At 37.7% G+C, this 144,179-nt stretch overlaps 1 protein-coding gene across 1 annotated transcript; it reads right to left on the bottom strand.

Moving 5' to 3' along the window:
- EMCN (endomucin) lies at nucleotides 25,542–79,422 on the bottom strand. Its single transcript, XM_021100551.1, has 11 exons — nucleotides 79,340–79,422; nucleotides 77,672–77,838; nucleotides 69,801–69,911; nucleotides 59,506–59,544; nucleotides 48,031–48,126; nucleotides 47,264–47,314; nucleotides 45,287–45,382; nucleotides 41,069–41,093; nucleotides 39,863–39,924; nucleotides 34,525–34,598; nucleotides 25,542–27,136 (listed from the first exon to the last, which is right to left on the bottom strand). Exons 1-10 carry the CDS (start codon nucleotides 79,420–79,422, stop codon nucleotides 34,564–34,566), a joined length of 765 nt encoding a protein of 254 aa, XP_020956210.1. The 3' UTR covers nucleotides 25,542–27,136; nucleotides 34,525–34,563.

Here is a 144,179-nt window from a genome sequence, read left to right as displayed (position 1 = left end):
GTGCTAGGCACAGCTCACGGAGCAGAAGAGTTAAGTGGGGAGTCTTTACCAGATTTCCTTCAAATAGTAAAGATATTATCATTTCCTGAAGTGTGATAGCACTTAGACAACAACAAATGTTTGCAGAGAAAATGATCACTAAATGATTACAAAATTTCTAACTACCCAGTTCTTCATTAGAAGTGCATTTCACTATTGACTTACCCAGCAGGAATTTTAAAAATGTTTTTACTCTATGGGGACCACACAGCCTTCTCCTCTTATGGCTTGCAGGCAAATAGCACCCACAGGGAAAATTCTACCGCACATTGTCAGTTTTCAGATAGCAACTGCTGTGCTTTATTAAAGGCATAAATCTGAACTTGTGCTGAATATGTACAAAGGAAATTTGATTTGTACATCTTTATAACATCAAAGAGTTACTCTAGTTTCCAAAGGCAGCCTACTTACTGTCTCATTAAAGGATCAGCGCAACAGTAATATTTTCCAGTAGGTGATACCATTGACAGGTCTGCATTCCCAGTATTTTAAATGCACTGGACAATGCAATATAATTATAAATAAAATACAAGTTAATACCTACTTCTTCAATTGTCAATAATTGTCATATATGGAAAAAATAATGATTTCATTATTAGCAGAAATGCAGTTAAAATTTGTCTTTTTGGTTAGAAAAGAAATTTCTCTACCAAGTAGGTGTGGGTGACAGAAGGAGGATGAAAGAGGAGGAAGAGAGGAAAGTGAGGCAATATCTACCTGTGCTTGATTGAAGAGAAAAACAAGGATATTTTTCTAAAGATTTGAGTAAGCACTTCAAAGATCTGCCACCAGCAGCAGCAAGTCAGCAGAGTCACTTTGGTAATGAATTCAGCTGAAAGTAGCAAATCCTGTTGCATAATACCGAACTTCAAAAGCAATGTTGCAATTCCTGAGTGACACACTGTTAACCTTAACAGCTCAGGGTATCCAGGAGAAAACCATGTGCATAAAGTTTGTATGTAAAGTTTCATAAAAACAATTAGTAGGCACAGGGTCATTTTGTGTTTTCTTTTAGGTTCAGAGTAGCTGCTGTAAGAATTCAGAGCGCCAAAATTCAGCCGCTCAACACAGGGAGTTATTTCTCACACATACGGAAATCTGATGAGGAATACTCCTGTGTTCCCACCTACCTGCAGAGGAGGCTGGGAAGTGTAATCTGTGCCTGTGAATCACCTCTCCATGTCACCTCTGTACTTTGGCCGTTTTCAGTGGGCCGTTCAGGTTCCTCCACCTAAGCAATCACTGTCCTCAGAAAATAGCAACAGATCCCCTTTTACTTTTCTGTTTCTGCTTTGGAATGCATGTATCTGATCTATGTCCCATCCTCTGCATTCATTTAGAAATTAAAAGAATTGTATTCAGTTCAATTTAACACATTTTTTGGGGGAACTGTTTATAGGGATCTAAGATTGTTGACTGGAACAGTACAGCCTGTGAATATTAATAGTGAATAAGATATTATTAGGATCCTCAGGGGACTCCTAGCGAATATGTTCTCATAAAACTAAATTTTGGTATAATGCAGTAAATGCTAAGCTCTTTTAAGAATGCTAGAGGTTTAATGGTTTTTTTTTTTGTATTTTAATGAAGCATCATTCATTGGAGAATCAGTTGTCACAAAATGTCACAATGACACTGACATTTGCATTACATTTATTTATGCCACTTGCCAATAAATGAAATACACTTTGAAAGATTTTAGTAAATCTCTAAAATATAATTGTATAGAGAACTTGACATTGCAACAGAAATGTCTGACTTTAAAGGAAATTCTTCTCAATTCTGTCTTTCCAAAGAGGAGGAAGAGCATTAATTCTGTAACATAGCACATGGGGTCAGTCTTTTATTGAAACTAATAATTGATATTTTGTTTTAATGAGCTTTAACTCAAGACATTTTCCTCAGACTAAAGAGTCTGAGTCACACTGTAGCTCAACCACAGCATGTACAATAAATAATTCATCTTGCCTATATCATATGTATATATACCATTGTATGACATGTAATATATATCATGTATTACTTTATACATTTTTCAGTGTACTCCACAGCCCAGATTTACTACTCCTAATTCCACTTGCATACTTTTTTTTTTTTTTTTTTTTTTTGTCTTTTTGCCTTTTTTAGGACCGCTCCCACGGCATATGGAGGTTCCCAGGCTAGGGGTCTAATCGGAGCTGTAGCTGTCGGCCTACGCAACAGCCACAGCAATGACAGATCCGAGCTGCATCTGTGACCTACACCACAGCTCACAGCAACGCCAGATCCTTAACCCACTGAGAAAGGCCAGGGATCGAACCTGCAACCTCATGGTTCCTAGTTGGATTCGTTAACCACTGAGCCACGATGGGAACTCCCCACTTGCATACTTTTTAATAAAAAATAAAATGCATTTTGGATCTTCATGTGGTATTAGATAATGTAATGGAAAGAAATCAAATCCAAAAGCCCTAGGTCTGCCATTGTGTGACCTGAAATATGCATTTAACCATTTGCTGTGTTAGTCGTTTCCTCAAGTGTAAAGTCAGAATTTCAGATTCACGAGGCTCCAATGCCTTATGTATCCTATTCATTGAGTCTATTATTCCAATACATTTCTGTATAATTATGCTGTCTCTGCAGGAAATTCCAATGTTAAAAAAAAAAAAAAAAAGGCCAGTGGATATAGGACACTTCAGTAATAGCCCTTTTGTTGTTTAGATATAAACTTACCTACTTGTTCATTTTCGAAGTCAGTTTGTTTGTTACCTTCTGTTTATGTCATTAGCTTCTTTTGTGCGCTTTCTTATCCCCATGAATGTGAATTATTGACTACCTGAAACTGATTTCATAAGCTACAAGCTTAAAAACTTGCACAATTCTTATGTTTGGCAAAACTCTGCTGAGGAAGATAATGTATTGAAAAGAAATAGGCTTTGTTTTGGGAATACTTCCAATTTTGAGTCCTTGGCAGGGTTGGACTTCCACTGGAAAATAAAATTAGCCAAAGCTCTAGCTCAAGAATCTTTTGAAAGATAAAGCTGTGGGGATTACTCTAATGTATTCAAGGTGTCCGTGTACTTTGAGCACAGCTAATAATAAGCTCCCTGGAAAATATGATGAAGACATTGGCAGATTATCAGAGTTCAGCAAAATCAACTTCACGCACATCCAAGACTACCATTTCCAAAATAGATCGGTGGATTTCAGGTTTACCGTTTCATTTGGAATGTTAACTCTGGGAGCGTGGGAGGCATTTTCATAATCACAGGGAAGGGGACAGTGAGCTCTGCCTCCCACATTCAGCGTGTGTCCTGATGCTGTTTTATCTTAGCATCTGAAATTCAAAGTCACTTCCTCCAAAGCAAAAGGCCACCCAGGAGCTGGAATGAAAGGAGCCAGTGGAGGAAACTGTGGTGAAATTTGGCTGCAGTCCCTCAAAGCCCCCTTTCCTGTATTGCTAAAGAGGGTTGAGTAGTATTTGAGTGCTTATAATGGGATAGATGTTCTACGCACTCAACTTGGCCTCTAGAAATTCTGGAGCAGTGCTGTATTCTTCTCGGTCAATGGTCTTCAGAAGTGACAAAAGACTGCATTGCTGTTTCAAAATACAGAGAAACTAATAGAAATATTTCAGATCATGAGACTTTCCCTACTAATCTAGCTACCTCTAGGGTTCATAGAAAAGGGCTTCATTTTCATAATTGGATAAACTCTCTTTCTAGTCAGGAATTTTATAACTTCTAGCAGTCATTTTTCTAACTAAGGGGGTGATGTGAAGGTTTGTATCGGCGTCACTTGCGACACTTTTCAACTCACACGTTCTCTCCTCCCAACTGATGCCATTTCTCTCCACAAGTTTGGTGCATTCCTGCCTGTGGGCAGCATAGCTATAATCTGTCACTGTGATCAATAGTTACTTATAAGAGTGGGTGGTGGCTCCTGGATATTGGAGTGGGGAAAAGGGTGAGAAACAGCTCCTCTCTCTTGAAGCACTGCTTCTCGACAGTGTCCGGAGCTCTTTGGGGATTTATGAAGTTCATAATGGAGACCTGCAGGCTGTGTTCATTATTTTTTAAAACAACCTTATGGAAACTGTAAACCTATTGACAATAAACCTTCCCCAGCTGCTGGATAAAACCTTGTCTCTCATCTACAGACTAAAATTATATTCACCCCTGGTAATAAGCTCACTATCACAAGCCATGTGCAAGCTCTGATGAATACTTGCATATTCCTTGGTGACTGGAAATGGAAAAATGAATCTCTATTTAATTAAATCTGGTCGTTTGATTGATAGACTGTTTAAAACATGGAACACATGTTAAAAGGGCATGTGGCAACTCAAAGTTTTTTTTTTTGGCAATCACTAACCTCAAATGAGATAGACTGCAGCACAGGAGACATAGATGTAGAAATCTTTTAATACCTTTCTTATTAATAGTAACATCTATGTGTCTATAAGGGCACAAATATTTATATTGTTCTAAAACAGGACTGAAGAAAGAACGTCAAACCTATTGATTGAGGATACAGTTCTCTATATATTGAAGCTGTAATCATTTATTAATTTTAATTAAAATCTTTTACAATTATTCATGTTTTATTTATTTTCATTAAATTTGAGTTCTACCTCCTTGTTCTTCCTGGGATGGGTGCCGTGGGTGGTGAAATTGTGGGAGGCTCAACTTTGGAATGCATTTTTACAAAATTACTCTCCTCAGTAAGTTCTGGGTCTTACATAAGGTATGAAGGATTGACCTTAACACTATATCTGCAAATATGATATTACTACAGTTCTTACTACCTTTTGTATTATGGTTGATTAATTAAAGTCTGGATAAATTTGGGTCTCTTTCTTTCTATTATAGAATTAGCTAGAATTTCTACCAGCAAACTATTAGGAAAGTTGTTGCCGAGGCAAGAAAAATCATAAAGCAGAGATTGGAGCCCTTGAAATCAACCAGGCTTTTAACTTTTTGGGAGCAGAAATCTCTTTGTTCTTTTCTATGTTTTCTTCCTAATTCCAATGAGAATTGGAAGGAGAAGGACAGAGGCTAACAGGGCTCTGGTGGATGGCAGTGAGGGGCTTGGCCGTGAGAAGGGTGACATGGGTACCAGAAGAACAAATGTCTAGATCTATTGGTTTGATCTCCAAGGTTTGATTGGTAAGAAAATCATGAAAAAAGGCTGACCTGCTGATTTTTTCACCATGGAAGAAAGGTGTCATTTAATTCTGAAACTTAAGTGTGCGTTCTAGAAGAATTCTGCTTTTTTAGAGCAATAGTTGACAAGTTCTTAAGACTCTGGGTCATCCTTTTAAGTTACTTGAAGAGAGAACACTAATGCCTTGTAAATATCAACCCCAATCCACTAACATATTTATTTAACAATAGTTTGGCCCTCTTGGAGGGATTCTGGGCTATGTCATCTTTAGTGTTCAGTTGGGGGTCATAGCAACCCTTCAGTCGGATTTGATCAACAGTAGTCTGGGCAGAGCAAGAAAGAAATGAAGTGAAGGCTGCCAAGCAGTTGCCTTGTGAAATAACATTGGAGGGTTTCATCCTTTTGAAATCCTTTCTCATCTCTGCCTGTTTCCTTTGTAAGGCAGGAATAATAATCGGGAACTTGAAAGCAGTTTGACATCTGTTCCACTTCATGTGTCTAGTCTCTCTTCTTCGTCAGCATGTGCTCCCGCCAGACAGCAGAAGAGAGATGCTCAGTGCTCACGAACAGGAGAACCAACATAAAAGAGACCCTTTATTCTGTGGTCCGGAGTCAGAACAAAGTCAGGAAGGGAGTCTTTCAGGTTTACAGGGGCTCTGAGAACCTAACAAACCCTTGCAGGCAAAAGGCTGGGTATTTTTTGTGTTTGTTTTGTTTTGGCTACACCTGCGGTGTATGGACGTTCCCTGACCGAGGATGAATCCACGCTACAGTGGTAACCCAACCACAGCAGTGACAAGGCTGGAATTTTTAATCTGTAGGCCGCCAGGGAACTCCCAGGGCAGAGGTCATTGCCTTTGTCCATGTGTCAGCAATTCCAAAGTGATCTTTCCCCTGCTTTGAATGTGGTGAGTTTTTTTTGTTGTTGTTGTTGTTGTTTTTTTATTTTATTTTTTTTATTCTTTGTATTCTTTCCCATCACAGTGCTTAATGTGGTGTTCTGTGTGCACATTGGCCCCTCAACAATCGCAGGTGGGTTGGAAATATGATAAGCTTAAAATAATGGGATGGGGCAGGGTGAGGGCCAGAAAAACCCACTGCTTGTATCTAATGTGGGGAGTGTAATTGATGGGTGATCCAGCTGCCACCTTTCTGATCCTCCCTCAAGGGACATGTGGTCAGCTTTTGGCAGGGCCATTCCTGCAAGGGGCAGGACTCTTCTCAGGGTGACTATGACTTGAGACTCTATAATCTCGCCAGAGACCTTCTGGAGTTGTCTCCCCTGTTAGACCCTGCCTACCAGCCCACCTTCCTTTCCTCTGTCCTTTCACAGCAGTCAGACCTGCGGCGCCCTCTGAAGGGCTCCCCTGCTCCTCCAACTCCCCCTCTCCTGGGCCTTCCACAAGGCATTTTCTCCAATGAACCTCTTGCAGGTCTAGTACTGTGTTGGCAACTTGCTCCTCAGAGGACCCGAGGTGAAACAAAAGGGAAGTAGGTTTTCTCCCATGATTTAGAACTCTAAATTGAATTTAAATAGTGCAATGCATGAGGGGAAAATTAAGGGATAAAAGACAGATATTCAAGTGGAATTCCCAACTGTGCTTGGTCACCCTCTCTCTCTCTTAACTTTTTGGCCTCTTCCCAGCCTGCTGTGCTTTTGTAAAAGACAAGATAGTTGAGTGCTTTATGCTTATGGGTGATATGGTCTCTGTTAAAACTACTCAACTCTGCTATCATAGGGTAAAAGCACCCTTAGGCAACACATAAAAGAGTGAATATGTCTGTGTTCCAATAAAACTTTACTTGAAAATCAGGTAGCAGGGTGTATTTGGCCCATGGGCCATCGTTTCCCAACTGCTGGTCTTTCAAGTCCATATTGGAGATTTCCTTAGGCTGCATCATTCAGTCATTAATGTAGGCCCATGGAAACTGACAAGGCTAAAAAGAATAGGGGGCTTTGTGTTCTGCATTAGTATTTTCTCCCTCAGAAACACCTCGCCCTGCAGTCAGCATTCAAGGGTATCTTTCCTGGAGATCTGGTGAGTGTCCCATGTGCCCACTCCCCAGATCTCTTTCCTTTGCTTACCAATTTGCTAAGCACTCCACTTCCTATTCTAACAAAGGAGACTTCATTTCATTGTTGCTAGAAATTTTAAAACGGCAGTAGATAACAAGACATGACTGCATCTTACAAAAGCTTGTAACAATTACAATGGGAGTCACCATGGCAACTCAGATTTTTTTGGTTGAAAGCATTTTGGAGTGGGAGCTGATGAGGGAAAAAAAAGCGTTGCACACAGCCAATGGCGGTTTTGACTTTAGCTAGAAAAATACATTGAAGTTTCCCCAGATGTGTAGGTGTTGGAAAGAAGGAAACAGAGCTGATAAAGATTCCATAGCTGAGAACAAACCCAGGTAGGAGGCCAGTTAATCAAGTGGCCAAGTATTCTGCAGTGAGATGGGAAGGTGAGATGGAAGTCTGATGGGAAGGTTTTAATTCCCTAATTATGCTTAACTGGTGGTGAATTTTGGTATTTTGTGATTAGTGTTTTATAACATAATGTCACTTTATTTATACCCTTGCTCGACTATCACACTTCGATTGTATTCTTCTCTAAGAAGGAATGTAGAAAAGGGCACTGGACCCATTTGGATTCTCTTTGGCACTTTTGGGTCCAAGCTTCAATATGGAATGGTAGGAAAGGGCCTCAGTTCTTGGACCACAGTTCGGAATGGTGGCCGTGTACATCGTGGCCCTCTCTCTTGAGAGAGAACCCTGACTCAGATTAGATTTCCAAGTGATGCCTTTGTCTCCTGGCACTTCATTCGGATCCCTTTGTCCTTTTTTCCCCTCTTTGTTCTTGCTGAGGACTGAGACAAAGCCAGGCCAACAAAAAAGTAATAGATGATAAGGATTTACACAGAGCTGCTTCAAAGTAGTAACAATGTGCAAAGCTTTTAACGAAGTCCCCATAGTCGTGAAGGTTAATCATCGAATAGATGATAGCATTTAATTAATATAAATCATTAGTGACAATAATAGTAGTTGTAAAGCAGTAGACTAAGCGTGATCACAGTGATTACTAGAATGATAATGAGATGTGTAATATGTCATTTTATTTTTACAATATCTCGTGTAATTGGCATTTTATAGATTAGAAAATTTAGGCTCTGAGATTCTTTTTTTTTTTTTTTTTGTCTTTTTTGCCATTTCTTGGGCCACTTCTGCAGCATATGGAGGTTCCCAGGCTAGGGGTCCAATCGGAGCTGTAGCCACTGGCCTACACCACAGCCACAGCAATGAGGGATCCAAGCTGCATCTGCAACCTACATCACAGCTCACAGCAATGCAGGATCCTTAACCCACTGAGCAAGGCCAGGGATCGAACCTGAAACCTCATGGTTCCCAGTGGGATTCGTTAACCACTGAGCCATGAGGGGAACTCCCTAGGCTCTGAGATTAATTCTGATGAAAAGATTCTACCCAGGGCATGAAGCTGATAATTTATAAAGTCAAAATTTGTTGGCTAGTCTGGCCTCTAATGACTTGAGACAGTACTTAGACCAAGAACTCTGAAGCCACGTGATCTAGACTTGGATCTTGGTTCTGCTCTTTTTAGGGTTGCTCATCCTCTCTGTGTCTGCCCCATAAGGCTGTCAGGAGGATTTAATGGGTAGTATTTGGATAATGTTTAGAACCATACTCAGCGTAATACTATATTAGCATTTATAAATAAATAAATACACCACACTGGTGCTGAGAAGTTGAATAAATTCGCTCACATTAGCAAATCTACCAGACCATTTAAGCTTCATTTTCTATTTATCTACAAAATGGGGATAATAATAGCACCTACCTCACAGATGTTTATAAGGCTAATTGTAGTTAATGTAAAGACCTTATTACAGTATCTGGGACTTGCTAAGGCTTTTCTTTTTTTGTCTTTTTAGGGCTACCTCCACGGCACATGGAGGTTCCCAGGCTAGGGGTCCAATTGGAGCTGTAGCCACCGGCCTACACCACAGCCATAGCCATGCCAGATCCGAGCCATGTCTGCAACCTACACCACAGCTCATGACAATGCAGGATCCTTAGCCCACTGAGTGAGGCCAGGGATCAAACCCATGTCCTCATGGATGCTAGTCGGGTTCGCTAACCTCTGATCCACAACAGGCACACATACACACACGTTTACATGTTTCTATATGTGTTTTACACGCATGTTTTTATATATATTTATATATACAAACATACATATATTTAAACTATAAGAAGTTGTGTTATGCCAGCATGGAGGCTGAGAAGTATACCCATGATCTACAGGGGAGCCAGTGGTATAAATTTCACTCTGAGTCTAAAGGCAGAAGATTGATGTCCCAGTTCAAAGACAGTTGAGCAGAAAGCATTCGTTTATCAGCCTTTTATTCTTTTCAGGCCTTCAGTGAACACCATCTTCATTGGGAAGGGTGATTTGGTTTCCTTGGTCTATGACTTCAAATGCTAAGCTCATCTGTAAATACCCTCCCAGACACACTCAGAACAAACGTTTGGCCATCTGTCTGTCTTCTTTGGAGATATGTCTGTTTAGATCTTCTGACCATTTTTCAATTGGCTTGTTTGTTTTTTTGACATACAGCTGTATGAGATGTTTGTATATTTTGGAGATTAATCCCTTGTTGGTCATTTTGTTTGCAAAATTCTCTCCCCTTCTGCAGGGTGTCTTTTCCTTTAGTTTATGGTTTCCTTTGGTGTGTAAAAATTTTTAAGTTTGATTAGGTCCCACTTGTCTATTTTTGTTATTTTCTTTTTTAAAAATTTTATTTATTTATATTTATTAATATTTATTTTTTTATTTTTCTTTTTGGGGCTGTACCTGTGGCATATGGAGGTTCCAAGGCTAGGGGTCAAATCGGAGCTACAGCTGTTGGCCTATACCACAGCCACAGCAACGCAGGATCCAAGCCACGTCTGTGACCTACACCACAGCTCACTGCTACACCAGATCCTTAACCCACTGAGCGAGGCCAGGGATAGGACCAGCAACCTCAAGGTCAGATTCTTTTCTGCTGTGCCATGATGGGAACTCCTGTTTTTATTTTCGTTACTATGTAGATCAAAAAAGATATTGCTGCAATTTATTGCAGAGTTTCCTCTGTTTTACACTATCCAGTCTTATGTTTAGGTCTTTAATGCATTTTGAGTTTATTTTTGTGTGTGGGATTAGAGAATGTTCTAATTTCATTCTTTTCCATGTAGCTGTCCAGTTTTCCCAGCACCATTTATTGAAGAGACTGTCTTTTCTCCATTGTATATTCTTGCCTCCCTTGTCGTAAATTAATTGACCATATGTGTGTGGATTTATTTCTGGGCTTTTTGTGCTATTACACTGATTGGTATTTCTTTTTTTGTGCCAGTACCGTGCTGTTTAGTTTTGGGCTTTTTTGTTTGGGAGGGAGGGTGTTTCTTTCTTTCCCTTCCTTCTTCCCTCCCATCCTCCCTCCCTCCTTCCTTTCCTTCCTTCCTCCCTCTTCCCCTTTCTTCCTCCCTTCCTCCCTCCCTCCCCCTTCAGTCCTTCTTTCCTTCACCATGGCTTATGGAAGTTCCCAGACCAGGGTCAAATCCTAGCAACAACTGTGACCTATGGGATCCTTCTAACCCACTGCACCAGGCTGAGGTTCGAACCCATTACTCAGCAGGGACCTGAGCCACTGTAGATAACACCAGGAACTCTGGTAAAATATTGTTTTGATGACTCTAGGTTTATAATATGTCTGAAGTCTAGGAGCCTGATTCCTCCAGCTTTGTTTTTCTTTCTCAAGACTTCTTTGGCTATTAGGGGTCTTTTGTGTTTCTACACAAATTTTAAAATTTTTTGTTGTAGTTCTGTGAAAAATGCCAGTGGTAATTTAACTGAATTGGACTGAATTTGTAGATTACTTTGGGTAGTATAGTCATTTTTACAATATTGATTCTTCCAGTCTAAGAACACGGTATATCTTTCCATCCGTTTGTGTCATTTCCTTCATCCATGTCTTATAGTTTTCAGAATACAGGTCTTTTGCCTCTTTGGGTAGTTTATTCCTAGGTTATTTTATTCTCTTTGATTCAATAGCAAGTGGGCTTATTTCCTTAATTTCTCTTTCCGACCTCTCACTGTTAGTGTATAGGAGTGCAAGAGATTTCTGTGTATTAATTGCGTATTCTGCAACTTTACCAAAGTCATTGATGAGCTCTAGTAGTTTTCTGATAGGACTTTCTATGTATAGTATCATGTCATCTGCAAACAGGGACAGTGTTTTCTTTTCCCATTTGGATTCCTTTTATTTTCTTCTTTGATTGCCATAGGTAGGACTTTCAAAATTGCTGAATAAAAGTGGTGAGAATGGATATAGATGTTAACTTTCCTCTAAATGTTTGATAGAATTTGACTGTGAAGCCATCTGGTCCTGGGCTTTTGTTTTGTTTTGGAAGTTTTTTAATCACATTTTTGTTTTCAGTACTTGCGATTGGCCTATTTAAATTTTCTATTTCTTCTTGGTTCAGCCTTAGAAGTATGTAGCTTTCTAAGAATTTGTCTATTTCTCCTAGATTGTCCATTTTATTGGCAATAGTTGCTTATAGGGGGTCTTATGATATTTTGTATTTCTGTACTGTCCGTTGTAATTTCCCCTTTTTCATTTCTAAAAGATTCTCAATATCACTAATTATTAGAGAAATGCAAATCAAAACTATAATGAGGTGTCACCAGTCAGAATGGCCATCATCAAAAAGTTTACAAACAATAAATGCTTGGAGAGAATGTGGAGGAAAGTAAATTCCACTGTTGGTGGGAATGTGCATTGGTACAACCATTGTGGAGAACAATATGGAGGTTCCTTAAAACTAAATAGAGAACTTTCACATGACCTAGCAATCCCACTCCTGTGCATATATCTGTAGAAAACTATAATGTGCAAAGGTACATGTACCCAATGTTCATTGCAGCACTATTTACAGTAACAAAGACATGGAAGCAACCTAAATGTCCATCAACAGAGCATTGGATAAAGAAGATGTGGTGAATATATACAATGGAATATTACTCAGCCATAAAAAGAATAAAATAATGCCATTTGCAGCAACATGGATGGACCTAGAAATTACCATTCTAAGTAAAGTAAATCAGACAGAGAAAAACAAACATGATATGTAATCACTACTATATGGAATGTAATAAAAATTATACAAAAGAACTTAAAAAACAGAAACTGACTCAAAGATTTCAAAACCAAACTTAGGGTTACCAAAGGAGAAACATGGAAGCGGGGGAGGGATAAATTAGGAGGTTGTGCTTGACATAAACACACTATTGTATATAAAATAGTAGGTAACAAAGACCTACTATATAGCACAGGGAAATCTACTCAATACTGTGTAATAATCTATATAGGAAAAGAATCTGAAAAGAAATGGATATACATTTATGTGTAACTGATTTGCTTTGCTGTACACCTGAAACTAACACAGCTCTGTAAGACAGCTGTATACTCCAATAAGATTTTTACAAAAAGAGATAGCATTTGGCGTTTCCTTCATGGCTCAGTGGTTAATGAGCCCGACTAGGATCCATGAGGATGCAGGTTCGATCCCTGGCCTTGCTCAGTGGGTTAAAGATCCCCAGTTGCCGTGAGCAGTGGTGTAGGTTGCAGACGCAGCTCGGATCTGGCGTTGTTGTGGCTCTGGCGTAGGCTGGCAGCTGTGTTCTCTGATTGGATCCCTAGTCTGGAAACCTCCATGTGCCCATGGGTGTGGCCCTAAAAAGCAAAGCAAAAAAAAAAAGAAAAGAAAAAAAAAGAAAGAAATAATGTTTGTAATGGATTGAATGTTAATGTCCCTCTAAAATTCATATGTAGAAATCTTAAATCTCAAGGTAATAGTATTAGGATGTGGGGATTAGTGAAAGGTGATTAGGTCATTAGGGTAGAGCCCTTATGGATGGGTTTAGTGCCCTCATAAAAGTGATTCTAGAGCGATTCTTTGCTCTTTAACCATATGAGGGAACAGGGAAAATACAGCTTTCTAGGAAGCAGCCTGTAACAGACACTGTTTCTGCTGATGTCTTGATCTTGGAGTTCCAGCCTCTAGAACTGTGGGAAATACATGTCTGTTGTTCATAGGCCACTCTGTTTATGCATTTTGTTATAGTACCCAAATAGACTAGGACAATGCTTAACCACATACTGGGGCACCCCATAGCCCAGTCAGGTTATTGTGTAAAATTAACCACCCAAGGTAATATGGTTATTTTTATTGTTATTGTATTATATTTTGTGGAGCTAAAATCTATGCAAGTAGACTAACCACATCAACATTGAAATAAAGACGAGTATATATGGATAGTGTGGATAATGTATATAATATTTTAAATTTGTTAGAACACACACACACGTTACTGAAAGATTAATCTCCTAGGCTGACAAAGTAATTTCAACTACATTTTTCAAGGACATTTCTACTCATAGAGAAAGAAATATCTTGTTTAGGCACTAGACAACTTAAGAATAATGGATTGATTGAAAAGACAGTGAACTCAAAATAGACCAATGTATAAAAATATTAGGGCCTTCCTTAAGTGTTGGGATTTTAAAGCATCAGTTGGACAGTAGCCTTTTAAGGCTGCTAAATTAAGGCAGAGTTCTTGCCAGACAAAGCACCTTTGCCTGTGAGGGGAATTTGTGAAATGTCACAGATGGTTTACTAAAAAAGACCCAGAGGAAATTCCTACAACCTACAAGCAAAGCTGCAAGTGCAGAACCTAACTCCCATTAAGCTGCCATAGGAAGAACACATCACCCTACAGCCTGTGTGACCTGAGAAGACTGGACTTACAGAAAGAGACACCAGGAATGCAGCCAGAAGGTGACCATCTACGACCAAAGAGAGAAGCTCCAGAGGAAGCTCACCTTGCTGACACCCTCACCTTGGATGTCCAGCCCCCAAAACTGGGAGAAAAGAAATTCCTCTTGTTTAAGCAACTCTTCCGTGTGGCCTTTTATCATGACAGCCCTAGCAAACTAATACAACACCTTAATGAGGGAAGAGAAGAGGGGCTTCAGAAAGATAATGGCAAAGGAGGAAGGAAGAGTACGTCCGAATGTTTTAATGACTCACAGCAAGGTTGGGCAGTTAGTATTGGTCAGGGAGTCCCAGGAGAAACTAAATCCTCCGTCAAATTCTAACACTTCTTCCCAAGGCGTGCAAGGAACAGGCACCACAGGCAAGACTACAGCACATTGTGGTGTGCGTGCTTGGTGTCACCGTTAGAGAGCTCTGGTTTGCTGGCTGGGGAAGAGAAGGAGGCCTTCTCACCTTACCTGACTTCCCATCAGTTTTAGCCTCCAGGTGGTTATGCAGGAGGAATGTACCCAGAAGAGAGGAAAGTGTCATTCTTGGCAGTTTTAGGTTGTTACATTTCTTCTTGAGTCAATCTGTGCTATTTCTGTTTCCCCATTAAACTCATCAATTTCATCAACATCTTTAAATGTATTAGTATAGAATTGTACAGATTTTTCCTTTTCTAATAAAAAAATGCATTTTTGGGGGGTTTATGGCAGACCTTTTCTCTTTCCTTTTGTCTTTTCCCTTTTTTCTTCCCTACTCCTTATTACTTCAAGAGAGAATTGGAATCCCTCTATTGCATATGGTTCCCTTGGACTCTTCCCATCCCTTGTGCTCACCACTGCCATTGCCTCTGAACCTCTGCTCTCTCTCTCTCTCTTTTTTTTTTTTTTTTGGCTGCCCCAGGCCATATGGAGTTCCCAGGCCAGGGATTAGATCTAAGCCACAGTTGCCACCTAAGCTGAAGCTGTGGTCTTAACCTGTGCTCTTTTTTTTTTTTTTTTAAAGAGCCGCATCTGCAGTATATGGAAGTTCCCAGGCTAGGGGTCGAATCAAAACTATAGCCGCTGGCCTACTCCACAGCCACAGCAACATGGGATCCAAGCCATGTCTGTGACCTACACCACAGCTCACGGCAATCCTGGATCCTTAACCCACTAAGCGAGGCTAGGGATTGAACCCATGTCCTCAGGGATACTAGTCAGGTTTGTTAACCACTGAGCCATGACAGGAACTCCTTAACCTGTGCTCTTAATATTGCTTTCTTTTTTTTTTTTTTTTTTTTTTTTTTTTTGTCTTTTGTCTTTTTTGTTGTTGTTATTGTTGCTATTTCTTGGGCCGCTCCCGCGGCATATGGAGGTTCCCAGGCTAGGGGTTGAATCGGAGCTGTAGCCACCGGCCTACGCCAGAGCCACAGCAACGCGGGATCCGAGCCGCGTCTGCAACCTACACCACAGCTCACGGCAACGCCGGATCGTTAACCCACTGAGCAAGGGCAGGGACCGAACCCGCAACCTCATGGTTCCTAGTCGGATTCGTTAACCATTGCGCCACGACGGGAACTCCTAATATTGCTTTCTTTGTGTCATAGAGGTCATGCTCTTTTCTAAGCTTATGCCCTGATTCTCATGATAAGTCAATTTCAGACCTATATTCTTCTTCTGGGTCTTCCTTATCTCGCTCTTTTCTCCTTTTCTGCAGCTTTTCCTCATAGGCTGTATTTTCCTACCTTGTTTACTCTTCCTTGAAGGAAATAGACCTATACTTGGTTTTATTAACACAAACAATATATAGATTTCCCTGATCTCACTCACCATCCACTTGAGTGCTTGACATATGCCTGACAAGAGAACAAATTGTTACACAGTTCCCGTTTCCATTTCTGGAGTTGGGTAGCCTTTCACCTGATAAATTCTGTTGAGGTTCAATCATGTGACAACCCTCCTCCAGCTCCCCTGCCCAACTTCCTTCTATAACACTTTGAATCAGCTCGCTGCATGAAAACGAAGAATACTCAGAATATTCTAAAGGACTCTTTTTGCTAATGTACTTAAAACTTGTTCCTACTTCCTACCTGTTGTTTTCTGAGTGCCACAGTCTCTATATGGAGAATAGAGAGATATTATAGAAAGGCAGGTAAGATGTCTCAGGGGAGGAAAAAACCTGAGAATATCATTTCGTTGCCTCAAAAAACAGAATCCACGCAGCCACAGGATTCATGCTCAATGTTTTAGTTAGTCCGTATCGTCTTTTTGAATGGGACAAGTAATGAAAAAATTGAAATATTTTCCTTTCCATTATCTTGCTTTTTAGAAAAAAAAAGAGTTTGCTGTCTTCTCAGAAGCAAAATATGTGTGGGACTCTTCCCAGTTTCATTTCACCATTTAATTCTAGTTTTAGGCAAATGTATGAGTTTCCATCCTTTTCTCTGACCTCTAGGTGGACAGTAACTATGCTTATCTTGCCACTTTACTTCTGACATACTCAGAGTATCTGGGACATCCTGGGTTCCCAATAAATAATCCATTTAATAAATGGATGGATGCCATCATTGATATATCACTAGAGTCTTAGGAAAAAGCATATCAAGAACAATTAAAAGAAAATTTAGACAAAGTTTCCTATGAAGGTAGGTTTCTTTGGAATTTCAGAGCCAATTTTGTTTCCTTCCCATCTGGTAATATGGCTATAACTATAACATTGATTTGGAAACACTGATACATAAGAAATTGCATAAAGATCAATCATTGAGCCCACATATATGCATTGGGTGCCTGTTTAGGCCAGCTCTATGCCATGGTAGAATTCTTTCCAGCCCCACAAGCAGTGAGGATTTGGAAGTGGCTATATAAATATGAAGGACTCAGGTTCAAATTTTATAAATATATAAGTATCTTTTCACATATAAGAAAAAAATATAAATATCTTTTCATGTTAAAATAATTGCAGTGTATTGTGAGATACAATGTAATTACATAAAATGTGTGAGAGTTACGCTGTGGGTCTTTAGAGAAAACTATGAAAGCTAAGAGTTAGGGAGAATGGCAGTCTAAGAGGAAGAACATCTCTGGGAAAGGTAGTAATACTCAGAGTCTGGAATGGTCAGGGATTTGCATGTAGTTAATTGCGATTGAAATAAGAGGGTGGATAATAACTGGAAGGGTTTTGAAAAATGTGGTTGCCTGTGGATCACTGAGGATAATGTTTGCCTAGAATTCATGGATGGAACTAGATCCAGAAGGATGGTGGACCATAAGCCAGAGTGATAAATGACTGGGAAGATTCTTTGGTTTGCCTAATTGTGTGTATGCTCTGGCAAAAGAGTCCACAGTTTCAGTGCAGATACAAATAACTGAATACAGAATATATAGATGAGTGAATGCCTCAAGGAAGCGTTACAGTGTAGGAGCGAGAGAATGATAATCCCCTGTTTGTTCATAGCTGGTTCCTCTTAACAAATTTGCAGCGTGATGGAAGTTCCCAGGCTGGGGGTCAAATGGGAGCTGCAGCTGCCAGCCTACACCACAGCCACAGCAATGTGGGATCTGAGCCACTGAATCTGTGACCTACACCACAGCTCACGGTAACGCTGGATCCCCAACCCATTGAGTGAGGCCAGGGATCAAACCCACATCCTCATGGATACAAGTTGGGTTTAAAACCCACTGAGCCACAGTGGGAATTTCCTCTGACTATATTCTTAATAGTTATCTTCCTATCAATACCAAGTAAAGGGAGCCTATAGTATACATCCACCACATATGACTTCTTTTTGCTGGGAGCCAGCATTATGTATGTATGTATGTGACTGTGTGTGTTGACAATAGCAACCCAACTTATTCACAAGGTTATTTTGGCAAGTTTATGTATAAGATGATAATTATAATACAATATGCACTTGTCATCATAGCTTGAACTATCATGAGAATTTTTGCCTACATGAAATTTTGCAATATCTTTTAGAGAATAATGGAAACCCACTTCCAGTTGCCCTTATTTGGACAGTATAGATTATAATTGGTTATTATTGCTGCCCATCACCTTGGGATAAAAGAAACTAGCAGGTTACATCAAAAACAGATCTAGCTTTGTTGACCTTGAACCTGAATGAATCAGTTGTTTTTTTTTAATCTACCCCTTTAAGATGGGGTAAGAGTGGGCTGAGTTACAGAAAATCTCAGTCCTTTGAAACAATTAAGGAGAAAGACTCAAGTGACTGAAGTTTGAGAATCCATGTGGGTAATAGTTGATTACTAATTAGTATTGAGTTGAATAGCAAAAAAAGAGATTTTCTGGAAATATTTGGACTAATGTTTGTGTCTTAATGGTGTGAACCTTTTGTTGCTTTAGTAAAATACCTTATTAATTAACTGGGCTCAGCAAGGAAAAGGGAGTTTTTCTTGATCTTTGGACAAAACTATCCCTTGAAATAGACCAATAGAAGGAAATACAACCTCTTATCATTAAATAGTGCTGCTCAAAGGAGCTATTCTAAGCATCAAAATCACATATATTCTTTTGGAAATACTTTTGACTATGCCCCTTTCCTTCCTTTTTGCATTAAAAAAATTTAAGAAGCAAAATCAGAAAGATCTACTGGTGGGAGTTCCAGTTGTAAAGAACCCAACCAGTATCCATAAGGATACAGTTTCCATCCCTGGCCTTGCTCAGTGGGTTAAGTGTAGGTTGTGTTGCTGTGAGTTGTAGTGTAGGTTGCTTGGGCAGCTTGCATCTGGCATTGCTGTGGCTGTGGTGTAGGCCGGCAGCTGTAGCTCCCATTCGAACTAGTTCCCTAGCCTGGAAACTTCCATATGCCCCTATACCAAATTGGTGCTAAAAACCAAAAAAAAAAAAAAAAAAAAAAAAATCCGTAAGATTCTATACTTGGCTGAAATACATTTAGAGTTTCTTCAGTGCCTACAGAAAAAGAGGCCAAACTTTTCCAGGATGTGGCTTCTATTTATGCGCCAACCTTGTATACTTAATTATCTGTGTTAATCCACTGCTACATTTAATTTTGTTTTATTTTGAAGTTAGTGTTTTTCATGCTTGGTTTATATGCTAGGCCTTGTGCTAAATGACTTCCATGCCTTATTTTACGTAATCTGCTCAAAACCTTAATGTTTCCGTCTCGACCTCAGAAGGTAACTGATGGGACCTATCTCATCTCTAACTCTAGTCGTTTTTTCCGCGCCTGTGATAGGCCCAATGTACACGGCTTGGAGAAGAAGCACCACCTTAGCTTTCCATTTAACATGACTTCACCTCACCCGCCTGCCCCTGTTATCTGTAAGCCAAAAACAGCCCCCATTTTAAAGCTATATGTTTTGTCTTCCATGCAGTAAAACTCCTAGAGGGAATTATCACTCATGATGTCTTTCAGTAACTCCTCTAAAATAATACCTTGGTCAAGTAGGTAGTAATAAAACTTTATTGAGGATGATGATGGTGATGATAATATTATTAGCATTTGGTATTAAGAGATGATTTCAGCCTTTGTTCCCTTCCCACACACATTTCTTAAAATTTCAACCTTTGAAAGCTTCCCACGTTTCTCTATCCAGACAGTTTGACTTCATTTCCATACTTCACACTCTGAACCTCCACAGAGTGGGAAGCTCAGCTATCAGAACTTTAGAGGGACTATTCTTTTGAAATAAAAATTCATGCAATCCCAGGGAGTGGGCCATATCTCGACAACAAGACAGAGCTAAGACTGGGGGGGACATCAGTCGAAGATGGCAAAGCAAAGTTCGATACTCTTCTGAACGATAGTTCTTATATAATAAAGGTATTCATTGGAACCTGCTTCTTGAGCACACACACCACAAACAGCAGCTACCACACTCAGCAAATAAGTGGGTTTTACTGCAAGCCCAGTGAAAACCTCATCAGTGCTCTTCCAGTCTATCAACTCTTTAATCTCTTTGGAATAATGAAATGCCATTCAATGGTAACAGCAATGTAGTGCCTGACAGTGTTTGTTTTAAATGCCTTCATTTGCTTTAGTTTTAGTTCCAAGCAAAATGCTATAAATCCTGCCCTGTACTTACATTTATAATTTAAACACATGAAGCATTATGACACTGTTCTGCAGCAGCAGCAGGAGAAGCCCTCTGGCATATATTGCTAGTAAACCAAAGAAACTGTCCTTTACAGAGCTTCTCTCTCTCTCTCTGTCACACACACACACACACACACACATACACACGGAGCCTTGGTTTATATTCATGAGTAGGGGAGTATAGATGTCACAAACACTGATACAAAAGAAGGCTATTCTGAGCCTAAATTTGAGCATACAAGTCAGGTTTTCAACCTTAAAACATTGCAATCATTGTCTTGTTTCAAGTGTGCTTAAATTAACGTATCCAGGCTGATATTTGGCCAACAAAACAAACCTGTTCCAAAAATCACAAAAATCCATATTTTAAAAACATGTCCTCTGAAATTATCATCCTGTCATCATCAAATCACAGTTATATGCACCAGGGATGTTCAGAAGATCTAACTGTAAGTGCAGCTTGGGACATTGACTTATAAGAACAGTTTGCCAGCATTAACAACCCCTCAGGTGCAGGATCCTAGAGAGACAAGAGTCCAGGGAACAGAGCAGGAGGGTTGTGGCGGGTGGGGGAACTTGGGGAGGAAGTGGGCTCAGGACAGCAGCTATTTATCAATGGTAAGGAAGGATTTCAGTATTTTTATATCTTATGACATAAATGTTAACCTCACTCAAAGCTCATTTATGTTAATAGGAGGTATCTAGAATTGTGATGCTTAGAAGCATAGAAGATTATAATCTAGTAGTAGAATAGAAAGGGTTTAGATATTCTTCCAGCTATTGGCAAGGGATCTCAGGCTTGCCAGTTAATCTTGGTTTTAAGTATGAGTAGTTCTAACCTGGGTTGTCACTGAGAAAAATCAAAGAGGGAAAAAGTTAATATTTCTTGTGTCTCTAATACTTCATAATCTCATTGAATTATCTCAATAACCCTGTAGGTTATTAAGTGTACTAAACTAATAAGTGTATTAGTTTACTAGGGGCTGCTATAACAAAGTATCACAGACTGAGTGGTATTAACAGGTTCATTTCCTTATAATTCTGGAGGCAAGAAATTGTCAGAATGAAACCATTCTCATATGACAGCGTCTCCACTTTTATGTATTTACCCAAGAGAATGGTTTCATTCTGAGGCCTCTCTCCACAGCCTGTAGATGGTCTTACTATGTCTTCATATGATGTTCCGTGTGTGTGTGTGTGTGTGTGTGTGTGTATCTATTCTTATAAGGACACCAGTTATATTGGATTAGGGTCTCCCTTAATGAACTTATCTAACCTTAATTACCACTTTCAAGACCCTATTCCCAAAACAGTCACATTCCAGAGGGACTATGGGTTAGGACTTCAACATATAAATTTTGGGGAGGGGCCCAATTCAGCCAATAACTGGAAGTTAATAATATAACCCTTCCCTTGAAAAAAGTTTATAAAAACTTTTCTAAAAGTCAATTTTGTTAAGGTATATTTTACATAGTTCTATAGTTCATAGTTCTTAAAATGTACCTGTTTTAAGTCTACAGCTTGAGTTTTGGCAAATGTGTATTCAACGCCATAATCAAACTATAGAAATTTCTATCATCTCAAAAACGTCCCTCTTTCTTGGCATTTCGCTGGAACAAGACAGCCATTGATCTTATTTCTAAAGTGTTTCATGTAAAGGGAGCCTAAAGTATGCATTCCACCACATCTGACTTTTTTGCAGCGTAATGCATAGTGTTTTGGGCATTCAGTTTCTGGGTATATCAACAGTTTGTTCCATTTTATTTCTGAGTGGTATTTCATACCACAATTTGTTTATCATTTACAGATTTTAGCTATTATGAATAAAGCTCATATGAATATTTGGTTATATGTCTTTGTATAGCCAGGACATGTATTTTCTTTTCTCTTGGGTAAATATATAAAAGTGGAGATGCTGTCATATGAGAAATATAAATTTAACTTTTTAAACTTTCAAGAAGAATCTGCGAAGTTTTCCAAATTGTTAAATGATTTTACATTCCTTTCAGCAATGTATGAAACTTCTAGTTTCTCCATATGTTCATCAACACTTGGCATTTTTGATCTCTTTTCTTCCTTTTTTTCTTTTTAAGCAGCACTCACAGCATATGGAATTTCCCAGGAAAAGAATCAAATCAGAGCCACAGCTGCGACCTGTGCCACAGCTTCAGCAATGCTGGATCCTTAACCCACTGTGCTGGGCCAGGGATAGGCTGTGCCACTGCAGAGCCAACACTGGATCCTTAACCCACGGCACCACAGCAGGAACTCCAGGTCTTTATAATTTTAGTCACTCCTGTTGATATGTAGTGGTAGTCTTTGTAGTTTTAAGTAGTCTTTTTCCTGATGACTGATTCTGAGTATCTTTTCATGTGCTTGTCAGAAAATTACATATCCTCTTTTGTGAATTGCATTTTCAATTTTTTTTTGTTTTTTTTGGTGGATTGACTTCTTATTTTTAAGTTTTTTGAGTTCCGTATATGATCTAAATCCAAGGCATTTGTCATACATATATAATGTAAGTGTTTTCTTCTATTCTTTGGCTTTGCATTTTCAGTTTATTAATGCTCATTTGAAGAGCAGAATTTTCTTTGGCCTTTTGAATCTTCCTATCTAGGAAATCTTTACTGACGTTTAATAAGGTAAATGATATAGATCTAGATTTAGTGCTTAAGGTTATGACACATTTAGAACTGTTCTTGTGTGTGGTGTGAGGTAAGGGTTGGGCTTCAATTTTTCTGCACATTGGTTCCAGAATAGTTCATTGAGAATACTGTCTTTTCCCTACTGAATTACTATTGCAGGTTGCAGACTTATCAAAAATCTGTTGACCATAAATTCAGGTCTATATAGGTGGAAAGCATATACATTTAATTCTTTCTGTAATTGCTATTTTGTTTTATTGATTAAATTCTATTCTTAGATCAATTCTAAACTGTCTTGATTGTTATAGCTTTAAGTAAATCTTTAAATCCAGTAGTGTAAATCCTCCAATTTAATGATTTTTTAAAAAAATTTTAGCTATTCGAAGTTCATTTTATTGCCATATAAATATTGTAATCATCTTATCAGTCGCTACACAGAAGAAAACTAGATTTGGCCTGAAACTCATAAATCTGTAGATCAATTAGAATGGAACTGACATCTTAATAATATTGAGTCTTTTAATCCATTATTTAGTATTCTTTAATTTCTCTTCAAAGTTTGACAGTTTTAAGTTGTAAGGAGTGAACATTTTTTTGCCAGGTTTATCCCTGAGAATTTTATATTTGCTGGCATTATTGTAAATAGTATATTTTTTAAATTTTCATTTTTTTAGTTAAATAAATCAGCTGATTCTATAAATTTATCTTATATTTTGCAACTATAATAAATTAACTTACTAATTTTGGTAGCTTTTTGGGGATTTCATAGGATTTATACATGATTTTGTCATTCTAACAAAATGATAAAGTGGTCCATATTTCAGCTATAGCCAGGACCACACCTTTTTATAGATAAGTAAACAGAGAATAGAAAGACTAAGTAGTAGAGTGATGAAGAACAGGGATTTGGGGTTTAGGTCAGAATCCAAATGTTTACTGTTTACTAGCTGTACAATCTTGGGCAAGTTACTTAATTTTTTATCTTGGTTTCCATATTCCTAAAATGAATATGCTGCTGCTGATGCTAACAATAATGATAAAAATAATAATGTCAGAAATCATATCTTACCACTGTTGTTGTTGTTGTTGTTTTTTTTTTTTTTTGCTATTTCTTGGGCCGCTCCTACGGCATATGGAGGTTCCCAGGCTAGGGGTCTAATCGGAGCTGTGGCCGCCAGCCTACGCCAGAGCCACAGCAACGCAGGATCCGAGCCGCGTCTGCAACCTACACCACAGCTCACGGCAACGCTGGATCCTTAACCCACTGAGCAAGGGCAGGGACCGAACCCGCAACCTCATGGTTCCTAGTCGGATTCGTTAACCACTGCGCCACGACGGGAACTCCATTACCACTGTTGTTGTATTAACTGAGATGATGGATGTGAAGGCTTTAGCACAGTGCCTGGCATAGAGTGATTCTCAGACATGGTGCCAGTAACTAATGAAATTATCCATAATCACTTTGGTGGAAGTCTGATTTCAAGCCCAAGAATGTAATATTTATGAACAAGACAAGTGTTTTTCCATTATTTATCAAAACTGTTTTTCCTTTCAAAAGTATCCAGAACAGGTAAAAGATATATTCAGCCTCCTAGGACAAATCCCCTTGAAGAAAAGACAAAGTATACTCATTAAAAGGAACATGAGAAGTCTTGATTTTGTGGGGGAATTTTGATGGGAAGATTTGTGGACAATCCATTAGCAGTTATCAGTTTAGGTAGTTGTTATTTAATGAACCACAATGATGGATATCGTTAATATTAGGCAATAATTAACAAATTCATAGTCTTAGGACTGTCACTCAAAACATGACTTTTAAAGGGCTTAGCCACTTTTCTTTTTGGGGCCCCATAAAATTTCAAATAATCACAAGTAGGACTCAAAGGAGAAAAATCAGGAAAATCTAGTATGTTAGTGGTTGAAGGTTTGTGGATGTCCTCAGCTGATCCTTGAGAACTTAAGTATGGCAGCTAGACAAGAAATAAGACACAGGTTTGTCAGGTATGCCAGGGAGTATTTCAGCTCAGCAAGGGGAATTTGGAAGCTTTTCTCTGTTGGGCTGATCACAACCAGTGTGTCAGCCACCATCCGCTTATTCTCAGGTGACAATGGCGCCAGTTAATTAGCTCTTGTTTACGTTTTAACTATGGATATACTTAAATTATATTCATATGGTCCTGCAGAACGAACACACAGAAAGGTTTGGCTTTGATCTAAATACATCCTTTCCTTTGCTGCAGTGACATATGAACTGTATATCAGAATAAAAAATTTATAAGTGAGGCATAAAAAAGTAGATCATCTAAATCATCTAATTAAAAAATTCCTGATTAATGATAATTTGGACTTGAAAACCAAATACTCTATTTCAATAGAAGTTCAAGTTGACTCACAAAAATGCAGGCCTTACCTCTGAGATTGACACAAGATGCCATGAGTGAGTATCTCTGTATCTCTAGTGGCTCAGTCCTCTTATCACTTTGATGTTTTAAAGATTTAGTGCCATAGTTGTCAGTATAAAGCATATTCTTTATGTGTAACTCTTGAACTAGAATGAATTTCATTCTTATAATTAAAAAGCTTTCCCTCTTCCTGATCTTTGTAAACTCTTTTCCAACAATGCTTATGCAAGGGCAAGAAAATGGTGTTTCTAGAAGCCAGAAAAACATATTACTTGTAGCAATTTAAATTGCAGAAGAGTTTGTATCTTCACAGTACCATTCTATGCAACAATGCTTCTGCTGAGGCGTTCCATAAAGCATTCTAGGGCTGTTGACATATTTTTATTTTGAAGACAAATGCTCCATGATTGGCATGCTCTAGCCACTGTTGCATCCATGTAAAGACTTTTAGGGTAAACATAAGCATGGGCAAAACATCCCTCAGGGGAAAGTGTATGTATTAGAGACCCTTGTCTTTTTCCTCTATCCTACTGCTTTTCTTTTTCTTTTCCTCATCCCCATCTTTCTTCTCAAAGAAACAGAAAGAGGCACCTGTCAGAAACATAAGTATCCTTGCTTGGTATCCTTGATGAGAAATAATCCAGACATCAGGGAGTGAAAAACCAAAATGATTATTTACATAGTCCTTAATGCTTACCATTTTAAAATACATTGCAACAAAATAAACTGAAGGTAGTTTTAACTATACCCTTCTGTCTCCACTGCACTGCCTTCATATCACTAAGGTAATTCAGCATCAAAATCAGCTTAGTAGTCATAAAAATTAAAGAGCTTCCCCTGGCAGCTTGTTAGTGCCAAAGCTTTCCACAGAACTTGAACCAACATGACATTTTGATCCCATGTGTCCAAGGAGTGGTCAAGGTTGATCAATCAGCTTTCAACAGAAGAATTTGTCCCTGATGGAGTGGCAGCTATAATCAGATGGTGTTTTTAGGAAAGTGATACTCTGAAAAATAATATCAGAAGTATGTATTTATGAAATGTTGGTTTCTACAATCTGAAGATTTAACAATGATTGCTAGAACAAATCAGTATATTTCTAAAAGAAATAAAAAATGCACAGAGATAGTATCAATCAAATGGAGTACGAAAAACATCTCAGTCCTGTTCAGACTGTCATAAATGCCCTTATATCCTTGTTATACACTGTGAATTACAAATAGGAAGACCAGAGAAAGGGTAAGTTGACTTCTCTTGAACAGGGTCTATACTTGCATCTTTTGTCTCTTTCTTAGATGTCCTTCATTACTGAGTTCTCATATTCTAATAATCAATCCAAAAATATTCACAATTATGGGAAGACAATACACCTGCCATTTTCATAGTCACATTATGATATTTTTAGTGTGTTGAGTACAGTAATTATTTATTAAAAGTAACACATAAAAGTATGAATAAAATATCTTTATGTACAAAGTGGCCTGGCAGGATTTCGACCCAGTATTTAATAATACACTTGCAAATTTTCCCTGCATTAACATAGTGGAAAACAATAAATACAAACATTAGGTAATAGAAGAACACCCAGAAAGTAGGAATGTCTCTGTGGGTGAAATCTGTTGGTTCTGGAAACTTTAAACTCACGGGACAATCATTTCATCAGTGGAGCCACCTGCCTGGTCTGGTCAACCTGGTCTGTCGACTGCTCGCAGACACCCCGCTTAAAATTCACTCTCCTAGGAATGTTCCTATAAATGTGGTAATGTGCTTTTTCCGTCTCAAAGGACAGGAGAGGCCCAGGATTATCTTTAACTCTATCAGATGATTACATGTCATCTGGAAATCCTCTGTTGGGACCAGGTGACTGGCTGGTGCAGACAGGCAAGCAGGATTGGAAGTCAGGATTGATTCCACAAGGCTTTCTCCCTTGCTACTCGTGGAGCATAGAAGCTGAAGATTAAGCCTGTAGAGGGAAAACAACGAAGTTCAGATTATGAGAAAGTGAAGAAGGAGGAGAGATGATGGGGGAAATTCTCTCTTGGTAAGAAATGTCAGTGACTAGTGGGAGATTTGCACCAAGTAGTCACTTGAGTGTCTTGTAAGCACCTCAACTTCAGCAAGTCTGAAAGGAAATCCCCTCTACTGCCTCCCAGACCTGTCCTCTCCCACTCTGTAATCCAACCCTTGCTCTTACCTCTGCGGTCTGTCCAGGCACTCCTGCTAGAAGTGTGGGCGTAGTCTCTTCTCATAATAGCCCTCATGCCCCAGTGCCTGTATTCACACAGTCACCACCTCTGGAGAATTTTATCTTCCAGACATTTCTCTATTCCATTCTGCCTCCTCATCTCCATCCCTACTGTACCTGCAGACCTGGTGAAGCCCTTGTCCTTTTCCTGGGGAATACTGCAATAGGCTTCCGACTCCTCTGCTTCCCGTCTTACTCCTCTTAAATTAATCTTGCACATGAACCACTCAGTGAAGGGCCTCAAGCAAAAATCTCATCATATTCCTCTTCTGGTTAGAGCCCTTCACTGTGCCCTGTCACTGCTGGGACATCATTCAGTCTGTTGCTTGGGGTGACAACGTAATTAAGAACTTTATTGGCCACTTTCATGCTTTGCTGCTGTATACCGATCAGGGAGAAGAATGCGCAGGCAACTCTCCACCTCTTCATGGGAAGGAGAGTCAGGACTTTGGTTTCGGTTTATTACTTGGGGTTTTCTTGTTTGCAGTATAGGAACAGCTTTCTGTGTTCATCCAAAAAGGAGCAGGCCTTGGAAGCTTCTGTGCCTCAGTTGGGAAAAGGGCACACGCTCATCACAGCAAGGCTTAGAGGAGGTCATGCTACTAATGGCTGTGGTTTGCGGGAGTCTAGAAGGGGGAGGTGGTGTGGGTGAGGATGGGCAGTGGGACTCGGGTAGAGACCTGCATCATGTTCCCTCGTGGTGTGGTTGGTGGAGGCAGGACCTTTGGTAGGGATGGCTGCACTGTCGTGGGGGAAAGCTAGACACTGGCTACTATGGCTTAGGGGGCAGTTTGGAGAGCAAAGAGTGGACGCAGGATCTCGGTCAAGCCTCAGTCTGTGGGAAGGACTGTAAAGCAGGGTACTTCCGGTGTCCTCTCAGAGCATCTGTGGCTGATGATGGTCCAGCACAGGCCAGAGCATGGTGCAGCTCTAGAAAGAGCACCATGGTTATAGGGATGCCTGTGAAACAGTCCCCACTCTCAAATTTTGGACTAATTTCCTGGGTGTGTTTTACACTCAAGGTCAGACAGAGTCCCCAAATGAATAAATAGCTTCTTGATGGCATTAGTAACTAGGAAAGACTCAGAGTTTATTCTGCTTAGAAAAAGAAAGCATTTCATTCTCACCCTGTGAAGTCCTTTACAATTTAGCTTAGCCTGGGAGACAAGACCTCCCACGGTCTGGTGCTCTATACTGCTTCCGCCTCCCTTTCCGCCCCTTCTGGCATTGAACTGTGTCTTCCAGGCCCGTGCTTCCCAAGTTATCTATGGACCAGGTTGGTTTTTGAAAATTTCTAATCAGATGCAAACTGATATTTTAAAAAACACAATAACATGAATAAAATGTTGACGCAACATCAGATTGCTGTAACAACTTTTAATGCTTACGCTCTGTTTTGGTACTTAATCTCATCAGGGAATGGTATCAATGGTTCATTGATCCTGCAGCAGATGTGCACAGCACAGCTCTAGACTAGTCAATTATTTATAATCTTTTTCGTATACCATGGTAATGCAGTTTCACAATTCTTGGCATTTTACATGCTATTCCCTGTGCCTAGAAAAACCCAAGTGACTTTTTTCCTTCCTATAAGTTTCAACTCAGATACCATTCTTTCTAAGAAATTTGCCACTGTATTTCAAGGCATCATGGCTAGCTTTAATACCACTATCATTTTATCGTTTTACCCTCTCGAATAAAATGATCTTCTTTGTATTTCTCTCCACTTCTCTAAACTTCTTGAGGACAGCAACCATGTCATGTCCCTCTTAATACCTGGCCTAGTACCTGGCAAGGAGTAAGGTCTCTGTCACGTTTTCTTCAACTGAACCCCAATCTCCTGTAGGTGAGTTTCCACATGAAGTTAGGAGTTTGAAGCATAGATCAGTTAGGTAAACATCTGGATTTATGGAGTTGAATAATGCTCATGATTAATATTGTCTCAATCATGTTTTTCCTCTAAGATAAGAAACCAATATAGGAAGGAACTGGATTTTTCATCAGAGTGTATTCCACATGGATAATCTTTTTCCTGAAGTGGATTTTACTTGCTTCAGTAGTGGTTTTATTCCTTAGTTGGTAGTTTCAATGTGAATGTCTGCAAATATCACCAATTGCTTTCTTTCCAACATTAAAATCTCTCTAAAACTCAATGCATTGGCTTCGATGATAATACAGAACTTTATGGTCACCGAACCTCTCACAACCCTAAACTTTTATAAATTTGTGATTCTTACGGAAAATGCATGATCACTTTAATAATAAAGTATCGTGATAGATTCTTTAACCATACTGAGAACATTTTATAAACAAAGAAGCCCAATGGTCTTAGGAGACAAGATCATTCTGTCCTGGTTTTGTTATAGATGTGGAACCCAATGCAAAACATTATTAAGAAATTTGTTCAGAGCCAAAGACTAGGATTGGAAAATAAATCTCTTTTTACTCATGACATTTGCTTTTTAGCCTTCATAATTCATTTTAAAATGTAAGAAAAATAATTGAAAAATATGTTAAGCTCTCTTTGGGAGTTCGCAGAGTTGCTTTAAGATTATCAAGGGCATCATTTAGAAAATTACAGAAGTACAGTGAATTGTATCTGGGAGAAAAATGGAAATGAGTAATATTCTACTTTGTTGCGTGTCTGTGGGATGAGATTTCATACAAGCTGTTGGTCTTGCTTCCCCTTAGTTCTTCATGGATCTGACGCTCCTTTCACTTCTTAAACTGTCGGCAGGTGGGGGGAGCTTGGAACAGAAGGACAGCAGATCTGCTGGCGAGGGAGTGACCAGGTGGCAGCAGGTCCCCTCCCCTCTACAGCACAAGATTCGTTTCAAAACAGTCAAAGGGCTTTCTGTCAGTTCTAAAATTGTCCCCCCGCCCCACATTTGATATATATCATAGACGTATTTACCAGTAATTTAAAAATTGTCTTGGGAGTTCCTTCTATGGCTCAGCAGGTTACGAACCTGACTATATTCATGAGGATGCGGGTTTGATTCCTGGCCTTGCTCAGTGGGTTAAGGAACTGGTATTGCCATGAGCTGTGGTGTAGGCCCAAATGTTTGCTACCATTCTTCGTATATTAATCTTTAATCACATTTCAAGTAATTTTCTTATGAAAATTTCCTAAAGGTGAAGTTACTAGGTGACTTTAAGTCCCTTAGTGAGTACTGCCACACTGCTCTTGAGAAAGATTAGTCCAACTTACATGCTCAAATGCAGCGTATGAAACTATTTGCATCACCAGTATGACTTTTTAAAAATTAGAAAAAGTAAAGGTCTAGTAAATTGAAGGTTCTGATTTTTTTGGTCTTAATTCACATTTTTGGCTAGTAATATAGCACAGGAACTCTTCTATAACTTTATATTACCATTTCTATTTCCTCCTTTATGGATTGCCTATTCATGGCCTTTGCTCATTAAAACTCTTTCAATTTATATAAATGCCTTTGTGTGTTTAGAATATTAATTAATTGGTCTCATATTTATGACAAACCCTTCTGAATTTATAATTTATCGTTTTCTTTATGATGGTTTTTTATGTTGGAAGTTTTAAGTCATGATGTAATAAAATTCCTGTCTTTTCCATTGAATTTTTATATTGTTTCACATTTTGAAAATTTTTTTGGGGGTGGGTTTTTTTTTTTTTTTGGCTTTTTGCCTTTTCTAGGGCCACACCTGCAGCATATGGAGGTTCCCAGGCTAAGGGTCTAATCGGAGCTGTAGCCACTGGCCTATGCCAGAGCCACAGCAATGAGGGATCCGAGCCGCGTCTGCTACCTACACCACAGCTCACAGCAACGTCGGATCCTTAACCCACTGAGCAAGGCCAGGGATCGAACCTGCAACCTCATGGTTCCTAGTCAGATTTGTTAACCATTGCACCACAATGGGAACGCCACGTTTTGAAAATTCTTAATCAGACATGTAATAAAGGCAATTTTTCTTTCTTTTTTTTTTTACATTTAGTTTTTTATACATTTTTCCCCTATAGACATTATTAGATAATGTCCCCACCTTCCTACTCATTATCAACTAATTTGTTCAGACTATTGGTTGGCATCAAAAAAAATATGTTTGCCTGCTCTACTTTTTTGCATAAAATTTTGGCTTTAGCAGAAGTTCTCTGTAACAGAAAATCAATTCCTTTAGCTATGTACTCCTTGTCATAAGAAAATTAATTTCACAAGATAGCATATTTGTGTTGCAAATAAGCACAAATATATATACAAAGAAATACATACAATTAATATATCTCTAATCTTTGATTTCAGTGGCTTTCAAAACTCAACACAAGTTGGTTTTGCACTAATAACTATTTTGAAGGTGGTACTAGCCAATAGCTAGGATCAAAGTAAATTACACAGGGGAATTTTAAGCTAAAATAATCATTTTCTTATTCTAAAGAAATTATGGTCTCCAAATGTAGCAGTAAATCTATAGTGTAAAGATGTTTTTTGAAACTTCTAACAAACGTCCTCTTGTTGACATAAAAGTCTCAGATTTTAGAACTAGTTTGAATTGATGAATTATTTCAATCATGGCCATACAGCTTTTAAATTTTTTACTTTAATTAGTTTCATATTTCCTGTGTATGATTTCATGTTCCCACTAGACAAAGCTTTGCAGAGAGGGCAGGGATCACAGGTAAAAATTATTTTGGAATTCCTGTCTGTGCTGCCAAATTATATTATAATACTCAGCACAAAATAGATGATCATTATATGAGACAGCAGCCATTACATACATCTAGAAATTTATACTGAGATGAAAATTTTTAACATGAATGAATATTTCCATATCGGGGTTTGCTGTTACATACAGACCCAAAGACTTCTCAACTTCTTTTCTCAACTTGTAGTTCTGATAAATACACTCCTATTTATCCTGAATTTCTGAGTAGGTATTTTATTTCTAGTTGATAGCTTGGAAAGCAATTACTCACTGGGTACTACATGTAAAATGTAATACAATGCTTGCTAAGAGAAATAAATTGAAAAAGGGTAAGGTAAATAGACAACAGAATTGACAGATGTCAGGCCTGTTTCTTCCCATTACTTTCCAGTCTTCACTCTTCAGAACACTGTTGTGTAATCCCACAATTACTCAGAAAGGCAACAAAAGCTCTTTACCTCTGCAAATCAAGACATGAAATCAGAGGCTGGGAATATTTTTTTTTAAGTACAGAAATCGAAAGGAATGTGAGTTGGACAATAATTCATTTTGTCGAGCTTGTTTGGTTTAGCACTCTTCCTTGTCTCCTATATACCTTTTCTTTTTCTTACGCACTAAACAGAAGACTTTGTCTTGGAATTCCCATCGTGGCACAGGGGAAACGAATCCGACTAGGAACCATTAGGTTGTGGGTTTGATCCCTGGTCTCACTCAGTGGGTTAAGGATCTGGCATTGCTGTGGCTGTGGTGTAGGCCGGCAGCTGTAGCTCCAATTTGACCCCTAGCCTGGGAACCTCCATATGCTGCAAGTGTAGCCCTAAAAAGCAAAAAAAAAAAAAAAAAAAAAAAAAAAAAAAAAAAGATTTCGTCTTCCTCCAAATTGGACAGTTAGTCACTAGGATTTGAGTGTTTTGATAATCTGGAAAGCATCCTTTTCCTGCCCACAGGGTTGCCAAAAAACCCCACGGCTGGTATGGAAGAAAGCCTTCCACGCACTAGCGAGGACTAGTCTCCATGAATGTTTCAAGCTTCTCAGCTCCTTGAATCTTGCATCTGAAAGAGTACAATGCAAAAGGATAGACAAACTCCCAGATTCCTCTCATCCTAACCCATCCCTTGCTGGCTAGAGAAAGATGAAATCCTGACACTGGATGCCTCTCTTTTGTCTATGCTTATGGCCGGGGAAGCATGGCTGGTGTCATTTACTCAACAGACGCTCACTGAGTTTCTATAGGAGCACTGTGTTAGTGCGGGGAATTAGACAGGAGCAGTGGACATAACAGTGGTATTCCTCCCCGGGGCACAACCCAGAGGGACTGCCACTGTGGCCAGGCCAATTCTGAGCATATACTTATTTGCCTTTTTGCTTTTTTACTATTAGTTGCCTAAGGGTAAGTTTTATTATCGGTTCTAAAAATGATCAAACATGAATTGTGAGGGTACTTAATCAGTGCTTCTTGTGAAAATTATTTAAAGTCGGAAGAAAATTTTCTTACCCAATTCGAGAAAAGCAAAAGGCAGCCCTATGCTAAACTGGGAAGGTTAATTCCAGCACTCCTGAAATTGGCCCCAGTCGTTTTACTGAGATAAGACATGTGCCTGCATTGCACTGACTCCTGGTCAAAGCATAAGACATGCAGAATAGCAGTTGCTTGTAACCATTGTTTTGAGAGGTTTCAATTATTCATTAATGATTATCATAATGAGATTTATCATTTTGCATCTGGTCTCATTGAGACACCTGGAGGGCTCTGTCACTCATCTACTTCTGTAGCAGGAATATGTCTATAGGACCATCTGGGGATAAGAAACCCCAGCTCCGAGTGCATTTTGGATCCCTTGTTCGAAATCCTTTGTGCACATATACATGGTTCCTGGTCCTGGAGAGAAGGTACGTCCCAGTGCAGTCTGTACAGAGGGAGGACAACTGGACTTCCCACCCCTCATCCCTGGACCCCTTACCCTAAGCCAGCCTTTGGCTGTGATGCATGTCTTACTTTAATGCAGCTGCTCCATCATATCCTTTTCCTGCAATAAACTGCACATTTGTAAGCACTGTCATTTTGGGTCCTGCAGCGTTCTGCCAGTGATAGAACCCTGTCTAACTGCCCCTGTTAATGTGTGTATATTGACCTAGGCAGAAGCAAAGTGCCTCTATGAGGAAATATTATCAACAGGCAGAAAAAGCAAACTGTATCATTCCTAAGGTAGGCAGGGCAACTGGGAAAATCTACTACAGCCCCCAAGACATTCATTTCTTTGGCAAGTCTTCTTAGAGTTGTTTTTAGACAAATAGAAAAATGATGGTTTCACTGACATAAGCCATTAACTTTTTGGTTTATAAAAGTCTTTAAAAATAATCTGAGCTGCAGCAGGCTAACAAAACAGATATTAATGAGTATCTCAGTGAATGAAATTAGGAAACTTACATATTTATTGCCCAGGTGTGGAGAGGATTCATCAAGCTGTCAGTTCTTAGTTTTCCCTTGTGCAGAGTGCTCACCTAAAAACAGAAGATATGTTTTAATCTATAAGCTCAGAGAGTGCATAAGGATGAAAATAAAGTTTCTTGGCTTGTTTTTTGTTTTGCAAGCAAAGTCCAATTTCCCTTCAAGAATGTCATTAGAGCCACAATTTACTTCTTGGTATTGCCTGGAAATTGTTCACCAAGATTTATGAGTTTTTTTCGGCCCCTGTTTGTTTTCACCCTAGAGGAGCAATGCTAACTGACTCCCTGTGGATAGGGGGTGTGAGCTGGGAGGTGATAACAAGAGAGGCCCCCTGGGGAATGAATTATTGAATTATGCTCATTCCATGAACAGGCTCTGTCCAGGAAAAATTATGTTGTATATCTAAAATGCCATTTTATCAGGAAGACATTCTAGGGTTCTCTGCTTAAATAATGCAGTGAGAGTTTTGTGAAAATGAATTTATAGGCCCACATGAATACTTTGGTGACATACAAAGGAGCACAGGGAACATTACTCAAAATAATAGTGTTATTTCATCATCCAGGATAAAGATCAATGTTAACTTAGGATGATGGGAAACTGGGAGACCTCAAGAATTTTTATACACTCTTGGATTTGTGGTCAAAGCATTTCACATTACCTGTGTCTTTCAAGTCGATTCAAGTATCAACATCAGTCACATGATATAAAAGCACTGTGGGTCACAGCTCCAGCTTTGAGAATAAATGTCATTGCTTTGCTCCAGCTTTTATCTGCCAGTTAGGGAACCAGTCTACTGGAGATTTCAATGATGTCACCTGTTACTTGTACAGTCATGGCAATAGTAAGTAGTGCCAGAGACCAATGAGAAGAACAGACCCGGGACCCTCCTTCAAGAGCTCCTCAGTCTTGTGCTTCAAGAAATGCCAGGCACAGAACAAGAGCCCTCACTGCCCTTGCCCAAGAACAGCCTTTTGCTCACTATTTTTTATTTTGCAAAAGGCACAGTACATCTGGAATCCAGAGATACAAAAACAGGAATGAGAAGTCAACAAAAGAAACATATATTGAACCCCTACGGTCTGCCAGAAGTCATGTAAAGCAAATTATATGAAAATCATTACAAGTCTAATGTCTTCCCTAATATTTCTCAAAGTATATCTAATTGAGAAGAAAAAATGTGGAAAGATTCCAATACCATAGGATTCCAATAACAGTTACAATAATGATAGATATGGTAAAAGCAAACAAAATACATATATACCTAGAAAAACACAACTGGAAGGAAATACAACAAATGTCAAAATCATATCAAAGTTGTGTTTCATAAGTAATTTTTAATTCTTTTTAATTCTCTATTTTTCTCTCTTCTCCATGATGCATAGTGTGGTCAAATATTAAAATGGCAGTTTAGGTCATGAAGTGATATTCCAAGGCAATAATGCATATTGACTTTCCAAATCAACAATACAAGGAGAGAAAGACCATGTAGAGCTGGGGCAGTCAAGGAAGCTCTGGTGTCAATGCAGAGATGAAGTCAAATTCTGAAGGACTGAGAAGACAGAAGCTGAGTCCATGTATGGCTTTATCAATCTGTGAATCTTTCATTCAACTTTGCACTTTTGCTCATTTCTAGTAGTGAATGAACTTTTACTTATAACAATAAATAAAAACTGACTGGACATTTAATGAGTGATTACGATAATAAACTAATTAGTATTAGTATACCAATATATATGAGTAATGTGTAATTATCACAATGGCTAGGAGCAGGAGGGAGACCAAGGCACCATCTCCTCCTTCCAAAGAGCCTGAGTTCAGTGAGGAAGACAGCAGATAGGAGATGACTGATGTATGGGGAATACGTGTTGTTAAGTGGTTCAAACATTGAGCAGGTGGAGTTCCTGCTGTGGCGCAGTGGGTTAGGGATCTGAGCATTGCCACAGTGCTGGCTTGAATTCCATCCCTGGCTTGGGAACTTCCATATGCTGTGGGTGCGGCTGGAAAGAAAAAGAAAGAAAAAAATTGAGCAGTAGAAGCCTGGCACATCATGGAAACCTTTCTAGACATGCTCAAGTGCTTTAACCTAATCTTAGGTAATATAAACTTACCACAGGTTTCTAAGCAGAGGAAACTTATAAGGAATTCAGATCTGCTTTTTCTTTCTCCAAATGATTCAAAATCAAGTAACGCTTTGCAGTTCAATTCAATAATACTGTTTTCTTTCTTTTGTGGAATCATTTAGGAAATCTTCTTCATATTTGTTTAGCCTTCCATGTTAAGAATGGGATAATAGATGTTAATTTTCTGAGATGTGGTGTAGGTAGGAGTCGCATTTAAAATAGATCATGTCACGGGAGTTCCTGTTGTGGCTCAGCAGGTTAAGAACCTAACATTGTCTCTGTGTGGACGTAGGTTTGATCCCTGGCCTCACTCAGTGGGCGAAGGATCCAGTGTTGGCATAGTTGTGGCATAGGCTGCAGCTGCAGCCATGAAGAGAAAAAATTAAGTAAAATGTATTGTGCCACATATGTATTTTGTAGTAAATCATGGTGATGTTTAACTTAGAAAGATTTCTTATTACATGGGATCTTACATGTTCTCATAAAGGACTCCTTGATCTGTTATGTTCGGTGCTCATTTTCTTTCAAAGCATATTCTTGTTTATACCCTATTATGCTTTCTCTTTCGCATTAAAGAAAGCTCATCAAGTGAAATAATCTAATTTTAAAGATTTACCAGCTACCTTTCCCACAGAAGAACCTTGACTGAGAGGGAAAATATTTAGAGGAAGTAGGAAGTGTGGCTGGATGAACCTCATGGCCAGTCAGAGGAGAAAATTTCAGAACAATAACCATTACTCACAGAGGCTTGTAGAGACCCCCCAAATTTAGCATCCACTGGCATGCCTCCCAAAGGCAGGTTTCTGTAGAGCTTTGTTTCCTTGGAAATATGATTTATTGACCTCTAAAATGGCAAAATTTATTTAGAGATATAAGGTCAGAGTTTATAAATTGAAGTACTGACCAATCCAATGAATTCGTAAGACCACTGAGGCTCAAATTTCATGTTGGTACCCACTTTGGTACATTAATCAATGCTATATTTCTTAGGCCATGTAGCAAATAACATGAAATGCAGCAATCATCAATTCTGAGTGGTGGGTAGTCACACATTTATTCTATCAAATTCTTTTCTATATTTTTAAAAACTATTTAAAAGTTTTTATATAGGAGATAGGGGAAATTTAGGCTAAAACTGTGCCTTATATATTTTAGACTTTATTCCTATCTTTTAGGAACGATGTCACTACTGGCAAGAGGTGTTTAAATAAAAATAATTATAACAGTGTAATTTCTGTTGAATATGGTGAGCACAGTTTCGTGTTTTTTTAAAAATTTTATTGTCCATATGGTTGACTTACAACGTTGCATTAGTTTCAGGTGTATAGCAAACTGAATCAATGATACATATACGTTCTTTATTCCCATATAGGTTATTACATAATATTGAGTAGGCGAGAAAACCTATTGGAATAAGTTTTGAAAGACAGTGGGAGGAGATGTGTTTGCAAGCGTTTCAGGAATGATTAAGTCCTGTGGACGGACAAGTCATGGTAGCACAAAGAGCATTTGCAGGTTATTACGTTTCAGATGATCAGTCCTGCTACTGAAATCGACCTTTGAGAAATTCCTTTAGTACAAGAGGTGAGCTTCCTAACTTGAGATTGGCAGAAACAAAAGTATCAGAGGCTAGATCTTAACTATTTCCATAATAATACTTCCTCCTTAGATCTGTGATCTGAAAAGTTACTTCTGAAGAAAAGGAAGTTTGGAGAGTGAAAGTTTCCTCACCATCCCACCATGGTCTACCCACTTATTCCTGCAGTTACTGTGAGAGTGGAAGCTATCAGCTTCGATAGAATTACTAGGTGGTAGAGCAAGTGGTCCTGATCCCAGCCCTCTTCTCCCCAGGAAGGCCAGGGGCTCCCATACAGAGGCTTCTCGCCCACAGCTTGGAGAGCCCCAGAAGCTACTGAGTGCTTAGTCAGATTCTCAAGAGAATAAAGGAGACGGCATGAAATTATTGTGGAGGCTGCTTGCAGGCCACGGGCAGATTCTGACAACTTTTCCTGATGAATGGGGTCGTCACGCTCTGGGTCCTTCACGAGCATACTCAAGACTAGTTCACATTTAGGCCACTTCCTTGTGGGAATAAAGTATGGACATTGTAGAACTGAAGAGATACAAAAATAAAAGTGTCTCTTCAAAGAAAATGGTTCACATGAGAGGTCTGGCCATGTCTCTGCAGATTGCTTTTCAGCTCTCTTGTTTGTCTGTTGTAGTTTGTTCCAGTCAGAATTTCCGACCTGAAATTGGGACTAATTCAGCTCTTAATATCTTGCTCTTGAATTGGGACTATATTTATAGCCTTTTCGTTTTTTACAAAAAATTTTTTGTAACATATTTACAATTTTTACAATCTGACAGCTCTTACTTTACATAACGTAAGTATTCTGGGACTATTTTGCAAAAGTAAAATTAGGGGGACTGCATATTGTAAATGTCTTGATCTAACTTGATATTTAAATTAGAGCCACTGGATTGTTCTGTAAAACTAGTAATTCCTTTTTATTTATCTGTTTTGCAGTATATCGATGTTTTAAATATTTGGTCTACTCAAAACAAAAATGTAATCTGTGCTTTTTTTAATTTTTGAAAGCTATGTTATATCATTTTTCACTGCTCTTGTTACATAACTCATAATACTCATACCTATATTTTGAAAACCTTTTTGCATTTCAAACCAAACAAAATTAAAACCTAATAAATAGGAATAAAGAAATATAAATTTTATCATCAGGAAATTGTTTTGTCCTCATCAAAAAGCTCAATTAAAATGGTATATAATGACATAAAATATGATTTATATTTTAAATGACAAGTCCTGGGTTCAGTTGGCTCAACACAGCCATTTACCAAAAAAGGAAACAAAACAACAGCAATAATAATTTAAAAAACCCTATATATAGCATACTTAATGTTTTTCTACCACTACTGCAGAAGAGAAAATGCCTCTAGCATTTCTGTTCTTTAGAACTCATCTATATGCATGCTCTAAAAGCCAGATAATCTAATAATCTTACCAAAATATTTATAGAGCTCATCTTTTCTTCATAGGAGAATTTTCTGTTTCTTGGGAATTAATAATGGGCCATTTCTAAGAAGTCATACTTTTTGGTTATGTTCACAGAACAAAATCCAAGTTCGATTTTGAAATAACAATTTTTCATCTAGTCACCAATCTGGGAGCTTACCAGACTCATGAGAAATTGTCTTAACTGTGAGAAGCTTCACACTCTCTTTATCGGACTGAGGTCTATTTGGAACAGAAAACATTAAGTTAGCACTACAGTAATTAGCATTACATACTGTGAAAGAAAGTAAACATGATATAAACAGAAAGAAGATGATACACAAGCATATATATTTTTAAGTGTTTCTGCGACAAAACTTGTGTCTCCTCATATACAGACATTTTTTCTAGCACTTTCGCTTCTGTAATTAAGCCAATAAATCTTCATCATTCTGTTATAGTGATGATCATCAGCTGAATTAGGCATCAAGATGGGCATGAAACACCTGTCAGGAGGTCCATATTGCATTCATATGCCTCCAGTTCTGGATTGTGAGGGTGAAGACACAGAAATGTTTCCGAACCTTTCGGACTAATGCTGTGGTCTGGGCACATGGCTTTCATGAGGTCATGAATATTGCAGTAGACTCAACTGTCTGTTTCAACCAAGAGTTCCCACCTATCTCTTCTTAAACTTGAATCAATTTCAAACCCCAACTCTTCCCCTTGGTCATCTCTTTTAATTATGTGATGTATGGACATTATTCCTAAAGTTCACAACCTGATGGACATACAAAAACACCCACAGAAAGGCAGGCTTCACAGTCAGGTCAACCCAGAAAAAAACAACCACGGAATTTGGTTTTGACATTTAAAAGACAGTTATCTCTTTGCAGTGCTTCGACCGTAAGAGCTGGCAGGATTGCTAATAATTACTTTGTTTGTTTTAATAAAGTCGAAGCCGACTAGCCATCTGCTGTTAAAGCCACCCAGAGCCATCTCAAGGTGCAGCCATGGTTTTTACCCTAATTGTGAGAAACATATTGATAATTTCAGTGGGAAAATTATTTTAAAACTCTGGATGTTTTCGATGAATTTTCCTCATGGTGATTTTCATTCCTCTATCTTCCATTTCAACTTTTTGGTTTCTGAGTTTACCACTTTACCCAAGCTTAAGAGCAGTCTCCTCTCTTTCAGTTGTTGGAATTTTTCTGTTGAATAGAGAGCTCTATGACAAATAAATAGCCAAACACCATATACTGTGCTTTCTACAAAAAATAGCTTTTAAAAACAAAAGAAAAATGATGAGAAGAGGATCAATACTTTCCTCTAAGTAAACCATAGGGTCAGAGCTTTTAGGGAAAAAAAATGATGTAGCATTACTTACTGGTCATTTCCATTTTCCGGCGTGCCTGGGAGAGGAGGGAATTGTTATTATAGTTGCAAGGAGCTCGGCTGCAAAAAACCTGAGACCTCTGCTACTTTCTGCACAAAGATGTTTCTAAAGCCAGTTTTTAACTTTTTAAATCTCCACCCATTCCCCCTCTCAGTGACCATTTTCTCAGATATTCCTGTCACGGCTAATACATTCATAGTAGAGTCTCAACTAGGCCAATTCCACTGAACTTAGTTCTGGACTAATTTTAAACTCATAGTTCCATATCATTGTGGGGATATGTTATCCATTATTGCACATCCCACAGACACCAAAAAATGTCTCAGCTTATTTCAGTATCCCTAAAAACAAATTTTCCTCAAAGTATCGAATTACCTTTTTATAACAGAGAATTGAATGTCTGGCTTTTCTTTATACGTTGCTGTCACTGGGGACACAAATTTCTGTATTTGTGGTGAGCCACGATGCAGATATTGCTGCTAATTGCATCTGAAGCTCACAGATTCAGCCTCGCAAAAGTGCCCTGCAAAATGTCACTGAGGCTACTAACTGCAAGTAATCCCCTGTCTGCTTTGCCAGGCTGTTCCACGAGAGTCTGGGAGAAAATGTTGGCCTTAGAGTAAGAACTCGGAGTGATCATCTTGCATGAGAGCATGGCCTCTGTGGAGCAGATGGTGGTGGTCAAACCTTGCATTAATCTGTGACCTATGAGGCAAAATATTTAATGTAATCACTTAAGGTCTTGGCTTTGTGCCAGATTTTGTTGTGGTTTTATCTCATTGCTACTCAGCTGCTGTCTCTTGGATTGCCTTTTATCTCTAATGTAGTTCTTGTCATCAGGATATGCCCTTTGGATATCATTCTCCTAGCTTTGACCATCATTGTGTTATAAAGACCTTAATTTCCAATAATATTTTGGCTACTTCTGTCATCTTGGCTAAGATACTCCAACATGAATCTTAATCCCTAGAAATATGATTCATGGTATCCTATGCTGTTCAACAACTAGATCTAACTTAATTTTCCCTACCATCAGTAGGGTTTTAACAGCATTTTAAAATTCTCATTATAAGTATTATGTATGGTCACCTGTGATGCTCACAGCCCTGTTTCAGAATGAGTTGTTATTTTTTGTATGTCTGCTCTAATATTTTTCCTTAGAATTCTGTAATATGAGTTCATTAACAGATAGATGTATACCAATAGACTGCTTTCTGCATATATGCCATCCTTATTTGGATTAAGAGCTCAGACTATTGTCAGCACTATCCAGATAAGCTTAATGTCATACCAAAATCTCTGATTCATATTAACTTTCAAAGAGCAGAGTGGGTTTATAAATTTTCTGAACTTAATGAAGTCTCACCCACATACTTGAAGTGTGGGTGTTTAATGGTGCTAGTTTAGTGATAACAATACTGTAAATTCTGTTTGGAAAACAAAGTTGACAACAGTCAAATAGATTTGGCTAATTGTACAACTGACAAACTTGGTTATAAAGTGTTGTATGTCTTCAGAATAACTCTCCAGAGTGGTAGGAATTTTATACATTTTTTCCCCCTGAATGATCCACTTCATCCATAAAATCCTCTTTAACAGAAAATGTCAACTTTTTTTGTCTTTTTTTTTTAGGGCCACACCTGTGGCATATGGAGGTTCCTAGGCTAGGGGTTGAATCAGAGCTGCGGCTGCCGGCCTTCACCACAGCCACAGTGATGTGGCATCTGAGCTGCATCTGTGACCTACACCACAGCTCATGGCAATGCCAGATCCTTAACCCACTGAGTGAGGCCAGAGATCGAACCTGCATCCTCATAGATACTAGTCAGATTTGTTTCTGCTGAGCTACGACGGGAACTCAGAAAATGTCAACTTTTCAAATAACTTATTTGCAAGTCTTCCTATGCAAAGCAGTTTTTCAGTACAGAGTATTGTTACAAATGGCTTTAGCCCACTAATTTTTTCCCTATCCTATATACTCAAAGCCCACTGGCTTCAAATTGGTTGGTTTGATTTCCCATAAAAGATAAGATTGGTGGCTTAGAAACTTAGAGAAATTAAACTGATTTAGAAAATTGCTATTTCACCTCTGGAAACTGACTGAGGAAACATATTTCAGACATTAAGAAGTTTATTCACTAACTCCCAAAGGGAAACACATTGATTTGTTTTCTTCTTATTTTCTACGAAGAGCTAAAATGAACACCACTGCTTTCATCTCATTACTTTCCTGTGCACTGTCATCCTCAGGCGCCAAACTGTCCGTGCTGTGCACGGTCAGGAATTGGCCTTGGTTTCGGCATTCATTAGTGTTCTGGGGGCAACCTGTCCATGGGGTGAGCAAAGAAGAGCACAGCTTATATGCCTTATACAAATAATTGATTGTCACTTTTTAATAGTATATGAGACAGCTAGAGTTCTGTTGGTGAAATATGTAGAGGAAGAAAGGGAAGGGTCTGTTTGACTGACGATTAAAACATTTAACTCAACAAGCGTATCATAGGCTCCGCTCTGTGTAATGGACAATGCAATGTGAATCGTGTACTTTGTGACTTGAAGGGTGGTCTGATGCAATGGACTGAATCTTATTGTGTCCCCCTGATATCTGTATGTTCAATCCTGATGCCCAAGGTGATGGTATTTGGATGCTGGGCCTTTGGAAAGTGCTTAGCTCATGAGGGCAGAGTCCTTGTGAAGGGGGCTTAGTGCCCTTATAAGAGAGACCCCAGAGAGCTCTCTTGTCCCTTCTGCCAGGTGAAGACAAACACAGATTTATAGCCAGGAAGAGTGGGCTGCTCATCAGACATCAGAACTGTTGGTGCCGTGATGGAACTTCTCAGACTCTGTCCAGAACTGTGAGAAGTAAATGGTTGTTGTTTCAGCCACCCCGCTGATGGCATTTTTGTTATATATATTAGTCTAAATGGAATACGGTGTTCAGCTTGCAGGAGAAGCAGACAGAGAGAGAAGTAACTATACTATAGTGTGATGGAGAATATCCTTAAATTCTGTAGAACTAGAAGTAAGAGAACACTCTGCTGAAAGAGATGGAGTGCTGTAAAAATACACGTTAAGTTTGTTTTCCAGCTAGATCTTAATGGATAAGTTGGAGACTAGATGTGTTATTAAAGTTAAGCAGTTGGCTGAATTCTAGGAGAAGGAAGCACAGATGAAGCAGAATACATGGCACTACATTATACAACCAGGAAGGCATCTGAAATGGAAAGATAGATTGAAGTTTATAAGGTAACATAGGGGAGTGCGGAGTCATGGGAACTGGAGGGGCATTCAGATGAAGCATCAACTAAAAAGAGAGTTCAAGTTCCTGGAGCATAAAAAAAGACTCAACAATGACTGAAAGAAATCTGACAAAATTGGGAGTTTAGTTAATAACGTATCAACTTTGGTTAATTAATTGTGACATATATACATACTAACAACGTTAATGTATTTTTAATAATAAGGCCTTATGGGAATTCCCTGTAACTATATTCATAACTTTTCTGTACATCTAAATCTATCCTAAAATTTAAAAGTTTATTTTAAAAAAGACTTAAAAATATAATGCAATTATGGGAATCATAAATATTGAAGAGTCAGGGGGAAGATGATGAGACAGCAAAAAAGAAGAAAACAAAGAATGAGGATGTAAAAGAGAGCAGTGTCATTTCATTTGAAAGCAGAAAGACCCTTCAGTACTAATGGAGAGATTAAGGAGGATAATATAAATTGTCAAACTAGAATCCCTCTGAAAATGGGGATAGTATTCAATCCAGGGACGCTGATTCGATTAGCAGAACACACAGTACGGAAGACACCTTCATTGAAAGGAAGCTGTGCCTCCCAGGAGGAAGGTAATTCCCCAAGGGAAATTTCCAGCAATACTTCTCTTCATCTCTGTTACATGGAAATGAAACCAATCTCCACTATAGCTAAGGCATGTCATCTTTACTACAGAATGCCCTTGACCACCCACAAAGCTACGGCTATTTTATTTAAAAGAATTTGTCCGTATTTGATAACACATGTCCCACTTACTAGTTAATTCCTACTTCTTCCATTCAGTAGGAAGTTTAAGGTATTCAGTGGATTTCTCTGTCCCTTTCCTTCTATTTCTGTGATTGAGCAATACGGCATTTCATTTCTGTGCATAATTTCTTAAGAGTTTAAATTCAAGTTTAGAAAATGAAACAAAACACTGTTACCTACCTGGGTCTTTCTTCCAGCACATTCGATACAAACCCACCAGAACAAAGACTGAAAGTGTTATCACAATCAAAGCAATAACCACAGGCAAAATAATACCTAAAAGGTATTGAAGACATCGTCAGTTAGTGGCTATGGAATTTCACAACAAATAGTTTACCCACTGATGAAAAGTATGCTTCCTTTTTTTTTTTTTTTTTTTTTTAACATCATCCTATAATAAAAACATGATACTTTTGGCCAAGAAGGTTTATCTCATTTAGTTCTGCTCTAGCTGTCATTTCTGACGCATCCACTTGATGTCAGTCTTGCAGCCTTTCTGAAATAAAATTCCAGCCCTAAGGAAGACAGTTCCCACTTTCCTAGAGACTGGTGGAGAGAGGACATCGGAGACTGGCCAGGTAGATGGTGTCCCCTTATGATCAGACTCACACTCACACTTTATATTCCTTACCACTTTATAATGAAGTTACTAAAAATATCTACATAGCTTGGATAAAGGCAGTCCAAAGGCACAAACTTCCAATTATAAGACAAATAAATACTAGGGCTATAATGTAACCTAAATTATTATTATTATTCCTGTACCCAGAAACATTACACATGAAAGTTTTTGTTAAGAGTAAATCCTAAGAATTGTCATCAAAAGAAATTTTTTTTCTGTCTTTACTTTAGTATCTATATGAGATGATGGATATGCACTCAATTTACTGTGATAAGTTTAATGATGCATGTAAGTTAGATCACTATGCTATACACCTTAAATTTATACAGTCCTATTTGTAAATTAAATCTCAATAAAACTAGAAGAAAAAATGTGTATCCCCTACTGGCCCTATTAAAAATTTCCTATTCATAAAATTAGCTTCCTAAAAACTCACAAATATCTTTCTATAATAATATCTCAAAGCTAGAAAAAGGTATAAAGTAATGTAAATGGATATAAATGTGTATCACAGTGGGTATGGTTCCTAAACATGAACGATGTGGTTCAAAAAAGATAAGTACATGTGTGTTTGTGAATGTCTGTTTGGGGGAGTGATGCTGCCACAGTGGATTCGGGTGAATTTTTTCTGTTCTTTCAAAGAGAAGGGTTTTGCTGTTTGTTTGCTTTAGCATCTGCCTTCTTTTCTGACACTCATTTCCCAGGTTAAAACAAGAGTAATGACAGGTAAAAGCTGTCCTAGCCATATAAGTAGAGATTTAGAACTTAAAGGCATTGTTTAGTTAGGCGTTCTCATCTGCTTGAGGATACACTCCTCATATTTATCAGGGGTAGAGAATAGTTATGCAATTCATTTGTAGGGCGGTTTACACTTCACTGTTATGGTTAAACGTTTGTTTTAAGTTAAGTCCTTGAAGGTTCACATTAGACCTTGAGCGGGATCATTAGAACCTCCCAAAATGAAGATGCCATGAATCAGTGAGTCAGCAGGTCAGTAAATGCAATGCTGACTTAGTGAATAGAATGACTTTGCATAAACCTAAGATAATATTTTTATCATCACAGCTTCACAATATTTTTATCTCATTTTTAATCTCCAGGGAAGTTAATAACTATTCTCTCTTCAGTCTTAGCATATACAGTGTGTTATATGACATATACATGTTTTTGCTAAAATGGAACATTTCTGTAAAAACCCATCTTAACATTGAGTTCTGTAAAGGTGAAAATTCACTTTTATGGAGACCTCTGTGCACTTTGGCTTATCTGAGACTAGTCCCATCAATTCACCTTGACCCTTGGTGTAATTGCTTAGCATTAGGGTAAGAAAAAAATCCCCAAAGTGTGCTTATTAAAATCAGACTCCACAGGAGGAAATTTTCAAAGCAAATGGCAGTTATATGGGGTTATAATGGGATTTCAGATTCAGCAAAGTTGAGAAAAGGCTGTCTGTAATTGAATCCCTCCCCTTATCTATGACAGTTAAACATTCTGCAGATCTACTGCCATGAATGAAGATAAGATGTATTACTCACTAGAATAAGAGGGGCTGGTTGAAGAGCTTGCATTTCTTCCATTCTCAATGCCTATTATTTTAAGAAAGAAAAAAATAAGTCACCTTTGGTTAATGTGTGTTAATGCTTACAATGCCCCCCCACCTTCCCACTCCCATTTTAAGTAAGCCTCTGTGATCTATAGGTATAAAACTTCAAGTGAAAACATTTAATCTCATTCTGAAAGAGCTCAAGGCTGGTGGGGAATTAATGGATATAATCTGACAAGTCTGGACACATCCATACACCCACGACATCATCACCACAATTTAAGGTAAAAGACATAGCATCACCTCTAAAAGTTTCCTCGTGTTCCCTTCCTTTTCTTTCTTTCTTTTCTTCTTTCTTCCTCTCTCTTTCTCTTTCTTTCTTTGCTTTTTAGGGCTGCACTCGCAGCATATGGAACATCCCAGGCCAGGGGTCGAATTGGAGCTGTAGCTGCCGGCTTATGCCACAGCCACAGCAATGCAGGATCCAAGCCCTGTCTGCAGCCTACACCACATCTCATGGTAACGCTGGATCCTTAACCCACTGAGCGAGGCCAGGGATGGAATTCGCATCCCCTAGTCGGATTTGTTTCTGCCGAGCCAAGAGGGGAACTCCCTCCCCTCCCGTTTCTTGTGGATGTGAAGGGGTTTTTCGATATCACTTAAACCTCAATAAGCTATTTTTTTTCAGATTGGTAGGGTTGTCTTGCTGTGAAGGGGTCAAGAGAAGCATGTTTCCACTCATACACATGGAAGTCATACCTTGAAAATGTAAGGTGTTTTCTGAAGTTGTTATTGCTGATATTGAGGATAATGTACTGGTTTCGGAAGGTGATGATTCTGGTAGTGGAGTGGTAACTGCAGGAAAACGATAATCTAGAGTCAGATTAGAGTATTTACTCTTCTTACTGGATTTCTTTGCAGGTTCAAACATTGCATTTCTAAAGATCTGTGAAAACTGTTTATTGTCAAATAGTGGGATACATAACAATTGTTCATTAAATCTTGAGTTCAACTCTCACCTCTTGTACATATGATTAAATTTGGAATTATAAAACCTGGATATTAGTATTATATCTCCCAAGAACTGGCTAAGAAAACTTGAATAAATCTCTCATCTTGGTCGACAGCCTATATCATCTACTGCATGGGATTCTTATGGGATACAAATCGATGCAAAAACATTATTCACATTTTAGATATTATAACTTTGAATAATTGTGCTTTTTTCCATTATACATACTTATGACACACATGCACAGGACTTAAGGTTTTATAGTGTTTCTTAGTGGTTGAAGAGAAAGACTGCAATTGAGGCTTTGGTTGGAAGAATTGGGGGAAAAAAAATCAATGATCCTTTCATTTTTATCTTTAGCAGTGATTTACACTGTATGCCTTCTCTAGAGTAACTGCTACTTGGTTGCATTTCCACCACTGCCCATGATCTTTTTTCCCATGGAAAATGTTAATTTAAAATTTATTGGAGTTCCTGAAATGGCTCAGTGGTTAACGAATCTAAATAGGAACCATGAGGTTACGGGTTCAATCCCTGGCCTTGCTCAGTGGGTTAAGGATCTGGAGTTGCCGTGAGCTGTGGTGTGGGTTGCAGATGCGGCTCAGATCCCATGTTGCTGTGGCTCTGGTGTAGGCCAGCGTCTACGGCTTTGATTAGATCCCTAGCCTGGGAATCTCCATGTGCCGTGGGAGCGGCCCAAGAAATGGCAAAAAGACAAAAAAAAAAAAAAAATCTATTATTATTATTTGCTTAAGTCAACATTTGCCATCTTTAATCAGAAGAACTAAAACAAAAAGTAAATTTTACTACTCAAAATTTATAAATCTCAGTACACTTCAAGGAAATAGAGATAATTAAATGTTTTATAAGTGTGTACACATTTTCTTGTGAACCTAGGATAATATGTAATTTGTATTTGAAGAATCATTTCTCTTTTCTTTGAAGTATGAAGTATTAGCATTTCAGTACACCTGTCTGCCTTGCTGAATTGCAAGTTCCTGGAGTGGGAAGGCTCCAACTCCCTCCATTGGCCACATGAAGCTCTGACCACAGTGGGTGTGCAGTAAAATGTAGCTGACTGCTTGGCTGAACTAAGAGGCATCTCTTATAATTATGGCCCCCCTAGGAGTATTAAGGCCATGCATAATCGCATGAAAGAAATTGATATTGCCTATGAGTGCCTTGGATCTTTCCTTCTCTGCCACCCACAGCCCTGCACGCACTGCATGCTTATGCATTTTTGACATCTGTGGGGGAAGAATAATGTCAAGAGTCTGTACCCTTCTTACCATGCAAGAGCTCTGGGGGAGGAAGCTAGATCTATGCCCATAAGAACAAAGAAAAATGTCAGGCTAGTGTACTAAGCAGGCAGAAAAGAGAATCTTAAATACAAGAGTGGGAACTGGCTGAAACCTTGGTACTTAGTGGCTTTTTGCAGTGTTAAGTGTTCTAGTGAGGATGAATGTTCTTTCAGTTGTGCTGGTAGAGAATGAGATGGCTGATTAAATAACCAATGGCATAAATCCCCCTGGGATTCCTAAGGGTTTTCCAGTCTCCACATTCTACCTTATTACTGTCTCACAGACAGGTTAGGCAGCTATCATTCTGAGCATGATCTGTCTGGTTCAGATGAATCTCTTCCTATGTAAAAAGTGTTGACTGTCCAGTACCAACTGTTGGTGCACACGATCCATAAGTAGGCAATAGAATTAACGCTTCTTAAAAGAGGATTTGTTGGCTACTTAAAAAAGACTTTTTTGTTTGTTTTATTTTTGTTTTAACCACAACCTTCAGTTAACAAATCATTTCTGAATCCAACACACACACACACACACACACACACACACACCACACACACAGGTTCACCTCTATTACATGTATTGCCTACTGGTGTTTTCTTTTCTGCTTTTACTTATTTATTTTTTAGGGCCTGTAGCATATGGAACTTCCCAGGCTAGGGGTTGAATTGGACCTGCAGCTGCAGGCCTGGCCACAACCACAGCAATGTGGGATCCAAGCAGCATCTGCAACCTATACCACAGCTCATAGCAACGCTGGATCCTTAACCCACTGTGCGAGGCCAGGATTGAACCTATGTCCTCATAGATACTAGTTGGGTTCATTACCGCTGCACCACAACGGGAGCTCCTGTTTTCTATTCTCTTTATTTCATTTTTAAAATACTAATCCTGACTTACGAGTCAGAATTAGTTTACAGTTTGAGAAACCTTGTCCATTAGCATGATCATATTGACGGAATTATAGGTCTTGGCTGAATTCATACATCGTGAGCTTAATGTGATTCTTTCTACGATTAAGAGAGAGGCATCTATGATATGTTCAGAGCTGAGGAGTTTCGGTGGATTTCTTTGGGACTCCAGTTTCCTACGAAAGCAGCATTGGCAGAGGAGGTCCGGAGAGGCATAGAGGATGATTAAGATAATGGTTTCGAAGACGGCATATCTAGGCTCAAATCTGACTCAGACACTTATTTGCTGTGGAATCTTGGGCAAAGCACTTAAATTCTTTCTGAGTTTCTATATCTACATATGGTGATTATAATTTCTCTGTATCATAGTGGTGTGAAAATTAAATGAGTAAAAATAAATTTAAATTGCTTAGAAGAGTTGATACTAATGTTTATAATGTACACAATTATTATACAATATATACGATCTTATAATAATATCCTATTGTTACATTGTGATTAGACACTTACAGGGTTTTTCTTGCAACCAGTCAATTTGCCTAATTTTCTCAAATATTTTAAGTGTAAAGATATATGAAACAGACTGTTCAGGCATGTATATATTTTCAAATGCTTCTTTGCTGTAGTCAGGAAGTGGAGAACTGGAGTATATGGTGCTCTTAGATGACATAGGTTTGCCCTTGGACCCTAACTTTTGGTGATGGTAATGATTATTGAATTATGGCTGTGTTGTGTTATGATTTAAATTTAGTTTGCAAACTTCAGGCCAGAACTTGGAACAGACCTTTTTGAGGCCATGACATTCAGAACACAGTCTGTTGTAATAAAGAGACCCGCAGAACCAAGTCTTTCGTAATAATGTACATCCAAATTTACGCCATTGGCATCTGACAGTGGTACATATTTGGCCCATGCTGTACTATTGGATGAATCATTGGAGGTTTAAAAGACAGAAGACCTCACTGATGTCTCAGGACACCTGTGGCAGCCATGAGAATGTTCCGCACAGAAGGCCAGCCACACGCAGTGTACTTTTCCAAGCTTCTTCACCTGCTCCCTGAGCTCCACTGCTGTGTTTGTGCTGCTGCCATTCCTTCTGCAGGTGGCTCCCAGCCAGTAATGGAGCCTGCAAGGATCGGCAAGCAGGGCTGCTCCTGGGAGCCATGGACTTCTCTGAGAAGGGACCTGGACTGGAAGAGTCCCTCATGGCCTTCTTGAATCTTTGTTAAAGGAAGGCATATAAATACACAGATAATAGTGGGACATAAAGTGTGTGAGGCAGTAGAGGATAAAACATTCTAGTGCAAGAAAGAAAATAAAACTATGTGTTGTATTTTTATTTTCCTTGTGTTTCTTAGGCTTCTTTTTGATATATGGACATAGAGTATGTGTCTGAGGGGCTAGATTCAATTGAACTGAATGATTATTGTTTTCATTATTTATAGGTAATTGGAACTGTCTCATTAAAAAAAAGGGGGGGGGACTTTTGAGCATTTGACAATAACTCATTCACTCCCCCTTAACACATTTTTCTTACGTGGCTTCCAGTAGAGCTCACTCTGCTGGTTTTTCTCCTACCTTGAGGCTTTTTCTTCCATCTCCTTGACTAGTTTTGCCTCTTCTTTCTGACTCCCAGTCTTGGAAGGCCCCAGCATTTAGTCCTTCGTCCTCATGTCTAAACTATACTAATGTCATTGGAGATTTCAATTAATTTCAAAGTTTAAATACAATATCAATGCAAGGGATCTCCTAATTATACTTCTAGCTCAGACCTCATTCCTGAATTCCAGATTCATAATAATGGCAGATAATAAAAATCTGAAACTCCACATGTCTAAACTTCAATTTCTGCTCTATCTGCAGCCTTTCCATCTTAGCTGATGGCAGTTATTCCTCCAATTGTGCAGGCCAAGGACCTCCAAGTTATTTTTTGATTCATCTCCTTCCATTCTCTTCCACATGCAATTATCAAGAATATCTGTAGGCTCTACCTACAAAATATATTCAGAATTTGGAGATTTCATGCCAGCTCCCCTATGACCATTATCTCTCTCCTGGAAAATCTGCAAGAGATAACCTTGTTTCATCTGGCAGTCTCCCCTCCTCTCACAGAGTTGTACTTATGAAACATCTGTCAGATCGTGCCACCCCTCTGTTCAAAATCCCCAGTGTTTCTCCATTCCACTTACAGAAAAAGTCCAAGTCCTTGCAGCGGCCCACCGAGTCCTAGCAAATCTGCCTGGCAAATCCCCTGCCTTTCTCCCTGTCCACTTGTTTGGTGCAATTTTTTAAACATACCAACCTCTCCTCAAGTTCTAGCTCTGTTTGGATGTTCTTCCCTATGTATTGGTGGCTCACTTCCTTCTGATGTTTGCTTAAACCTTTTTTATAAGACCTAGCTTGACCCCTTAAAAATTTGAAATTATAGTTTATTGTGCCAATTTCTGTTGTATGGACCCCCTTTGCAGTACTGCAAACTGATCCCCACCGCTCCAGCACTCATAATTCCTCCCTCCTACACTGCTCCACATTTTCTTTCTCATAGCACTTAGAAAGATAGATACAGACAGCTACTTGGAGTCCAACGGTAATGTTGAAGGGAAATACAGCAGAGCACCTGAGATAGTTATTTCATTTAAGGAGCTCTCATAGGAGAGGTGAACAGCACAGCCAAAGGTGACAGATGTGAAACAAGAGATAAAGAATAAGAAAACAGTATGTCAGGGATCAAAATAAGAGATGTTATGTTATTGTTAATTGAATTTTATAAATTAATTCTTAACAAAAAGGATTTGAGGCACTTTAGTAATGATATATGCCGTTAAGATGAATAAAATGAGAACAGGAAATCAAACAAAGGTAAATGGAAGAAATCCACAAGCTCTGTCTGAGAGCTCATACCAAGCATCAGTACTGTTGCTGGTGTTGGCCACATAACTGACGCTGAGCATCCTGACTCTCTGGGCAGGGGAGCACAGCTTACTCTAGGCTTTCATTATCAGAGTGGAAAAGGGTCTATTATATAAGGCACATCAGTGGTCCAGTCAATAAATGCTGTGAGTTTGGCTGGCCCCATTCTGTGTTTTGGGAGGGGAATATGCTGACATGATCCCCGAGGTCTCTTCTAGCTTTAAGATTTTAGATTCTTATGAGGGTTCCTTTGAATCCAAATTTTGTCCTAGTGAGTTTGCATTTTCATCCTTAACCGGACACCCTATCTACTTATTGGGCAAAATATCAAAAGGAGTTTTCCTGCCTTCATGTCATACAAATGAGTTTCTGCTATCATCAGACTTGACCTTTCTGACTTAGTTGTACTCTTAAAGCTACGAAAAAAAATTTATCTTAAATTTCTTTCACTTTGCTTTGGGCCATCAGCATTGCCAACGTGAGGTGATAGCATCCTCTAACCTAATAATAACTGAGATTAGAGATTTATTTACTTAACTAACTCTGTAGAAATAGATGTTGGAGAAGGACGACATATTTTTCCCTTTGTGATTTAATATAGTTATTAATTTCCAGAAAATTACATACAATATACAAAGAATGAATGGGGCTAATTATCTTCATACACGCTAACTCACTTTATTCTTAAACATTTTTATCCTGTCCTCTGAAGATGAGCGATGCTGTGGCTTAGAGAGATAAGGTAGTGCGTCTGACAGTAAGTGGACGAGCTAAGCCAGATGCCACATATGACTTGAAACCCTTTCTGTTTCCTGTCCATTGCACCATGCAGCAAACAGATGTTAAGTGAGTTGAGTTCATCTTACTTGTTAATGGCATCATTATCAATGAGATCAGTGAATTTTTTTTCTCAACACTCTGAAAGTTTTAGAATGTTTAGAATGTTCTCATCACCCTCCCCAAATAGATACATCATTTTACTTTGAATTCACAATTTGAATAGTATTACCTGAAAACACTGGGAAACTCATGCCCTATGCTTTCTGAGAATATAGTGTAAGCAATCCAAAATATGGACATGAAAACATTAAAAAGGATTTCCTTTTCAAGCCCTTATGGGACACTATGTGCCAAGCATTGTTCTAAGTGTTTTACACTCACTATTGTGTTAATAATATTTTCATTGCATAAAGTGGAAACAGGTCCAGAGAGCCGAAATAACTTTCCCAAGCTTATACAACAGGTCAGTGGCAGAGCTGGGGTTTGAATGCAGATTCTCGTCTCTGTTCTGTCAACCACGATACTATGCTGCATAAGCTGCTGTCCCTCAGTAGGAATGAGTTATAAGTAAATGCCTCTTAGTTTTGTTCCATGAAATATTTCAATTTGGACTCCAATCAAGAAGGTATTCTTTCTACCGAGACAAAGAAAACACCTTCTTCCTTCACTAGGCCAAACCAGACTGCAAATACATAGAAGGAGACTGAAAGAATTATTCCTAATGGGGTCAATATGTTGTAGGGTTTATTGGAGGAGCTCACACCCTTAGCAATATCATTAAAATGTGTTGGTTCTCAAAGTGAGTGCTGGCTAACTAATCAGTTGACACTGTGAGTTTTTTTGACCTTTCAATGTAGACTAGAGAGCTGCAGAACAGGGCAGGGCACTTTGTAGAGACTGATATAGGATCCATTAACTAGAGGAGAAATTACTTAGCCATACCTGGATTTATAAATTCATGCAGTCTCCTAAAGTGGAAGTTTATGCCAGACCATATTGCATAAATATTGATGTATTTCTTATTCTATAACAGATATTTTATTCTCAACTAATTTTAAAACAACATAAAATTTCCAAGGTTTTAAAAAAAACCCAAAACAACAGAGTTCCCATCGTGGCTCAGTGGTTAATGAATATGACTAGGAACCATGAGGTTGCGGGTTCGATCACTGGTCTCGTTCAGTGGCTTAAGGATCTGGTGTTGCCATGAGCTGTGATGTAGATCGCAGATACGGCTCGGATCTGGCGTTGCTGTGGCTCTGGCATAGGCTGGCAGCTACAGCTCTGATTTGACCCCAGCCTGGAAACCTCCATATGCCACGGGTATAGCCCTAGAAAAGACAAAAAGACACACACACACACACACACACACACACAACAAACCCTCTGGATGTTGCTTTGCTATGGGTATATTTCTACTTTGAGCGCATTCTAAGTGAACAACACTTAGAACAACATTCTAAGTGTCACAATTCTGTTTTTTAAAGTTAGAATATGCAGATATCCTCTGTATAAAATAATTCAGTGCTTCACATTATATGACTTTCTAGAGATTGCAACAAGTTCCCAGGCATTACATAAGAAGTCAAGCACAATGAATAAACTAGGATCGAACATCTTCCTTTGCAAAGGCCAGAGGTCAGTTTTGATGGGACTTGTCTGTACTGGCTTCTGATTTTTCATCAGAATTAATGTCTTCAGTACAACTGATGTCCTGAAACCCAATTGAAAAAGTAAAGAGGGATACAATGAGAATTTTCACAGCTGCGCTGGTCACTATGGGAATGTTGTTGTGATGATTAATTTCATGTGTCAACTTGACTTGGCCACGGTCAAGCACTGTTCTGGTTGTGTCTGTGAATGCGTCTTTGGATATATTAACATTCACATCAGTAGACAGTAAAACAGGCTGCCCTCCCTAATGTGGGGGCTCTCATCCAATCAGTTGAAGGCCTGAATAGAACAAAAAGGCTGACCCTCCCTGGAGTGAGAAGGAAGCCTTTTCGCCTGATTGCCTTGAACTGGCTTATCAGTGTTTCCTTGCCTTTGAACTAAAATATTGGCTCGTCTCGGTCTTGAGCTTGCCAGCTTTCAGACTGGAACTTACACCATTGGCTCACCCAATCCTCAGCCCTTTGTACTGGGGCTAGAACTATATCAACCACTTTGCTGCCTTCCCAGGCTTCCAGTTTGCCAACTGAGATCTTGGGACTTCTCCGACTCAGTAATGCTTGAGCCAGTTCTTTGTAATCAATCTCTTTAGAGATTTACATAAGTATATATGAATACATATTTAGGCACATTCTCTTTGTTCTGTTTCTCTGAAAAACCCTAATATAGTTGGTTGTATTTTCAGAAAATTAAGGGCAAACGATTTATTTCTTTCCCAGTACACTGAGGTATATTGATCCATTTTTCTTCAGAGTTGAGGTCTCTTATCAAAGAAATCAAGAGGTTCATTTTCAAAGACAAGTTATTAGCTTGCTTGTCTGTGGGAAACTGATAAGGCTAAAGAAGCGTGAATTCTATCATTGCTTAAAATTGTAATGGCCACATGATGTCTGCATATATCTCTAAGGAATAAACAGTGTTTCATCACTTTTTAGTGGGTCCCCTCATTAGCTCTGAACTCAGAGGTAGAAAAATGAGTAGGCAGAAAAAATCTGGCAGCTAGAAGGTCATTTTTTTCATGAACCCTTTCCTCATCTTTCTTAAGCTGCTTTTTCCCACCCAATATTAACACAAGCACAGCTAAAGGAAAAAAATTATCTCCCTTCTCTGATTTTCACATAAAGTTATCCGAGGCTTGTCTATAGCATATTACTTTATGCCTACATGACTTCTAGAGTTATTAGAGTCATTTATAATATTGACTAGTCTCCTTAAGTACCCTTAATGGCAAGCTCTGTGTATCATTCATAACTCTTAGTTGGTATTACAAGTAATGGAACAGAATGAATATTTATTGAATGCCTTGGTTAGTGGTGGTTGGTTGAATATGTCATTCTGAATACATATCAGAGGATTATACTCAATTTGAAGCATCACCAGGTGTGTTACAGTGGGAAGTTGAAGTTTGACTTGCCCGCATGCTTTATGTATGTTTTTGATATTGGGCATGAATTCCTTATGCTTAGCACTGTTAAACAAAGCTGCCCACTCATACTACCTTCTCTCTGTTGAATGGAACAACCTGTCTTCAGACCTGGATCGATGATTTCCATGTAACTATGACTATCTTTCTTTTATCTTTATTACACAAAGTTAAATGTCATACATTTTATGTATAGGTGCCTTACTTATTCTGAATTCCAAAAAAAGATCTAACATAAAACAATCACCCATTTCTAGACCCTTAATAATAGTTTTTGAAGAGAGTGGTAAAAACATAATTTTTCAAGAAAATTAAAGCTAGATGCATAGTAGGAAAGAAAATATCAAACTTGTGGCCTCTGTACATTTGAGTTAAAGATGAAATGTATATTAACTCATATGTATTAGAAGGAAGGAGTACTAATAATTCCATGGGCTAGAAGTCTACCATAACCTCACCTAAAAGAGAAGTACATTATTTTAAGGAAGATGCCTGTACTTGACCATATGGGTGAATGTTTGTTAAATATTTTTGAGTAACTCTGGATTTAGCCTGTAGCCCCAACGTATATCTGAAGTTGGAGACTGACTTTTCTCACAGCTAATAGCATCAACCTCATGTCTTTCTAGTCCGCTGTTCAAATCAGTGATTTGTGTATTATCTGTTTTAGGAGAATTAGTTTCTATAACTCAAAATTAGAGTCTAAATGGGATTTTTATTTACATTTAAAAATTAATTATAGTTAAAACTGGCATTTTGTAAATATAGTTCTTTTAAACAAAATAAAATATGCTTCAGTCTCTCCTTAAAAGGAGCTGACAACTTGGCAGTTTCCCAAATCTCTTCCATCTGTAACTTCTCCCCAGTAACCAATCTATGAAGCAGGGGGCTAGGACTTCTCCAGAACAGTGCAAAGTATCAGCCCAATGCGAAGCTGCCCTCTCTGGCTGGATGTACTATTTTCTATGTTTTATTTTGTTTTTTCCATTGCTTTTTTCTAGTGCATTTCTAGACTATGTAGATGGAAATAAGAATAAAAATATGGGGATGGGGTGAACTAGAGTTAACAGTATAAAAATAACTTCTTTATTCATTAGATGTATTATGTAGATGATAAATAATTAAAACTTAAAGGCAGAATAATTTCAGTTTCTAAGGCCTTGAACACAAAAGATAGAAGGGAGACTATGATGATTATTTAGGGCATGTGATGAAAATGTTATTAGAGTCACATAATTTTCACGGTTTTACTTTTCCGATTTTGTTTTAGTTACATGATTTTTAGGTTTATTTTATATGTTTCTTATGTTATATATACCAGTGGTGATTATGATTGAGAGCCTAAGAGATATGTCATTTATGTAAGTACCAGGGAGGATGTAGGAAGACTAAAAATCCCTCAATTATAATTTCAAAACAACAGGAAGATGCAACATTACCATTTTCCTCTACCCAGTAATCTTTTTCAGTTTCCATTGCTCCATCATCCAAAATTTATTCAGTTTAAAACTAAGGGTGGAGGAGTTCCCATTGTGGCTCAGTGGTAAGGAACCTGACTAATATCCGAGAGAACGTGGGTTCAATCCCTGGCCACACAGGTCCTGGTTAAGGACCTGGTGTTGCCGTGAGCTGTGGTGTAGGTTGCAGACACAGCTCGGATCCCACATTGCTGTGGCTGTGGTGTAGGCCGGCAGCTGTAGCTCCATTTCTACCCCTAGCCTGGGGACTTCCATATGCTGTGGGTGCAGCCCTAAAAAGACAAAACAAACAAACAAACAAAACCTAAGGGGGGCAAAGCATGAGCATTTCTTGGAGTAATAACATTTTAGGCTGTTAACTGTAGTTAATAACAACATCTCTTTGGATGCCAGGACCAAGCTTTGTTAGAAAGTAGAGAAGACAGCAAATGCACAGTCTATTCTTCTGAGAGAGGGCAAGCTGACCACAGGGAAAGAGCAGGAACAGTAGGTTCTGGGCAGAGGAAAATTCCACAGACTTTATGTATTTACCAGAGCTGGTTCCACTCGCCCCAGCCCCAGAGCACTCAACACATCATTGTATATTATCCTGGTCTGCATTATTTTAAATGTAAGTTTTCTTAAATATTTTGGTTGCCATGTAACATCTTCTTTTGTACTGTTTCACCCTGCCCTCAACTGATTGATCTACTTTGTCTCATTCTTGGGATTTTACCCAGAATTATTTTCAGAGAAAAGAAAATTAACTTACCTGGTGTTTCTGTTGCTGTGATTGAACTCTGAATCTCAGCTTTAGAGGAAAGAAAAGAAAATTGCTAAAATTAAACGGTGAATATCACATCTCCTCTTACAATTGTTTTGGGTGGTAAATAGATCTCACTCTCTACTCATTTTTGATTCACTTTTTCTCAAACCATAAAATCATGAGCCTTCTTGATAAGAAGAAACCTCTGAGCAGGAGTCAGCCAGCTTTTTCTTAAAGGGTCAGATAGGATTTTAAGCTTTGTGGGTCATAGGTCTCTGTAGCCACTATTCTATTTGCCATTGGAGTGTGAATGCAGCCATATATAGTATATAAAGAACAGGTGTGGTAATGGTCCAGCTAAACTTGATTTAGAAAAGTAGGTCAAGGCCGGACTTGCCCGTGAGCCATAGTTTGCTGAACCCTCCTTTGGAGCATCTGGTACAATCCCACATCTTAGATACGCCAAGATAAGCCAGACAACTACAGAACCTTGAGTAGAGACTTCATGAGTGGCACTGCCATGTGCCATATTCTTACTAAGATGTTATGTATCTCCTCAACTGAGGGAGATTCAGAATGGTCCAGACAGATACTTCTGAAGCTTAGGGAATTCCTCTAATGTAAATGTAGTTCATACGAGCTTTCTACAAGTAAAATCACTTGAGAGAATTATAATCAGTTATAATCAGTGATCACTTCAACAACTTTGTGTGTAACCACCATGAACCAAGATTTGCCACATGGAAAAATGTCGAAAAAATTGAGACAAATAGAAAGCCCAATAATGATAGTCTAAAAATATTCATTTGTTTCCTATATATCTTCACTTGACTGTCTTACCAGCAGCTCAAATTTAACATGCCCCAAATGGAACTCTTGACTGGTATCCTCGAATCCGCCCCCCACCCCTTCACCTTCTTAGATGGAAGTATGGTACCAGGTCTTCTAGGTACACGAGCAAAACACAGCGGCCTTTCTTGATTCTCTTCTTTTTCTCACCCCGTCAACTCTAGCTTCAAAATATATTCCAAATATGTCTCAGCATTTAATCAACTGTGGTTCATTTGTACTTATATCTCTCCCCTCAGTACCAGCAACAGTGACCTAGAAAAATCTTAAAATTTAACTCTTGCTACTCCAAGGGTTCCTTATTCTTCTCCTTACTACAGCTGGCCATTCTTCAGAGCATAAGGCCTCTGCCTTGCTCTTCACTCCGTTCATCTCCAGCCGTTTCACCCTGCCCCAGGGCTCTTCCCTAAGCCTCGGTATTATCCTCCCAGACCTACACTGGCTCCTTCCTGCCATCCAGGCTCTGGGCAGATGTCACCACTTTGAAAAGTCTTCTCCAACCGCCTTGTCTAAAGTTGTCTCTCATCTCCCTCCTGGCAAGTCCACCTTGCTTCATTTGCTCAACAGGACTTTTATCACTGTACGGACATGTACTTTATTTTTTAAAATATATTCATTGTCAGTTGGAATGTACCTCCGAGAGGACCGAGGTTTCTTGTTTGACTCTAGAGCTGCAGGTGCACTGCCTACCATCAGGTCTCTAGTAAAAACATAGGGAATAAAACAAATAACAATAGAAAGATAATACTAATACTAATAAAACTAATTCTACCTATTTAAATTCAATTTTTAAGGAAAAATGAATGCCTTATTTAAAATTATCAGTCAGATGATAACAGCAATCATTTTAAAGCAACCGTTATGATCACATCATATATTAATTGCTGATGAATGCCAGAGAGATGTTATTTCTATTTTGCAGTCTGCAAATATTAGCTGAAAGAAGTAAAACTATTTTCTCAAGGGGAGGACTGTGATTATAATTCAGGGTTCTTGGTTCTAAGGTCCATCCTCTTTTACTAAAATAGACAGTTTTTTTTCCCCCGACACTAAACTGTTCTGAGTAGAAAACTTATATAATTAATTCCAACTTTTGATAACTAGTTAAAATACTTTTAAACATGGCATAACCCTGTGTTTGGAAGATGTGGTTAAAATATTTATCAGCTGCCAGAGGATTAGAATACAAATGAAATCAAAATCCTTTGTTCCTCCTGCTTTTAATATCAGGTCATAACCTTTCTTGAAGATAGACTTTATTGAGAATGAAAAATTTTTAATCTCACATCATACAAAACCTTCTGATTATCCTTTTTTTGCATTTTCCATCTTCCAAAAATGCATACTAATTTTAAAGGGCAATATTACATAAAAGAAAAATAACATAATTACATCCTAATTCAAACCCTTTTTATTGGGTCTTAAGAGGTGTAGACTTTTATATATGAATGAATATATTCTTATTCTGAGGACAGAAATCTGCAAATCTTAAATATTTAATCAATACTGGAAAAAATATATACCTTTTTTTCCCCCCTGAAATCAAGGGTGAAGGTAATAAAATGTTTTCATATGGCTTATTGCTTTCAGATTTGGATTCAGTTCTGTGGATATAAGCTTAATAGAGATGATAATGCTATGGAATATGGCTAAAGTTGTGTGGAAGTTAATGAAAAGTGGAGACATTTGTGACTGTTCCTGATTTTTATTTATAACTTTCATAATGCACACGTGTTTTGAGAAAAAGCCAAACTCTGAGCTATTAGAGGGAGTAAGCAAAATCGAATTGCAAATGAGTGTAGGGCATTCTGTTAACCTGGTCTCAAACTTGGATGTTTAGTACAGACCAAACCTTAGGGTGGATATGAAACTGAAATCTTATGAAATGCAAATGAACTTAGAAATGCTAAACTTTAATCCACAATTTAATCCAAAACTGAACTTTGCTTAAACTATTAGCTTTTAAAACAGAAAGCTTAAGCAATGATATAATAAATAACTTTGCTAAATACTCTTATCTTACAAAGGCCATTGTATTTCTAGCTATATATAGCTGTATATAATTACACATGATATGACTTATCACTAACAGGCCAGGAAAAATATATATACAGCCATTCTCTTATATAATTCATTACTAATTTGCTTAAAGATAATTTACTATGACCAATTCACATTTTCCTTATCATTTCCATACAAAGCATTGACTGAGTCATTGTAGATGATATTATTTCTAGTTTGGCCAAACCATGTCTTGTGACTAAGACTTTATTATCCTGAGGATTCCTTTTGTATCCACCCATATGAAGTGATACAAATTAATTAAATATCATATAAGAAACATTGTAATTAAGTTCCCAAATGCCATAGCTAAATGGTGCCATTCACAAAAGAAATAATGAGGCTAGATGATCAGATAAATTGGTGTTTTCCAAAGGATGAAATACATAGCATTGTATGAGAGATTCTCTAAGGCAATACTGGAAAGTGGCTTTAAATAAGATTGAAACACTCAGTGAGAAAGTTATTTTCTTTTCAGCTTTATTTTAATTATTTTAATGAAGAAGTTTCAAGATTGTGATTTGATGCAAAGATGTCATTAATACTAGCTTGTGCTTATCTTCCCCACACCCGACCCAGGGGAAAATGCAAATGCAGTCCCCTGCAGCCACATATTATGCAATTGAATTTCCCACATTTGGGGAAATCGTGGGGTCAGCATGGCTCCCAGGGTGCAATGGATAAGCCTTGCCCTGGGGAAAACCACCTTCATGAGCCTGGCATTGCCCTTGCCAGGTAAGTGATTAATTTATTTCTTAAAAAAGGTCAAATTAGCCTCAAACCCAGAGCCTTTGGCAAGAAACAAAATCTAGCTAGAATTTTATTTTGCTTACATCAGAGTGATTTTATAGCTTCTGTTTATGCCAAGTGAAACTCGTGTTTCATTTATGATGGTTTCCTTTTCAAACAAATTTAAGAATAAAAAGTGCATCAATTTAAAGAAAGTACTAAATAAACAACTGTGCAGATGGTACACATATCTGGCACTACTCACTAAGTTGTGGGAAATACTGAGGTAATATCTTTAGAGGCTCTTGATGGTTGTTCAGAATTTGAATAAGCAATTGGAGGAAGCAGCAGGGCAAGAAGGAAGGACCACATAAATGAGGAGGGCAGGATGAACAAAACACGCAGTCAAGAATCAATCTGGGGAAGTTCTCATGGTGGTTCAGTGGTTAATGAACCCAGCTAGTATCCATGAGGATGTGGGTTCGATCCCTGGCCTCTCTCATTGGGTTAAGGATCCGGCATTGCTGTGAGCTGTGGTGTTGGTCGCAGATTCGGCTCAGATCCAGCATTGCTGTGGCTGTGGTGTAGGCCAACAGCTACAGCTCTTATTTGACCCTAGCCTGGGAACTTCTATATGATGTGAGTGCAGCCCTAAAAAGACAGGAGAAAAAAAAAAAAAAAAGAATAAATATGGCAACTGCAAGAGAACCACCCTGGTTATTCAGTCAGCCAGGCAGTCCCACAAGCTCTTGTGTTACATTAATGCTTGTCAAGCATTTGATGTACCCAATTAAAAGATGTTTTCTAGTTCCTTTAGATACTTGATGTAAAATAGTTGTCATGATAGCAAGTATAGTATAGTAATGTTTATGGGGTTTGGAACAAGCAAAACAGGAATTGAACTTCACCTTTTAATTTAAACTTGGCCAAGTCATGTAGTCTTCATGAACCTGGTTCCTTAACACAGATGAGGAAACAGAGGGAGGCACAGAGAAGTTAAGCAGCTTCCCAAAGGTCACAGTCCAAAAAAAAGGGTCGTGCTGTTATTTGAGCCTAAGCTGCCTGTTCCCAGAATCCCTGTTCACAACCAAAATGCTAACTTCCTCTTGGCATGACTGGAGTGCTCACTTTTTTTTTCTAAGAAGGGTGTGATGCCTTGAAAAGGAGAGGCTTAGGCAGAGGCCATTCTCATGTTCAGCCAGTGGCCTCTCTGAAGTGGCTACTTGGCTATTGTACAATTATATATGCTTTTTGTATAAAAACGAACACCATACTAAACTAGGATAAATTATGCAAACAAGAAAATATATAATAAACTCTTTGTTACATATACATGTTATTAACCCTAAGTAACCTACTGATTACTTATAAATGTTACTCGTTTCTGCTTAACGTAAGTCAGAGTGATGCATCTGTACACTAAAGAAGGCAAAGAATTACTGGCCATCCCAGAAGCCCCAGGGGCATTCCAGACTACAGATGGTCTCCAAAAGATTGTTAGCGAATAAATTAATTTATTAATCAATCCAAAGGGCTCTCATTTCTTTAAAAAGCCAAATTACTGAATTGATGAGTATTTCTATCTTAAAAATCCTAGTATTCTAGGGAGTTCCTTTTGTGTCTCGGCAGTAACAAACCCAACAAGGAGCCATGAGGTTGCGGGTTCAATCCCTGGCCTCGCTCAGTGGGTTAAGGATCTGGTGATGCTATGGCTGTGGTGTGGGTCGCAGATGCAGCTTGGATCCCTAGTTGCTGTGGCTTTGGCGCAGGCCGGCAGCTACAGTTCTGATTCGACCCCTAGCCTGGGAACTTCCATATGCAGCAGATGCGGCCCCCAAAAAAATAACCTAGTATTCTAGGAATTTGTCTTTTAAGGGCGGAATAAAAGAGTAAACTGGGAAATATACACCACTTTAAGAGAATGGGAAATGATTATGCTTCTTTTCTTGATCCACATTCCACTTTTCTAAAGAGTAAAGCAATTAACTTCACCAACTCTTTTCTATTCTAAATCAAGTTACATTTTCGATAATGTACCCCAAATGCCTTTATCTGATAAGTCACTAGCCAAGGACTCACTGCCCACATGTTTAAGGGGTAAATGAACCTTTAGCTGTTCAGACTTTCCTTGTCAACAGATTGGTTTTTCTCTTTTTTGTCTCTGTCTTGGCTGCACTCATTCTGAAGGTTTATGGGTGTGAGGGGTGGAGAGGGAAAGGGAGTCTTGCCTGCTAACCAGGAATCATAGTTTCATAATATACAGTTGGAAACGTGTGCACACCCCTTATGTCAAGTGGGGTCCATGCTTAGCAGGAAGCATCTTGAGGAACAGGAGAGGTCTAGATAGGCTGGCTGCCCACGGAATGAGTTTTACAACTAAATATCTAAAGGACTTTGTATAGAACTGGTTAATTAAATGACAGATACAAAGAGAGGCAGTAAATGGCCTTCTTTCATTATCTTGCTTTCTGGGTGGCTTTGTGGGTGTGTGTTTTTACAACTACTTAGAAGAAAGCCACTTCAGACTGTTTAGAAGCTAAATAAGTACAATAGTTCACAGAACTGAGATGCAGAAGGCATTTTACTGCATGAATCAAGGCAGAATTAGGAATCTTAAGTGACCCATGGGGCTGACCACAGACTTCTACATAAGTGCTAAACTTTAATAAACCTTGGTCCTTAAATGACATCTTTCTCAACAGGCACTGAATGGGTGGATATTAGTGCAGAGTACAAATTATTTGAGTTTCATCTTCACCTGCTAAACATTTTGCATGTACCTATTCACTTTTATTCTTGTTCGTATTTGGGACAACCATATTATGAGATGGATGAGGTTTCTATTTGCTAAAGATAACTTTCAGACACATATTGCTTACAAAATGGGTCCTACTTCATTCCGAGCCTGCAACACTACCACAAGGAAACGTTCTTCAAATGAGGGAGAAATGACCCTGCTCTTCAAATTCCTCTATGTGGTGACTAATCCATAATATTATTCGTTTACAATTATGGCGTGAAATTAGACTTCTTCTAGATAACCTTCTTTATGGTGTGCCTAAGATTATTACAGTAAAAAGAGGAAATGTATGTTTTCATTGTGTTTCTAGACCTTGGCCGTCCACAGTTTCCACTGTGTCTCCTTCTGCCTTGGAGGTCTCCCAGGAAGAGACTTGGAGACAATGAGCCACCTGTAGCCACTTCTTACTAAAGACTATGGGTGTGCCAGGGAGTTCCCGTCATGGCTCAGTGGTTAATGAATCCGACTAGGAACCATGAGGTTGTGGGTTTGATCCCTGGCCTTGCTCAGTGGGTTAAGGATCTGGCGTTGCCGTGAGCTGTGGTGTAGGTTGCAGACACAGCTCTGATCCCATGTTGCTGTGGCTCTGGTGTAGGCCGGCAGCTACAGCTCTGATTTGACCCCTAGCCTGGGAACCTCCATATGCCACAGGAATGGCCCAAGAAATGGCAAAAAAGACAAAAAAAAAAAAAAAAAAGACTATGGTGTGCCAAAAAATACATCTGTTACTTACAATGGATGGGATCTGATAAGGCTGTTATAGATTACTACATCTCTGGTCAGGGTTATTTTAACTACACATATAGATTACTTCAAATCACAGAGGATAGAATAAGGGAATTGCTTCTTGTGAAGATACATGTAGACTGGAACTGAAAGCTGCCAGGAATCAGGAGATCTCCAGGGAACTACATCTAGTCACTTGTGATGGAACATGATGGAGAATAATGTGAGAAAAAGTGTGTGTGTGTGTGTGTGTGTGTGTGTGTGTGTGTAAAAAGAAAAAAAGGAATCGGGATCTCAAGGTCCTATTACTCTCTCTCTCTTTCTCTCTCTAGGGAACAATCTAATCTTGCTCCATAGTCTCTCTCCATTCTTCTCTACTAACCCTCCTTCCTCATCGTACCTGCCTCCTTATGCCGTAAGCATGCGCATGAGTCACCACGGTGGTCTCTGAATCACTCTACTAAAACCTTGCTACTTCAGTCCCCCCTGCTTTTTAGGTTTTCTAGTTCAGATTACCCAGAATGGAATTTTTTTTTCTTTTTTTAAGGCCACACCCGCAAGATATGGAAGTTCCCAGGCTAGCGGTCAAATCGGAGCTACAGCTGCAACCACAGCAACATGGAATCCGAGCCATGCTGCAACCTACACAACAGCTCACGGCAACGCTGGATCCTTAACCCACTGAGCGAGGCCAGGGATGGAACCCGCATCCTCATGGTTACCAGTTGGGTTCATTTCCACTGTGCCACAATGGGAATTGCTGATTTTATATATAATTAGGTAGAGTGTTTCTGTTTGCTTTTATTTTTTTCTATTTCTGGCATTGTTGATGGTTATATACTTGGAAACAAATATATTTGTTATGAAAATGGATGGTAGATTGTTACAGTATAAAACTTAAGGAAGCAAATGTCCAAACCATGTATCACTAGCCTCTTAAAATTTTTAAACATCTGGTGGCAACAGCACCCACATTCTACATTCTCCTCCCTACACATGGTTCCTTCTTTCCCATGACCCTTGAAATGGCTTTGTGTGACTACAGGCAGAATCAAAAAGATGCCTTTTTCGCATTTCATTAGCACTTTCCCACTGGCAGTAAGGTTTTAAAATCTGATTTCTTTGCTCAAGTACCAGATGTAATTGTACTAATGAAAATTTTCTATTTTGATCCTTAGTGGGCTTGTCTGAATCACTAAAACTAACAGTCTTTTCACATAATGCTAAAATAAATATATTATTTAAATTGTGTGTGCATTACATTAAAAGTGCACAGATTGCCTCCCCTCCCTGCTCTGCTGTGTCTGGCCTGCTGGCTCACACTCATTGCATCTCCCAGATGTACTCTGATGCCAGACTCTACACTGCGAATGTCCAGCTATTAGAAGGGGCTCATCTCTGCTTTCGTTTTCTTCTTAGGGTCCCACACAGCCCCTTTGATGATATACTAGTTACCACTGACTAGCCTATTTGGCTAACTGACCTAAGACAAAAAGCCTGGGGAGGTGGCGGCATGGGATAAAGAAACACAGGGTAAGGAATCAGACATGCCTAGTTGTTGCATCTGATACCCACTAGTCCTACTGATGTGGACAAATCTTTCTTGCTAATTCACTCTCAGTTATCTCATTAGATCACTAGCTTATTATACCAGGATATAATTCAGGAACAGCCAGATGGAAGAGATGCACAGGGCAAGGTATGGACAAAAATCATGGAGCTTCTATGCCTCTGCTAGTATACCACTCTCCTCAAATCTCACATGTTCATCAACTCAGAAATTTCTGGTTAGTGTTTAATTTCTCATGGAAGTATTTTTTAGTTCAGTGTACACATTTTGCATTTCTATTTTAAATTATCCTTAACTATTTTATTATCATGGATGGATTCATTTCCTTAATTTTATTTTTAGATTGTCATTACTAACATACAGAAATATGATTTAATTTTATATGTCTGGTATCCCATGATAGAGAACACACTTTATTAGTTCTAGTAGTTTTACTGTGGAGTCTTTGGGTTTTCTACACAGATAATGAAATAGCCTGCTGAGAAAAACACTTTTATTACTTCCTTTCTAATCTGGATGAATGAGTAGCTCTATCTCTATCAATCTATTACTGTATTATACTGTTCAGAAATTCTGGTTATAATTTTGAATAGAATTGGTGAGAGTGGACATCTTTGTTGTGTTCCAGATTTTAAGCAGAAAGTATTAAGTATTCCACTCTTAAGTATGATGTTTGCGGTTTTTCATAGATATCCTTTATCAGTTTGAGGAAGTTCCAATTTATTTTTAGTTCATTAAGAGTTTTAGGTGTGAGTGGGTGATCAATTTTGTTAAACGTCTTTTCTAGATCTACTGATTCTACTAATATGGTGTATTACATTACCTGATTTTTTAGACATTAAACCAACCTTGCATTCCTGGATAAATTCCACTTGTTTATGTTTTATATCCCTTTTCATAAGTTACTGATTTATTTTCTAATGCTTTATTAAGGGTCTTTGCATCTGTGTTCATGAAGAATTTGATCTGTAGTTTTCTTCATTTGCCTTTTCATTCTTTTCTGAATTTGGTATTAGGGTAATACTTGCCTCAGATAATTATTTGTGTCATGTTTCCTCTACATCCTGTAAGAGTTTGAAAAGAATTAATATAGTTATTTTTGAGAATATTTTTATAGAATTCACAATTGAAGCCATCCTACTCAGAGTTTTCTTCATAGGCCCATGTTAAATTTTTAATGTAGAACTTTAAATTGTTTAGGATTTTTCAGTCTTCTTTATCTTCTTTGAGTAAATTTTAGTGGTCTGTTTCTTTCTAAGAATTTTCCAGTTTCATAAAGGTTTGTCTAATTTTTTGGCCAAATTCACCTTTTTGTGCCAAGCGATACTATAGATTACTGCCCAGTCTTGAGTTGATTCTCCTTGGTATCCACTCATTTGTGACTATGGAGGGACAGAGTTATCACTTTATAAAGCAAAGTTGTCAAACAGTTGCCGCATTTGGTAGAGACCAGGAGAGACTATAAGTGAGGTATGGTTCTTTGGTAGCTATAGGTTGCAGAACATTCTAAGTTTAGTTCTACCCAGTACATTAGTTCAATATTTCAGCAGAAATTCTTACACTTACTCTGGAATGGGGAACTTTGCAATGTTAAAACAGCATCTGAAAGTGAAATACTTGTCACTGTTGCATTTATAGTGAAGGACGCAGTCTTCGTGGTACCTTCGACTGGAGTTCCTAATCATGTAGAAAGAAAGTAGTCATCAGGAGCATAAGTAATCACTAGATAGTTAGTTACGACTTGAAGATGAGTTACTTAAAGTCTTCCGATCAAGATATATTGGAGTTCCCATCGTGGCACCGCAGAAACGAATCCAACTAGGAACCATGTGGTTGTGGGTTTGATCCCTGGTCTTGTTCAGTGGGTTTGGAATCTGGTGTTGCTGTAAAGCTGTGGTATAGGTCACAGACATGGCTTGGATCTGATGTTGCGGTGGCTGTAGCTCTGATTGGACCCCTAGCCTGGGAATATCCATATGCCGTGGGTGCAATCCTAAAAAATCCCCCAAAAACCCAAAAAGATATAAAAAGCCAGTGTTTTGATATCTGCCTTTTGGTGAGTCAGTTACCTACCTTTTATAAAATGGAGGAACATTAGACTCTCCTATGTGTCTGCTATAGGTTCATTTGATCATAATAGTAATTCTATAAAATACATAGTAATTGTGATTATAATTGTATGTATGACTCAGAAAAGTTACAGGATTTTCCCACAGTCACGTAACTGGTAACAGGAGAGAGCCAAACCGTTCTGATGCAAAACTTAGTGGCTTAGCTACCCTAGAAAGGGCTGGTAAGGAAGTAGTAGTAGTTGAAGATGGTACCATGGTTCCCATTCTATTTAGGAGGGAATTTTCAGGGAGGTGGCATAGCCAGGAGGAAAAATAACAGGAAGTAGATAGAATAAACTTTTAAGTATATTTAGTTCATTTTTTTGAAAAAAGGAAATTTAGCAACAAAGAAATAAACAAGCTGAGTTTCAAAAATAACAATGGAATAAGATCACTTTAAACAGTCTATATTTGCACAATATTATTAAAAATGGTTTATGACATTTAGTCTTTTCAAAGTCTAGCATGGGGAATATTGAGTTAGTAAAGAAAAGACAGGCATGCTGGTTAATGCATGTTTAATGTCTGACAGATACAATGTTGGATGGATATGGGAGGGAAAGCAGTTTACCAGACATCTATCGCAAAGAGGTTTGGAAACCTGAATTGCTGATGCCTTCCACAAGTGCCAGTCAGCTTTCATCCTGTGGTGACAAGCATTTACAGTGTAATGCAAATTCTTAGTGCAACTGATAGATCCATGCTAGAGAAATTGATAGTTTTCAGGAAGACCTCATAGACAGTGGGTTAATAGGTCTTCAGGTAAAAAGCCTTTGGGAGTTGGTAGGCCAGAAAAAGTGAATAAATTTGAATGTAGTCTACAGTAACACCACAAATGAGAAAGAATGAGTGAAAATGGGCACAAAATTCAGCGGAATCTTTAAGTATTAAATTGAGAGGGAAATACCTGAGGAAGTAAAGGAATGTCTTATTGTAGTAGGAAAGCAGACATTAATGATTGTAATAGCATGGAAGTGAGGAAGGTACAGAAACTCAACACTTGAGGATGGAGAAACATTTGGGATAAAGATTTTGCTTTTCACTGGAACTCCAAGAATATATACCTGGAATACATCAGAATAGGAGTTCTTCAGAAATCTTCAGAGAATTCTTCTGCTGAGCTAAAATTAGAAACCATGAAAAAGCTATCCTGATGGCCTAAAAAATTCCTTAATATAAAGCAAACTCAAGAGTTTTGGTGATGGAAAAAAAGAATATATGAGTACGGAATGGGAGAAAACAGTTTCAAATGATGCAACTGACAAGGGCTTAATCTCTGAAATCTACAAACAACTTATACAACTCAACAGCTAAAAAACCAACAACCTAATTAAAAAATGGGCAAAAGACCTGAATAGACATTTCTCCAAAGAAGATAAACAGGTGGGCAACAAGCTTATGAAAAAATGCTCAACATCTCTGATTATTACAGAAATGCAAATCAGAACTACTGTGAGGTACCACATCCCACCAGTCAGAATGGGCATCATTAACAAGTCAACAAATAACAAATGCTGGAGAGGATGTGGAGAAAAGGATACCCTCCTACACTGTTGGTGGGAATGTAAACTGGCACAACCACTATGGAAAACAGTATAGAGGTACCTCAGAAAACTAAATATATAACTACCATATGACCCAGCAATCCCATTATTGAACATACATCCGGACAAAACTTTCCTTGAGAAAGATACATGCACCTGTATGTTCACTGAAGCACTATTAACAATAGCCAAGACACAGAAACAATCTAAATGTCCAAAAACAGATGAATGGATTAGGAAGATGTGGTATATATACACAATGGAATACTACTCAGCCATAAAAAAGAACAAATAATGCCATTTGCAGCAACATATAGATATCTGGAATCTAATATATGGCATAAATGAACCTTTCCACATAAAAGAAACTCATGTACTTGGAGAACCACAGACTTGTGGTTGCCAAGGGAGAGGGGGAGGGAGTGGGATGGACGGGGAGTCTAGGGTTATAGAGGCAAACGATTGCATTTGGAGTGGATAAGCAATGCTGTATAGCACAGGGAACTATATCCAGTCACTTGTGATGGAACATGATGGAGGATAATATGAGTAAAAGAATATTTTATATATATATATGTATACATACACACACACACACACACATATGACAGGGTCACTTTGCTGTACAGTAGAAATTGACAGGGCACTGTAAATCAACTATAATGGAATAAATAAAAATAATAAAAAAGAATATATGACTAAGAAAGATGTGGGTAACTTCCAGTTTACAAAAATACAAAGAGAAGAACAGAATAATGGAATAACGGGATACAATGCCAAAGATGTTACTTAGAGAGTTGCCTACTATTAATGTGGAGTATACTTCACAAATGAGAGTAGAATAGAGCCCACACTCAATTCAGGGCTTGTTGTCAGTTAAACAATGTCATTTAGGCAATGGAAGGAGATGGGGATTCTTTGACAGTAACCAAAATATTTAGACATATACATGGTAGACTATGAAGATAGAATAGAAAGATGAATAGAATGAAAAATATGGAGACTAATGCTGTCCCAGTCATATAAATTTTCAAAATTTTCTGTTACACTAAATGTTTGAAATCCTAATCTCAGAAGAAAAGAAAATAGGTGATGGACATTTATTAAAATGAGAGGATCATAGTCTTGTATTAACATCTTCTTGGGAAGATGTTCCCCCCTGCACTTTGGGTGTATGCATAGTAGATTCTGGACTTCTGCCAAGAAGTGATTGACACTTCAGAGGAAAAGGAAACCAATCTTGAAGCTGTTCTTTAAACTTACATGGTTTGCTCTTTTTCATTTTTTCTGTCTGGCCATTTTCTCCCAGATAACACTAACTATTTGCTTTGGTCTGCAGGTGTTAATCATGCTCTCACTCTAGGTAATAATATACATGTTAGCTTTGGAAATATTATTTTGCTTGAGAAATACTCATTTAAGTTACAACATCAGGATAATACTGCCTTTACTTTTAGGACTGTGTTTTTAAAATTTATGTTTAAGTCTTAAAATGTTGGTATAGGTGGAATGCATGAAAGAAAAAATATGAAGAATTTAAAAATTCTATGTGACTTGGAATAAAGAGACTCTAACACAAGAGATGCTTGAGAAAGTTTCATTGGTACCAGAGTGCGAGTGCAGAGAAGAGATCCAGACTCCAGCCAGTGCCTTAGTGAGAACCAGTGGCTAGAACGAAGCAGAATAAATGTGAGGAATGTGGGCTGTTTTGTTTTTTATTTTAGTATTATCAATGTCAGATTCATTTTGTACATTTTGAGAGGTTCAATTTTGAGGAGTAAGCAACAAATGTGGACATTAATTATATGTGAAGTTTAAGTTGTGTTTACAATAGATGGACTTGAAAGGTAGAGTTTAACTACCTTTAAACTATGCAGGGAAGGGGATTAAGCAGCTTTATTCCTTTGAAATTACATGATTTGACTTACAGTATTGTTTTATCTAAGATGTACGGAAGAAGTTTCCTGTGTGGTCACTTTGTCTTCAGAAATAGAATATAGCATAAGTGACTTTTTGTAAAATTAACATTTACTAAAATATATGTTATAGAATACTAGTACTATGGTATATAATTTGGTTTATTTAAAAAAAAAAACTTCTATAGTCAAATTATTGGAGACACATAGACTTTTTTTTTTTTTTTTTTTTTTTTTGCCATTTCTTGGGCAGCTCCCATGGCATATAGAGGTTCCCAGGCTAGGGGTCTAATCGGAGCTGTAGCCACCAGCCTACACCACAGCCACAGCAACTCGGGATCCGAGCCACATCTGCGACTACACCGCAGCTCACGGCAGCGCCGGATCCTTAACCCACTGAGCGAGGCCAGGGATTGAACCCACAACCTCATGGTTCCTAGTCGGATTCATCAACCACTGAGCCACAACGGGAACTCCCAGACTTTTTTATTTTATTTTTTTAAAGTCAAATGGATGTCTTTGGACATGTCCTGTGTTAGGATTGCTAAGATTTTTTGTAATGTTATTGGGCATTGTTAAATCCTAGGAAATTAATATTTTCTAAAACAATTGCCCAAAAAACTCCATTTTCAGGGATCATTTTACGGGCTAGTGCTTCATAGACATTCTGTACCCGTGATAATGAAGGTAGCCTGGGATCCACTTAACTAATGTCTTGATAAATTTAAGTGACTTTTAAGGTAATATTCAAAGAGGCTGTAGAACCATCGTGAGGAGCCTAAGTGTTCATACTAGTGACAACCAGTATGAACCCTTAGGTATGTGACACAGGATGGCAAAGACTGGAAAAAAGCATCTTATGGTTTTGCTCAGCATCTTCTCATCGCCTCTCTTGGGGTGAAGCGCCATACCCCAGAATGTGATAAGTTTAAGTGCTAAGCTTAAGGTGGGGGTGGGGGGTGGGGGGGAGAGATGTGAAGGCATATAGGCCAGATATCTGAACAATTAGAAGAGAAGAGAAAACTGCATGCCTCCAGGACTCACTCCTAAGGAGGAGGAACACAGACAACGAAACCAGTAATAGGGTCCCCACGGCCTCTGAAGAAGGCAAGGGCTCTGGGTTCTGCATCAGGTTCCCTCACCTGTGAGTCCTACACGCCCAGAAAAATGAGTCACCAGAATGGTGGTGGTGAAGGAACGTAGGTAAAGTAGGACTAGCATTTTCAGTGGGAGACACGAAGAGGAGACAGTTTCTATGTAAATTGTATATTTCCCTTTCCGTTTCCATGTCATTTAGAGGGTGGATTAAGGTCAGCATTATAAGTCCCTTTGGAAGTTTGTATTTAGCAATCTTCTAATGCCTGTTAAGACCATCTAGGACTTGGGTAAAACTCCGGAAAAGTAGGGCAGGGCAGACCACCTAGCTCCCTGCCACTTAGGCCTGGCCCAGGAGGGTGTTTTTGTGTCTCCATATCTAGCGATTCTCTAACCCAGTTCGCCAAGATAAGTTCATAGAGGAACTTGGGACTTGTCCCAGGTCAGGAATAAATTTATATCTGTACTCAGAGTAACTTTTTGAATTACATATCCCCCCCCCCAAATCAAGTGGGTTGGGGTATTTGGTGACCTCAGAGAAGTAAGTTGAGACTCCTTTTTAATCCTTCCGTTTTTTCTTAGAGACTTCACTAGCAAATAGAAGTTGATTTTCTGTTTCCTTAAAATCTATTTTAACAGTCTTTCTTGGAGCCAGAAAGTTACACAATTCTGTGACTATTTTGTGTAGAAAGAAAAAAAATGCTATATAAGCTTTATTAATACCTGAGGGGCTCACTAATTGAATAGCCAAGTGTGAAAATTGAGATGAAAATAATAATACCTATCCACTAAGTAATAGTTGATTATAAATGAGTTCAAGGGAGAGGAACAAATTTGAAATTAAAGGACCGATTTTCAAAATCCAAATTATTATTATTATGACTTCTGTGCTTTTTTGGTTATATCCTTTAACCACACAAACTCCATTTTTTCCCATTTTTAAATAATAATTAAAAATCATCTTTAAAAATGATAATACATTCTGAGGTATGGGCAAGATGTTGGAGTAGGAGGATTCTGAGCTTACCTCTGCCCACAGGTACACCAAAATTAAACTGTGTGCAGAGCAGTTACCTATAAAAGTGACCTGAAGACCACTTTGAAAAGATTTTTCTCAACTGAAAACTGTCTACTGCTCACTCCTCTGTCTTCACCACTTATTAGGGAATACAGGTCACCAAAACAATGGAAAGTGGCTGTAATAGACAGATTCCATGAGTTATAATGTGGAGAGCATGTGAGACTTGCTAAAAGTTTTCTACCCCCATATGGGGTTATATTTTAAAAGAAGCCAACAAAGGAAGCATTATGCTCTGCATGAGCAGGTATAGAGTTTCTTTCCAAGTTAGAAAGCTAAGATGCATTCCTGCTATCACAAATGACAATTCTGGATTCTTTCACCAAACGCTCCAGCTCTGCCCTTTCATGAGAACTCAACACAGTGGTTAGGACCTGTGTTATTATTTGGACAATGATATGCATCATAGATCATCCTAGGTGGGGCTAAGGATCTTTCCACTGAGACAACATGTTAACAAAAAACTGTGGAACTTCAGCCTTTGGGGTGCTCATGCAACATCAGCCCCTGTCTTCTCAGCATTGGTACTTTGGGGAGGGTATGACTGATTGCACATGTATATGTTTTTGCCAAATTAGTGCAATTTTATGCCAAGGACTCAGCTAGGAACAAAGAGTGAGATGATAGAGAAAGAGAGAGAGAAGCAGCAAAAGGTTATACTTTGTAAAAGTACTGGAACAGCACTGCTTGAACTCAGGGAGCATAAGACTGAGGCAGTTTAGAGTGAGAAAAAATATAAAGTGTGCAGGGTGTTGGCTGGAGGCTTCATGGGCCCTGGCTTCCTGATTGTGTCATTTGGAGTTGCCTTGGTTGGCAATGAAATTTGTACCACATTCTGAGAATAAACTCCCCTGTACTGCCCTCATCATATAATGCTTCTCCTGGTCTGATAGAGAAATTCTGAGAATTGGTTTGGCTTCACATTAGAATTACTCATTTAAGAATAACAGATTATATTTGCAATATCCATTTTCCCTAAGAATCATCATCTCATTTAAGTTCAGTGAACAAGACCTTATCTGTCTTTTGCATGTCTTAGAATGAAAGTTAGGAATAGAGAGGCAAGAAATACAGCAGTGGAAATTTCAGTTCACTAGGGCATATAATTTTCAGATATTTCTGTGATTTTAGCATACTAACCATATTTCTTTTCATAGGCAATCAACAAAGACTTTTCTTTCCTCTCCTCCATGAATGGTAAGGTAATCCCTTTTAATACCAAGAACCATAAAACATGATACAGTTGTCACTTAGTCAGTAACAATAATGATGACATTGCCAGTGAAATTTACAAATTAAATCAGCCCAATGTAACTAATAAAATCAGTGTTATTAATACAGTTTCACTTTGTTAGCTCTGCTGCTTAAGTAGAGAACTGGAATATTTAGGAAGAAATTTTTATGGCTGAGGAGTGATATTTTTTTCTTCTCTAAAAATAAACTTTGTATATATAACATTCAGAGTAGTATCATTCTCAAACAGGAAGTGATCCAAAGTGATATCATCAAAGAAGCCCACCGTGAGCTCAGGGTTCTGTATTCAACCCCAGAATAGCACATGAGTTTCAAAAGACTGAAATAACATAGATCTTGATAACATAGATATAAGATCCCTAATTATTTTTCTATGATTAAATGATACAGTGCTACCAGTTTTATTTGTTAGAATAACTTTATGAAGAGTTAACCCTACCTTTAGGAAATGTTCCAGTTGTTGATTTCCCAACGGCATCTGGTAATGATGTTGGGTTTGGTGTTGATACAGGTGTATTTGTTGCAGAAGTTATAGATGATGATACACTATAGCTGTATTTGTTGTAGAAGCTGATAATGATGATGCAGTAGTGTTTGTACTTTGGTCTGCTAAAAAAAAGTAAATTGTGTTAAAGAACTTACATTAAAATTTACATTTATTTTGCTAATGAACAGACTAGTAGTATATTTAAACAAACAAAGTAAACTGTATGTATACACCTGCAGCAGGGGGAGGAATTTAAAGAAATTCAACAATTGCAACATATCTAAAATTTTTGGTGACAGAGCTACCATAAATCTGTCTTTTCAGATGATTTATTTCTCTCAGCTGTAATAATCAAAGGCAAGAAGTGAAGGCAATACATTGTTATAGTATATATTTATTTTTCAATAACTTTGAGCAATAAAAGTCAATTTCTTATAGGAATTTTTAAGTATTCTTATTGTTTTTAAATATGTTACTTTAAATATTATTTTTTCAGAATGAAGTCTTTAGGACTTAATTCTTAGTGACCCATGGAAATATATGTTTCACATAATATTACTGTAATTTATTGACATTTATATAATCTTAATTCTTATTTGTTGTACTTGTCTATGTACACTCACTGTTATGAAGATCAGAAACCAGCAAACATGGGGTTCCCATCATAGCTCAGCGGAAATGAATCTGACTAGCATCCAGGAGGATGCAGGTTCCATCCCTGGCCTCGCTCAGTCGGTTAAGAATCCGGCATTGCCATGAGCTGTGGTATAGGTCACAGATGCAGCTCGGATCTGGATCTGGTGTTGCCATGGCTATGGTGTAGGCCAGCAGCTACAGCTTTAATTTGACCCCTAGCTTGGGAATGTCCATATGCTTCAGGTGTGGCCCTAAAAAGACCAAAAAAAAAAAAAAAAAAAAAAAGAAGACAAAAGACAGCGAACAAATGTCTGCAAAAGATATGGAAAAAGTACTCCTGTTCGTGAAAAGCCTATTTTTATATTGTTACTTGGTCTGTACACAGAACAGCTGACCCTTGAACAACTTGGGGCTTAGCGGCACTTACTCAGATTTTCAATTGTATGGAAGGTATTAACTTATAGTTGAGTTTAACTCATAACCTTTCTATCCAGGGTTTCTCCACATCCAGAGATTCAGCCAACTTCAGACTGTGTAGCACTGTAGTGTTTGCTATTGAAAATAATCCACATACAAGTGGACCCACGCAATTCAAACTCATGTTGTTCAAGGGTCACTGTATATAGAGTCCCTACAGCAGGTGAGGAAAGGATGGACTTGGAGTAATAATTCAGTACTTCATTGTAGTAACTATATCATTACTATGACTTCTCAAATTTAAAGTTTCATCCCCAAATTTTCTCTGAATCTGAGAAAAAACAGTAATCTTGCAAGTCAGTGAAAAGGAGTATTTCAGATATCATGAAACAGACATGTTTTATGTTCAAGCATCTGAGCTGCTTGAAAGTGTCAGCCCTTAGGGCTGACTTTGTTCCCAGACAGTACACAGAAATTGCTTGATGCATTCAGCACATACTGTGTGGTCTGCACATAGGGGAATGACAGAAATGGCTTTGCGGAAATCAAGTCAAAAGCTCTCCTCACCTCTGGAGATACACTTCACACCCTTGGCGTTTCTCCCTCCCCTCTTCCTCCACAGTATTCAGCAGGGAAAGGAAACACAGCATGTTTGAAGTTATATTTTCCCTATTAATCATTTTGTTCTTACTGTCTTTCTTGTTACCTAAAGTCCACCAAGTAACACTAACTTCTAAGTTTAAAATGAAGTTGAAGAAGTTATCCAAAGAAGCATATACCTCTTGGGCTGGAAATTGCACCTGTAAATAGCTTAAATGATCTTTTTTTTTTTTTTTTTTTTTTTGGCCCTTTCTTGGGCCACACCTGTGGCACATGGAGGTTCCCAGGTTAGGGGTCTAATCGGAGCTGTAGCCGCCAGCCCAGCCACAGCCACAGCCACGCAGGATCCGAGCCTGCAACCTACACCACAGCTCACGGCAACGCCGGATCCTTAACCCACTGAGCAAGGGCAGGAATCGAACCCGCAACTTCATGGTTCCTAGTCAGATTCGTTAACCACTGAGCCACGATGGGAACTCCAGATAACTTAAATGATCTCTTATCTATTAACTTGCTAAATAACAACAACCTTAAATTCTGAGTATCATGAGAACTCCAGAGATTTTTGTTGTATTTCTTTCCTCTGTCCCTTTCTTTTTTCCTTCCTTTCTTTTTCTTTTTCTTTCTTTTTCTTTTTCTTTTTTTTTCCTTTTTTGCTTCCACAAACACTTACAATTGGGTAACAATGTGAAAAGCATGATTAGATACTGTAAAAGACTATGCTCCACCACACAGTATCACCCTTGAGTAGCTTTTAATCTGGTAGGGAACATAATGTCTCTACATAATAAATAATACAGAATAGTCTATGTGAGTTGCATAGACCATTGTTTTTCAGACTCAGGTTATGATTCAATTAAAGAGTAACTTAAATCTATTCAATGGATTGCAGTCAGAGTTTTTGCCAAATGAAAGCGAATAGAGGCAATATTAGAATTATACTGCAAATAATGAGAGTATGTAATGTTGCATGAAGGTTTTGTTTAGGAGTGAGTGTGTGTGTGTGTGTGTGTGTGTGTGTGGTTGAAGGAAATGTGTTCAATGAAAAATGTATTTCTTATTGTGATTTTAGCTAAAAATTTGAAAGCTATGGGAAAAAAATTGGGGCAAGGGCTTATAAAATAAAAGATGACCACCCCGCTGGCATGAGCAAGGAATACTTCACGAGAGAGTTGACTTAGGAGTTGGAGCTTGAAGAGTAAGTAGCAATGTCCACAGGGGAAGAGGAAAGAGCATGAGCAAAGGTCTAAAGTGGGGAAGTGAGAGGTATTTGAAGGGACTGCAAACAGTTCGATTTAGCTAGCTTGCTGGGTGCTACAGCAGGACATGGTGGACGTTATCTGGTAAATCTGGAGGTCAGATTGTAAAGGACCTTAAACACCAAGCCAGGGCCTTGAGCCTTTATCCATGAGCCAGTGGGGAGCCATGGAAATGACCAGATGGAAATTCTATTGGAGGAAAATGATGGGGAAATGAGTGGGGCAGAGGAGGAGAAGACGACACCAGTTGCACTGAACCACAAGCCTCCATTTTTATGTTTCCCAACATCATCGACCCTCTTGAAGGCATCACGTGAGATCAGTGAGTTCAACCCATGCAGTGACTTGAGGCAAACTCCTAAGAGGGCAAATTTCTAGCTACTTCTGTGGGAAGACTGAGATGCACTGTAAGGCTTTTCCTCCTTGCCTTCTTTCTACACATTTGGCCACTGATTTCCCTGAGTAAAACCTTAATCCATTGGCAGTCATCGATGTCTCCATTATTAATTCCTCAGATTGTTCAACAGAGAGTACTCCCTCTTTTGGCAAGAACACACAAAATATGCTGGGCGTGACTATGTGCCAGGTAACATCTGAGTACTTTCTGTGGATGATCTCAATGCTAACAAGTCTCTGCAATGCTCATGCTCTTAGGAGTCCTGTTTTACAAGTGAGGACACTGAGGCTGAAAAAATGGCAAGCAGCTTGCCCACATTATACACTGGGAAGTAATACAGCTGGAACTTGAATCCAGACACCCTTGACTCCAGAGAAGAAACCCTTAGCCGTCACACATCTGCCATGGGAAGGTGGCTCCGTGCAAAGCCACACACTCTCACTCCACCTGCTTTCTGCCTTTGACAGGGTATGATATTAAAGGGGTGGAAGCGACTAGATACACAGAGGTTTTGCCCTGTGTACCCAGGATGAGGAAACAGACAATTATGTCATTCCTTTGTCATTCCTTTTTTTAGTAACAAGCCTTCATCCTGTCATATATATACCCAAACACACATATAAAATGTTTCCATATTAGAGTTAAAGCTTTAAAGGATGTTTCCAATGTTTTAAAATGACTTATAATTGAAAAATAAAAATAGATTTACTCAGTTTAAAAAGTTCTATAAATAGAAACGTTCTCTCCTGATGTGGTGAGAAAGAATTATTCCCTCTAACTATCACTGTTGAAGATTTTATTGATCAGGATACAAATAGCCATCAGTTATGCTTTTACTGTTATGATCTTTAAATTTCTTCTAGGTCTGATTTGATCTCATACTAAACCGCTGAGGAATAATGGTTCATTCTGAAGCATTTTCTTTTCACAAAATACAGTGATGTAGCATTTTCCCTCTCTTTATCTCCAAAGTGATTAAAAATAAATTTAACAAGAAGACCTGTGCTTCACGGCTTTGGTTGTACCAAACCAGATGCAAGACTGGAGTTAGTGCTGCACTTGGGCTGTTGTAAGAAAAATAGATGACATTTTGTCCTGATTCCACTCAAACTGAGACACTCAAACTGAGAGCCAACAAGGGATCCCATAGCATCAGTTTCCTATACTATGAGCAGATGAAGCATTATTGGAATTTAAAAAAAACATTTTAATTATGAAAATCATAAGAACTTTGGAATTTAGTTTATGGCTAGAAACCAAGTGTCATATCTTCTCTAGTTTTCAAATGATCAAGTCATCAACTTCCAATCTTCTGGGACACACTTGTAATTACATTTCTAGGTAATTCAGGATAATCTCTAAGCATTAGACTATCACCCATCCTCATAATGAGCAGCTGCTTCTTCAGCTATCTCTTAGTCTATGTCTGAAGTCCACTGAAAATACACTGCTTAAGAAGATTGATCCTGCTTCAAGATCAGCACAAACACTAAATGACAGTAACTTAGAATTCTAGTACTTGAGACTTGGGAAGAACTTCAAAAAATGTTCTAATGTAATAGAAGCCCTAGCTTATAGCTTAGAAAATGTATGAGTTTAAGGTAGTCCAAAAGATCATAGCACTCATTAGTAAAAAGTTAATTTTTTTCTTTTCTTTTCTTTTTTTTCTTTTTGGATGTTCTCTTGGCATATGGAAGTTCCCAGACCAGGGATGTAATCTGAGCCACAGTTATGATCTGAGCCACAGCAGTGATAACGCTGGATCCTTAACCACTGCACCATAGCAGGAACTCCTTTTTCCGATTTTACAACTTCAGTATGTAGAATACACTTCTAGCAGAGACAGTGCTAAAATTTCCCTTTGAACTACCTGAGAAAATATTTATTTTGCCAGTTTTAACCATAAATACAATTTCAATAGAAAGTTTTAAGTTCTTTCAGGAAGCAGAAGAATTGTTTCTTTAGAAATATGTAACTGCAGTATAATTAAAATGCTAACTACTAAATGGTCTTACAAACCTTCAAAGTTCCACTATTAGGTAATAATTTCATAAACTAGATCAACTGCTCTATGGAATTGAAAGTAAAGTAGATAATTTTATATTTCAGTAGTTTACAATGTATTATTTCTACTATTTCGTACTGTCTTCAGGCAATGCCACCTGCTATATCTGTCACCCCTTAGGCTTTTAGAAACTTTATACTGATTTTATCTTGAAATAAAGTAATTGTCAATTTTCAGCTATCATTGTGGATGCTTATCCCCTATTTCACAGCTAATAATGAATACCGAGCCACATCTTACATTTTCATGTGATGGCAATGCATAAACCAGGGAATTATAAATAGTGAGAAGGTCCTTTCTCATAGTACCTTGTTAGTAATTGCTAGCATTATAATTTTTGTTCACTATATATCCTATATCTTCTTTGTCAGCAAAGAAGTAGCAAAGAATTGGCAAAGTTTAAGTGGAAATTTTCAATTTTCCTTCACACGTTAAAAATATATTAAAATATAAAAATATGTAATATAGTATAATACAAATTTATGTATAAAATTAAAATATATTTATATACCAATATAATAAAAATAAATAAATACCACATAATATCACTTTCTATATTCCCATCAAAACAAAGCCTTCATTGAAAGACAAGGTACCAAAACTTTTTGATTATCAGTGTCATATCAACACATTTTTCCATTAATGGTGACCCCTGCCCTTTGACATAGCAAAGGTCACTTTGGTTCATTGCCAACCAAATTTAAATGCAGTTAATTTTTTCCCCTCAATTTAAAGAAAACAACCATGATTATGCGATGATGTAGTCCTAAGGATTTCTTAGGAATTAATCTGAAAATTTCATACTCTCCTGTATAAAATGTGTAAGTAACCTAGTAGCCAATGAGTTACTTGCCTCAGTAAACATTTATTAAGCAACTGTTTCAGTAGGAACTAAGCCAAACTTAAAAATATGTTTTTCCTAGAGGAACTTAGACTTTATTTTGGTCATTAAGCTATACATACATGAAACAACCCTAAGGTTCTGCTAAGGTGACATATAAAAAGGGTGCTCTGTAATTAACACTGTGCATACTGGTTCTCTACAATGTTAAGAGAAATCAGCGTCAGGTGACGCCTCTCTCCGTGCCTGGAATCATCCGAACTCTTTTCCTGGTGGAACAGGTTTTAAGAGGAATCAGATAATCCAGCACAACAAGGGAAGAAAAAAATGTCCATGGAAGAAAGAGAAAGGATGTTCAAATAGAATGGGAATGTCAAGATTGTCAGGTGAAACGGAGGCTATTTACCATACGGCCTGAAAGCGTCTGGTGTTTTTAGATACTTAAAAGCAGACTCCTTTGGGAGAAGAAAACAGGAAATCCTATTTTCAGTGAAAACATCAGAGCTAGTGGCAGTGCTCGAAAAAAGAGATTCGACGTTTAAAGTACCTTCACAATTAAAGCTAACGAAAGACTGTAGCAAGTGTAAATGTTTTGAGAAAGCGTCTGGTTCCTCGGTGGAATGAATTTGGGGGATAAGTTAGAGAAATCTCCTCTCGCAGAACGAGGAAACTATGCAGATAAGGGGCAAAAAGCTCTCTCGAAAGAGGGATCTCCTCTGGTTACCAGCCATCTGTGAGGTGGAGAGGGAGCGCCAGGCCTGGCAGGCTCAGCCTAGACAGGTGTCTCAGCCACCTGGCCTCCCTGGGGAGAGCAGGAAGGCAGCATTGCACTGGTGAATCTCTTAAACAGCAAACAACAATATGTGCAAAATGGACCTGAGAGTCGGAGGGGTTTGGGCCAACAAACGAATGGAGGTCCCAGACAAATTTCCTCCACACACCTAGGTGCCAGGTTTGAAATTATGGGGCAATGCAGGTGTTTTTCCACAGAAATGTGATTCTTTAAAAATCATATTCCAGAATAATGATGCTTAAGACTGCGGATTCACTCATACGTAGACTTTCTGTACTCCGTACCAGGACTGAGGAATTTCAGTTCCTTGAGGTATAAAAAGGCAGAGGTTCTATTTCATAGTTATAGGGGTGAGAGAGGGGGAAGGAGCGATCTGACAAACTCCTGGGCTTCGTCAGCCCTCCGAGATCCTCTCACCCCTCTCTGCTCTGACTCTTCCAGGGAAACAAGAGGCTGCGAAAGTTCTTGTTGGCACCAGCAGACTCTACAGGCAAGTCTCTGGGGCTTGTCTCCGCAAAGGGATGGATGTGAGGGCTTCTCCATCCTGAGGGGGACTGCGCTGCTCTGTCCCTTCTCTGCGACAATAGAGTGTGGTCCCCTCCTCTCTCCAGTGGTGCCCCTAGCTTTTCCCTGTGCTCAGAAATCCTAGGTCTTCACTGCTGGCTCTCCTGGCATTTCTTTAGGAACAGAGAAGGTCTCAGTGGACACTTACGACCAGCAGGTGACGTTAGTTTGGAAGAGTGACTTATACACATGAAATGACACAGCGCGAGGTGGAAGGACAAACAGACTTGTCACTGGTGACATCAGCCAGTTATACGACTGTGTGAGTCACTGCCACTTTGGGCCTCTCTTTCCTCTCTATTAAAAGTGTCTGTTGAATAAAGTCTCTTCAACTATAAAATTACCTCTTCATCTAAATTATAACATAAATATCTGTTACGGCAAATAATAAATTATAAGGTGCATTTCTGCATACCAAGAAGGAGGCTTGTACTTAAGCAGTTATACACAAAGGCTTTATGGAGTTATAAACCCAGAAGCCTCGGACAATTTATGAAGGACTTACTAAGATATGATTTTTTTTTTAGTGTCCTTTCCACTTTATTTGTTAATCGTTAGAGATTTAGGGCAATTTTACTTTTTTTTCCCTTTTTGTTTTGAGGTAAAGCAACAGTGATATGGTAAATATATTATTATATTCACTTTTATAGCATAACCATCAATTATCTTTATCACATCAAGGAACTATTTTTCCCTCTTTATTATTTCATTTGCATAAAATTATTTTTTAACATATATATATATTCAGTGTCTCCTGTGAATGCAAGAAGAGACAGTAAATAAATGAAAAAAATATCTTAGCAAGGGGCAGGGTAATGTAGGGAGTAGGTGACCCAGAGATTTGGGGCCATGTTGCCTAGTTTGAATGCAGGTCCCATAATTTACCAGCCATGTGACCTTAAGCAAATTACTTAATCTCTTCAGCCTCTATTTTTAATATTGTAGAAACATACCCTATAGGGTTTCTGTGCAGAGCAAAGCATTAATACATATAAAAAGGCAAAAGGTGCAGCTAACACTGCATTACACTTGAATTTATCCTGATTAAAAACTCAATGAAATGAAATACATTTTAAGTTCTACCATTTGGTCAGACAAATATATGTTTCTTGCATTTACTGCCCCTAAATATTTGATTAACTACTTAAAGAGCCACGTACAACACAGTTGGTAGGTTCGAGCTAGTAAAGTCTTTCTGAAAAAAAAACAAAAAAAACAAAACAAAACTTAAGTTCCTTCCTAAATCGTAACCTGATTCTCTCAGTTACATCCTAACTTTGACAACCACTTTACCAGATTTTATAATTATTTTAGTATTCTTTTGTTCTAATATCTTCATATATTTTTTTTTCAAGAAACTGTGATTATAATAAAAGAACAGAGAGATTGCAGGATAGAATAAAGAAAACTTGGGAGTTAGTTTCATGTAGGAGAAGAAAGAAGATTTATATGTTGCAGTTACACAGGTTCCCTGATTGCTACGATGCTGTGAGCAGCTCTTGGGAGCCACAGAGTTTCTACTAGGATCATTGAATTTATATTCAAACTAAATATTGTCTGCATATTGAAAAAAATGATTCGCACATATGTGTTACCCTTTAACAATTTATGTCTCTCTAATGATTAATAAAATACAAATTCAATTAATGGGTGCAATTATTATCTTACTGGGAAGGGAGTTCACAATTTTCATGTAAATGTGGTATTTATCTTAAAAAAAATTGGAGGGCCCATTTCTTTGTAGATCTCAGTATATCCGTAACAGTACAATTTTGTTCATTTGAATGATGGCTTTATATAGCATCATAAACTGAGTCAGAATTTGATATCTGGTCTTATCCATTCTCTGAAATAGTTAGGGACAGTCTTTAAACACTCATGACTCATACTTTTTAATTAGAATCAAACAAGCAAAGACTTACAGAGCAGGGGATTTATAGCCCTTTGTTTCCAATATGTGCCAGTTCTAAGTGCTAGAAAAAAAATTAACCTTTTCTTTCTGTGAATCTGTTCCTCCCAATTTCTCCGCATAGGCAATGGGAAAACTGCTCTGAACCACATGCTCAGTAGGAACCCAGGATGTATTTATAAGAACAGAGAAGAAACTGTGGTGTCTTTTTGATTCTGAAGACTGCTTTTATATGGTATATTTTCCAAATTAAAAATATTTTGAACATTCCTTTAGGATGCCATCAGAGGAGTCACTTGTGGTGGGTTAATTAAATCTAACACATTTAAAAATAACTCTGCATGTTGTGGGACAGATGCAGCCTTTGGAAAAAGAAAGAGCTTACACTGAACATTGCAACAGATTTTTGTTATTTAATAGTAGGCAAAAGACACGTTTACAGAATATGTTTTCAAAGCCTGGTTGGGAAGTAGCAGCTCTGCTGACAGGGGGAGAAATCAGAAAATCCATATTTAAAGAGAAGGAGAGCACGAAGTTAAGTACCCCTTTGCATAATATCCTTTGATTTTAAACTGGAAGAATGAATGAACTGCTCCAAAGTCCTTTCCCAAATGCCAAGGTGAAGACTAGGATGGAAAATTTGTCCTTCTCTAAGAACAAATGGTCAGGTAGACACTTGCAAGAGGCGATTTTGGAAATTCAGAAGGATGCCCCAATCTCTAAGAAATGGAAGAGAAAGAGCTAGAGAGAACTGAATTGCTCTACCCAAGAAAAAGGAAATGATTGTTCTTTTTTACTCTTGAGGGTGAGAAAGCAGAAGATATGGGGGAAGAGGAGAGAGACTAGGTCAAGAAAGAAGGTAAAGCAGCCAAAAGACAATTTTAAGAACGGAGATTTCTAAAACACATCCCTAACTTTGCACCACTCTGCTGTAAAACCTCCCTTCCTTCAGTGAAGACAACTACTCCACGTGAAGTCTGCAAATGCCCATGAAGAGTTTAGTTAAGTGGATCTTTCTGGGCAGGCATGAAAGAAAGCGGAACTACATTTTGGTTGTTGCCAAAGGAGAGTTAAAGAAACTGTCCCAAGAAACCAAATGGAATACAAGATTTGATGGCTGCAGGAAACTGGCAAGAAAGGCAAACAAGAACTTAATCCTCTCTCCACCAAAAAGGATTTGAAGAAATGTGGGGCACTGGTTTTTCCCCAGAGCAAAGAGTAATTCTTCAGTCTAAAGAAGTTTTGTTTGTATTTTCTTTTTGTTTTCAGGGCCACACCTGAAGCATACGGAAGTTGCCAGGCTAGGGGTCAAATCAGAGCTGCAGCTACTGGCTGGCCTACACCACAGCCACAGCAACGCCGGATCCTTAACCCACTCAGCAAGGCCAAGGATTGAACCTACATCCTCATGGATACTAGTTGGGTTCTTTACCCACTGAGTCATGATGGGAACTCCTTCAGTCTGAAGATGCTTTTATATTAAAGATGAAGATATCCAGGTGCCACCTGAGATTTATAAAATTACCTTCTTATTTTATTAAATGCTATTTACTAGATTCGGAACCAAATTTCCTGAGTTGCAATTGTATGTTTGCTTTAGAAGATGATTGTAAATTTGTCCTATAACAAATTATTCAATTATTCTAAAATTGACTATAAATTGTTTGCTTCACAAATATGGAAGGATGAATAATCAGAACAAATAGACTATGGAGCTATAGAATAAGCACTTCAAAGCAGCAGCAACAATTAGTTAAATCTGAGATATCACCAGCATTAAGTAATAAAGTGTTTTCTAAAGTGTGAAGGCTGGGAGTTCCCATCTTGGCACAGTGGCTAACGAATCTGACTAGGAACCAGGAGGTTGCAGGTTCGATCCCTGGCCTTGCTCAGTGGGTTAAGGATCTGGCATTGCTGTGAGCTGTGGTGTAGGTCACAGACCGGCTTGGATCCTATAGCTCTGATTAGACCCCTAGCCTGGGAACCTCCATATGCCGTGGGAAGTGGCCCTAGAAAAGGCAAAAAGACAAAAAAAAAAAAAAGTGTGAAGGCTGCCATTAGATCACAGTTGACATTTATTTGTAAACTATTTTTTTCTGGTTTGAAGGTGAATTCATACCATGACAATTAAATTTACTGTCCTAACAGAGATATCAATAAATGAAAACCAATGATGTGATCTTGTATTATTATCAATATATATGTTTCTTTTCCCCAGAATGCCTAAGAAATATGGTGCTCTGTAAAACTAAACATTTTTATTAGTTTAGAACCATTATGTAAAATATACAAGAATCATCAATTTTTAAAGCAATTCTAATTGAATTAACATTTATCTGTGTATCTATTAGTAGAGTACTTGACAGTAGGCACTTATTAACTGTTTACTATATGCTAAATATAAGTAAATTTTTCCTGAAGAGCCAGAATCTTCAAAATATCATAATTAGTCTATTATTTTGAATAGAATTACCACTGGCTAAAAATAGAAAGTAAAAACATGGGTTGAATTTATACTGGACAAATGATTTACTGTTGAAACTTCATATTGAAATAAAATTTCTGGTGTTCAATTTGTTGGTGAATCATTTTTATGCTTTATTACTATTTGGTTTTTTGGTTTTGTCTTCTGTCTTTTTAGAGCCGCACACATGGCATATGGAGGTTCCCAGGCTAGAGGTCTAATCGGAGCTATAGCTGCTGGCCTACGCCAGAGCCACAGCAACGCCAGATCTGAGCCTCGTCTGTAACTTACACCACAGCTCACGGCAACACCAGATCCTTAACCCACTGAGCGAGGCCAGGGATTGAACCCGCAACCTCATAGTTCCTAGTCAGATTAATTTCCACTGTGCCATGATGGGAACTCCTTTATTACTACTTGTAAACATTTTTCTGCTTTTTTGTGAACTCAAGCAGTGTTGAATGCTACATAAATGTGAATTTATGATTTTTTTTTCTGATATAGGGTCACTTTAAAATCTGGGAAGAATGTGTGGGGCATTTTCTATGTTCTTGGCATTTTTTTTTTTTTTTTAAATCTCTAGTGAGATTTCTATAGCATTTGAAAGCATTACATTTCCTATTCTCCTGGGCAATAAAGGTTGAAGTGAAATGTATTTGCTAAATTCAGAAGAGTCACTTATCAACTATCAAAGTGTCCTAAAACTCTTGTCAGTTTTAGCAGCTTCCTGTGAGAAAAAAAAGCTGCAAAAGGAAATGCCATATTTGGCTGTAGAAGCCTCCTAAAGTTTAAATCTCTTGGAATGTGTGTTCAAAATTTCATTCACCCCTGTACCACTTTTATGAGTTTACTCATATTCTTTACTTAGTTCCTTACTCTTTTTCTTAAAACCAAACCACTTTTAAAAATTCAGTTTTTTTAAAAAGAAATATTACAATATTATCACAAAAGGGAATACAATCATTGGTTATTAATTGAATTAACCACAAAAGTAAAACTATGACAAAGGTCATATTCTATAAAGATATCATTTAACTATGGTGGTTCTATGCTTGAGTGTTGCTCTCCCTGCGTGGAAGAGTGAAATTAGTGAGTGTTAGGGCATAGTGAAGACATGACACCAAACATGGACTTAGACAATCGGAAATAGCAAAGAGATTTGAGTCAGTGTTGTTTAATTCATTTATGCCTGAAATTACCTCAAGTACCACCAAGTGTACCTGGAAATACTGCTCTAGGTGAAAGCCTTTTAGGGCCACCCAATAAGTCTTAAAAGAACCTTGTAATTCACTAAATTGAGGCTTCTCCATATGGCAGGAAGTCAGCTCCAACTCCATTTTTTTTCCTTCCTTTTTTACCTCATGCCACCATGCATTAGTCCCACCCTTCTTTAAGAATCAAGATCAAAGGATCCCAAAAGCTCGGCATTGTTGAAGGGGCTGATAATATAGGTAGAAAATAAGGAGAGTGGGTAATCAGTAATTACCTAGCGTCTCAAATACCTATGTGGAGATAATGCTGTACAGTTGATCCTTGAACACGTAGGGGTTAGGGATGCTGACCCTCTGCAGTCTCACATGACCGCAGCCCTCCTTCTCTGCAATTCCTCCTTATCCATGATTCCTCTGTATGTGACGTTCCATACCAACAAATTCAACCAACCTCCAACCCTGTAATACTGCAGTATTTGCTATTTTGAAAATCCATGTAAGTGGACTCAGGCAGTTCCCACTCATGTTCTAGAAATAATTGTATACATACAAAAAGCCATAGGGGAGTTCCCGTCGCGGTGCAGTGGTTAACGCATCCGACTAGGAACCATGAGGTCGAGGGTTCGATCTCTGCCCTTGCTCAGTGGGTTAAGGATCCGGCGTTGCCTTGAGCTGTGGTGTAGGTAGCAGACACTGCTCGGATCCCGTGTTGCTGTGGCTCTGGTGTAGGCCAGCAGCTACAACTCCAATTCGACCCCTAGCCTGGGAACCTCCATATGCCGGGGAGTGGCCCAAGAAATCGCAAGAAAGAAAAAGAAAAGAAAAAAAAAAGATCCATAGGGCCTACAGTGATCCAGTTTGACTCCAAATCAGGTTTTTAAAGACAAATATTTTACTATCTTTGATAATAGTAAGGAAATTTACAATATAAAAATAATTAAATTATTATTCATTTATAAGATAAAGTTTAGTAGGAATAAATAAAAGGTGAACAACAAAAGAACAAAAAAGAGGACAAATTTAGTAAAATAGTGTAAGAATAAATACATCAGGAAATGATGTAAAGGCAAAGGAAACCCCAAGTGAGGAATGAATAGTTAATATGATATTTTATCAAAAAATTATACTTCCAAATAGAACTGTATGATGAGATCATGCTATACAACTAATAAATAACTATTGTTATTTTACTCAACAGCAGTTAGATTCTTTTTACAACATGAATTTGTTTTGTTTTGTTTTGTTTTGTTTTGTTTTGTTTTTGTTTTTAGGGCCACACCTGTGGCACATGGAAGTTCTCAGGCTAGGGGTTGAATTAGAGCTGTAGCCACTGGCCTCTGTCACAGCCACAGCAACGCTGGATCCAAGCTGCATCTGTGACCTACACCGCAGCTCACGTCAATGCTGGATCCTTAACCCACTGAGTAAGGCCAGGGATCGAGCCTGCAGCCCCATAGTTACTACTCAGATTCGTTTCTGCTGAACCGCGATGGGAACTCCCTACAACATAAATTTAATTTCCATCTCTTCAATTTAAACAAGCAGGAGCAACAAATGTCAAAGAACAGAAACTAATGTGAGTAAAGGGGTAAAGTGGATTCCAGGAGGAGAAGGAAAAGGAATTCGAATGATGTACTGTTTAATCTGAGGAGACAATGTCTGATAACTTAATCCTTTCCAAATTTAAGTGCTACAATGTCATTTGTCTCTTTAACTTAATTTCCTAATATGTGAATGAAAGTGAAAAGAATTTCACCTTAAAACTTTTGTCTCACTAGATGAAAAAACTCAGTAATTATTTTACTAATATTTAGAGAAAATAAATGGACAAATTTAGTTCATTAACAAAATTAATTCTCATATAAGCACATCAGGAAATGCAAATGAGGGCGTTCCCATTGTGGCTTAGCGGTAGGTAATGAGCCCGACTATAATCCATGAGGACATGGGTTCAATCCCTGGCCCCACTCAGTGGGTTAAAGATCCAGCGTTGCTGTGAGCTGTGATGTAGGTCACAGTTGCAGCATGGATCTGGTTTGGCTGTGGCAGTGGTGTAGGTCAGCAGCTGCAGCGCCGATTCAGCCCCTAGCCTGGGAACTTCCATATTCTGTGGATGCTGCCTTTAAAAAAAAGAAAAAAAGAAAAAAAAGAAAAAAGAAATGCAAATGATAACTGTAAGTCAAATTAATTGGTAAAATATATCTGCCATGAAAATATCATGACAACATACATAATTATTGTATATAATGTTTTATTTATCTATGTTGGAAGAAGAGAAAAAACTATATGCTTATAAAATTTATTACTATTAGTAGTAGTAGTAAGATAATATTACATAAAAGGTAATAAAGCATCATTCTATCTGCACCACTTCTTCAATAGTAAATTAAAGCTCTGAACTTTATGAATTTAAGAGGCAAGGCATTTAATCCCAAAGATGCTTTTGGCCTTATGGACATATTAATAATGGGTCAAATAATAAATTCAGACAAGCATTAATTGAACATTTTCTATGGATATAACTAGAGAAAACAATTTACCTTGAAATCTAGAAAAACTTCCTTGATACAAGGTGTTCTTTCTGTTCATCTGAACAGCAATCAAATTTATGTCAAAAACTCACATGAATTACAAATTGCAGTTGATGACACTTGAATTAGCTACCTATTGCCCAACAAATTATTCCTAAGCATGTGTCTTAAAATAACAATCACTTATGATCTCTCACAGTTTCTGCAATCAGCTCAGGCTTGATGGGTCTGGAAGATCCACTGACAAGGTGGCCCACTCCTACTGCCAGCAAGTTGGTGCTGGCTGTCAGTGGAAGGCCTCAGGTTTCTCCTCTGGGTCTCTGCCTGACTGTTCTCACAACAAAACACGATGACTTACTTCCCCCATAGAGAGCAGTCTGAGAGACCTAGGTAGAAGCCTTATGTCTTTTACTGCCTACCCTTGGAAAGCATACATCACTTCCACTGATTTCCTGGAATCACACGATTTAGTCCTAAGTCAATATGAGAATGGTCCACCCAAGTGCTTGAGTATGAAGAGGAAAGGATCACTGGAGGCCATGCTGGAGACTGGGTACCACATTACCTAGAATCTGTAGGATTACTTGCAAGTACAAATATTATTAGATTTTAAAAAATGAAATATCTATTGTAGAAGAAACCTCAGTTTTACTTAAAATCTGAATCTCAATGGGCATTTAGGTTGTTTCCATGTCTTGGCTATTGTGAATAGTGCTGCAGCAAACACAGAAGTGCCTATGTCTTTTTGAATGAAAGTTTTGTCCAGATATATGCAAAGGAGTGGGATTTCTGGATCATGTGGTAGTGCTATGTTTAGTTTTCATTCAGAGGAACCTCCATACTGTTTTCCATAGCAGTTGTTGTACCAATTTGTATTCCCACCAGCAGTATAGGAGGGTTCCCTTTTCTCCACACCCTCTCCAGCATGATGAATGGATTAAGAAGATGTACATAAACACAACGGAATACTACTCAGCCATAAAAAAGAACAAAATCATCCCATTTTCAGCAACATGGACGCAACTAGAGAGTCTCATACTAAATGAAGTAAGTCAGAAAAAGACAATACCACATGATACCACTTATATGTGGGATCTAAAATATGCCGTAAATGAACCTATCTACAAAACAGAAACAGGTCACAGATATGGAGAGCAGATTTGTAGTTGCCAGGGGGAAGCAGGGGAGAAGTGGGATGGATGGAGAGTTTGGGGTTGTAGATACAAACCATTACATTTAGAATGGATAAGCAATGAGGTACTACTGTATAGTATAGGGAACTATATCCAATCTCTTGGGATAGAACATGATGGAACATAGTATGAGAGAAAAAGTATATATATGTGTATGTGTATATATATATATATATATATATATATATATGTATATGACTGGGTCACTATGCTGTACATATTAATTCATGGAATAAGAGGTCTATTTCTCTTTTAAGCTTTTAAGTTCAATTTACAAATGTTATTATTCTGTTTATTAATATAGAAAATTTAGCAATCAATGTAGGGTCTTTTTAACATTTAATCCCATGTATATACCTATTTAAGTCTGCAATTGTTTCTTTTTTTTAAATTGCATTGTTTTAATTTTTCTTATTTATATTTAGTTTTTTCTCCATATTCTAGATGGGTTTTTTTTTGTTTTGGTTTGGTTTTTTTGGTCAGTTGTACCTAGGTCAAATATCTCCTCCCATTTTGTGGTCATCTTTTCACTTTTGCTACTGTGTCTTTTGATACACAGAGCAATTAACTCTAATGCAATAAAATATATGTCTTTTTCTTTATGGTTGGTGCTTTTTGTGGAGTTCCCTAGAATAAAGCTACAGCAATATTCTCCTATATTTTCTTCTTAAAGTTTTAAAGTTTGCATTCTACACTGAAGTCAGTAAGTAGTTCATCTGCAAATAGCTTTTGTGTATAGTGTTACATGGGAATCCAATGTATTTTTTTCCCAATGACTATCTAATAGTTTCAGCATTTATGGAAAAGGCCAATCCTTTCCAGTTGCTCTTTGTATATCAAAGATCCATATATTTGTAGGTTTGTTTCATAGATTAGTATTCTACCCACCAATCTATGTGGCCTCAATGCCACTCATGCTTGGTATTTCTTCCATACACCAATTTGACAGTTTTACTTACTGTATTTTTATTAATGGGATTTGATAACTGGTAGATCAAGTTGTCCTTTCTTTTCTTCTTCAAGAATTACTAACATTTTCTTGGAGTTCCTGTCGTGGTACAGTGGAAATGAATCTGACTAGGAACCATGAGGTTGCGAGTTCCATCCCTGGCCTCGCTCAGTGGGTTAACGATCCAGCGTTGCCGTGAGCTATGGTGTAGGTCGCAGACATGGCTCAGATCTGGCATTGCTGTGGCTGTGGCATAAGCTGGCAGCTATAGCTCCAATTAGACCCTAGCCTGGGACCCTCCATATGCCACGGGTGCAGCCCTAAAAAGACAAAAAAAAAAAAAATTACATTTTCTTGACTTCCTGTATTTCTATAAAAAAACTGTAATCAGCTTTTTATATTCCACAATAAAATCTATTAGAATTTTAATGGGAATATAATGTATAAATCTATTAGAATCTATTAACATCACTGAAATACTGCATTGCCCAATCAATCCACATAGCATATTTTTCTAATTTTTAAGGTTTTTTTCTTAATAGAACTCAATACAGTTTTATTCTTCTCACAGAAACTATGAGTATTTTTTATTAGAATTGTTTATAGGTACTTGATTTTTTGAGATTTTTGTAAATGACATATTGCTAAGTTTTCTTTTTCAACTATTTGTTGCCTAAATAGTAATGTAACTTATTTATATAAATCCTATAACCAGAAACCTATGAATTCTTTAGTCCTAAAATTATCTGTAAATTCGTGCAGGTTTTCTCTTTCTTTTCTTTTTCTTTTTCTTTTTTTTGGCCACACTCATGGCATGGCGAAGTTCCTGGACCAGGGATTGAACCTGCGCCACAGCAGTGACAACACTGGATTCTTAACCCACTGCATCACCAGGAACTTCTCTTATAGATGTGCTACTTATACAATCATTTCATCTACAAATAATAATTTAATTTTTTCCTAATTACTGTATACTTATTTGCCTTATATACTTATTTACTGCATGAGCCAGCAAATTGAGCACAGTGTTTTATAAAAGCAGCATTGCTGGGCAAGTCCTTAAAATTCTGAGATTGGCTGACAAGCCTAATTAGTTGTAGGAAATTGTCCCGGAACCCTGTCCTTTTAAAATCCATTGAACCATCATATGTATGGTGATAGCTTTGCAAATTGCACACCTAATGCTTAGATAAAATCCTACAGGTTCACAAACAGGTGAAAGGATGACCCAGTGCCCATAGGGGTTTGGCAGAGCAGTGAGAGAATACGGTAGGGTGTAAGTCCACATACATTTGTAGGAAAGGGAGCGTTCCCAGTTTAAACTCAGGCTTATTACTCAGGCTTAACTGAATGCTGCCGTGAGGGAACATGAGACCCAGAGTTGCCGTGAGAGCTGAAAATGAGACTTTCTCTTTTTTCCTTTCTGGCAGTTGTTTTGTGAAACTTGCTTGTTTTTAAATAGTAGCCTGCAGTCATAAAACATTATGTGGCCATACAAGGCACATTTGCAGGTTAAATGTCAAAGGTTGCTAGTCTGTGAACTCTGAAAGAGAGGCTGTTGACTTCTTCCTGTAACTTACCCTGATTTATTAAGATTAGCAGCAGCATCGTGACCAGTTTACAAATTTCGGTTTCTTGTTTTCTAATACCCCAAGTTTTCCAGGATACTTAGCCCAGATTCATAACCTCACAGCTTCTCCCTTTCTCCTCATGCCAAATGCTAATCATGCAGTCCTCCCTCCCTTCTCAAACTCCTCTGGCTCTTAACAGTAGAACTCTGGGAACCAGAAATAATTGTATTTGGATTATCGAATGCATCCTGACCTCTCTTGAACCTTTGATAGGAATACTGCAGCTGTTTCCCTACTCAAACTATTATTCCAGGTGGCTCATTTTCTTGAGCAGCCTATACTGCAGAGGCTCATGGTCTTCTGGTGTTAAGGAAAACAAAAGAAGCTTAATAGTAGAACTGAAAGCATTAAGTAAAATCTTATAATGAGTAGAGCGAAGAATATCTCCTTATGAAGAGATGGTCAAAAAACCTGGGATTTAAGCCTATGTGGCTAGAAGATGTCCATGTTTCCACTAATATTTGCCTTGCCCAAATCAAGTTTCCTATTATCCTAAGCAAAGAAAAAAATTAGATCACACTGAATTAATACCAAAAATTTCCCTGAAGTACTACACCCTAGCTCTTTTCTGAAAGGTAAACAGCTCCAGCTATCATGCGGGCATGGAACAGTGGAAAGACCTCTGATGACTGTCAGGAAACTTGAATCTAGCCCAGGATTTCTCAGAGGGTGTGTCAGCGTACCAGTATATAAAAATTATCAGCAGTAATTGCTGGAAACATAGTGTTTTGGACTCTACTGAAAGGAAGTGGCCTGGAGATCACAGGGAGTAAACACTAGGAATCAATATTTTAATAAACAATTTAGGCAATTCTTCCGAGTGATAAACTTTGAGGGCTACTGGTATGAGTCACACAGTATTATGTGTCCTTGGGCTTTTCTTCTCTGATAAAGTGCATGCATAACACCAGTTTGCCCAATCCCCTTGGGCAGGGCAAGGATTAAATGAGATATTGGATCAATGATGATGCTTTAAAAAACTCAGCCTTCAGCAAAAGCAATGCATGGAGGAATGAAGACCTGGCAAGAGATTTAATGATAAAAAAGTACTGAGCCTGTAAGACAGCTACAGGGCCTAAGGGGAAAGCTCTCCCCATCATGAGAGCATTCAGTAGTCTCCCCATCTCTCTATTAGCCTCCCTCCCCTTCTCACTCTTCATCTTTCTTCATCCTAACCCCCTCAGAGAGGCTTCCTCTCTCCCGGCCTCTATGGCTTCTATCAGTTTCTCAATCTCTTTTTCACTTCATTCGTATTCTCAATCTTTTCCTGATGTCAATGCATTTTCTTCTCTCTCTCTCTGTCCTTTTTTCCGTCCCTCCCACCACCACATCTCTATCATTTACACACAAATAATGCTATGGGGGGGGAAATGTCTTTTATTGATGTGCATTTTGAGAAATGCCTCTCATGGCAGAGAACTGGCTTTTCACATGCAAAGCAAATCCTTTCTAACAACCCTATCTGAAAACTCCCAAAGGAAGTAAACATTAGGGAATAGAATTGAACATTTTGCTTCAGAAGAGCATGTCTAGGAATAACAGAATGAAAACAAAGCAAGATAACTTGAGGCTAAATGTACAGAAACCACTTCTTACAGTAAGTTCGTACAATTGTAGATCTAGAAGGAAGTATCACTATCATCTAGTCAAACCACATCGTTTTACAGATAGAGAAATTAAAGCCTTGAGAGGTAAGAAAAAAATTGTGTGGCTCAGTCACACAGTGAGAGTATGGACCCTGGTGACCAAGGGGTCTTGGCTCAGAAGACTGTACCCTCTACCAATGCATAGAGCTGGCTCGTGACACCAGCCAGAGCTCAATGAGAAAAAAATATAGGAACATCATTATATTCCAAATATATAGAGAGAGCTAAAGTAGCTTTTCTTTCATGTAATGTGTTGATAAATAGTATATGCCCTGTAAGAGTTTTTATTTAACAATGTAAAGCGTTACTAGTTCCATGTCAATTGCCCATGGGGCATTTAGATTATTTATTAATCAGTGAAAATTCTGAAACTTGGGAATAACTGAATTATTAGATGTCTTTCCTCCTTAGTTAGAATAAAGTTAATTAACATTCTGAACCAAGACTTCAGAGATGGAGAGGTGAAATCTGTAATCGATGTGTCTTGAATTTCCATAATTTTACATTTTATTCCAGTGGAGGTGAGGATCAGTCTGACCCAAATGATGGATGGTGCCTAGAATAATAGGACACCAATTTTTTTTTGTGAGCAAGACATGGGAATGATTCAACACTCGCATTCAGATAACTGCACTAGTCTTGTGTGATTTGGGCAGTTGATATAAACAAAGGCAGGCATTTTCTGCTATGCAATCAACAATAAGACAGCAGATCAACGTCATAAAGAAAATCAAATAAGTTCAGCCAACCAAGAGAGTATCTCAAAAGGACACTCAGAGCTTCTCCATTATCCAGGCCAAGGATAAAAATAAATATTGTCCTCATGTCACTGAAAACAAAGCCAGGAATGCCTTGGGTGTTTTCAACTCTGCTGACTTTTGAAGAAATACAGTTCTCCAAATTAAGAGCAAGTCAGTCAGCATTACTTACATGTCCAAAGATAGGTCTTGGGGGGGGGGAATTATCAATTAGACACTGTCCTTGTTTTTAAGATATTTATATTCATTTAGGTTGTGATGGACCCTAATAACAGTTTTGGTTTTTTTTCTTTTTTTTTTTTGGTCATGCTTACGGTATGTGGGAGTTCCCGGGCCAGGGATTGAACCTGAGCTATAGCAGTGACAACATGAATCCTTAACCTGCTGAGCCACCAGGGAAATCACACAGGTTTTTAAATAGTGAAAGCATTGTAATTTTTCTTTCTTCTACTTCGCAAATCTATAGAGTTCTAAACTTTAATGGGTATTAAAACCTGTGCCCAACAAATGAGGCTGTCAGAAAATGGAAAGAAGAAAAGCTTATTGATTCATATAATTTAATTATCCTAATCCCAAGAATGCAATTACTATTAATAAATCTTTAAATGAGTTAATCCTGTGCATTGAAAAAGGCGATTCTCACTTTTAAAATTGGCTTTGCAGCAGGAGAGGTAATTGAGGTATGTCCTATTGTTGGGCAGAGGAATTGTCACAACAGCCTTGAGCTGACAAATGTAGAAGTGGCCTCTGTTCCCTAGAGAAAGTATCCAAGAGTTCAGTCTGTTTTTATGCCCTCACACGATTTCACAGTTTATACCACTTCAAAAAAAAAAGTTTATTTTCCCAGTTCAGTTAAAAATAAGTTCAATATATGAGACCAATGATTTCTGTGTTTTATGTGTGTAATTTTGTATAACTCAGGCATCATTTCAATAATGGCTATTTGAATGTAGCAGCCATAAAAAATATACAAAGGAATTTGGCTAAAAGAGCAATAGTGGATTGACAGTTAAGGCCCAGCTGGTAAGGAAGAATTGTCAAGTTTATGCAATAACCTTCTCTTCATCTGTGATTCTGTGGGTTAAATGTTAGCTTTCATATTAATAAATAAATTTTGATAGTGATTGATGGCTTACAGAGCATCTAAAATAGGTTTCTGATTACCATTTAACACAAATATTGTGTCAGTAATGATCATTTTTCTCATTTTTAGATAAAGAAATGGAGGGCAGTAGCACTTAGTGTTTTGGGCAGCTTTAGCATACTGAAAAGCTAAATCCAAAGCTGCTTTAAAGTTCTTTCTATGAACATATTCCAACTCTCAGACTAAGCCAAGCTCAATACTTAAAGATAGGAAATAATATTTGAGGATGTTGATAATTCTCAAACTAAAATGTTAAAATTTTTGGAGTTCCCATCGTGGCTCAGTAGTTAACGAATCCGACTAGGAACCATGAGGTTGCAGGTTTGATCCCTGGCCTTGCTCAGTGGGTTAAGGATCTGGCATTGCCGTGACCTGTGGTGTAGGGCGCAGATGCAGCTTGGATCCTGAATTGCTGTGGCTGTGGTGTAGGCCGGTGGCTACAGCTCCCGTTAGACCCCTAGCCTGGGAACCTCCATAAGCCATGGGAGCAGCCCTAGAAAAGGCAAAAAGACAAAAAAAAAAAAAAAAAAAAAAGCTAAAATTTTCATTAAACACAAATGCAATTTTGCTTATTAATTTGAGTGATTAGTTTATACAGTGAGTTAAGTGACTTACAAATCTGAAAGGCATTCTCAATAACACATCAGTTTGTATGTGTCAAATTGTGCTTATATATATGGCGACTAAGAACAAAACTTGGAAATCATGTCTCTAGTATCCTATATCAGTTCCACTCTGAAAAATTTTCACGTGCTAGTTTTTCTCTTTGTGAGAATCAACACAGAAATTATTTAAATATTTTCTGATTCTAGATTGGAATCAACTCAGCAATAGTTTATCTAAGGAATGGGATGTGATAAACTGTGGGATTGTGAGTTCCAAAACTCAGCAAAATGTACAGTTACCAAATGCTGGCATATTCAGGGTGTTTAAGTATTACTCACTTGATCCTCCAAATTTCCCCCTGAGGTAAGACTGTACTCATTCCTATTTTATAGCTAAGAAAGCTGAAGGTTAAGTAGCTTGCCCAAGTTCACACAGATAGTAAGTGGCAAAGCTGGAATTTGAATCCAGACAGTCTGGCTCCGGGAGAATTATAAATGTGACACTAAGTAATTACTTCACTAATAGTTATTTCCTCTTTGCTTCTTTCCTTCTCCTCTAGGTCCCATATTAGCTGCACCGACATGTATAGCCAAACGCATTTTTTCCCCCAACTAACATAACAGTGGGTAGGTAGGGAAATGCCCACAACTCCTTTTAACCCATCCCCTAATAATTAATTGAATTCAGGGTGTTAATTATCACTATGTAGAAATTCATTCATGGCACTGTGGTCTTGGTTTGCAGTTTAGAGAGGCCAAAGGTGCTCTAAGAGGCAGCAGTGCTTCCAAATACTCAAATGGCATGTTGCTACCTTATTCTTTTCAATCAGAAAAACTCAGCTTATAGCAGCTTCACTACATTGGAAGGTAGCAAGCTAGGGAAGAAGGGAAGGTTTGAAAGAAAAACACTCTCTGTTTTGATTTTAAGCTATATTATACTAGGATAACATCATACCATCTCCAAGTCAGGGTCCTAATCAGTAAAATGGGAATGATCAAGTTCGCCTTGACATATTGTGATGGAAATAACAGGTGTGAAGTGCCAGGGACAACAAATGGTAGATGTCTGTAGATGTGACAATACTTCTCTGGGTTAACTTGCACCAGACCTCGTTGTGATCTCCTTTCTCTGGTTTTTGGCACAACTAATTTTGACACAACTAATCAGAATATAACTGATTAGACAGAATAAAAGGTAGTTGACATTTCAGATGATCAGCACACCAAGAATAAAATCAATGACATTGACATTTTTTATACCAACCTTATAATATAATTCATTACTGACTAGACAAACAGACAGATGATTGCCTTAGAACAAGACCTGGTTAGAATATTGTTTAATTTAACTCAACAAAATCATTTTGGATTTGGATTTTTTTTTTTTGAAGTGAGGGGGAATAAAGATAATGAATATCAATGAGAATGTCAGAGAAATGCTAGCATAATATATATACATTATCATCCAAACCAAAAATGTTCCCAACAAGAAAAATAATAAATCCAAAGAGCAGAGTCTGAGACAAGGGTTTGTGTGCAGGCAGTTTGTAAAGGAAAGTGATCTCAAGAAAAGGAGTGGAGAATTAAACAGTGAAACTGGAGCAAACAGAAGAGGAAAGCATTTATTCACTGGCCCCATTCTTCTTCTGGACAAAGGCTATCTTATAGAGTGCTAAGGCTCCTGCATTTCTAGCTCAGACATATAACAGTGCCAGGCAGGGTTCTGCAGGTAGAACATGCCTAGTAGCAGAACAACAGCAGACAGGCAAGAGATAAGCATTCATGTGAGACAAGATGCTGTCAAGTTACACCTAACACGTTGCCATAGCAACAAGTGGACTAAACACATCCAGAGTGGATGTACAGAAAGACACGACAGGTATCTAATACTCATGTGGTGGCTGCTTCTGTTTAGACTACTTATGATTATCTCTGCTGATATCCTACTCTACACGACACAAAACCTCTATTCAAATTTATAAAACTATTTTTTTTTACAGTTGCTGAAATTTGGGGATCATATAGTGGCCTTTGTAGATGTAAATGACACACTAATGTTTCCCATGCTACTGCAGATATTGTGTGCAACAGTACAAAAGGGATCTTAATTGCTAACTGAAAGAGCTTCTTTTAACACCCATCAGGCATCATTATCCTAACCTGATAGAGCTATAATGATCCACAGGAATTCAGTAACAGGAAAGACACACCACTACACAGGAATTGGATGGAATGTCCTTTAGAGCAAATTCCTGCTTTGACATTCAATGTTTAGGAACGCACATCTCAAACTGTTTTAAAAGGCAAAGAGGAAGCTGGAAAGTTGATGCCTGAGAAAAAAAGAATATAAGGAACTTGGAATAGGTAGTCAGTTACCAGTTAAATAGTTACCCGAAGCTTGAAATATAACTTAATCAATGATAAAGAAAGATCAGGCAATTATCCAGTTGATAAGAAGCTTTCTGCAACCTCCAAATGTTCATTTTTTTCCCTCAATATCTGAATAGTTACATTCAGCAAGATAACATCCCCAGTTTTTTTGGTGACAACTATTATGAATCTCTGGAAAATAAGAATTCTACGAGGATCAGTTCTGCTTTTAGTGAGATCATTGAAAAGGAAAATGAGTAGTGAAGAGAGAATGCTTATTTTAAGTAAATGGCTTGGAAACGGAGTACTTTTCCCATTGAATTTGTTTTCCCATCAGCTCACTCTTCCTATAACAGATCACCCAGTTCAGGTGAGATCTATTGATAGTGATTAAGCTAAGAAGACATAATAAAACAATCTGCTCTGAAGCAACTCATGTTACCTAAAACAACACGTAAATTCATGATGTACAGCATTTAATTTTCTTCCTACCTCTCTTTTGCAAACTTCATTTTCTGTTTCCTTGAAGTTCTTCCCTAGATTCTCCTTTTCATTTTGACAGACTCTCAGACTTGCAATAACATTTGAACCATTATCTTTAGCTTTTATCTCTCCTGACTGCAGTCGTCTAATTTATAGCCTGCCGACAGATTCATCTTCTCAATTTATAGCCCCAATCATATAATTCCCATGCTCAAACACATTTAGAGTTTCCAAAACAATTAACTACATGAGTCAGTATTTCTCATCCTGGTATTCAACATATCCTAAGGCTATAGTTCCAACCGAATTTCCCAACACTTAACTTCTGTCCAACCTATGACTTCCTTACATTTCTAGATTACAATATACTGATGTTTCTAATGTTCCTCCTTAAGAAAATCTGTCCATCTGGAAACTCTTTTTTTCCCCAAGTTTCAAAGTTTATCATAATTTTCACTTCTACACGAAGCCTTTTCTGATGTCTCTATACCAAAACTAAGCTAGTTGTGAATTCTTCATAACATTCTTTATTTACCAGTTAAGGCTTATAATAGAATCACACTTAAATTATCCGGCTCATCCTTTTCTCTCCTCATTTCTAGGGCAAAGTCTGAGTCTTATTGCTCTCTATAAACTTACAATACTTAGCATAGTGTCTATCAAAGTGTGTTCAATCCATCTTTTCCATGACTTTGAATGTTCACTCACTAACAAATGAGTTTCTATAAGCAATTAAATTCTTCTGATACCAATAGAGATATTTGTTCCTGCTTGAAAATGCCTAAACCATTTTAATCTTTCCTAAATTAATGTAGAGTTTGAAAAGCAAATGGCACTTGAAAAGTAAATTGCTTCCAGGGCTTCCTTTTTCTTGGAATCCTTCTTCATTTAACTTTTCTCAGCCCTGACAGCCAGAAGCGCATCGATCTAGACTTAAAAGCCAAAGGAGCTTAAAAGCCACTGTAGGGGTCTGTTCAGTTTTAAATACAATTTAGAAAACCCTGGCAAAGAATGACAGTTCCTTTTCAGGAACCTCCCATACATATTTCAATAGAACAGCTTTCCAAATTGGAGATAATAAAATATTATAACACCAACCAAGTAATACAAAGTCACTCACTGCCATGTAGAAAGATTTCCTTGATTTCCACAAAGAGAACAAAAGACTACATTGTATTTATTCAAATCTGAAACTGACAGAAAAGAAAAAGCAGTCAATTTCTCTAAAAGATTATTATCTAGGAATAAATTACTATGCAAAAAAGCATGGCTCTTCTTGACAACTTGCGAATTTAAGGCAGATGAAACGACTCCTTCTATACCCCTATAATCAACTCTGCTGATGAAATATGTTAAGCATTTTAAGTTTTGGGGAACATATAAAGCTTTGAAATCAATGTGTTTCCGGTACAGGGGGTTAGGGAAAGAACTTCATAAATCAACTTAGGAAATGTTTCATTTCCTGCACAGTATCTGGAAAGGAAAACATAAAACGGACAGAACCAGGTGCAACAAAATCATGCACGTGGTTGGGACAATCTCTTCCAACTCCTTCCAGGCACCGCTCAGATGGTCGATTTATGCTCCTAAGCTAGAGCTTCTTTTTCTGGGATCAATGGGGTAGATATGACAAACACTTGCCCTGAATTAACAAAGGCTTGGTGGCAGAAGTTGAAGGAGACAGCCATATGTACCCATTGCCTCCGCTCAATTGAGAAATTGTTGTACTTGGGTTAATTGTTCGTTAGAAAGAAACACCGTTACCAGAGAGACTGAGCTCATCACCAGTGAGCTAAAAGTGCTGCTATCTTCCTCAAATAACTGTAATAGAAAAATCTGGCCGGTCATCTCCGGGTTATCCCTCACCTTTCCAGCTTCCTTACGGCCAGGTTGTGCAGGCTGCTTCTATTGATTTTATTCCACTTTCAGAGTAAAGCAAAGTCGTGTACTTAACTGATGCCTGCAGACCTGGGATGTGAGCAGCCGAACCCAGATGTTCAGATTTTATATCGTCCTGGCACGTGTTTATGGGCAGTGTCTCTCATGGCATCAGTGCTCCTAATCGACCTCTCCCATGCATCCTGAAGAGCTATTTATAAGCTAGTGTACTGACATCTATGTCACCTCACAAATGTTCTTTTCTTTTAAAAAATCAGAACTTAGTAACTCCTCTAAGTTAAGTTTTCTGTCTTGCTACATACTGCAACCTAACCCTGGAAACGCTCAGATGGATGGTAAGCAGCCATATGTGATTCTGAAGTGTTTGGGTATTCATCCTAAATTTATACACATATTTTGAAAAATTAGTGATAAATATTGTTCAAGGAGGACTGTGCTTATTTTTTCCCACATAATCACTGTAAATTGGAATTTTGTAAGCAGCAAACTTCTGGAAAGAGCACATGCAAAGTAAACTTAAAACTGAGTTTTTTTCCAGGGATCCTCAGAATCAGAATCAGTGTGTCTCAACTGTGTTCTTTTATGATAGTTTGTACTTTGGTTTTTGTACTTATTAAATATGTCTTGTAATAGAATTAGACGCTTATTTCTCCCAAAAGTACATTTAGCACTATGAGCAAGGACTGAGTCTTACAATTTTATATTCCTTGCGCTGCTGTGTACATGGTGGAAGCCTAATAAATATTGATTAAATTTAATTGCTTACAGTAAATCCATCCAGAAGGGTTAAGAATCATGTAATCATTTCTTGCAACTGGTCATTAATATAGTCAGAGCTTATGTAGGTGTGTACATATATCCTTTGTCTAAGTTTCAGAACCTGCAGTCAACGAGTAGGGTTTTTATGTGTATAAATTCTCTGAAATGTTATGCAAAATATTGAACATGTATATGTAGATATGTGCTTATTTCTAGAGCAAGCGTCTGCAAACTTTAATCAATAACTCTCCTCTTTTCTCACTCTATCCCATCAAGATATTAAGATTCACTTCCTGGGCAGCTTTATCCAACCTCTCAATTTATCAGAGCCAAAAGATAGCTGGGACAAATATAGGCCAGCATCTGCAACGCAATGTTTCTGATTACAGCCTTTCACCCATACATGACAATCTTGTTATTTCTAGACTTATGCCTGAAAAGAACACATTTCTGAGAAACAGCCCATTTTTAGCCAGCATTTTATTCCCAGATTGTTACTCTCCAAAAAAGGTACTGTCTATTCCTAGCACCTATATGTGGCCACAGAGCACACGTCAAGGCCTCTGCAAAAGCAAACCTTTTCCTTGGGTGAAAACAAACATCCTTTCTGTGGAGCCTGCTCCATGCACTCCCCATCAACCTGCACACACTCAACTCAGCAAATGAACTGCTGCATCCACGTTTCAGGGGAAGCTCCCTGAAGGTAAACTGAGGTACAGAGCAGCACCTGCCCCCGCCCCCACTAGTGACTTCTGATCCACTCCATCAGAGCCATAAGAGAAAACAGTACCTGTGATACTGCTTCTACCAAGACTGGTCAGAAGAAGAAAAAGGATGTTCCCTTGCAGCAGTTTCATGGTGCCTGTGGATTGTCACAGTGGCTCCTCTCTCGAGAGTCAGGCAGGGACAACTCCCTCCCAGCCTGACGGGGCCTTCTTAGCAAATGGAAAAGGTGTGCTGGATGTGAACAGCCACGGCCCATTCCTACTTATTTCGGGGGCTCTGATAAAGAACGGGAGGAAATGCACAGACTCCCTTTGGGAGTTCAGCAGAGAGGAGATTTATTGTTTCAGTCCCTTACAGGAACTTTTTTTTTTTTTTTCCTCTTCCTTTGGCAGCCACTGGTGTTTTTGTTACTACATTATTTTGTTCTTCTTCAACAAAAAGGTCAGGGCGGGTTTTGAACAGAAAGAGATCTTTCTTGAGAGTGGATCACACAGGCTTTCTAACTTTTGTTTTGAAAGTACGTTTCAGAGTGATTATAAAGGGGCCTCCTTAAACAGCAACTCAGTTTGGATAAAGAAGTTTTAACTGCCTGAGGGTTAAGTGTTAGAGCAGAATCCGCAAGGAATCAACTTTGTGGGATTAGTAACTTGAAAGTCAGATTAGTAAAGACCACCTTCTCGAGACAGTGCCAAACTTTATTAAGTAGATCATGCTCTGACCTGAGTGAGTGAAAAGACTCAAGAGCCAGGGAATTTTTTCAGGACATTTCTAATAGAGGTAAACAAAGACTTGTCATTCCCGGCCTTATTTTTGGAATTTGATGAAGAAAAAGGCAAAACGACTTCTAATGCCCAGTGGATACTGTTCTCTAGAAATGTGACTGGAATGGCATTGGGGTGGCATGCTTTTGCTACATACAGAGTGAGCTTGGGATAGACGGGTTCTTCAGACCAGAGCGCCAATCAGGCAAAATACTCTGTGTGTTGGGGGGGGGCGGGAGAGGTCTCTTTAATATTAGTGGCAATCGGTTAAAACATGGTGATAATGTAGCCATAGCTGTGGCTAAAATGTCTACATATTTCCTCAGCCACAGGCTGCACATCTGATCTCCAGTTATACCTGGAGGCATGAAGCCTCCTGGACAAAAGAGTGTCCATGATCAGTATTAAAAACTGTTCCAAAATTATACCTATACCTGTTTATAAGGAGGTGCTCAGAAGGCCTCATTAGAAGAATGAATAAGCAAATCAACTGTCCCCAAAACACCCCAAAACCCTAGCTTGTTTCATCCTAAGTTATACCAAATCTCAAAGAACCTCCAAGTTTCTATTTTGTGTACATAACTTGATTTTACTCTCTCTTTTAATTAATTCTCTAAAACAGACCGCCTTTGGAGTTGTTACTTTATTTGGCATATCCTGGAGTGTATAAAGATAGCAGTGTATGTGAATAGATGTCACATGCACTTTCCCGAAATACACGGGGGTGTGGCTGAGAACTCACAGTGGAGTGCTCACATTACCTCACTTCCTACTCCTGCTTTGCTTCAATTCTGGAGCTTATAGTACATGTGGTCACTCCTGATGTTGGTCACAATCATTGCTGAGGGATTCAGTAGCATTTTGATTTCTCTGATCTTGATGCTTGACTGAGAGGCATTTACATGAAAAAAAAAATGATACCTATCCTAGACTGCTTAAAGATAGAATATTATATCTATTTCAAAGATAAGAAATGTAGGTGAGAAAAGTAAAAACGAAATCTAAGAAATGCATTTTTAAATGGCTAAGCAAAAAAACTGGAAAAATAGGAATAATATCACCATATTAGTTTGTCAGCCTTGTCTTAATGATCAGAAGGTATTTTGAGGTTAAATAATTCATTGAAACAGTGATGACGACCAGAGGGGACAGACAGATCAGTGGCATAAAAGAGAAAGTATAGACATAGAACTATATATAGCCATCTACATACATACATACATATATTTGCAGCTTTGTGTGTATTGCGTGTATGTAGAGAGATCAGAGTAGGTGAATTTAACATATAATAAGTATGAAGAGTAGGGTATATTATTTAATAAGTGATTTTTGGTGAGTTATGAACCATCTTAAAATATTAAAGTCAGTTATCTACTTCAAATATCAATATAAATTTCTTCTATGTTAAAGATTTAAATGTAAAAAACAAAATTTTAATATTCTAAAAGAGAATGTGGGTGACTATTTGCATATAACTGGGGAGGAGGGGACGTTTTATGCATGTCACCAAAAGTAGAGTACATTGAAGAAAACTTTGATCTGTTTTCTTCATAAATATTAAATGATCTTTGGCTCAAAAACCATAAGCTTAAAAGGTAAATTTAACAACTTGTGAACAAATAATAAAGATCCGATGTCCTTCATATGTAAAGATCTCTTGCTAAATAATAATAAAACGACTCTGCAACTGAAAAATAGACAAAATTACATCATCAAAGAAGAAACAGAAGACCAATACAATGGAAAAATGCATTTATCTTGGTGAAATCAAAGAAATAGATATTTAAGAATTGAGATAACAACTTCTTGCCTTTCAAGCATAATTAGGTATCTTTCCTGACAATACTCAGTTTTAATGAATGTTTAAGAAAAGTTTCTGTCTTACTGTAGGGGCATGACCTTTATGGGGTGTGATTTGGCAATGTACATCAATGTTATTGATACATCAAAATGATATGTGTCTATGTTAAGGAACCATACTCTTTGAACTGGCAAAATTATGTTTAGGAATTTATCCTAAAAATGAAAATGCTCATTAAAGTTTATGTTGTCACAAACATTTGTCAACAACATTAGTTATTGGGGAATAAGGTGGAATATTCTGCCATGTAATAGTACTAGAGAAATTTTTATAGATGTGGAAACACATTCATGATATTTTGTTGCATGTACATATGCATATGCACATATGTGTGAATATATGCACATGTAAAAGGAAATATTAACAGTGCTTAATCCTGGTAGTGAACTGTGGATGGATTTTGTTGCATTTATTTTTCTTCAAAAGATTTTCAGAGTAAAATATATTATTTTTATTTTTAAAAAACAAAACAAAGCTTTTGTTTGACCTGATAATTTTTTAAAATATTTTGAGGCACTATCATGCAAACGTTTTGTATTATAACCTCTGTGAATGTTTTAATTTATTGAGAAGTGTATGATTTAAGAGCACTTCAATAAAAAAAAAAAATATGTGAAGAGAACTAAACCACCCTAACCTGAGAGAGGAAAAGATATTTTTGCTTTTGTCTTTTTTTTCACAATTTGTCTTCTGCATTCCTTGTTGAATCCAAAAGATAAGCTGTTGTGAGGTCATGCAAGAGCAATCTCAGAATCCTTGCCAAGTACATTTCAAGGTTTGCCACTGACACTGAAGAAACTGTATAATGAAGAAGCTGACCCTGAGGAGTGTATGTTAACTTGTGTGGTGCTGAGATTTATTCAGCTTGCACCATTATTAAGCCCCCCAATTAAACTTCCTTTCCATACTTGCCTTCTTCCTTTCTGCCAGAGTGTCACTTAATAAAATCACCTAAGAATGGTAGGAAGACCAAAAAGTGATTTCATGAACTGGCAAAGAACATGAGCTCTGTGTGCAAATCCTGGCTCCCTCCCTTAGTCTCTTGTGGCTCAACTGAGTTACTAGACCTCTTTGTGCCTAGATTTTCCCCCATAAAAAATGGTGATCACCACGGCAACTTAAAATGTTTTTAGAAAATGAAGTGAGATTCTAGAAAGTCTTCTAAAAGTGTATATTCAAACAATTAAACCTCAAACTTCTAGTTTAGGCTAAAATAAATTGTCTCAATTCAGTGGTATGTTTACAGTTGTTAGGATTCTAAATAAACCATATTATTCCAGAGTGAATAGCCAGTTTTCTAAAAAGTATTCAGATGGTGAAAGTCCCAATATACTGTTGAAAAAAGATTAAACAGGCCCCCAACTCTTTTACTAAATTCAAGTATAATTCATTTACAATATTGTATTTGGTTCAGTAATACAGCAGAGTGATTCAGTTATACATACATATCCATCTTTTTTTTTTTCAGATTCCTTTCCTTTATGGGGTATTACAAAATAGTGAGTATAGTTCCCTGTGCTGTACAGTAGATCCTGGCTGGTTATCTATTTTACATACAGTAGTGTATATATTTTAATCCCAAACTCCTAATTTATCCCTCCCCATCTTTGGTAACCATAGTTTGATCTCTATGTCTGGGTCTATTTCTGTTCATTATCATTTTTTTAGATTTCACATATAAGTGATATCATCTGATATTTGTCTTTGGCCTACTTCACTTGGTATGATAATCTCTAGATCCATCCATACTCCTTCAAATGGCAGGATTTATTCCATGCTTCACTTTAAGGTTCTTTAAATATCTAGTACTTTCTTCAGTGGAGATAGAACCTAACAGATTATTTTTATTAACTGCCTATCTGAAATGGGAATTGGGGCATCCCCTGAAGTTATCAGGCACAGAGTTGAAGGCCAAAAGGCTCATAGTATTAGGGATATTTTCCCCATCCTGAAAGCTAAAATGCATGAGAACATCACCATCAACAGTAGGTGAACTCATTTTTGATTGGGTCATTGTTTTTTGTTTTTGTTTTATTTTATATTGAGCTGCAGGAGGTATTTATATATTTTGGAGACTAATCCCTTGTTGGAGATCGAAATAAACATTTCTCCAAAGAAGACACATAGATGGTCAAAGAAAACACATGAAAAGGTGCTCAACATCACTAATTACTAGAGAAGTGCAAAGCAACACTACTATGAGTTACTACCTCACACCAGCCAGAATGGCCATCACCAAAAAGTCTACAAACAGTCAACGCTGGAGGAGGTCCAGAGAAAAGGGAACTTTCTTATACTCTTGTTGGGAACGTAAACTGATACAATCACTATGGAAAACAGTATGGTGGTTCCTCAAAAAACTAAAAACAGAACTGTCACATGATCAAAGCCATATGACAATCAAAACTATCATATGATGCCACTCCTGGGCATCTATCCAGAGAAAAACCACAATTTGAAAAGAAACATGCACCCTAATGTTCATTGCAGCGCCATTTACAATAGCCAAGACATGGAAGCAACCTAATGTTCATTGGCAGAGGAGAGGATAAAGATGTGGTACACATATATAATGGAATATTACTCAGCCATAAAAATGAAATAATGCCATTTGAGGCAATATAGATGGAACTAGAGATTATCACACTAAGTGAACTAAGGCAGACAGTCAAAGACAAACATCATATGATATCACTTATATGTGGAACAACAACAACAGAAAGGATATAGGGAGTCCCTATCATGGCTCAGTGGTAACAAAACCAATTAGTATCCATGAGGATGAGGGTTCAATCCCTGGCCTTGCTCAGTGGGTTAAGGATCCAGTGTTGCCATGAGCTGTGGTGTAGGTCGATAATGTGGTTTGTATCCTGCGTTGCTATGGCTATGGTGTAAGCCGGCAGCTGTAGCTCCATTTGATCCCTAGCTTGTGAACTTTCATATGCCACAGCTACAGCCCTAAGGAAAAAAAAAAAAAAAGCAAAAATAAATAAATAAAATTTAAAAGGTTACAAATGAACTTTATTTGTAGAACAGAAACAGACTCACAGACCTTGAAAAACTTATGGTTACCAAAGGGGACAGGTGGTAGAGAGAGATGGACTGGGGGTTTGGATTAGCATATGCATACTTAGGTATATGGAATGATTGGCCAGTGGGGATCTGCTGTATAGCACGGAGAACTCTATCTAACAGTCTTTGATAACCTATGTGGGAAAATACTCTGAAAGAGAAGGGATGTGTGTACATATAGAACTGAATCACTTTGTTGTACAGCAGAAATTATTATAAGCTTATAAATCAACTATACTTCAATAAAACTTGTTAAAAAATGAAACAAAACAAAGAAACAGTGAGTCGGCCCAGCCATTTGGCCAAAGTTAGGCCAGTAACATCCTCACTTACCATGTTTCTAGTAATCAACACCCAGTGGCCCAGGGCTGGTGCTATTTCATTATTGCTCAAATGAAAAGAAGACATGGCAAGCTGACTTTTGAACTTCCAAAGAGCTTATCTTTTACATTCTGCCGTGGTCCATTACAATTTTACACTTCAGTATATAAAGAAAATTCTCATACTTCATACCAACTCCCTAACTTGATAGGGTTCAATCTCTTAAGTCTTGTTATAGGAAGATATACATGGGGGGAATCATAAAAGCACAGAAGTTCATAGATAAGATATACAAAAAGCTGCTTTTGTACAAATTCTTAGATAATATTATCATTTGTCAGGAATCCCCTTGGCAAATGATGAATGAGCTTGCATGTCAACCGTTGAAATGACTGGAGCTCAGTGCTCTGAAGGGCGGTCCTCCTGTTGGACCACTCTTCTTATTAAAAAAGTTCAACCACCATTTTTCATCCTTATCTGCCTTCAGAAGCTCTGGAAATCACTGTCATAAATAGACTTTTTTTGTGTACAAAACCAAGCTTAAGTGTTTTGCCCATTAATCATGTAGCTCATATACATATTATTTTTCTTTTTATGGCCTTACCTGTGGCATATGGAAATTCCAGAGCTAGGGGTCAAATCGGAGCTGCAGCTGCCAGCCTACTTCACAACCACGGCAACACCAATCTTTAACCCAAGGCCAAGGATCGAGCTCACATCCTCAAAGATACCATGTTGGGTTCTTAGCCTGCTGAGCTACAACGAGACCTCCTACGTAGTACGGACGTCAGATTTTGGGGGGAATAAGATGGAATATAATTGATTTATATCTAATGAAGCACAGGTATGATTACTTCCTTGGGATTCTGGAATATATAAATGAACTCAGAAATAAATAGACAAATAGAAAGTACTTCATTATTTACTCAACTTTCCATTTAGTTCAGCTATTACCACATACCTTACATCCAAGATTTCTCCTCAGATGTCCTATTTTTGGTGTGCCAGAAATAATATCTTAGGGAAATATCATTTTCTTATGTCAAATGACACCTAATAAAAATTGAGCAAGCGTATATGCCAGGGATTTTCTGCGGATATGTTCATACAAAAGTGTGACGTAAGTGGATGGCATCTAAGTGTTTTCACTCCAGTTTTACTAATTTACCTACTCATGTTTTACTCCGTTTTTTCCTACCCATTTTAGTCCTTACTCTCAGTTTCCCAAATCTCTTTTTGCATTGTTTCTCTCTATGGCCATTTCGTAATACACAAAGGAATCTTTCACGGGACCAGATCTGAAACAATCTAAGAGCTTGATGAGGTGATTTATTTATTTCTCCCTTCCAAACGTCCAGACAAATGGAAGTTGAACTTCATTGTCTAAGAACTGTTTTTTTTTTTTTTCCTTCTCTCTCTCTTTTTTTCCAAATAAAGAAAGCCAACAGCAGGCAGAGCTTTCTGACATTCATAGAAACATATAAACTTAGAGTTAGAAATGGAGCATCTGTACTGGCTCATTCCTCTTAATAAACTACACTTTACACATAACCCAGTGAAAGAGTTACCTTATTAATGGCTCCTGGGCTCTTTTCTGGGGTTCAGGAAACTGCTGCTTGTTCTTTCTCTATTTCATTCCCAATCTTGCTTGGTCATTCCCTTCTAGGATCCAGTCAGTGCCCTTCACAACAGCCTCTACGTTCTGGTGTTTTAGTTTCATTTCCCCATGGATGCTGTATCTCAGGTCAACATTCTACCAACCTGTGGAGGGAGTTCTCAGACTGTGATGTTCTATACCCTCCACCCTGACTCTTGTCAAAATGGGCTGAAATTGGTAGCCAAGGTTTTTATAGCTTAATCAATGTCCAGCTCTCCATTTTAGGTATTCATTTCATGTGGCTAGTTCTGGCCAGAGGCTTTAAGCAAAAGTAACAAGTGTTACTTGCAGGACAATGCATAGAAAAGCAGATGTGACTCCTCTATGGTTTTTGTTTCCCTTTCTTGGAAATCTTTGAGGCTATGGATCACCCAAAGAGTAGGCTGGGTTCCTGGGTGACTCTGTGGAACACAGCTCTGCACTTCCAACACTATAGATCTGTTCTGAATTTGCACAAGCAGCACCTAAATATTTGTTGTATTAAGCCACAAGATTTCAGGTTTATTTTGTTACTGAAGACTATTCTGAACAATAGAGTCTACTTATTGGCTTCTCTTCAAAATCTTGATTTGATAGAATTAAGACTAAATTGGTCACACATTTCCGACATCATTAACATCCCACGTTAGATCGGAAACTTCTCAATGGCAGAGCATTTGTCTTGGTCATCTATACCTATAGCTTAGCATAGTGCCTGAGGCAAAATGATTAAATTTTTACATCAACTAGATTGATTTCTCAGCTCTGACCCTAGCCATTTAGGAAGTTCTTATAGTGGGTCTTATTTTCTCCCCCATATTTATCTGCTCCATTTGTACCTGCAGCAATGAAATGCAACGAAAACAACAAAGTTTTCTAGATCCAACTGAAAGTTCACCGATTGGTCTAGGAGGTGGGTAGGGAGGGAAGAGGTCCAGATAGGCTGGTAGAAATTCGTGGGTTAACACGTTACCTAAAGGACTTAGTATATCATGAGAACGTGGGCTTTGGTGGTATACAGTCTGAGCTCTGTCATTTTCTTTATGCAACTAAGGGCAAGTTAATAGTCTTATAATCCTTATTTTCTCATCTTTAAAATGGAGGGAAAATGATTCCATCATGAGGCTATCAAAATAATTCTTACGTAAATTACCCAAAGCAGTTGATACTCCTCACATTCCAGTCCTACTGCATAACACTAGGATAGACATAACTTTTTCTTTGAGTCTTAGTTTACTCATCTATAAATTGACAATGACGGTTCTTAGTTCTGAAACTATCCGTTGATAGTACTGTTTGAAAAATTAAAGATGATTTGAATGAAAGTATCTTAAAATCTATTAATTGCTATATAAAATTAAGATACATTTTTAGAAAATTTTTCCAAAAATAAGAATATATTTCATGAAGTAATACAAATAATTTTAGGAACAGGATGTTAATTATTAAGGACATGGCCATTATTAAATGTCTTGCCTTGCAATTTTAGAAAAATGTAAATGGTTTTTGTACCAAGCTTCTCAAAATAAATCATTTCCATTTCATCACCAAATAAAATTATTTATAAATGTCTTCAACTTCATTAAATTAGCTCTGGCTTAGTATTTTCTCATCCTGTATAACTAAAGATAAAAATATCTTGGATGAACAACAAAGCTGGGACACAATTCGACCCATTCTTTCAAATCTAGACTTTGGTAGGAGGAAATGACATAGTAATGACTTTCACAAGCAGATGAGTGTTACATCTGAGTACATTTCCAACCATAGAATCCAAATTTCCTGTCTCAGGAGGTTTCAGATTCTTATATCCTGGATTGGTCTGACACTGTAGTTTTGCCCACAGTTATCCATGAATCTTTATATCAGAATCACCCTATGGAATTAAAAAAAAAATGTATGTTTAGGCCTTATCCATAAAATTTCTATTTAGTAAATCCAAGGTGGGAACCAGGCATACATATGATAAAACATATAAAAATAAAAATAAATATAAACACACACACACACCAGTGATTCTGTTGGTCACCCACAGTAAATGATTACAGATTTAAATCATTATAGAAAAGATTTATAAATGTTTCCTTGCTATTATTTAAAAGAAACCAACTGCTTTCCCTAGTCCTCACTCTTAGCATCCATTCCAAAAGTCTTAGCTTCAAGAATTTATAAGTGTTTCTAACTGACTCTGGCAGGCCTTCTCAACATCAGTATAATGAAGATTTAAAAAGCAGCAACAATATCTCAGATACTCACTTGGACAGAATTTTTACTACTTTAAATTAAAATATAAATTCCAATTATATTGTCAAACTCACAGCTAATTAAACCTGGCTTGATCTTTTCAAGAAGCAGTGAGTCCAGACTATGGATAGACATAATTAATTTTTATAATTTTGAGCCCTTAAAGTTCCAAAATTCCAAACTGCCTTGAATAATTGTTCATGAATTCCCTTTTCGATTGCCTTATATTTGCATTCTAATTTATAGAACAAGAATAAAATCCCTCCAAATCTTGAAGTAATGGTTATATTTTAAGTGGCTTTAGATTTTTTTTTCCTTTATATCTGGCTGAGGTGTTTTTGTGAACACTCAAATTTGAGACATGATGACCGAGGTATGATTATATTAGAATGGCATCCTTTCTAATCAATTTGATAATGCCATGCTTTGTTTTATGATGTCCAAATAATCTTCTAACTACAGCTTTGCACCCAAGTAGAATTCTGTTGGGAAACAAGCAAACAAACAAACAAAAAAAAACCAAAACCATGTTGACCCATAAGTTCTCAGCTCCTTAGCAGAAATTATGTTCTATTAAATTAGCAAATTACTATTTGTATTTTTATATAGCCAGTTTCTTTGAATACAACTAGCTTGCTTTAGTTCTCCAGATCTGACAAGTCTGAGTTTACAAAACTGAAAGCCAGATGCTGAGCCACTGTGGCCCAACCACACCATGGTTCTGTGACAGTTCTGCATGGGTGTCACTGGAAGAGCAGTGCCTATTCCTTTTGCTGATTTTCTTCATGTTCATCATGAAGTGAACTAGTGAAAATGGAAGCACTTCCTATACTAAACATATTTTTCTCCTTTGACATTCTAAGAGGCAAAGATCTAGAAGACAAAATATGAGGCTCAGGACAAATGGCTCTGTAAGAGGCCATGTGGAACCTCTGCTCAACAGGAGACCAGACTTCCTCACCATCTACTGTCCTGCCTCCAGTCCTCATTCTGCATGAAACACCATGGACTCACAGATGAAACTTTCACTAGAGACAGATCTGGGGACAGAGGCAGATCTACCACAAAGCTAATGAAGTTTATACCTCAGAATCTTTTATCTGTGTATACTAATTTCAAGGTCATGTATAGTTTTTAAGGTACCTCCATGCTGTTCTCCATATGATATCACTTACATCTAGAATCTATTATATGGCAAAAATGAACCTTTCCATATAAAAGAAAATCATGGACTTAGAGAGTAGATTTGTGGTTGCCAAGGGCAGGGGGAGGGAGTGGGATGGATTGGGAGCTTGGGGTTAAAAGATGCAGACTATTACCTTTGGAATGGATTAGCAATGAGGTCCTGCTGTGTAGCAGTGGGAACTATGTCTAGTCACTTATGATGGAGCATGATAATGTGAGAGAAAAGAAGGTATACATGTATGTGTAACTGGGTCACCATGCTGTACAGTAGAAAAAAAATAATGTATTGGGAGATTAAAAAAATTAAAATATACAATTATAAATACTGAATCATTAAAATGATTGTTTAAAGTTGTAATGAGAATTTCAAGAGAAATGTAAATTATGCAGTGAAAATATATAACTAGGAAACCTCTTCTAATAATTTAGAATGAAGACTAGACATTAAATTAAGACCCAGAAGATGAGTGAGTCTTCTTAGATAGGCAAAGAGAGTATTGGGAAATTGTGAAGGTCCAGAAAGAGAAGAATCTTATTGCCTACAAGGCAGAGGAAAATAGATCATTGTGGCCAGAGAGAAAAGAGCAAGAGGAGGTAGCACAAGGAGGAATCAGATAGATGGGTCATGCAAAGCCTGCCACAATAAGGATATTGAACTTTATCATAGGGGCCCAAATTTTCAGGGAATTATTCAACACAGGGGAGTGAGTTGCTCATGCCACGTGAAAGAAAACATTATTTAAGGAGATATGCAGAAGATCATATTGATATGACATCAAGAAGTACTGAATCAACAACTGAAGAATAAAATGTTGCTGATTCTGATTTGCAAAATTCACACAACAGTGGTGCCATTCACATTAATAAAGAAAATAAAAATATACAACACTTTAGAAGGGCATTTATAAGTTTGGTTTTGAAGATGTTGAGTTTCAGGTCCTCTTCGGGTATTCAAGAGGAGATATAAGTAGCTACATGCACATATCTATCTGAAGATAAGAGAAACAGCAGGAGTTAGATATGTGAATTTATTGTATGTTATGTATACACTACCATGTAAAGTAACTGCAATGGATAAAATTGAAAAGGAAGAAAGTGATTCTAACATTTAATTGTTAGGTGAAGGATGGACTCTACAAAAACAAAAGGAACTTCAGAAAGATAAGATTAAAATCTCTTGACAAAGAAAAAGGAAGAGTGTCTCAAGCATAGTGGAGAAAAACCTACACTCTGAAAAGCTGCTATGAGGTGAAATAAGATGAGGCCTTTAAAAGGCCTCCATGGATTTCGTGACATCTCAGCAGGCAATGTGGATGGAAGCCATCTTGGGACAGTTTAGTGCATGATTAGCAGATTGGGAACTATCATGAGAAAATGCAGACTGCAATTATAAGAGAAATTTTTTGAGTTTCACTGGGAAGAACTGGAGAAGAGAAAGGGAGCTACAGGAAGTGGAAATGCTTTTGGAATGAGCCAGTTATGATTAGGAGATGGGAAACAGGGAATGTAGATTGCAGGTACTTACGAGAGCTTATTCTGATCAACTGGGAAGAAGAGAGGCAAGGGAAGTTATTACTGGAAGGTGGGTGTAGGGCCTAGGAAAGATTTTTGAAAAGAACACTTTTGCTGCAGTGTGACAAATTGATTAGAGCAGCCCATGAGAGGAAACTAACGATAAGGTCATTGTTTTCACACAGGCAAAAAAAAAAGACAGCTTGACCCTGGGCAGAAATGGACTGAACTAGATGAGTTCAAGAAAGATTCTGAAAGTAAAATTTGCGAGACTTGGTGATTATTAGTAACACAGGGAGAGGGGAGACAGAGGAGTCAAGGATGATTCCGGATTTCTGGTCTAATAATGAGATGGGTGATTGAATTGTTTACTGAAAAGAAGAGTTAACTATAGGAGGAGCTGCTTTGTGGGGCAGAGCATGAATTCAAGTTTGAGCATGTTTGAGCATTAAATTTTGAGTAGATATGAAAGTCTGAGGTGTCTATAAAACCACCAAATGAAGACGTATAGTCAGCGGTTGGATCAGGGTTCAAAAGAGAGGATTGGGTCAAAGCTGCACTTTTGGAAGAGGCAGCTCTGGATTATTCATGGTAATTAAAGCCACAGAACAGATGGGATATCAAGGAAGAGCATGTAGAGAGGAAAGAAGACAATCTGAAATGCAACTCTGAGGAACTCTACCACTTGTAGGAAACACTGAAGATGAGAAGAAGGAAATCAGCAAGCAAAAGGATAGGAGGAAATCTAGAAGGGGTCTTGGAAGCCCAGGGCAGAGAATGACTGGAGAAGAAAATTATCAATTTGCAGCAAATGATTCTGAAAAGATAAGGATTGAAAAATGTTATTTGAATTTAGGGTCATAGAGGTCATTGATGGCTATACTGAGGGCCAGATGAATATAGAATTAGAGCTAGTGTGAAACCAACTTCAGAGTTAATAGGATATAAAGAAGAGACAAGGGTGTACAGACTATTATTTCAAGAAGTTTGTAAAGCGTTGAAGAGGCAGGAGTAAATGTGAAGTCCTATAAGACTGTATCAGCCATAAACACTTTGTGACTCATATTCCTTTGGTCCTGCCCGCCTCTCAGATCCTTAGCCTCCATGGACACTGAACGATTCTTCTTGACCAACACAGGTTCCTTGTCTGGACCCGACCAGTCTCCTTCCCTAAGAGCACCAGGCTCTCTCTCGGCTAGTTTATGCAGACAAGCTGACCAGTTGTACTGCAGGATTTTCCTGCTTCTCCTGTCACTTCTGAACTTGGATGAATCACAACCACAGGCACACTAACAGATTCCAGTGTGGATTCTGGCATCTCATAGAATCAGACCACAAACTCCAAAGGGGAGAGAAATTCACTCCTCAAAGGCCATGCATTGCCCCATGGAAAAAAGGAGGTAGAAGAGTGTTAGGCAAATCCCCTCACCTTCCTTTCTCCTCAGGACTATTAGGGTACATTTTCTTCTTGCAGCCTTTCCAGAGAAGTGGCTAGAGTCAAGCAATCATATCTGTTTCTAACCTTCTGCACACTTCAGAGCTAATAGTAAAGGCGTGGCTGTTTCATAAGCCCTCACTTTATTTTGCATCATGCCCTTCCTTGCCTCACTTTTCCTTTCAAATATGGCATCCATGCTTCGTTTTTGTAACAGGCTTCCTAGTGATAGTAAAACTGAGCTAGTAAGACTTAACCCCCCTCCCTTTTTTAAAGGTAGGGGAGACTTAATTACTGAAGAGAAGGATCATCTCAGAAAGAAAATGTTGAAATGCAGGAGAAAGGGAGACTGATCACTGGGGTGTGATTTCAGGTACAGAGTCAAGAGGGGTTTCAGAGCAAGCACAGAAAGTGGAAATGAGTTTCATTAAGGTCTATGTCTCAGCCTCCCTTCTCATTGATAAGAATATTTGTTACTATTTTTTTAGTTCTCACACAATCTGTCCAAATAATTTTCACCATTGTTCTCATAATGCAGATGAAGAAACTGAGGCACAAAACTATAAGGAAGTTTCCCAAGGCACAGAGAATTTAAGTGGAGGAGACAAAATTATATTTCAAGCATCTATGTCTAGAGCCAGTATTCACTCAGTGTCCTTTACTACTTATCTTTATATTAGCAGGTAATTTCCTCCATCGGGGTTAGAAGAAAGGAGAAAGGTTCAACACAGTGGCTGATATGAAGATGTTTGTGGTGGAAAGGTGAGGGCATTCCATTAGGTTGCTCCACATTTCCCAGTGGACTGCACCATCAACTAAGAGTGAGCAGGAAAATGGTATGTTGGGAATTGGATAACAGTATAGAAAATCAGAGATCACTTCCTCTATAGCCCAGGATATTGCAATAACCTCTAAATCCATTCATAAGGCTTCTAGGTAGAAGCATCTCTCTCTAATCTCTTCTCAACACAACAGTGGAGTGAGCCTGTTAAAGCCAATTCAGATCCTGTCACTCTGCTCGGGCCCCACCAGTGACTTGTCTGGTTCGATAAAGAATAAATTAAGACCTGTAGTGCAGCACATTATCAGCTGCATCCCTACCAGGCTCCTGCCTGAGATCTTCTCCTACTCTCTCCCTTGGTCATCAAACTTCAGCCTTCCATGAAAACACCAGCCATGATCTCAGCGCAGGACCTTTGCACTGACTAACTTCTCTACTTGAGATTTTATTTCTCCAGACATCTAAGTGGCTAATCTTCACATCTCTCAGGATTTGCCCCAAACTTGCCTCTCAGAGAAGCCTTTCCTGGCCACACTAAGATGTCAACTGTCCTGCCAGCCTTTCTTATCCCCATCCCCCTTCACTATGTTCTCCTTAGCACTTATAATTGCCTATCGTATTATGTACTTGATTTTTTGCCTTGTTTATTGTCTGTGTTTCCCACTAGAACGTGAAGGTAGGAAAAGCAGAGCTTTTCATCTGCTTTCTTGCTCCCGGATCACTAACAGTTAGCCCAGTGCCTGGCTTATAGGTCCTCAATACATATTTGTTGAATGAATTGTTGTAGACAATGGGAAAGTCAGGTGCTTATTAAAATGTACTAAGATGTCTAGTAATACAGGAACCAAGCGGGGGTGGAGGTAACCATGAGTAGGTGACTTTCTTCTGCAGCTGTCAATTGCTGGGGTCAGGCACAAGGTGGCGGCGCCCGCGGGCGGTGGGGGGGGGGCAATTTCTTCTCCCATGATTTGTTTCAGAGGATTTCTCTTTGGATTTCTCTCTTGTTTTCTACTTTAGACAAAATCTTGGCTTTCTTTTCTATCTCATGCATCTTTAGACAGACAAGAATGAAAGATGAGTCACTTTTAGAGGACTTCTTAAAAATCAGACAGCGGTTAGTAATTGTTAGCTATATGATAAATATTTTGAATAAAGGAGATTGTTTTCACATCCACAAGAGGAGCTTCAGTTTAAACCTCAAGTTGTCCATCTGCTTTTTTCATCTAGGAAAACCTTGTATTTGTTGGCAGACCTGTGAATTGTGGCTTAGATACTCTACTCAGTCGGCGTTTAAGTTTGAAGGGTCACAGAGCAGGCGTGGAGTCCTGATACGTAAGTCAGTACCTTCCCATCTAATTTTCCATGCCCAAGAAATGGAAAAGATTGGGTCATTAAGGGATAAGAAGCTTCCTAATTGTGCCAAACAACTCTTCTAATGCAGCATGAAGAGTTAGTCTTGACTATAAGCAAGAAGACAGGAGATGAAGGAAACGTGGTAAAGAGAAGTTAAAGAAGGTGCCATGATCTTCAACTGATTAGTGGCACTTATACAGGGATAGTGGTTTTCAGATTTGTTTGGCACAGAAAGCCTCCAAGGTGTTTGCAAAATGCAGCCTCCTGGGTTCAACTCAGGATCTAATGTATAAGCATGTAATGTGTGCTTGGCCCTAGAATCTTAATTCTGTGTGAGTTCCACAGCTAATTCTATTGTAAGTCATCTATAAACCAAAACGTAGTTGTAGAGCACAACCCATAATAAAAGAGAAGGCAAAATTAGCTTTTAAGTTACCAAATTAGTGAAAGTTAGACACTAAAGCTTCAGCGTCTTCCAACAGGAGGAAACTTTATATCCTCATTAAGAGTCTTTTTACTTTTACTTTAAACAATTGAATAATATCATTGCTTGATCACTTATTTTAATTTTTTATAATTGAATCAAAGCAGCAATTAGAAGAGGGAAAGAGGCCTGCTAGAGCCAGGAAAGCTGAGATCTAATAATGAGAACAAAGAGCTGAGAGTCTGTTGGGGAATTAGGAAAGCAAAAACTATTTCCAAAAGTGCACAAAAGCACAGAAAGAATGGCAGTCTAGGACCTCTTTAGGTAGGGATAAACAGATCTCAACAGCTCAAGATGGTATCGCTGCATTTCAGACTAATAATGTCCCTGAGTTACTAATAAAAGATTCAGTCATTTTTAGTAGTCTCTGATTAAGACTTTGGAGAAGTGTAATGAGTCTTACAAAGAGTTAGAGGCACAAAAATTATTTTGAATGTAGATTAAATTTCAATTATTTGGAAGATTAACAGAAGTGGAAAATTTATCCCCAGGTAAATGAGACACTTACATACTCTGCATGTGGATAGTGGTTAAATAATGCCCTTATGTTGGACCTGGAGCTAGCGTGGCATAGGAAGAGGTCTGGCGGGTGGTGTCATAATCTATATTTATGGTGCCAGAAACTGGGGACTATTCCTGCCTGAGACTGCTTAGGGCAGCGAGTCAAAGAAAGCCACACCTGTGTACACTAGAGCTTTGCCACTCCAAGGGCAGCCCCCAGACCAGCAGCTGCAATATCACCTGGAAGCTTGTTAGGAGTACAGATTCTCAGATTCCACTCGAGACCTCCGGACTCAGAATCTGCAGTTTGACAAGGTCCCTTGGCACATTAAAGTTTGAAAAGCACTACCCTAGCAAGAGCTGGGATTTCAATGTCAAGGGATGAGTTGATGTTGAAAACCTGAGCATTCAGAGTTCAGAATCACACAGAGACTGGGAACTCAAAACCAAGTTCATATTATATACAACTGCCAAGAATAACTCAGGGGCATCCATAGAACTCCTAAAGAGAGGGCAGAGGTGATCAGAGTCATAGGAAGGACATATACCTCACAAACAATTAAAAAAAAAAACTCAGAGATTTATCTCAAATTGATTTCAAAACATCCTCACTGTAATGTAACATAACAAAAAATGCACAAGTCATGGGTTAAACTAAATGAGTTTTAAAACTATTTTAATAAGGCATTTATATGCAAAAAAAATCTGTGATAACTTTTGACAAATATATACACCCAGGAAATTACCACTGTGAGCAGGATATAGATCATATTCATCACTCCAAATTAATTTTCATCCCCAAAGACAATCACTGTTCTAATTTCTATCACTATAGTTTTGCTTACCATTAATTACATAGAATATATTAAGTATTATTATGTACTTTTTTGTGTCTAGATCCTTTGCCTTAACATAATGCTTTTAAGAATCATCTCACATTGCTGTACCTATCAATTGTTCACTATTTAACTTGTGGTTGCCAAGAGGGAGGGGCAGGGAGTTGGAGAGACTGGGAATTTGGGGTCAGTAGATGCAAACTATAGCATTTGGAGTGGATAAGCAATGAGATTCTGCTGTATGGCCCAGAGAACTGTATCTAATCACTTGTGATGGAATAGGATGTAGGATAATCTGCAAAAAAGAATATATATATATATATGTATGTATGTTTGTGTGTGTATGTATATATGTATGTTTATATATACACATATATAAATAAAACTGGGTCACTTTGCTGCACAGCAGAAATTGACAGAACTTTGTAAATCAACTATAATTAAAAAACTAAAAAAATAGTTCACTGCTTTTTATTTATTCATCCTTGTATGAATATACCACATTTGTTTATCCATTCTCTTATTTCTGGACACTTGGTTTGTCTTTAGTATTTTTGCTTTTATAAATAAAGCAGCAGCTATAAAAATCCTTATACAAGGCTTTTGTGGACAATGTTTTGTTTCTCTTCAGTGCTATCTAGGTGTGGAATTGCTATTAACTTTCTAAGAAACTGCTGGTTTTCCAAAGTGGTTGTACCATATTTGTCCTCACCAGTAACATATGAAAATTCCAAATCACTCCACATCTTTGCCAGTGTTTAGTTTGGTGCTATCAGTCTTTTAAATTTTACCCGTGCAAAATGGTTGTGGCTGTGAATGGTGTCTTCTTGTGGTTTTAATGTGCATTTCCCTGTTGACAAATGATGTTGAGCATCTCTTTTTTGTGTGTGCTTATCCCTCAACTATTTCTTTTGTTAAGGATCTGTTGAAATCTATTGCAGATGTATTTTCCAAGATAATAATAGTAAGAGCCACAATGATATCTTCCGTAACATATATTCCTCATATAATACATTCTTGACACTCATGCATGAAGTACTGGGGTGTATGTCACTTCATCTTAAAAACAAGTGAAGCTTAGTGACTTGCTTGGCTGATAATATGGTGGAAGTGTTGCTATACACCTTCAGAGGCTAGATTATAAAAGGGTACCTACTTTGTCTGGTTTTCTGGGGATGCTCTCTCTTGAAAGGCAGCAATCATGCAGTTTGAAAACCCAGGCAGCCTTGTAAAGATTCACGTGTATGGGAAGAGACAGCCGACAACTTCTTGCTTCATGTGAGTGCGCCATCTTGGAAGTAGGTCCTCTAGCCCCATTTGAACGGACTGAGCGGATACCAAGTGGAACAGAGAGAAGCTGTCTCCACTGAAATGTATTCAGATCACAGATTCATGAGCAAAGCAAATTATTGTTGTTGTTTTGAGCCACTTAGCTATAGAATGGCTTGCTATGCAGCATTAGGCTATATTTTGGTCGCTTTATAACAACAGCTAAAACATCTGGCTTTGTGATTATATGATGAGAGAAAACCAAAAGATATTAGTAAAATCCTAAAGACCTCAAGTAGAAGCTTAAGAGAGGGCTGTCAGTGAAGGTGTAAGGTTATGTGAAGAAAATATTGGAACCAGGAGGAAGGGGACCCTTGTAATTTATTGTGAGATATGTGGCAGTACTGGCATCTGAGGTGAGATGGAAAATAGGAAATTTGCTGAATTTACCAAGTGAACTCCATGATCAGGGGTCAGCAGAAGTGCCTTTTTTCTTAAAAGGACAGAAAGTAAGTCTTAGGTTTTCTGGCCATACAAGCTGCTCTGTCATAACTACTGAACCATGCCACTGTTGTGTGAAATCAAGCATAGAAAATACATAAATGAGTGTGTATGACTGTGTTACAGTAAAACTTTGTTTACAAGAATTGATGGCATGTCACAGGGCATAGTCTGCCCTTATAAAATAAAATGAAAGCCAAGTAGAATATTGAAAGGGCCACCTTATGTATGCTTGTTTTTGATAAAATGCAAGAGGAGAAAGATGAGTTTAAGAATGACCTGTTAAATATAAAAGGGGCCAGGACTTTCTAGATTTGAAAATAAAATTGTTGCTCATTTTCAGCCTCTCCAGCTGGCAGAAAATTCTCAAAGTAAGAGAAATTTTCAGAGCAATAGATTCAATCTAGGGTGATACCTTAGGATCCATTGTTAAGCTCTCAGGAAGATCTAAGGTGATACTTTATAAAATTCTTGAAGTAGAAAAAAAGTAGGAGCCATGAGTTATAGAGAATCATTTCAGGGAGCAGTGTTTGACCATAAACAAGAAAGTAACAACATACATTCAGCTAGATCTCCAAATTGCTGTTGACTGGTGACTGATGTATGTCTCCCATTTTCTCTCCTTTTGAATGTGTCTGTAGCAGTTATTCAGTTATTCTTTACCTCTTTCAACAGATGTTGAAATATGTTGGATGGGTGGGGTGTGGGGACAGAATGGACAACTTAATTCTTTAGTTCATGGATCTTTATATGGAAATGAACCACATTTAGTAGTTAAAACAAATTCTCCTTGTCTTCACTAGTATCTCATTTAGATGACAAAGTCTAGGATTTTGAAACTGAGCCTGAGGAGGTAATGGATGAGGTATGTATTTAAGGGTTTTTTGAAGAGGGTAAGTATGTTTCAGTTGTAAAAGGAATACTAGTAATTTGCGGCTAAAGAGTAGACTGTGGCAGTTTTAAAACATGTTCCCAAAATTCAGTGACACTGCTTCCATTAGGTTCTCTAGCTCCTTCCATTCAATCTAGGCTCTGTGATGGTTTGACCAACCTAACACAGCAGAAGAAGCATTGTGACACGGGAAAGAGTCTTGTGCCTGCAATCTCGCAATCCCTACTTAGTCACGTAAGAAATGCTTCCTCATCAAACATTTCCTTCCTCATAGCCCATGCTGGACTTTTCAGATTTCCTGTTTCAGACTCAGTGTGTACTCCTTTGTTCTGATGAAACATGTCACACAGAACCTGGCCAACCACATTATAATGTATGTCACCTGTGGAAAGGGTATGGGATCCTTTTGCTGCAGCACAAGAAGGATGGGTGCAGGCTAGTTGCCCTGCATAGGGTTCAAGGAGGAACCCACAGTCTATGGGAGACAGACACCCAGCACTGAAGCAAGCTGTCTCTTCTCTATACAAGTGGTTGACTGTGTTCTGTTTTCCCTGGCAACTTCAGCACCAAGATGCAGTGGGCAGAAGTGTTCAGACTTCTACTCATGATAATAGGCAACAGATGCCACTTGCTCAGCAGTGCCAGTTTTTGAGCCTAGACCTTAATAACCCAAAGCTTCCACTTTCTCTTGGGATGCTTACTCTTGGAACTCAGCTGCTCTGCCACAAGGAGCCAAGTAGCCACATGGGCAGGACATGTGCAGTGTGTTATGCACAACAATCCTTGATGAGGCACCCAACTCCATCCAAAAACAACTTCCAGATACGTACATCAATAAACCTTCAGATGATTCATTCCAACCTCCAGGCATTGAGTTACCCTCACTCTTCATGCCATTTGAGCTATTGCCGTACAAAGCAGTTATATGCTATCTTCTCTGAGCCTTGCTCAAACTGCAGGTTTGTGAGCAAAATAAACAGTAGCTTTTAAGTCATTAAGTTTCAGATGGCTCATTCAGTGAGAGACAACTGCAACAAAGTATTTTGCTCTTATTTTAATTAAATTGCTTGTTGTTTTACAAATTGGTTTATAGGAGTATTTTATATATTCAGGATATAAGACTTTGTCAGATATACATACCAGAAATATCTTTTCCCAGTCTAAGACCTCCTTCTCCCTCTCTTAATGCTAAGCTTGGTCAAGTAGAAGGTTTTAATTTTGAAGTTGTACAATTTATTATTTTTTTTCTTTTATGAGCGGTGCTTTCTTTGTCACCTTGAAAGAAACTGTGCCTACTCCAGGTTCATAAAGTATTTTTGTTTTTTTTCCAAGAAGCTTAATAGTTTAACTTATACATATATGTCTATGATCTACATGAATTGCACTTGCACATGTGTGTAGTGTGAGATAAGTGTTTAAGTTTGTTTCTATATATTAGCTAGTTGTTTCAGAAAAATTTGCTAAGAGGATTTTTCTACCCCAATTAAATTACCTTGGCACTTTTGTTAAAAACCAAATAATTCTCTCTGTTTCACTGGTTCCGTTGTTTTTATGCTAGCATGATTAAAGTGGCTTGATAGAAGGTCTTGAATTCAGATAGTGAAGTTCTTCCATTTTGCTCTTACTAAAAATTATTTTGGTTATCTAAGATCCTTTGCATTTCCTAAGTTTAAAATAATTGTTAAATTTCTATAAAAGAATTTATTGGAATATTGATTGGGATTGGGTTGTGTCTATAGATCAATGGAAGGGATTCTATGTTAATAATTTTTCAACTCTATTTCAAAAAATAGAGTTCATCGCTTCTTTTTTCTCATAAATGTTTTATAGTTTTCAATATGCAGTAGCTTAACATCTTTTATTAATTTAATTCTGTTTTAAAAATTTTTTATGTTACTGTAAATGATTTTTAATTTTTTCTTTCCAATTTATCGCCTCTAGCATTAAAAAAATATAGTTGATCTTTGTATATGGACTTAATATCCTGTGACTTTGTAAAATTATTCTGAGTTCTATAAGCCTGTTTTTTAAATTTTTAAAGATTTTGTATGTAAGTATATTTCATATCTGTTAAAGAGAGTTTAACTCTTTCTTTTAAACTTTAAGGCTATTATTTATTTATCTTACCTTATTACATTGGTTAGGACTTCCAACACAATGTTGACTAAAAATGATGAGAGCAGACACTTACTCTGTTTTTCAAACTTCATGTGAAAGCATTCTTTTTATTTTTTACTCTTTCATATTATGTGCTATAGGCATGTTTTGTAGATGCTCTAGTATCAGATTGAGGAAATTCACATTAAGTTTGATGAATATGTTTTAAATTGTGTCAAATGCTTTTGCTGCATTTATTTAGGTAGTTTTCCCCTTTATTCACTTTAATATGGTGTTATATTGATTAATTTTTGATTTGCATTCCTGAATAGTGAATTATTTATTTTATATTTTGTTGAATTCTTTTTGCTATCTTAAGAATTTCAGTCACTATGTTCACGAGGTATAATGGACCCTAGTTTTTCTAGTGTCTTTGTCAAATTTTGGTAACAAAGCTAAGCATGCCTCATTAAACAAGTTTGGATATGTTCCCTTCTCCTATATTTTCCAAAAGAGTTTGGATAAAATTGGTATTATTTCATTAAATGTTTGGTAGGAAACACCAATGAAAATACCTGGATCTGCATTTTTTTTTTTTTTTTTTGCTTTTTTTCAGGCTGCACCTAAAAAAAGTAAGTTCCCAGGCTAGGGGTGGAATCAGAGCCATAGTGAGGCCAGGGATCAAACCCACATCCTCATGGATATTAGCTGGATTCATTTCCATTGAGCCATGATGGGAACTCCTGGATCTCAATTTTTTATGATAAGATTTTTAATAACAAATTTAATCTCATCAGTAGATGTATCAAGCTGTTTACATTTTTTATTTCTCCTTTTATCAGTCTTGAAAAATTATGGGTTTTTTTTGAGAAGTTTATCTAGGTTGTCATATTTTTTGACCCAAGTTATGCATAATATTTATCTGTTTAATTTCTCTAGGGCCTATGGTGCTAGCTTCTTTTTCATCAGTAATTCATATGGGTAATTTGTGTTTTACTTTTTTTTCCCCTCTTCTCAATAAGTCCTGCTAGTGTTTTTTTTAAAGAACCAATTTTCATCTTTGTAAGTCTTCTCTACTGTTTGTCTTTCTTACATTTAATTAATCTCTTATTATTTCCTTTCTTCGTTTTGTTGATTTACTTTTCCTTTTCTCACTGCTTAAGTTTGGCAGTGACTTTAAACTTTTCTTCTTTTCTAAAGCCACACCATGTATTTTGATATATTGTATCTTATTATCATCCATTTTAAAATATTTTCAAATCCTTTGTGAATTTTTTATTTGACCTTAAAGTTATTATAAAATATATTAATTAAATTCAAAATACTTGGGGATATTCAAATATTTTATATTATTAAATTTTAATATATTATTACTGGTTTTAGTTTAATTTTGCTGTGTTCAGAGAGCATACTCTTAACAGTTTCATTATTTTGAAATATGATTTAATTTTGTGAACATTTTATGTCCACTTAAAAATAATGTTTACATCATGGTTTTGAGGTAAAGTGTTATTCTGTAAATCTCAATTAGTTCAACATAATTGATAATGTTATCAAATCCATGTTGTTTCTGTATTTTTTTCTTGTACTATCAATTAATGACAGTTGAATATTAAAGTCTTTATGATTTTGAATTTATATTTTTCTTTTACATCATTTCTTGCATGTACACAGGATTATAGTATCCTTATGAAAAATTTATCATTTTATCATTATGCAATATCTCTATTTATTTATACCTTTTCTTTTGCATTTAGCTTATCTAATATTAATTTAACCACTCTAGTTTTTGTGTGTTCTCTGTTCGCATAGAGTATCTTTTCCTAACTTTTCAATATATCCAGTTTTTTAAAAAAATTTATTATAGTCGATTTACAATATTCTGTCAATTTCTGCTGTACTCAATATATCCAGATTTTAAATTTAAAATGGATCTCTTGCAGACATATTTTAGTTGCTATTTTTTCTCATTTTGTATTTTCTTGAATATGTCAATAACTCAGTAAAACAGCTATTTTTCATATTTTATTTTATTTTATTTTCCCACTGTACAGCAAGGGGATCAAGTTATCCTTACATGTATACATTACAACTACATTTTTTTCCCCCACCCTTTGTTCTGTTGCAACATGAGTATCTAGACAAAGTTCTCAATGCTACTCAGCAGGATCTCCTTGTAAATCTATTCTAAGTTGTGTCTGATAAGCCCAAGCTCCCAATCCCTCCCACGCCCTCCCTCTCCCATCAGGCAGCCACAAGTCTTTTCTCCAAGCCCATGATTTTCTTTTCTGAGGAGATGTTCATTTGTGCTGGATATTAGATTCCAGTTATAAGTGATATCATACGGTATTTGTCTTTGTCTTTCTGGCTCATTTCACTCAGTATGAGATTCTCTAGTTCCATCCATGTTGCTGCAAATGGCGTTATGTCATCCTTTTTTATGGCTGAGTAGTATTCCATTGTGTATAATACCACATCTTCGAATCCAATCATCTGTTGATGGACATTTGGGTTGTTTCCATGTCCTGGCTATTGTGAATAGTGCTGCAATGAACATGTGGGTGCATGTGTCTCTTTTAAGTAGAGTTTTGTCCGGATATTGCCCAAGAGTGGGATTGCGGGGTCATAACAGCTATTGTTATAAACATTTTATTAGTGGGGGAACTAAGAGGGAGAAAATTTAAAGGTCTAACCTACTATTCAAACAATGGTCTTCTAGCATTTAATACTGTGATACTGCAGTAATATAACTAAAACAACTTAATGTATCAAAGCGATTTTGGCTTAAAACAATAAACATAGCATAGGTTAGTGAAAAAAAAAAGCCTTGTAGTCTAGTATCAGTTACTCTTTCTAGCTTCCACTATAACTCTTACTGTTATCACAGAAAAATAGCCATTATATTTAACATCAATCTGTCTTTTAAGCTCCAGTTTTTCTTTATAATATTTTTTGGAAATTCCTGTTTAGGTACACTGTAAGCATCATAAATAAATACTTATATTTTAAATCTCATTTTTCCATACAAATTTATGTCTTTTTATTTCCTATTTTGATTAAATAAATCAACAACCACCACCAAGTCTTACTTTTTGTTTCTTATTTATTCCTTCTATCTAGTTCATTGCCAGGTTTTTTCCTTCCATTTAAAACAGTTCTTGAGCCCAGCCCTGCCTTTCCAAAACATTAGAGCTCAGCTTCTTGACTGTGAAGTATTGAGCAAGAGTGTCATAATTGGTCTACCTTCAGCCATTTTCTCCTTCCAAAATTCTTACTGAATAGGGTATTCTCTCTGAAAATCTCTTCCTGACCATAAACTGCACTCTCTCTCTCTATCTCTCCCTCTCTCTCTCTCTCGATCTACCTGGTCATCTAGCTAGTGATGTGTCTATCTACAAATCTGTTCTTTGAATCCTGATATAAATGTGATTCCCGTGTCAAACCTTGCCTAACTCCTCAATCCCTGGCAGGGTTAGTTGCCTCCTCCTCACTATTCTGCTCTCTATATGCTTCATCAGCAATACTTTAATTTCTTCTTCCACCATTATTTTACTGCATTTTACCATTAAAATCTGTGGTATATGCTTGAAATACTGAATACCACACACACATTAATAACTATTACCATAATAATACATTAAACAAAGGTTACTTTTCTTACGTATGTTTGTGATATGCTACATGCTTACTGGTAGAAGAGTCAAGATTGTGACCATGTACCAACTAATTTTATTGTTTGCACTGAACCAATAAATTGAGACTAGATTTTGAGTGAATTTATATCTATAGCATACTGGAAAAAAAAATGTGCTAGAAAGTACCAGTGACCAGGTCCTTCACAGCAATTTGTGTTCCTTTCACTTTCATGCTGCAAATAACTTTTTTTGATGACTCCAAATATATTATGACTTATTTAAGAGAAGAAATCACCATTTTTATTCACCTCTGTTTTTCCTACCGTCCTGCACAGTGACTAGCACATAGTAGGCTCCCAACAATGCTTAGATAAAAATTTATTTTTGAAAAACTTGTAACCATGGAGGCCAAGACTGAAAAATTGTATGCTACAAAACTATGAAGGGATAATGAGTTTCTTTTAATGGTTTATTATAGAGATGGGCCACTGAGTTGAATAGACATGGTAGAATGAAGGAGCTTGGCAAATAAGATAGATCTATGCAAAGAATCTCATTAAATGTTTAATCAAAATTTCATGACTTGTATAGGGAATTGAAAAGACTCCCCGAGAAGTTGTAAAAATAATTTGGAGGAGAATTAAACATGGAAACGCATAGTGCCGTGTAAGTGATTTTGCGTCCCATAAAGCTCCCCAAATGTGTTTATGAGCTGAGCATCCTGTCCTGAGCTCATGAAATAGGAAACAATGCATCAGTCTTGGCATCTCCTGGTATTTGAAATGCTTGGAATTATTATCTCATACTCTTGGCTGTCTCAAAGGAAACAAAACAGAAGTGTATGTTTGGGTCAGGCTTTAATTTTCCAGAAGACTGAGAAATTCAATCACTATCTACCCAGACACAAATCTTGTCTTCTTTTTCCTCTGATCAGGAGGAGCTCATTCTTCTGGGCTTATGTCAACTATAATGGGCAGGGTAGGAAGGTGATATCCCAAGTGTATTTCAGCATTCACTCCACATTTGTTCTCTCTTCTGACTGTCAGCTTTAATTCACGGTGGAGATCATTGTGTAAATTTCTCTGGTTTGTTTTTCCTTCTTTATTAATAGTAGGTAGAAATAATGAAATGATAGCTAGGATCATAAAAATACAGTGCCTTTGACTCTACATGCAGATTCTTTTCTACCATTTAGGACTACAGAAACACACTATGACAAAATCTAATTAGCACAGAAGACTTTTCCAAAAACCTGGACAAACAGAAATGAATGTAAATTCATAGTACTACAATACTTAACTATAGCATTTGAATGTTACAAAGTTGTTATATTTAAAATTAATATTCACATAACTAAAATTATTTATTGCACACATGTTTGATAGCATAACCAAGATTTCAAAAGTCAATGCTAAACAACCGTTAATTAGCAATAGAGACAGGCCTTTTAAAAAAGCTTTAAAAGTTGACTATAAGATGATGACCAGAGGTTTTCAACTTTTTCTCTTCAGGCATAAAAACGTAGAGAAAAGCAAAATATGTTTTAATGTTTCAGTTAGAATTATGCTAGAAGAAGTATACATTATAAATTAGAATTTATATACTATGCCCATTTCCCAATAAAGAAATAGACGTTTCCTATGAGAGATATATCTAAGAGAGAAATAGGGGAGGGAGATTAAAAGGTACAAACTTATAGTTACACAGTAAATGAGTCATAGGTATGAAATGTACAATGTGGGGAATACGGTCAATAATAATGTAGTATCTTTGTATGGTGGCAAATGATAACTAGACCTATTGTAGTGATCATTTTGTAATGTAAAGAAACATCAAATCACTATGTTGTGCAGCAGGAACTTAAATAGTATTATAGGTCAATTATACTTCAAAAAAAAACCAAACTCATAGAAAAAGAGATCAGATTTGTGGTTACCAGAGGTGAAAGGTTGGGGGAGGGGAATTAGAGGAAGGTAGTCAAAAGGTACAACCTTCCAGGTATAAGGTACATAAGTACTAGGGATGTGGTATGCAATGTGGTAAGTGTAATTAATTCTGCTGTATGTTACATATGAAAGTTATTAAAAGAGAAAATCCTAAGCGTTCTCATCGCACAGAAAATACCCCCTTTTTTTTCTCTTTTTTTTAGTATTTGGTATCTGTATGAGGTGGTGGATATGTACTGAACTTATTGGGATAATCATTTCATGATATATGTAAGTCAAATCATGACACTCTACACCTTAAACTTATACAATGCTTATGTCAGTTACATCTCAATAAACTGGAAAAGTTCAAATCAACAACAAATAAAATAAATAAAACAGTGAATATATATATTCTTTATGAAGTCACCTATTGACGGACACCTAGGTTATTTCTGAGTTTTGGCTATTGTAAATAATGCTGCCATAAACATGGGGTATGGATATATTTTCTTTTTTTTTTTTAAATAGTATTTGCCCAATACAATTTTTTTCTACTGTACAGCATAGTGACCCAGTTACACATACATGTACACATTCTATTTTTGCACATTATCATGCTGCATCATAAGTGACTAGATATAGTTTACAGTGCTATACAGCAGGATCTCACGGCTAATCATTCCAAAGGCAATAGTTTGTATCTATTAACCCCCAAGCTCCCCAACCACCCCACTCCCTCCCCTTCCCCTTGGCAACCACAAGTCTATTCTCCAAGTCCATGATTTTCTTTTCTGTGGAAAGGTTCATTTGTGCTGTATAGTAGATTCCAGCTATAAGTGATATCATATGGTATTTGTCTTTCGCTCTCTGACTTTCTTCACTCAGTATGAGTTCCACCTATGTAGCTGCAAATGGCATTATTTCGTTCTTTTTTATGGCTGAGTAGTATTCCATTGTGTATATATACCACATCTTCCTAATCCAATTGTCTGTCGATGGACATTTGGATTGTTTCCATGTCTTGGCTATTGTGAATAGTGCTGCAATGAACATGCAGGTGAATGTGTCTTTTTCAAGGAAAGTTTTGTCTGGATATATGTCCAAGAGTGGGATTGCTGGGTCATATGGTAGTTCTATGTATAGATTTCTAAGGTACCACCATACTGTTCTCCATAGTGGTTGTACCAGCTTACATTCCCACCAGCAGTGCAGGAGGGTTCCCTTTTCTCCACAGCCCCTCCAGCACTTGTTATTTGTGGATTTATTAATGATGGCCATTCTGACTGGTGTGAGGTGGTATCTCATGGTAGTTTGATTTGCATTTCTCTAATAATCAGTGATTTTTTCATGTGCTTCTTGGCCATCTGCACATCTTCCTTGGAAAAATGTCTATTCAGGTCTTCTGCCCATTTTTCCATTGGGTTGTTGGATTTTTTGCCATTGAGTTATATAAATTGCTTGTATATTCTAGAGATTAAGCCCTTGTCGGTTGCATCATTTGAAACTATTTTCTCCCATTCTGTATGTTGTCTTTTTGTTTTCTTTTGGTTTCCTTTGCTGTGCAAAAGCTTGTCAGTTTGATTAGGTCCCATTGGCTTTTATTCTGTTGCTTTGGGAGATTGACCTGGGAAAATATTCATAAGGTTGATGGCAGAGAATGTTTTGCCTATGTTCTCTTCCAGGAGTTTAATGGTGTCTTGTCTTATATTTAAGTCTTTCAGCCATTTGGAGTTTCTTCTTGTGCATGGTGTGACGGTGTGTTCTAGTTTCATTGATTTACATGCAGCTGTCCAGGTTTCCCAGCAATGCTTGCTGAAAAGACTGTCTTTTTCCCATTTTATGTTCTTGCCTCCTTTGTCAAAGATTATTTGACCATAGGTGTCTGGGTTTATTTTTGGGTTCTCTATCCTATTCCATTGGTCTGTGTGTCTGTTTTGGTACCAGTACCACACTGTTTGATACTGTGGCTTTGTAACATAGCTTGAAGTCTGGGAGAGTTATGCCTCCTGCTTGGTTTTTGTTTCTCAGGATTGCTTTGGCGATTCTGGGTCTTTCGTGGTTCCACATACGTTTTTGGATTGTTTGTTCTAGTTCTGTGAAAAATGTCATGGGTAATTTGATAGGGATTGTGTTGAATCTGTAGTTTGCTTTGGTGGTATAGCCATTTTTCCAATATTAATTTTTCCAACCCAGGAGCATGGAATGTCTTTCCATTTCTGTACATCTTCTTTAATTTCCTTGATTAATGTTTTATAGTTCTCGGCATATAAGTTCTTTATATCCTTGGTCAGGTGTATTCCCAGGTATTTGATTTTTTGGGGTGCAATTTTAAAAGTTATTGTATTTTTGTATTCTTTTTCTAATATTTCATTGTTAGTATACAGAAATGTGATGGATTTCTGAATGTTAATCTTATAGCCTACTACTTTGCTGAATTTATTGATCAGTTCAAGTAGTTTTGGGGTTGAGTCCTTAAGGTTTTCTCTATATAGTATCATGTCATCTGCATACAGTGACAGTTTTACCTCTTCTCTTCCTATTTGGATGCCTTTTATTTCTTTTGTTTGTCTGATTGGTGTGGCTAGGACTTCCAAGATTATGTTGAATAACAATGGTGAGAGTGGACATCCTTGTCTTATTCCACATTTTAGTGGGAAGGCTTTCTGCTTTTCTCCGTTGAGTATTATATTTGCTGTGGGTTCTTCATAAATGGCTTTGATTATGTTAAGGCATGTTCCCTCTATACCCACTTTGGTAAGAGTTTTTATCATGAATGGATGTTGGACTTTGTCAAATTCTTTTTCTGCATCTATTGAGATGATCATGTGGTTTTTGACTTTCCTTTTGTTAATGAGGTGTATGACGTTGACTGATTTGCGTGTGTTGAAAAATCCTTGTGCACCTGGGATGTATATTTTCAAGTTAGTGTTTTCATTTCCTTTTGATATTTTCCCAGAAGTAGAATTTCTGGTTTATGTGGTAGTTCTATTTTTTTTTTTTTGAGGAACCTCCATACTATTTTCCATAGTGGCTGAATTTGTCCTACCAGCAGTACAAAAGGGTTCCCAGAAAAGAAAACTTTATTTAAGGAACTGACCTGATTCATAGGGGTGGCATACTTGCATTTGTAAAAAGGTATACTTGCCCCTGCTTTGCCCATCCTTGCTCAGCAGTAGTTGCTGTTGTCTTAAACTGGAGGGCTGTGTCCTGTCCATCTGACTTTCAGTTTCAGCCCACAGTCTTAACTAACACTGCCACTTTTCCCCACCAGATGAACTGTTGCTTAGTTAACTACAAGGAAACATATATAATGAACTTCAGCTACTCATATCATCCCCACCTGAGGACCAGCCCTGAAATAAGGGTGGATCATGTATGTCAGTGTCATTTCAGCCTGACCCAGCATCTTCATGCTGACATTTTTGGGCAAGACTCTCACAGAGCTCACCACCAAGTCTCATTTAAGTTATTATAGCATTCAACCATAGCAGAAATCATGACGTTATTGTGGTAGTACGCGTTTGGAAGATGTATCTATGAAAATAGAGGTCAAAGGAGAAAAGTACTAGAAACTGCTATTTTAGAAGCTAATACGTTAGATCAGTTGGCTAAGTTGAATAATGCAACCAAAATACAGGGGTAGAGAGGTATAGCTAATACATAAAAGATACAAAGATGTATTGAAGCCCTTATATATAAAGATGTCTTTTGGAAACCTCATTCCCTTTAAAGTAGAAAACCTAATACATTATTGACTCTTCTCACTAATAGATTCATTTTCCAGAAGGTGATGGAAGCAACCATGGGGATTGCTACTTTGAAAATCACTGAAAAAAGAAAAAAGAGGAGCTGCGTTTTAGTGTATAAACATTGGCATAAAATCAAAGGAAGGATATATACAGGGCATAGTCTGATGGTGTGCACTGGCCTTTAGAAAAACAGCTTCAAAATATTCACAAAAAAAACATGAGTCTATGTTCGAGAACTTAAAAGAAGAGGGTAATTCAAAAAGGATAGGAATCTCTAAGCAAATAAATTCTGACAATTCAATCATAAATAATCCCCTAAAATAAGGAAAAGGAGGTGACTTCTAAAGAAAGGAGCTACAGGGAGTTATCTAAGAATGCAACATCATGGAAGAGACATATTTCAAAGGAAGGACGTAAAGAAGTAGTTTAGCCAGAAAATTCACTGCAAAAATATTAAAACCCAGAATAAGTTAGAGTTTGTGAAATATACTGAGGACAATAAAAACATCTCTTTTTTTGCTTTGTATGAAAAGACCTTAAAAAGGATTAGTCTTGGCCCTGATGTTGTGATATTAAAAGGGAGAAAGGAGAACAAATCAGCATTTATGTTTCCTCTACTTTCCATATGAAAGACAATGATCTTCAAAGTGTACATTGTCTTTGCCAAGAAGAAGTTAGGCTCAAGATAGGTGAGGAAGAATAAATTAAAGCTACATTATTGACAAATACTTAGTGCTATGTATTTATTTTAAAAAATCGTTTTGGGGAATTTTCTCTTACAGATTCTAGGAGGTGCAATGAAAAAAATTAAATAAGTTCAAGAAGCTTTGATCACCAGTGAAATTTTATGCATATATCTCACACATTCCTAGGAAGTAAAAGGTATCATTACTTTTACAGAAGAGGAAATCAAGAGAAGGTCATTAAGCTACCCAAGGACATAACACATATTTGGTGGAGACACTGGAATGGGGATTTAACCCTGTCTGACATTAGAAACTGTGTATTTTCTCCTTCCTATTCTATGACTCTCTCTTAAGTAGAGAGCAAAAGTTCATAGTTACATCCTAGCATGCAAAAGAAATTGCAGTGTAGTTGCAGAATGTTTGTTGGCATTCTGCAAACTGGAAGCAGCAAGTCCTAGGATACTACAGAATACTTGATTATTCAAAGGGGATATATACATGTATGTATATACACATAAGTATATATGTGTATATATATATATGTATATATTTCAGAAACACAAATTGGCAAATCCAGTATAGATTTAAGAACAGATTTTTCACCAATAATACATGAACACTTAAAAAAGTAGTAATCAGGAGGAGGCTGCGTGATTTCCAGAAGTACATATATATTTACTTTGCAGAACAATGACTATGATTTCAGAAAAGTATTAACCACATATCTCAAACATGTCAACACAAGTATTTCTGATATCTTAATGTTTCGAGATAGAGCTAGAGTTATGTGTTGCTGTTTCAAAATTATCCCAAAAGAGTGCCGGAGAAAGTCTTTAGTGATATGCCACAGGGCTCTAATGTTGAGCTTCTTTTAACACATTTAAATCTACATCTTAAATGAAGACATAGGGGTAGAAAAATTTTAGGTGCAGAAAATCATGACGAATAGCCACAGACCAGATTCTAAATAAAAATGCAACCAAACTTTGATAGGTCAAATAAACAACATGAAGTTTAACAGAGAAATTTAAAAATTTACACTGAGTTTTAAAAAGTCAATATTAACAAATGGAAGATATGTGGCTTAACATTTCATCACGTGAAAAAACCCCCAAAGACTTTAATTACTACAAATCAATTACAGGCAACAGTATAAAATGGCTTTTTATGAAGATGGTGTTATCTCAGCCACATTTCTGTTCACTGGCATGACCCTACAACACATATTTTAAGCAAGACCTTTCCATAATAAAGCTCCCTCAAAGAGATAGATATAAAGAATGAAAAGATCAAAGAATATTTTAACTAGTTCCGTATTTCTACTGCTTGGCTGTGGGTCTGGAAAAAAACGAGTGCTCAGTAAATATGTGTTGAAGTGATAAATCATGAATGCCATGTTACATGGGGTAAAGATAAAGGAACTGAAGAATTTCATCTAAAGAAAAAGTTTGAGTGCCTATTGTGGCTCAGTGGGTTAAGACACAGATACAGTGTCCGTGAGAATGTGGGTTCAATCCTGGCCTCACTCAGTGGGAAAGGATCTGGCCTTGCTGCAAGCTGCAGCATAGACTGCAGATGTGGCTCAGATCTATCTGCATTGCTGTGGCTGTGGTATAGGTCTGCAGCTGCAGCTCCGGTTAGACCCTTACCCTGGGAACGTCCATATGTGTGGGCAGCCGTACAAAGGAAAAGAAGAAAGAAAGAAAATAAGCTTAACAGAGGGAGAACTGCTGCCTTTAAGTAAAGGAGAGTCTGTCATGTAAAAGATGGGTGAGATTGTTTATCTGGTAATTTTAGAGGAGGTTAAACATGTTTTTTTCTGTGATGAAATGAAATCTTTAAAATGAGTAGAGATATCCAAAAACAGAAGGATCGCCTTTGAGAGCATGAGCTCTCTATTGATGCAGGTGTTAAGAAGATAAAGGCTCATCAAATTAAAGGAAGATGGTGGGCAGGTATCTACTACAAACACTTCCAATGGGAAATCTCTCAGATTCTATCTATAAACGTGGTTGGATTGTTTCTTTATTGTCTTGTGAATTTCTTATTTTCATAGTTCGCTAGTCCTAAAAATCTTTCAGGGTTAGCTCTCAAATGCTCAATCCAAAGAATGCTGGATTTAGTGGTTAGACCATCTTAAGTTCATAAAATGTTACTTTTTCAGTTGATAACTGAATAATCAGTAAATAAGTAGTCAAACAAATTAGAACTCAAAACAAAACAAAACAAATAAAGCCATTCAATTTCAGAAAAAAAGGATTCAGAACCAGGATGGATAATTTTGACTGAAACTGGAAGTTACCCGCAATGAGATTCCTCTTGGAGAGGAGGTCAGTGTCACGGTGAACTGAGCATCTGCTAGAGCAGAAGGCACGCGTGGCCTTCCTGCTGCTCTCTAACTCTCTGCTTGCTGGAAGGAAGCCTTCATCACAGGTTGGAATCACCGGGAACTTTCCCATACATCCCTCTTCCCCAGTGGTCTGTGAGCTCTGTGGGGACGGGGACTCTTCCCTTCTGACTCCCATAGAAGATCCCAGCACCTAATAAAGCACTTCTCACATTAAGTTCCATAAATATTTGCTGATAAACTGCATGAATAAAGTGCGGAACCCTCACTATTTTAAAATCCAGTATCATATTTTATACATAGCATTTTATTTTTGGAGTAGATTTGTGAGAACTTTATAGAAGGATGCTGAAAAATACATACCTGACTAGCAGTCAAGCCATTTAGAGATCTGATTTGATTTTAAAATTTGTATTTATCTTCTGATAATTAGAATACTCTCTATTATTATACTCATCTTCACTTACTGTTCAAACTTGTTATCTTTGGTCTTCATTTCATTTCTACATCAAAAGAAGTGCTTAAGTACCTCTTATATACAGTAATGATCACTTTATGAAGCAAAAGAAATGCTCATTTACCAAGTGAACAAACATTTGCTGAGAGATGCTGTGCTAAAATGATGAAGATGGAAAATGAACAGTGCATAGTATCTGCTTTTAGAAGTGTTCAGTAATGTTGGAGAGACCAATGTATCAATAGATAGCTGTACCACAACCACAGGGGATCAACAAAAGTTGGTGCACTTGAAGGGCATATCTAAAATAAATAAGGCAAGACAGGTATCTCAGGATATATTAAATGAATGAATACATATAAGGAGGAACACATTGATTTAAATCGTAGTTGAGGAGAGGAGGAACATAGGGAATTTTCACAATACATCTCAAGACTATGGGTGTAGACTACTGAGCCTGCTGGGAGCAGGAGAGCAGAGAATAGCATGTAACAAAATAATGAGTAAGAGCTATAATTATTAACTACCCTTTGAAGAGTGCTTTGATGACCACTAAGCTCACAAAACGCTGTATTATTACCATTTTTCAGAAGAAAATCAAAGCCAAGGAAGTTAAGAGATTAGCCCAGATCTCCTAGCTAGTGAATGATAAACGAGAACTGCAGCCCAGCATGTGATACCTAGTATTTTTCATTCCTGAATGAAAAAAGGGGTCTTCAGAAGTGCTTGACTCATTGAAATGTATATTCCATGCATGTATCTCTTTTCTGTAAAATTACTGAGTTCAAGGATTTTATGCATAAAAATACTACCCATGACAGATAAATTTTATATAACCGCATTAATTTAACACAGAAGCACAAGTCCTCTGCCTTCCCCATCCTTCTCCCTATCTACCTGCAAAACGATTGAGGAACATTATTCAAGTTGGAAGCACACAGCCTTTGCTAGCATTAGCAAGAAAACCTATTTTCGGTGTCTTTCTTTAAAAAAAAAATGGACTGAGTACATGAATGTTAGTTTCTTTTCATCATAGCGATGGCATTTTGAACTGATGGCTGTGACAG

The sequence above is a fragment of the Sus scrofa genome, chromosome 8, assembly GCF_000003025.6.
Source record: "Sus scrofa isolate TJ Tabasco breed Duroc chromosome 8, Sscrofa11.1, whole genome shotgun sequence".
NCBI classification, from domain to species: domain Eukaryota; kingdom Metazoa; phylum Chordata; class Mammalia; order Artiodactyla; family Suidae; genus Sus; species Sus scrofa.
The sequence above is the reverse complement of the archived record's forward strand: the minus strand, read 5'-3'. Positions and strand labels throughout refer to the sequence as shown.

Excerpts from the sequence above, each read along its gene's own strand:
- EMCN (XM_021100551.1), bottom strand. The coding sequence starts at position 79,422 with ATGCTGTGTTTCCTTTCCCTGCTGAATACTGTGGAGGAAGAGGGGAGG. Across the intron at positions 45,383-47,263 it reads AACCAGCCCCTCTTATTCTA|GTATTATTTTGCCTGTGGTT; the intron begins GTGAGTAATACA and ends AATACCTTTTAG. Across the intron at positions 41,094-45,286 it reads GTGCTGGAAGAAAGACCCAG|GCACGCCGGAAAATGGAAAT; the intron begins GTAGGTAACAGT and ends CTCCTCTCCCAG.